The sequence below is a fragment of the Gallinula chloropus genome (assembly GCF_964237585.1).
Source record: "Gallinula chloropus genome assembly, chromosome: 27".
In the NCBI taxonomy this organism is placed as follows: domain Eukaryota; kingdom Metazoa; phylum Chordata; class Aves; order Gruiformes; family Rallidae; genus Gallinula; species Gallinula chloropus.
In genome coordinates, this window is record NC_140112.1 from 355,538 (window position 1) to 457,291 (window position 101,754).

General features: G+C 60.4%; 5 protein-coding genes across 5 annotated transcripts; 4 read left to right on the plus strand and 1 right to left on the minus strand.

Moving 5' to 3' along the window:
- The first annotated feature begins 17,284 nt into the window (after positions 1-17,284).
- PLEKHA6 (pleckstrin homology domain containing A6) lies at positions 17,285-46,386 on the plus strand. Its single transcript, XM_084275776.1, has 24 exons — positions 17,285-17,311; positions 26,000-26,080; positions 26,245-26,359; positions 26,456-26,560; positions 26,713-26,785; positions 27,310-27,410; positions 29,711-29,853; positions 30,760-31,248; positions 31,632-32,142; positions 37,495-37,563; positions 37,936-38,016; positions 38,257-38,406; positions 38,772-38,867; positions 39,187-39,298; positions 39,386-39,525; positions 40,235-40,384; positions 41,691-41,817; positions 41,942-42,042; positions 42,336-42,518; positions 42,666-42,830; positions 43,040-43,173; positions 43,308-43,450; positions 43,988-44,111; positions 44,654-46,386. The coding sequence occupies exons 3-23, from the start codon at positions 26,258-26,260 to the stop codon at positions 44,101-44,103; spliced, it is 3,291 nt and encodes a 1,096-aa protein (XP_084131902.1). The 5' UTR covers positions 17,285-17,311; positions 26,000-26,080; positions 26,245-26,257; the 3' UTR covers positions 44,104-44,111; positions 44,654-46,386.
- Positions 46,387-48,196: 1,810 nt separating this feature from the next.
- Positions 48,197-49,969, plus strand: GOLT1A (golgi transport 1A). Its single transcript, XM_084276095.1, has 5 exons — positions 48,197-48,268; positions 48,898-48,989; positions 49,087-49,265; positions 49,405-49,468; positions 49,645-49,969. Exons 1-5 carry the CDS (start codon positions 48,244-48,246, stop codon positions 49,681-49,683), a joined length of 399 nt encoding a protein of 132 aa, XP_084132221.1. The 5' UTR covers positions 48,197-48,243; the 3' UTR covers positions 49,684-49,969.
- A 5,517-nt stretch (positions 49,970-55,486) lies between these two features.
- REN (renin) lies at positions 55,487-60,904 on the plus strand (the record flags this gene model as incomplete). Its single annotated transcript, XM_084275873.1, has 9 exons — positions 55,487-55,587; positions 56,164-56,320; positions 56,470-56,593; positions 56,827-56,945; positions 58,005-58,210; positions 59,315-59,437; positions 59,977-60,121; positions 60,229-60,327; positions 60,743-60,904. 9 exons carry the CDS (start codon positions 55,487-55,489, stop codon positions 60,902-60,904), a joined length of 1,236 nt encoding a protein of 411 aa, XP_084131999.1.
- Positions 60,905-64,479: 3,575 nt separating this feature from the next.
- ETNK2 (ethanolamine kinase 2) lies at positions 64,480-74,955 on the plus strand (the record flags this gene model as incomplete). Its single annotated transcript, XM_084275883.1, has 8 exons — positions 64,480-64,704; positions 68,172-68,431; positions 70,088-70,225; positions 71,426-71,568; positions 71,876-71,959; positions 72,697-72,872; positions 74,444-74,517; positions 74,676-74,955. 8 exons carry the CDS (start codon positions 64,480-64,482, stop codon positions 74,746-74,748), a joined length of 1,173 nt encoding a protein of 390 aa, XP_084132009.1. The 3' UTR covers positions 74,749-74,955.
- A 4,179-nt stretch (positions 74,956-79,134) lies between these two features.
- Positions 79,135-84,435, minus strand: SOX13 (SRY-box transcription factor 13; the record flags this gene model as incomplete). The annotated part of the gene is made up of 13 exons (XM_084275759.1): positions 84,234-84,435; positions 83,509-83,614; positions 83,256-83,342; positions 82,748-82,920; positions 81,884-81,952; positions 81,591-81,705; positions 81,425-81,507; positions 81,183-81,342; positions 80,830-80,939; positions 80,604-80,700; positions 80,365-80,508; positions 79,513-79,729; positions 79,135-79,408 (listed from the first exon to the last, which is right to left on the minus strand). The coding sequence occupies exons 1-13, from the start codon at positions 84,432-84,434 to the stop codon at positions 79,135-79,137; spliced, it is 1,836 nt and encodes a 611-aa protein (XP_084131885.1). The 5' UTR covers position 84,435.
- Positions 84,436-101,754: the final 17,319 nt, after the last annotated feature.

A 101,754-nucleotide genomic window follows, 5' to 3' on the forward strand; every position in this document is an offset into this window, starting at 1 on the left:
CGAGGGGTTTTGCTGAGGTCGTAGTGAGGACGGGCTGTGATGGATGGAGCCCGAGATGGCATCTGGCACTTCCCAGGGACCCAAGCGCTTCCCTGGGCTTCACAGCTCCCACCTTGTTAGCGGAGAGGCAGCTCCCCCCCCCCTCCCTTCCTCGGTAGCCTGGGGGCTGTGTGTGGCTTGTGAGATGCTGTGCTTGCTTGTGTCCCCCCCCCTCCCTGCATCGAGGTGTCTGGCAGTGCTGGAAACGGCTCACAAGCCGCTTCCCCGAGCCGCCAGTCGCAGCTTTGTGGCGCCGCTCTCAGATCTGGGGAACAGGGGGCTGATTCATCGCAGGATGGGGCACGGGGAACGCGCCTGGTAAACCCCAGCGGAAGGGGCTGGGCTGGCTGCCCTGGGCCATCTTCTCCTGGGGCTTGGTGGGGACCCCATGTCCAGCCATGGTGCCCCCTGGGCAGAGGGAGGTGCAGCCCCTGCAGCACTTCCCTGCAGGGCCTTTACCATCCTCCCAGGGCTGTGCTGTAGTGTGTGTGGGGGGGCTGAGTCCTGTGTGCACAGTTCAATCTGTACCTCCTGACCCCACCACCCTGCTGCAGTCTCTTGGGTGCAGGGGGCCAGCTTCCCCCCCCCCAGATGGTTGCTGGAGCATCTGTGTAATCCCCTCAGTGCAGGGAGGCTTGAGGGGAGCTGCAGCAGGGAGGAGGGGGCAACGTGGTCATCCTGAGATGGGGAGGGGTGCAGGCAGACCTGCCAGGGCCCAGGCACAGAGCAGACCAGGGTGGCATTTGCTGGGGCAGACATCCTTCCAGGCAGGCAAGGCTGTTTGCTGCTCTGCAGCCAGGAATCAGCAGCACACGTTGGTTTCTCCCACTTCCCCATGTCAAGAGCGTCTTTATCCTGCTGTGCATCCTGCTGTGCATCCCTGGAGCTGAGCAGAGCAGGAGCTGGGACTGGGGGGGGTGTGTTTCCCACCCATATCACTCCCAGTATGGCTTGTCCTGTGCCACATGCCTGTGCACACACACACACACACACACACACACACACACACACACACACACACACACACAGAGCTGTGTCTGTGCCTGCAGCCACTCAGCTTCCTTCCCCAGAACCCCACCAGCGTTGCCTTGAGGGGAAGGAAGGAGAGCTCCTTGTCCCACTCCAATTTGCATCCATCCTTCTTTTTCCCTTGGATCTTCTGGGGAAGGATGAAGCTTCCCCCCCCCTCTCCTCCAGCCCCAAGGGACCCTCCTTCCCTCCTCCGGCTGGCAGGAGCCATGGCTGAGGGGACACCCAGCCCTGTCACCCACCCTGAGCCAGCCCTGGGTGGGGGGAGGGAGGGAGGCAGAGCCAGGATTAGGACTCCCAGAGCAGTGGTGGCTGAGGCATTAAAATTCTTGAGCATCTGCTAAAAAAAAATCACATGGAGAGCACAAAGCCTGTCCCCTCAGCCTGGGGGGAGCAGCCCCAGAACCCCCAGCCCATGCTGGGAACCCCCACGGGCACCCATCCTGACTCTGAGCACCCCATCACCCTGCCCACGTCCCCAGCTGGGAGGGGGGCAGCAGTGAGGGGTCCCTGCCTTCCTGGGCAAGGCTGGGCACAGGGGTCCCCTAGGAAAACCCCGTGCCAGGGCAGCTCACTGCCTGGGCTTGGGCTGCCAGGGCCAGCTCTGGCCTTGCTATAAACTGTGTTTCCAGCCGAGTTCCCATAGAAACCGTCAGGAGCAGCCGCTGGGCTGGGGAGGGTGAGGGAGAGGAGGGCCAGGCAGGAGCAGGCGGGCGAGCTCCACGCCTGGCACTGCTGGGATGGAGCAGCTGCACCAGGTCCCACATTCCCTTGCCACGGGGAAGATGCACCCACAGCATCCTGACTGGCAGCGATGGGGACAGGGGGTGTGTGTGTGTGTGTGTGTGTGCACTGTGCACGCCTGCTGGGTGCTGCTGGGTGCCCAGGCCTGACATCAGCTTCATCCCCCTCACAGCAGCCAGGCAGGGGCTGCTAAAGGTTTTCTTCTCCATCTATGCCCCCGGGAATCAGCTGGGCTGGGGATTTCTCCTGCCTGGCTTTGCTGGCTGGAGGGGAAAGCGCAGCTCCTTAGCTGCTCCCCTCTCTCAGGCGTCTGTAGTAGCATCCTCCACCCCACCCCACCCCCCCGCCCGTCTGTTTTCCTTAGCTTGAAACACGATAATCCGCAGCAGGCAGCAATAGCACGTTGAGGAATGCGCCGTCTCCTCTTTAGCCTCCTTTCTTCACGGGATCCAGCAGCTCCCCACCCGCCCCGGGGATGCCCAGCTCTGCTGGTGGCCGTCCAGTCCCCTCCATCACCCCATGGGCAGCGTGGGGATGGGGGTGCCTTGTGCCCTGCCAGCCCTCGGTTCTGAAAACACCCCTGATTTCATAGCACTGCTGGAGAGCATCTCCTAGCACAGACCAACAGGCAGATAGGAAAGCAGGGGGGATATACAGGGAGGGAGAGGGAGGAGGGGCACACACACACACACTGACCCTCTCCCAGCCCTGCCTGCTCCTTCCAGCATCCAAAGCTGGGAAAAATGGTAGGAATGGGTTCTTTCCATACAGGCAGGTTGGGTCCATCTTAGTGTCCAGCACAGTTCTGGTTGTATTTCAGTTTTAGCTCCACAGAGCCTGGCCAGGGCTTGGTGAGGGTTCCCCAGGGAGCAGCAGCATGTGTGGGGTGAGGTGGCTCCGTCCGTGGCATGCAGGGAATCAGGTTGGGTGATGGGGGTGGCCGGTTGTGCCCTTAATCTGTGAATTCACCAAAGCTCTTTAATAAAGATTCAAAGTCACCAACTTCCCAATTAAGGGATGAGACAGCTCTTGATCCACGTTTCTGGGTCAGCTGGAGAAAGGCCATTAAAAGACCTGGGAGATCGCTTTCCTTTGATGTTTCTAAAGGAGGCGGCTTATGAAGAAACACCTTTGCCAGCGTGTGCTGCATAGGAGGCTCGGCCACCTCCAAGGCAGGACCAGGACTCCAGCCCCGGGCTGAGCCCCGGGAGGAAGGCTCTCCTCCCCACTCCGGGTGCTCCCGGCGCCTCGGGGCTGGGTGATGCTCCGCTCCCCTGGGATGCGCCGGGCATTGCCACCAGCATCCTAAGGCCCTGGCGCTGCCCATACTCTCCCGGAGCAGCTTTAGAGCTGGGGGGAGGTGAGTCGGACCCTCCCCGGGCTCAGTACCGGAGCCACCATCCTCATCCTCACTGTATGCCCATGGGTGGTCTGCACCCAGCCAGACCCCCCCCAGCTCTCTAAGGGTGCTTATAACCCTCTGTTTACCTCAACAACAGCCGTTTGCATGGGTGTTAATTGCAGGAGCTGGCAAGGAACTAATTAGGGGATAATGAGACGGCTTTTGTGTGCGTTTGGCATCCCGGCGGCAGACGTCCCGCTCGCCTGTCTCCGCTGCCCCGGCAGCTCGGGGGTTTCCCCCATCACCCCGGGTTTCCCCAGCACCACTCTGGGGCCCCAAAAAGCCGCCTGACGCCTCTCGGGTTCTATAAAGCTCTGCGGGGCCGGGGGGCAGCTCGGCTGCTCTGAGCCCCCCCTTCCCACCCCCACCCCCCCCCCCGAGCCCCGCCGGTGATGAAGTGGCCACCGGAGCCTTCTGAGCGCAGCCCTTTGTTCTCGGAGCAGAGAGGGAAGGATCCGGCCGCCGTGGGGCTTGGGCTGTCCCCTCCACTGCCACCGTCTCCCCATCCTCTCCGTCTCCCCATCCTCCCCGTCTCCCCATCCTCTCCGTCTCCCCATCCCTCCCCGTCTCCCCATCCTCCCCGTCTCCCCATCCTCCCCGTCTCCCCATCCCTCCCCGTCTCCCCATCCCTCCCCGTCCCCCTATCCTCCCCGTCCCCCCATCCTCCCCGTCTCCCCATCCTCCCCGTCTCCCCATCCTCCCCGTCTCCCCATCCTCTCCGTCTCCCCATCCTCCCCGTCTCCCCATCCTCCCCGTCTCCCCATCCTCCCCGTCTCCCCATCCTCCCCGTCTCCCCATCCCTCCCCGTCTCCCCATCCCTCCCCGTCTCCCATCCCTCCCCGTCTCCCATCCCTCCCCCCGCTCCGATGGGACCGTCCCCACGTCTCGCTGGGTGACCCAGCAGGGAGCATCTCCCCTTCCTCCCACCTCCCCAGCACCCATCTTCCTCCCCGCCGCTGCCGCCGGCGGCAGGGCCGAGCAGCAGCGAGAGACTCCGGTTCCTCTCCCACTGCCTCCAGTCGCCGGGGGCTCGGAGCTTTCCTTACATAACAGCTCGGTGCTGCCGGGGCCTGGAGCCGCATACCGGCAGCACAAGGTAAGGGCCACCCCGTTGCAAATAGGCGGGTGGCTGCTGGGGGTACCGGTACCGGTACCGGTACCGGGCTGGGCTGAGCGGGAGCTGCCGGGGCGGGAGTGATGCTCCTGCCCCTTAGACGTGCCGCGGGTCGGGCTCCCTCCCGTCCGGGACTGGCTCCCGGCAGAACAGCCGAGACCAGTCTGGCAGCACCGGTCTCCTCACAGCCCTGCTCGGCCGGTTCTGCTTCCCGGGACACCGGGCGGGCGCCCGAGCTGCTGAGCGCCTGGGAGATGCGGTGGGTGCTGGATCAGCACCCTTCTTATGGGGGCTGGGTGCGCCCCACCCCCCCGTGCTTGGCTCCGGGTGAGGATGGGGTGGATGAGCCAGCGCCGGGCACAGCATCCCAAACTGGGGGGAGGAGGAGACTTAAAAACTCCATCCCATTGCCCCCAGCAGCCTCGCACCCCCCCCACATCCCCCCCCCCCCCCTCCATCCCCGCTCCGGGCTGGGCACCCAGGAGGCTTTGGTGGGACCCAACCGGGGTGGGACCCAGCCGGCGGGGGAAGGGGGTGGTGCGGTGCCTGTGATGCGGGGGGCGAGGGCTCGTTCCAGCCCGGAGCTGGCGGGGTTCAAGGGGCTCTGCCGGCCCGGCTGCAGCGCAGCCCGTGGCTTGTGCCCGCCTCAGGTTCCCCTCCTGATCTCTGCCCCTCTGTGCGGTTACGGGAGGTGAATCCTTCTTCCCACTCCCCCCCCCCCGGCTTTGCAGGGATTCACTTCCAGCCGGTTAAACCTCTGGGGTGATTTGGCGGGGGAGGGGATTTGGGAAGGGGGGGGAGTGTTGTGTGTTCCTTGGTACCCGGCAGATGAGTGCAGGATGAGTCCAGGGTGCGTAGGGATGGGGCTGTGCTGGAGCTTCAGCAGCTTCAGCATCCCTGACCCGCTGCCAGGCAGCTCAGCTCCAGCCCCAGGCTCCTGTTCTCTCTTTACACCCCCCCTCCCCCGGAGTCACCCTCCCTTGTCACTTGTCCCCCTGTCCCCCTGCACAAGCTCAGGGCCAGGTTGGCTGCAGGGGTCTCACCAGCTGGGCCCTGCACCCTAGAGGCTCAGCTCTGCCCTCCCCTTGCAGGGAGATGCTCAGGGGGTGGGAGGTCCCCTCAAAGCCCCAGGTCCCAGCCAGCTGCTCGATGCACTGAAACTAATTTCCTCGCCTTTATTCTTCCAGAGAATTTGAAAAATGGGATTGTACCCTCAGGGCCCGGGAAGTAAAACCAAATCAGGAGATAGAAATCTGCTGCTTTCCCCCTGTCTCATCACTTGAAAGCCAATTGCATGGGGCCAGCCTGCCAAGCCGGGGTGCTGGGGCTGGGGGGGGGGGGACACAACTCCAGGCTGGGCTGGGGTTTGTTGGTTCCTCTTCCCTGCTGATATTCCTGCAGTACATGTGCAGAATGAGTGTGGGATTTGGGGGGTTCCCCCCCCCAACCCCTACACTTGTTGTTTGGGCTCTGGTTTGTCCCTTCAGAGGCGTGTCCTGCGTGCAGTGACCTTTCACGGGGGCTGCTCCCAGCTCCGGCTCTGCCTGCCGGCTGCTCTCCAGCTTGTCAGGGAGATGAGGCTTTCGAGACTTATTTGCAAACTCCGGGGCCTCTGGGCTCCAGCACTCAGTTGCTGTTGCAGTGATGAGTTCCCAGAGGGGAGGAAAAGAGCCTGTTTCCCAGCTCTCCCAGCGTGCCCGGAGATGCCAGGCGCTTCACCAGTCATCAGTGCTGCTGCCGCTTCGCATCCCAGCCCCAGCCTGCCCCCATCTCCTCGCTGCCATCTGTTATTGGTGTGACCTTGTCCCAGGAGGCTCCTGTGATGTGAAGTGTCATGTGTGTGTGTCCCTGTCCCCAAGGGTCCTGGCAGCCCCAAGGATGGACTTGCGGTGCTGTGAGGTGATGGGCCAGAGTGATGGTGGGAAGAATCCAGCTCCTGGCTGTGATCACTGGTCCTGCACACTCCTGGCAAGCTGTCCCCTTGCCCAGTGTCCTTGGGTATGGTGATAGGGCCCATGGGCTGTCCAGGCTGTGGACAGACCCTCCACAGATAAGGGCTGTGCTGGTGGGGAGCCACCAGGAATGTTATTTATGTGGTTAGAATTCTCCTGCTGTGAGGAGCTGTCCTGGACACATGCTCGTAGGGGGCTTGTGGTGACTGGGAGCGGGGCTGCCCTGGCCTTGTGGTCCCAGTTTGGGTGCCACCCACAGTCCTGGTCCTACAGGGAGGATGCTCATGGGCAGCAGAGCAGCACAGACACAACTTCTCAGCCCTCTGGGACCGGGCTCGGTTGCAGCATCCTGTGGCCAGGGAGGGTGGCAGGATGGGGTTGGTGGGATGGGGATGCTCCTCGCCGAGGCAGAGCTGCTATCAGTGCTTTTGGGGTGCAGGGAGGGGCTGCAGTGGAAGGCAGAGCTGGGGTAGCCCAGCCCAAGGCTGTATTGATACATCTGCAGGGCAGTGGCTGGGAGTGGGATGCCTAGCCACAAGTGGGGAAACTGAGGCACGGAGCCAGCACAGTGGAGATTTGAGCTGGGAACTTCTTTTTGGCCATGTGCCTTGTTCTGGCGTGTCCTGTCTTTGCTCCAGAGATCTCCTGAGGTCCTGTGGGGATGTGTGCATGTGTGTGTGAGCCTGTGCATGCGTGCACTACCTGGCACCCAGTAGTCCCATTTCCTGATCAGGGTTTGGGTGTTACCATCATATAATTAGTCTGTAATTGCTCTGTAATGAGTTAGCAATCCTGTGGTGGGGCTGCACTTAAAAGGGCTTCCCCCACCCTGGGTTGCTCCCTGTGGGCCCTCCCCCTTCCTCCCCCCTCCAGCATCACACCCTGAGTCCCATCCTCCCCTGCACGCTGCTGGGGTGGGTGGGTACCTGCACTCAGCACTGGCTCCACTCCTCCTGGGAGCAGGATGGAGAGATTGGAGGCAGGATGTCCTTAAAGAAGGGTCTCCCCTGTGCCTGCTCCGCTCTTCCCATTGGGTGGCACTGGGGGCACTGGGAGGTGGCCTGTCCCCCGCAGTGCTGGGTTCCAGCCTGGCAGGATGCCCTGGCTCCTATCAGCACTGCCTTTCACTCCCTCCTGGCACCCGCCCCGCTGCCTCCAGGCCCCTTTGGGGATTTCCTCTGCCTCGCCCCCGCTTGTCCCCACTGGCACAACCACCCCACTGGCAGGGTCTGGCTTGCCCAGCCCTTAGCAACCCTGTCCTGCTCCCACACTGCCCTGGGGAAAGAGATACCCCATCCCAGCCTTGCATCCCCCCACACACGGTGCTGCTGGGTGAGAGGGGGGGGGCTCCTTTCTCTCCCTCCCACCCTTCAGGCTCATTTCCCTCCGGTCCCACTTAACCCCCCCACCCCAACCCCACCCCGCAGCCAGAACGGAGAGTGCTGGGTATTTATAGCCTGGCACGGATGCTGGGAGGAAAACATGTGAGGAGGGGGGGGGTTGTTTTGGCCTTTTTTTTGCCTCAGTCCTCTTGTTTTAAGGACCAGGCTGGCTCTGCCAGAGGTGGCAGAGCCCACGCACTGGCAGAGCCCGTTTGTAGCTCCTGGGAATGGGACCAAGCCCATCCCAATCTCTACCCTCACTGCACCCAAGCACTGCGTGGTACTGAGTTCAGCTGGGAGGAGAAGGAGCTGGGTCAGGTGGGCAGTAGGGGAGAGCCCATCTTTTGGGGTGATCCCAAGAGCCGCTTTCCCTCCTCCTGAGGTGGGTTTGCGCCCTCCCCACCCTGGGATGTGGCGAGGGGATGCTCAGCCCCAGCTCTGGGCAGCACAGGCAGGGCTGATGCAGTGACAGGTAGTGAGGAAGAGGAGAAGTCATCCCAGGAAGGCTCAGGTGTGTGTGCCAGCCCCCGGGGTGAAGTTCACATGCCTCATGCTGGCGTCCTGTGGATTTGTTTTCCTCAGCAGCATCTCTTCTTTCAGGCTGGCAATTCCAGGTTTATCTTGGGTGCCTGATGCCACGGGGCTGTTTGCACCTCTCCCCCTCCCCATCACCACCAGCACCCCCCCCCCCCCCCAAAAACCCCTTTGCTGCCAGGTTTCCTCAGGCAAATTGGTGTGTGGGTTTTGTTTTCTTCTCTCCCCCCCCAATCAAGTGGATTGTCTGATTTGCTTTTAAAGCTCATCAAAAGTGGGAGCATGCCCCAGGGGAGGGGTGCTGGGGGGTGTTTAGGTGGTGCAGCACCCCTCAGCCTTGAGGCACAGCGCCGGAGGAAGGGCTTGCGATAGCAGCGAGGCTGCTGCGTGGGGCCTTATCTTATCCCTCCTGAGCTGGGCTTATCACCAGACATGCTTGTGCTGGAGATAAGTGAGACCTTGGGTTCAGATGCTGGTTGGCAGGAGGGAGCGATGCTCCACGTCCCGGCGCGGGCGGGCGGCAGGGATGCGCCGCTTTGGATGGGGATCTGGGTCCTCTGTGGCTTTGGATGGGGATGTGGGTCCTCTGTGGCTTTGGATGGGGATCTGGGTCCTCTGTGGCTTTGGATGGGGATCTGGGTCCTCTGTGGCTTTGGATGGGGATGCTGGTGTGGGGTCCTCCGTGGCTCTGTTACCCAACAGCTCAGTGTGCAGGGGTGGGAGGTCCCGCTGTGAGTGGAGGATGGACCCTTCCTTAGGGTTCCACCTGCCCCTTCTTCTCTTTAAGCTCAAGAAAGTGCAATAAAACCATGTTCTTGGGCTGAGATGTCCATGGGCCCAGCTGGTTGCTAGAGTAGAAGGGGTGTATTCAAAATACCCAAGGATGAACCCCAGCTTCCCTCCTCAGCCCCCAAAATCTCTGTCTGTCCTGGCAGGAGCCCTGGGCCTCGCTGGTGGGCTCTGCTCCATTCCCAGGGGGTTTCTGGCTTGCTGGAAGACGATGATTTTGGGTGCTGCCAGGCCATGTCAGCATGTTCCAGTGGAGTTGGAGATGGGAGATGCTGGTGCAGAGGTGCTGCCTGGTGCCAGAGCTCCATGCAGGGCACCGTGGTGGGGCAGGAGGACCCACTGCAGGGCCAAAGTCCCTCAGGGTGGCCCTGGGGATGAAATCCTGTCTCAAGGCTGTCTCACCCCCCTCACACCCAGCCAGTCTGGGCTCTCAGAGGGCAAATTTGCTCTTCCAAAGTACTTGTGCAAGGTGCTGGGGGTCAGGGTGCTGCACGGGGCACCCCTGCCGTGCCTCTTGGAGGAGGGCTCATCGTATTTTGGGGAGGGGGTCCAGTGGCAGCCCTAGGGTGGGATGAATGGCAGAGGGTGCCTGGCAACCGGGCTGGGGCTCAGCAGGTCTCCTGCTCTTCCTGGTGAGGCAGTGGGAGCTCGGGAGGTGCAGTGGGAGCTCGGGAGGCGCACTGGAAGCTTGGGAGATGCAGTGGGAGCTCTGGAGGCACAGTGGGAGCTCTGGAGGTGCAGTGGGAGCTCTGGAGGCAGGTGGCTGGGGCGATGCCCCGCTTGCAGCCTCATGCTGCCTGCTCATAAACAGGCTGTTATTGTTTGTGCACACCCGGCAGTGCCCCGGGGCCGCTTGTGCAACCGGGGCGGGGAGCTGGCTCTGAGCACCATGGGGCTCATTGCACCCCAGATGGAGACTCCTCGGGCAGATCCAGCCCCAGGAGTGCAGCAGGGACCCCCAAGCTGCACTCATACAGAGCTGGCAGCCCCCAGACATGGGCTGCCCCTTCTCAGCACCCAACTCCCAGGCATGAGGATGCCACATACAGCCATGGAAGGGAGGAGTCCTCATGGTTGTGCCCACCAAGACTGCTTCAACCCCAGCATGAAAAGCAATTCGGGGGTTCCCATTCCCCAGGGACAATGCCTGGGGCTGGCCCCACATCCCTGAGCAGGGGAGGGGGGCCATGCTGACTGTCCCCTCTCACCTTACGGGCTGGAGCTGGGGTGAAGCAAGAAGCCGTGCGCGCAGCGCAGCCTCGCCGATGGTATGTGGCTTCCCCGGTTCTGGGCTGTCGGTGAGCCTGGAGACCTGGGAAAAACAGGGCAGGGTTTGTCCTCTGCAGTGTTTTCTCCTGCTGAAGGAAGCGCAGCTGTGGTGACACCGGCACGAGGAAGTCCTGTGGTGTGGCACAGCACAGCCACGCTCTGGTTATTGGCCGCTGGTGGCACTGGGAAGTGTGGGGGGGGGCTCAGCAGGGATGGTGACTGGCACCCACCACCCTGCATTGTGTGGGTGGCATCACTGCCAGTCACCTGTGGGTGAGGGGGACGTAAACTTTCTATGACCACAGGTACCCTGAGAGCTGATCCAGCCTGGTGCTGGGTCCCTCTGCCCCACTCTATGTTTAAAAAATGCACTTTTAGCTTTTCCCATATTGCTGGTTTAACCCCCCAGCCCAGGCAGGGGCGTGGGGCAGGTGCCCACCTGTGGGTCCCTTCTCCTTCCCCAGAGCACCCACTGCCCTGCCCAGAGCTTTCTGGGGAATAAAAACACACTTGAAACGTGACATCAACCAGCATCAGGCTTCACTTTGAGCCGGTGCCAGCACGTTGGGGGGGGGGGGGCCAGGACGGGGGGGTGGTGGCAAGGGGCTTGGGGAGCAGTGGCTGCTGGCTGGGCGGCGCGGCCGTCCCCGGCGAAGGGCTGGCGGGTGCCTGGCGTGGCCGGGAGCAGCGGGAGTGGCGTGAGAGCCCGGCGTGCACGGGGGGTGTGTGTGTGAGTGTGTATATAGGAAGGAGCCAACCTGCAGCTTCAGATTTCAGCCCTGGGTTATCAGCCGGGCTGCGCTCGGACGTGGCGGCTGGCGGAGGCGGCCGACGCTTCTCTTCCCCCCACCCCGCTTCCCCACCCAACCCAGGGGTCTCCACGTTGGCACCGAGCCCACCGCCCCCATAGCCAGCAGCATGGCCCCAGCAGTGCCCGGCGAGCAGGTAGGCTGTGCCAGGGCCTGTGGTGGGGGGCTAAGGGGGTGACTGAGGGAGATGGAGGAAGAGCTGGAGGGAAAAGGGGATGGAGGGGCTGGAGGGGCAGACAGTGAGTCGGGCTTTGCTGGAGGCCGGCTGCAGGGCTGCTCATGGGGCTGGGGTCGGTGGGGAGGGGGGCTTGAGAGTGCAGCACTGGCTGTCAGTGGGGGGGGGGCATTGGGGCTGTGCCCAGGGGTGGGCAGCACGTCCCACAAGGCGCCGGCACAGGCATGGCTGTGCTCTCCCAGGGGTTAAACGCTTGCAGGGAGCTAAATGGAAGGTGTGGCAGCACGATAAGGCTGGCAGGGCTGGGAGTGGGGCAGAGGCACCCAGCCATACACACAGCTCCGCTTCCAGCCGGGATGTGGGGTGGGATCCTGCCCCCCTGGCAGTTCCTGTGCCCATGCCCTGTGCCACGGGCTGGCTCTGGAGTTGGGGGGAGCTGCCATCCCTGCCCTTAGTGGGGCTGGCTGGGGTATAACGCTGTGATATCCTGGAAGTGCTGCTTGAGTGCACCTCTCCTCACTGGGGGAGAGACCTGGCTCTGTCACCTGCTTTGTTGTGCTGAAAGGGTTGTTTTAAGAAGGGCTTCTTATAAAGCAGCTCCCTGCTGCCATACCCTCTGCTGCACCCTACCATGCCTCCCTCTCTCTTTCCCAGACCCTGGAATAGCCCCTTCCTCCTCAGCCCCTCCAGCTGAGCTGCTGCTGCCTTGCAGAGCAGCAAGAGGGGTGGCAATGCCAGCACCCTCCATGTGCTAGAAGATGCTTCAGCACCAGACAGCGGTGGTGCCTGGCCATTGCTTGGCAGCTGGCAGTAGTGCTGGGTCTCTGGTCTGCAGCATGGGATGGTTCCCATCCCAGTTGTGTGTGGGGACGCCTGGGAGATGGGAATGATTTCTCCACTGCTCTCCTGCGCTGGCAGGGTGGTGGGGTTGTAGCTGAGCCCAACCCTGGCACTGTCCCTCCCTCCTTCCCTCTAGCCCCAGCAACAGTGGGTGGGTGAAGAACCAGGCTCTGGTTTGGAGCAAAGCAGCACATCCTTCACTCCCAGTGCCACAAGGATTAATTTTGTGACAAGGACGGACCTTCAGCAGGTTCTGGAAATGCCCAGCATAGCTGAGCCAGCACCTCTGTGGTCCCTGTGCCGTGCCTGCTGCCCTGCTGGGGATGGGAGAACTCAAGGGTGCGAGTCAAGCGCTCTAATGGTTTCCTACGGAAGCTCCACACAAGCCTCTGGCTCTTCCCAGCACCGAGCAAACCAGTTCCCTGTGGAGGGCACCCACTGCTTGCTCCCTCCCCTCGAGTAACCCCGGCGCATCTCCCCATCCCCAGCCGCCCGCCAGCATCCTCGGGGGGACACTGCGGGCAGATGTGTGGGCAGAGGGATCATCCGGGCTGCGTCGCCAGCGGCAAAGGCATTGCCAAGGGCTCTCTCCAGGCTGGGACTGGCCCTGCTCCAGCCCCAGCCAGGCTCAGCGACTCCCATCCTGCCGGCTTCCCACCCCAGGCACAGCAGCGGACGCGGTGCTGGGGCTGGAGGCTGCGTGGCTGGGCTGGGCTGGGCTGTGCTGCAGCCAGAGCCTGAAGGCTGCATCTTCCCCCTGGGCTGTGATGCTGGGAGGGGGGAGAAGGGAGAAGGGAGAACCAGCAACAGGCTCGCTTGCAAATGGGATTGCTGGGAAGTGGAAAGCTGGCGCAGGTTCAGCCTGGAAGTGTCCTGGTTTCCAGTTGGAAACATCCCACGGTGACTAAACTTCATTCAGGGGGAGCTCTGGTTCTGCAGAGCTGATGCTGCGCTGCTAAACTTGCCCGTGGTGCTCACAGCGTTGCAGGGGTGGCTCTGGGGAGGGGGGATGCTGAGGTGAAGGATGCTTGGTGGCACCGTGGTGTGCCTTCTCCCCATACTGGCTTTGTACCATGCTGGGACACTACCAGGGTTCAGACTGGAGGGGTGCTGAGGGTTTGCAGCTCCCTCAGCAAATTCCTTGCTTTTTCCCTTACTTTTGCCCCCATGCAGGGGCTGTGTGCCCTAATTGGGGTGTTCCCTAATAAGGGACCGATCTGTGATTCATGGGGAAGTTGTGCCCAACTGCCCTGGCCACAGCCCTGCCACGCCAGGGTGTGGTGGGCTGGAACCAGCAATAAAACTGGGTCCATCCCATCCCATCCCATCTGAGGGCAGCGAGGGAATCACTGCACCAGTCCTGGCGCTGGTGCTAATGGCCAGGCTGAGTGTTTAATGGCAGTGGAGGAGGCTAATGGCTTGATAGAGCAACTGCCTGCTGAGAGCTGAGCTCCTGAACCAGCCCACATCAGCATCCAGCATCACCTGCCTGCTGGAGGCTGAGCCCCAGGGCAGCCGTGCTGGAGATGGGAGCTGGTAGATCCCCTGGGGATCCCATGGGGGGGGAAGTGCCTGGCTCCCCAGTGCCCGCATCCTGCTGCAGAGCTGGTCCCAGTTTAGCAGTGGGGCCCGGTGCCATGGTCAGCTGTGGTCTGTGGGACTGCTGGGATTTGGTGTGTAGAGCACATGAATTCATCTCTTGCCTCTGGAGATGGGTTCTGGTAGTGTCAGCTCACCTCAGGGCTTGGGGGGGTCAGCTGGGATCCCCCTTAGGATGCCCGGCACTGGGGCGGCATCACTGCCAGAGGTAGAGACAAGCTTGGCAAAGGCAGCAGGTCCCAAACCTGCACCTGGGCTCTGCAGGGGAGACGAACAGGACAGACTGAGTGTTTGGTTTGGTCTGTTTGCTTAAGAACAAAACCTCCCGGTGTGGGGGACCTTTGGTTCCCGCTCTGTTTGTACACGCAGGCCGGCAGGATGGATGCGTGCCCAGGCAGCTCTGGGGCTGGGGGCTGTCAGGGCTGGGGCCAGGAGGACTCAGGGGTGGATTCCTGCTGCCATGGCTCTTCCTGGGCACTTGGAAGCACGTTGGATCTGCAGCATCCCCAGCATGCTCTCCAGGGCCATGGCACACGCTGCAGACAGCCGTGGGGTCGAGTGCCCGGAGCTCACCCCGTCCTTGGGAGCTGTTTTGGTGCAAGGCACTTGCACAACGGGGCTGCGTATGCTGTTGCATCACAGCTCGGTGTACAAGCTGTTCTGAGGCCTGAGAAGGTACAGGATCAGATCTAAAAATGGAGAGTTTCCCCACAGGCTGCCATCACACCCGTGCTGATGTATGGGAAGCGTGGCGTGGCGTGCCGAAGGCAACTGGGACGGCAGAGTCGTGGTGCTGGGGAGGGTGACAGGTTGCTGGGCTGGGCAAGTGGGCAGCCCCTTCTTAGTGTCTGTGGGGTGATGGCCTCAAGTTGGAGCACAGGGAGTTCCACACCAACATGGGGAAGAACTTTTCCCCAGTGAGGGTGAGGGAGCCCTGGGACAGGCTGCCCAGGGGGTGTGGAGTCTCCATCTCTGGAGAGATTCCAGCCCCGTCTGGACACCGACCTGTGTGACCTGTCCTAGGGACCCTGCTCTGGCAGGGGGGTGGATTCTATGAGCTCTGGGGGTCCTTTCCAACCCCTACAGCTCTGTGACTCTGTGATGCCTGCTCAGGGAACATCCCACACATGCACGTGGCTGGGCTGGGCTGGCGTGTCCATCAGACCGTGAGGAAGCCCGAGGATGCGTGAGCCTCTCTGCAAAGACCCAAACACGCTTCTGGCCTCCACCCAGCCTCACCACCCCGGCAGGTGTTGGGATCCACACTGGCACAGCACAGGGCACAGCACAGGGCACAGGCAGCTATGCCAGGAATGTACCGAATGCGTCGGGACTTGACTGCGGGAGGTCGGGGTGCGCGGCAGCTGATGAGTCACTCGGGGGCTGGCAGCGGGGTGAAGCCTCTGAGGAGCTGGGGCAGAGCCAGAGCTGGGGCAGCCCCCTAACCCAGAGCCCCCCTCCCCCCCCGAACCCAAACACCAGCACCGCTCTGCTGGGGTCCCACAGTGGGAGCAGGGTCGGTGTTAGTAGAGCAAGGTAGGGTGTTGTGGCCACCCCCTCCCTGCACCCCACAGCCTGCTGTGTTGCCAACTATTTTTCATCCACGTGAGCCCACACGCTCACAGGAGCATCCTGTGGGAGACCTGACAGTGGAAAATCGGTGACTTAGGCAAAAACAATCAAGAGCCTCTGCAGGGATTGGCACATGTCATAGCTGATCCAACTCAGGCTGGGGCTCTGCCTGTCCCAGGGAGGGGGGGTCGGAGGTGAGTGGGAATTGCAGAGTCCCCAGGACCCACTGCCAGGAGCAGAGCCCCCCTACCCCAGAGCATTGCTGCATCCCTGCTCCAGGCCCTGTGCCCTCCAAATGCTCCCAACTTGGGGTGTTTGCAAGGAGCTCTGGGCTCTGTGGGGAAGGAGAAATTTGGAAGCCATGCCCATATACAAAGTGGACACACACATCACGGCACAGGGACCGAGCTGAGCCCTGCTGCCAGCGGGTCTTATCAGCCGCTGCCTCTGTGCTTATTTACAGCTCACTCCTGGCTGCGGCTTTTTTAGCCATTTGATGATCTTCTCTGCTGATTAAAACCATCCCCACCGCAGCCCTGGGCTCCCCAGCCTGCACGGGGTGGTGCCGTGCAGATGTTTGTCCAGCAAGGCTATTTCCGAGCACTCGCAGCCCGGCCGCCCCCGGGGCCGCAGCTGGGGCTGGGGAAGGCAGAGAAGCTGCTGTGTCTTGGCTTCTGAAAAGCAGGGCTGGGCTGCGGTGCCACCGGCGGGGTGTCGCAGGCTGTGAGTACCTCCAGACCCACGGGAGAGCCTGTGGGAAATGGGATGGGGAGGAGGATGGGGAATGAGCCCCTCTTGCGTTTGTAGGGGGGGATGTGGAGACTGCCCTTGGCTGGCCAAGCTGGATGTGTCCCAGTTCTGGTGCCTGGCACGGGATGCTGGTGCTGCTGGGGTTATCAGGGACTGGTGGTCCAGACTTGGGGTTGGGGCTGGGGGCAGATGGGTTTGCTCCCCATGTGCCCTTGTGCCCCGGGGTTGTGGTGAGCAGCGCAGGGCTCTCCCAGCTCCTGGAGACAGCATGGCTGGAGGTTAATCATTCAACCCCTTCCCAGGCTGGGAAATGCAGCAGCGCTGCAGCTAGTGCAGGGGGAAAGACGGGGGTGAGGGGGATATTCGTCCATCTGCTTCCCAGACCTGAGACACAGGAACAGCCACCAGGCTCCTCCTCCCACCCGGGGTGCCTGTGCCCCATCTCCATGGGGATGGGGCTCAGACGTCCCCATGGGTACCCTGAGGTGCAGGAGACCCTGGCATCTGGGCGCTGGTGGGACTGCACCAGCTGAGTGGCAGCCTCAGGAGCTGAGCCTGCTCCCAGCGCAGCCCAGGGAGCCAAGAGCCGTGGCTGGGTTGTAAACATGCTTGGATAAAGTTACAGCCATTGATGTTCCTTGGAAATGCTGCACAGAGGGAGAGCTCGGGGGACCCTCTGAGCTGAGACATCCCCTCCTGCCCCAGCTCCCGCAGCGAGGAGGGGATGGATGTGGCCCTGCCTCTGTGAGCAGACAGGGAGGGGCAGAGGGTAACCCCCTGTCCTGCTGCTGCCCCACTCCTTGGGGGGCAGAGGGCTGTGGGGCTTAGCCCCTTGGGATGAACGATGGGGCAGAGTCTCCCTGCAGCTCCCCCAGGCTGAGCTGCTCATGGCTTGGCTGGATGCAGGGGCAGGATGCGGCCCCTTGGGGATGCGTGGGGACACTGAGAGCTGCTCCCAGGGCCTGTGCTGCCTCAGCAGTGGGCTGGGCTGTGATGTTTGGGGGAACAGATGTGGGTCTCCGGGTGGTGTGGAGCCCCTTTGCATTGCTGGTGGGCTGGGCTGCTGCCCTGCTGCGGTCCCATTAAAGGTGTCTGCCAGGCAGCACAAGCTGAGGATGCTCTCCTGGTGCTTGGCTGGCGGCAGCGTGGTGCTGAGGGGGTTAAGGCTGCCGGCAGCTGCGGTGGCTGTTAATGATTGATACCCATGATGACGGTTTCCCCTGGGCTGAGAAGGAAAAAAAATCACCTACCCTGGCTGGGAGAGCCACCAGCTTGGCAAGCGGGACAGAGGGGACGCGGCGTGGCGGCACCGGTGAGTGTGCGCGTGTGTGTAGCGTGGGTGCAGCGCTGCACGTGGGCCATTGTCTGAGACCTGTGGCCAGGAGCAGCCAGGGACAGGAGGTGACAAGTGTTGTGGCAGGGAAGGTGCCATGGCACCTGTCACCCCTTGGGTGTGATGCTCATGTGTGGTGGCTTAAGCGGGTGCTGAGGATTTGTCTCAGCAGGATTTTCCCCCAGCGCTGCTGCTGGAATCTCTCTGCTCCTGACCCGACCTGGCTGCCCAGGGGCTGGGCCACGTTTGCTTTGATGCCTCCTACCAATGATTGCCTTGGACAGGGATTTGTGTCTGCTGGAAGTGGCTTCTTAAAGAGCTTAGTGAGAAGTTTAAACCCTCTGAATCTGGGCCTGGGTCTGGTCTGGGTCTGGGTCCCACTCGCAGCTTGGACACTGCTGCTCAGGTACCTCAACCTGCCACCCCTGTCCCGTGCTGTGGGAGAGGAAGGTCTGCAGCCCCACAGCGATTTGAGATTTGTAGGAGGCTGTGGAGCACAGGGGGTGAGGATGCAGGGTTGCATCCTGCTCTGATAAACCCCCTCGATGCCCTGTGTCTGCTCAGCCATGCCGGTGCCTGGTGCCTGCTGTGGTCTGGCTTGGTGTGCCGCCCTGGCCCCTCTCCTCTGAGCCCTGCAGTGTGTGTTTCCATCTGGCCATGACTGATTTCATTCCAAATGGTCCCCTGAGGGGGGTCCAGTCCTGATGCTTGGGCTGGGAAAGGCTGGGGAAGGATGCTCAGCTGGTGATGCTGCAGGAGAACTGACGGTTGCCCTGTCCCATGTAGGGACAAAGGCTCAGGGAGCTCAGCTGTCCCATGCGTGAGGGGTTTGGGCTCTGTTCCCAAGAGGGGATGATGGAGCAATGTGGGACTCGGCACGGACTGTGACCTGCTCAGCCCCAGGTCCTGGGCCACCCCATCCCAGTGCTGAGACACTCCCCAATATCCCCCCCCTGCTTGTGGGGTGCTGCTGCGCCTGCGCCGAACTCTCCGTCTCTGGCAGCAGCACATTTTGGCCGGGCCATCCGCGTGGGCCATGCCTGTGCTGGAGCTGAGGTTGCCAGGGAGATAAAACACAAACTCCTGATGCTTTTTGTGCTTTTTTTTTGGTGCTTTTTTTGTGCTTTTTCCCCCGACCCCAGCTGGAGAGGGAGCGAGGGACTCGCCCTCCCCGCCGCCAGCGATGCTGGCTGCCAGCAGCCGCTTTGTTCTCTGGAAATCCCCTGACTTCCCCCTGCTCCCAACCATCCTGCTCCTCCTGTCTCCATCTCCACAGTCCCCCTTGGCAGGCTGGGATGATGCCCCTGCGTGGGGACATCACCACTCCTGCCCCAGCCTGGCTGTGTGGCGCCGGTGACGTTCCAGGCGTGGGTGCGGTGAGGTGACACGGCTGTCGTGGCGCGGGAACAGCCATCTGCCCTTGCTGAGGACTTTGCCCCGGCTCAGCGAGCCTGACACGACAGCTCTGCAGCTTCCAGCCAGATCCAGCGCTGGCTTTTCTGCCTCCCCTCCCAGCAAGGCTCTGGCTGGACTCACAGGGTTGGAGGAGGGTTGATGGTGAGCGGCTGGGAAAGCCTGGCCTGGCTTGGCTGCTGTGCTCGCTGGCTGTAGGTTCTCATGCTGAAAGCCCTCATGGGGTGCAGGGGGTAAAACTCTCCTGGCAGAGGCCCCTCAGCCTGAGGAGCATCTCCCCAGCATCAGTGGTGGGCACCAAGCTGGGGTGTTCCCTGCCTGGGCACTGCAGCGGGAGCTGGCGTGGTTTGCCACAGGGTGAGGTAGCAGAGGGGATGGGTGCTCAGGCCAGCACCTTGCCTCCTCCCAAGGCTGCTCTGGCAGCCCAGTTTGAGGTCTTGCCTCCTTGGCCCCATCCCAGAAGCAGCTGCACTGGAAGGGGAGCACTGTGGTTTAGGGGCATGGCTGTACCCCCCGTGCCAGCACCGAGGCAGGGGTGAGGGGAGGCTGTGTGTGCGTGGGGTTCAGCAGCATGTCAAGGCTGTGCTGCCTCCTGGCCCCCTGCCCCGATGGACACGGTGCTGGAAACGCTGGCTCAGCTGGACAGCAGGGCTGGGGTTGGGATGGGGATGAAGTTTTGGAGGAGAACAAGCTGCTGGTCCCTGCTGTGACATGACAGCAGCCGTGGGAGCCGGCCAGCTCCGCAGGGATGGGGAGAGGGAAACTTCAGTGCTCAGCTCTGCACCCAGGGCTGGGTTTGCTTTGCCCTTTCTGAGGCATTTTCTCCCCAAAGGCTGATCTCACTGTGAAACCAATAGTTGTTGGGGTTTCCAGGGCTGCTGGGCAGCTCTGCTGAGCCCATGGCTGTGCCCATGTGGGCACACTGGGTGTTCCTCCCAGCTCTCCAGCCTGCCTCTGACCCCTTCTCCTTCTGCTGCCCTCTCCCAGGCCTGGCACGGAGCTCAGACAAGCCCAGGGTGATGTGGAAACGCCAAGGAGGAGAGTTTCTCAGTGGGTTGTGGCCCAGGCTTTGGGCTGGGGCCAGCTCAGCCTTGCTGAGGGTGTGGGGAACACGCAGGGCTCGTTTTGCTGCTTCAGTCATCTGATGGGGGGGGGGTCAAAGTAGCTGTGGTGATGGAGCAGCCCAGGGTCTCCCTGAGCAGAAAACTGACACTGGGCACCCCCTCCCCTCACAGCACTCATCCCCCAGCTGCAGTGACTCCCCCAGACCCACTCACACTGTGCCTGTGGGATCCAGCCCCAGGGGGTGCAGGGGGGGTCAGGTTTATTGGTGTATTATAATGTATTTACTCCTGCCCTGGGGTCTCCCTGGAAGACAGGACTCGATGGGTTGCACGTGCTCATCCTGGGGTGGATTTTCTCTGCCAGCTCCCTTGCAGGGGCTGTGGGATGACTGGGTGACCCTGTGGGATGACAGGGGTGACCCTGCATCCCTTCCCGTGGGTGCTGAGCGCTGCAGTTAACTGGGAGAAAAGGATTTTCAAGGGCTCCTACCAGAGGAGAGGGATGTGGCTTAGGAGGAAGGGGGGGGAGAGGTGAAGAAAGGGCTAGAAAAATAGAGGAAGGAGGCCAACACACAGGGCGTGTTTTGGCTGGTGGCCATGTGAGCCCCTTGCTTGGGAGCTGCCTGGATGCTCACCCTGTGAATGGGGAGTAAAAGCTCCTGAGGAAGGAGCCTTGGAGGGGGGGTGCCAGCAGCCTGGGCAGCCTGCTGCCTCCTGCTGTGGTCCTGGGGTGGCAGAACCCAGCAGCCACGATGGGAACCCCTCCATCCCAGCTTTTCCCACCCCCATCCAAAGGGCTGGGGCGGTGGGGGCGGTGAGGCGCCTGCTGGAGCTGAAATTCGGGTTGGGGCGTGGGAGGATGAGGAGGTTGGGTCCTGGGGGCACACAGCCAGCCTGGGAGCTGGGGGGTGATGTGAGGGGGTGGGTGGAGGAGAGCCCTCCCCCCTCCCCCCCCGCCCCAAGCTCCAGCATCACACCCGAGCTGGTGCAGGCTGGACAGAGCTGGTGGGGAGGGGGTGGTCGAGTTCCCTGTGACCCCCCACCCTGCCCAGCTGCTGTGCTCTGGATTTAGGGCTTGGCAGGCTCCAGTGTCTGGGTGGGGAGCCTGTGGCTCCCCTCCTCCCACCTGCTCCCTGCCTTTGCAGCCTCCAGATAACAGCCCAGAGCCCCGACGCCCTGGGGAGGGTCACAGCACCCAGGCTGGTTCCCATTACCTGATGTCTGCTGCATGCTGAGGGGGTTTTGGGGGGGCTCCTTGGCTGTAGCCAGTCAGTCAAGCTGGGTTTACTGCATTCTTTGGGAAAGTACCACCCCCCTGTGCTCCACACCAGCCCTCAGTGGAGCTTTTCCAACTCCCACCCCTGGTTTTTCTCACCTGCCTCACGTCTGACAAGGAACCCAGCCCATGGGGAAGGGTCCCAGGGCAGCCAGCTGGGAGTGTGGTGCTTTGCCCCACAACAAGCCATGCTGGGGGCTTCTCCCTGCTCCCTGCACCCCCTTTCTCTGGAGCTGGCTGCACTGAGGTGAGGGCTGGGCTGGGAAATCGCTCCCTCCCATCACCATTTCACCTGCTCCTTCCCAGCTGGGGTGGCATTAACTCTCTCTCACACTGTCAGAGCAGTTGAGAGCGGCTATAAAGCAGCCCTGGGAGGGCTGTGGGGTACCTGGTGCTTCTCTTGCACATGCTGTGGGGGTGATGTATGTGTGGGTGGCACCCACATGCTGTGCTGGTGACCCTGGGGGTCCTTGAGCTTTGCTCAGGGGTATGCCCCTGCTGTGGTTTTGAGGAGCTGGGACCTTCATGGATTGTCTCCTCTCTCTCCAAAGCTCAACTCAGGGGAAGAGAAACAGTGTGGAGGGTATGTGGGGTGCTTGGGTTGTGGTGCTTATTTCCTCTGGCTCCTTCCCTTTCTGAAAAAGCAAGAGGAGGTTTAGAGTGGTTTGCTTTGATGTTACCTTGAGGGAAAGCTCTTCTCCCCCATGGCTCTCCTGGGAGGTCTGGGGGAGCCCCCCCCACCCCCCTGAGCTGCTGTTCAGAGCCTTGAAGCGTGTCTGTTCAGTGGGCTGGGGAGGATGCTGTGTCCATGCCCACCCCTGGGTACTAATGGCTGTGAAACAGCCCAGCTGGTGCAGGGAGAGCTGTGCCTGCTCCAGGCTGGGAAAGCCAGGGCTGGCCCTGGGTGAAAAGCTCCCAGAGCAGCCCCTGAATCCCACACAGCCCCCTGTGCCACTGAACTGGGAGAGGACAGGGAGGGAAACCCCCCCATTGCGGAGGGACGGTGCCTCTGGCTCAGCCATGGGCAGACCCCGTGGCTCCTGCCTGCAGCATCCAGCACTCCCAGGAGCTGTTTTTCCAGCTCCTGCCAGGCTGTTTGGCCACCCCACCAGGTGAGCAGCGGCTTTGTGGCACATCAGAGAGCTGGCACATGCCCATGGGCCGTTGGGGGACCTTGACCCCTGTTTGCTTCGCTGCCCAGAGCAGCAGTGCTTGGGGAGCAGGTGAGTCCCAGCCAGTGCTGGGTTGGGGGGGGTTGCCAGCGGTGTGGCTGCAGGCGTGGGGTGGGTGCTGCCCATGGGTGCTGTGGTGGGCTGTTCTCAGCCTCTCTTGGCTGGTGGTGGGCACTATGTCAGTGAAGAGAGAGGCAGCTGCACCCCTCAGCTCCTCTGTGCCCGGAGAGCAGCTCCCTTAAAGGGCTGGATTTAGGTGTCTGTGTCCAGTGATGCTGCTGCGTTGGCACATCCTCTGCCCGCCCTGGGGATGTGGTTCCCACCCCCGGCTGCTCCCGGCCACGCTCCTGGCAGGACCCACTCGTGCCAGCCGAGGAGTTAGCAGGAGCATCCCTGAGCTGGGCGCCGGTGCTGCCCCAGCTCTGCCAAGGCGGGTGGGCTGGCAGAGCCGTAACTCCAGGGTTTTGGGAGGAGGAGGAGGAGCAGGTGGATGATGCAACGGCCGGGAGCGGCCGGGCTGAGCAGCACCGCGGGCGGGGTGCGGGGCGGGGGGGGGGGATGGGGGGTGCGGATGTCCCGGGGGTGGGGGTGGGGGGCGGTCCGGGGGGTGCTGGTGGAGCTGGTGCCGTGATGGAGGCCGGCTGGTTTGCAGCGCTCCGCTTCCTTCTTTGGAGGTTTGTTTGAAATGTCAGAGCTGCTTTTCCCCCCCGCTCCATCCCCCCCCCGCCCCGCCTTCCTGTCTCCCTCCCCCCTCCCTCGGCATTATCCTAACACTCCCCATCTATTTGCATTCGCTTGCCAAAGTGCCCTGCCCAGGCGGAGGGTGGGACACCCCCAAACCGGCACCCGGGGGCTCCCTCCCCCTCTTAACTTGCTGGGGTGTGAAAGGCTCCCTGGATTTTTTCGGGGATGCTGAAACCCCGTTGCTGGATGCCCCGCAGAGCCCTGACATCCCCCCCTAGACCTTCCCCCCCCCCCCCCCCCTCGCCGTGCAGCCGCTGGGTCGGTCGCTCCCCGGGATTTTCCTCCTGGCGTGACCTGGGGAAGGGACGGCGCCGGCATCGGGGGGGAGGGGTGGGGAGAGAAGAGAGGGGGGGCGGGGGGAGCGGGGACGGTTTGGGGACAGAAGCAGGGGGAAGGGATGCAGGCAGTGAATCCAGGGCAGCGACAGAGCTCATCTCAGCGAAGCCGCTTGCCTCACCGCGGCATCCCCCCTCCAACTCCCTTCCCCAGCAGCATCCCCCCCCATCACCCTCCCACCGCTGCCCTACCGGGGTTGGGGGTGTGGGGGAAGCCCTGCATCCCCCCCACACCCCCCCCACCTCTCGTCCTGCCCCTCTCTTGCCTCACCGCGGCACCCCCCATCCCTTCCCCAGCAGCATCCTCCCCATCACCCTCCCACCGCTGCCCTACCGGGGTTGTGGGGCGGGGAGGGGAGGGTGGTGGTGTGGGGGGAATCCCTACATCCCCCCACCCCCCCCCAATCCTGCCCCTCTCACCCATCGCTCTCCGGCAGCTTCTCCCCAGCTCTGCACCTGGGGCTGGGGGGAGGCGGCGCTGCCCTTCGCCTCTCCTCTGCGCGGGGACGCGAGCGGGAGCTGTTTGTCCCCGTGTCACACGCCCGGCTGCTGGTTGCCGCACACCGGGGCTGCCAACCCCCCCCCCCCCCCATCCCACCCCCCAACCCCCCCACCCCGCCTTCCTCCCCGGGCTGCTCCGCCGCCACCACCAGCACCGCCAATGCCAGCGCTGAGGGGGGGTTTTGGGGGGCTGGGCTAACTGGTAGAGGACAAGACGACCCTTCCCCACTGCCACCGGTGTCCCCCTGCCCACCGGGGGCTGTGGTCCCCACGGCACAGGCTGTCCCCTCGTAGGGTGGCGGGCAGGTGGCCCGGGGTGGCTGCGCCCATCGCTGCCATGGTGGGAGCCGGGAGCCGGCGCTGAGCTTGGCAAAGGCCTCTGGCATCATGCTGAAGTTTCGGGTGGATCGACGGGTCAGGTAGGACCCCAGGGTGGGCAGGGGGTGGGGGAGCCGTGGGCAGGCGGTGGCGGGGGGGACCCTCAGCCCGGGCAGTGGCTGCTGCATTGCAGTGCCTGGGAGGCGAGGTGGACTCGGTGGTTTCTGGAGCGGGGTCAGCCCAAGGAGCTGCTGCCAAAAGGTGGTTTTTAGGAGGGTTTTCTGGCTGTTCCTCTAGGGTCTTGTCACATCTAGGGGGTGGGGGAAGGCTTGGGGAGGGGGAGGCAACTTGGGTTGGGTGCCAGGAGGAGCTGTGGGGACTGGAAAACAGGGTGGGTGACTTGGACTTGGCGGTGGGGTGGGGAGAGAGCACAGCCTGTGGGAACAGAAACCTGCTGCGGTGTGGGGTCAGGGGGGTGTCCTCAGCTGGACTTCATGCACCGTGATGGTTCCAGCAGCACCCACTTTCCAGGGCTGGGGCAGTTTGGGGTGTTGCTCACTTGGCATTTGCACCACCCCTGTGTGTCAGCATCATGGGGCAGGGGGGCTCATGACTAGCACCGGTACCTCCATGTTATACCCCTCCAAAGTGACTGGCTGGGGGCAAACAGCCCAGGATCAGCTCCAGCCCCAGTCTCTGTGCACAGCTTGTGTCACTTGTGGCACAGAAAAGCCTGGTGCTTGGTGGGGGGGAGCGTGGGTGGTGTTTGGGGAGCTGCTCATCGTGAGGTGCCTGCGCACTGCTGAGCTTGTTAAGGTGACCCCAGTGAGGGGGTGGGCTGGGGGAGGAGGATAGCAGGTCTGTGGCTGGGTTAGGGGGGGATCTGCAATGGGGAGCACCTCTCACCAAGGCTTCTTTGGGTAGAAAGGGGTTAATCTCTTCAGAGCCTGGCTGGAGCTCAGGTTCAGGGTGAAGTGTGTGGGGATGGGATGGTCTTGGCAGCCGCCTTTTCGTGCTTAAACTTCCCCCTGTTTTGCTGACATGCAGAAGTTCAGCAGCGTGCTGGGCTCCACGGGTGGCCTGGGAACCCGTGTCCTGGTGCATGGGAGCTTTGGGAACAAGGGTGGATGTCACAAGGCTGGGCTCCAACACGAGCTTCCCAGGATGGAGCCGTGAACCCGTTGGGTGCACCTTGTCCATTCCTCTTGATGCAGCTCCCTGGGAAGCAGGGTGTGAGTGGGTACCCCAGCCAGAGCAGTGAGGTGCTGGGGTGCCCAGCAATACCAGCTCTGAGGGATGGGCAAGGACATGGCAAACGCTGCTGCTGAGAGCCCTACCTTGCTCCTCCTGGGGAGCTCTGCACTGCCTGTGACAGCTCCCTTTGGGGCTGGGGCTGATCCAGCTGCAACAGCTGGTGCTGGTGGGTCCTGGGCTGATGGCCAGGGTCTGTGTGGTGCAGAGCCCATGCTCTGAGCCTGGCTTGAGGTGCACGATGTTGGGGATGCTGCTGCAGGCGCTGCCCAGAATGGGCCATTGCTGCTGCTGCTTCTGCAGAACCTTCTTCTGATGGGTAATGTCTGGGATGTGTCCAGCAGAAGTGACGAGGACTCAGTCACCAGAGGCCTTGTTTGGGCTCCCAGAGAGGCAAACGCTTCCTGGGAACCATGGATGAAATGAGCATGGAGTCAGCTGGGGCACAGGGGAGGAGCGCTCGGGGCAGGGAGCCGGCCCAGGTGCCATGGGCAAGGTGTGGGACAGGGCAGTGAGGGGTCAGAGCAGGAGATGGGGTGCTGGGGGGCACACAGAGGGGACGCTGACCACCACCCCATCGCTGTCTCTTGCAGCCACAATGAGAGGCGGAACACATTCCTGCACCCAGTGACGGGACAGGTCCCTGAGGACAACTCAAGGCTTGACTTGCAGAAGTAGGTTGGCTCCTGTCTCCGCTGGGTTTGGCGCCTGGGAGTGGGTCGTGATGGGGACCAAGGTGGAGGGGGATGTAGGGGAGGGGGGCAGTGCCTGGGGTGGGGGACACCAGGGGACAGCTGGAGAAACACAACTCTGCTGACTCAGCTCCCCTGTGCCACAGACCCACCTCGGACATGTCAAGCAAAGCGGGTGGCAAGCGACCGGCAACCATCACCAGCGAGCCCTCCAACCACGCCATGGTGTCGGAGCCGCCCCCGGAGCGTCCTGGAGGCCGGGTGGGTGCCCAGAGCCGTGTGGCATGGCAGGTGGCAGCAGAGACGGGGAGCTGGGGGTGTCCCCCGGGACTGAGCGGCTCCTCTCCCCCTCCGCAGGCTTCGCGCTCCTCCCGCAAGGGCATCGCCTTCGGGAAGCGCTCCAACTCCATGAAGAGGAACCCCAACGCCGCTGTGACCAAAAGTGGATGGCTCTACAAGCAGGTACCCAAGCCCCACACCGTGCTGGGGTACCCCCCCTTCACCCCCCCCCAAAAAAAGGGCTGTGCCACTCCTTTCCCACCTGCCTGCCCTGCAGAGCCACGGCAGCACCCCATCCCCCGGTGGGTGCTGCTCTCACTGCCCCTCTCCCGCAGGCCAGCTCGGGGGTGAAGCAGTGGAACAAGCGCTGGTTCGTGCTGGTGGATCGCTGCCTCTTCTACTACAAAGGTACAGCAGCTCCTGCCCACCCCAGCTGCTCCTTGGGGCTGGTGTCCCCCCCACCCCATCCCCATCAGGACCTGGTGTCCCCCAGCCAGCTGCCTCCACTCAAACCCAGGCTGTCCCCAAGCTCAGAGAGGGTTTGGCCAGCATAGGTGAGGGGTCTAGAGGGGACAGCGTGCTGGGGAGTGGTAGCCATGCCCAGCACCCCTTTTACACAGGTGTTTGTCACCCCAGGGACCTGAGAGGTTAATGCAGGTGCCTTCCCCAGCTTCCCTGGCAGCTGGCTGGGCTCAGCCCTGGCAGCCGGGGGTGGGCATGAATAATTGAGCAGGCTGCTGGGAGCGGAGCTGCCGGGGAGCAACAGGCAGGCTGAGGCTTCCCACAGGTGGGCTGTGGGAAGGAGCGATGGAGCCCTGTCCCTACAGCACCTCGTGGGGCTTTGCTGGGAGGGGGGGGGGGGGGGCGGCTGGGGGTGGGGGGGGGGGGTCTTCATCCTTTCCATGTGTGTAACCCCTGTGTTTGCTCCCCAGATGAGAAGGAAGAGAGCATCCTGGGCAGCATCCCCCTCCTCAGCTTCCGTGTGGCGGCTGTGCAGCCCTCTGACAACATCAGCAGGAAGCACACGTTCAAGGTCAGTGTGTGGTCGTGCTGGGGCTTGGAGGGGGCCAAGCACTGGGACGGTGCTGGGGTGATGCTCTCTGGGTCCTCACTGCTCCCTCTTCTTGCTTTCTCGGTGATGGGGTGTGGAGCAAACTGGGGGGAGAGGGGTGACCCCAGTAACCCCTCCAGGGACAGCCTGCCCTGGGTGGGTGTACTTTTCTGCTGGGGAAACTGAGGCACACGTTGGGCAAAGCAGTGTCTCCAAGGTCATGGCTCTCCCCAGGCCTGTGCTGCTCTGGAACTGCTGCCCCCCCCCCCCCCCCCAGCCCGGGGAGGTGCTGGGTGCAGAGTGAGCAGCAGCTCTGCCCTCTCCCTGCCTCAGTTTCCCCTCCACATCGCTGCTCCCAGCCAGCCTGTCCCCGCTGGCAGCTGCCACGCTTCTCGGCAGCGTTCCTGGAGCCAGACCTCGAGAGGTGTCCCCAGCTCCAGCACGCTTTAGCTGGCGTGTGAAGGAATTGCAGGCCGGGAGCACCTAATGAGTCGCTGCTCATCAGCCTGAACCACCGTATGGGGTGCTGGAGAGGGGGGGCAGCGAGAGGCCGGGGTTGGGGGTGTGGATGCTGCGCCCATCCTCGGCATCAAACACTGTGCATCCCTCACTGAGATCTGAGCTCCCCCCCACGTCACAGCGCTTGTCGTGTCACCACCTGCCTCTGGCATCACCGTGCACCTTCCCCAGCACAGCTGCTCGTGCCACCCACATCTGTGGGTCACAGCAGCACCCGCTTGGTGCTGGGCGGATGCACAGGCTGGTTTGCACACTCGTGTACCCCTGTGCAAACCCCCACCCAGCATCTTCCTGCCCAGGAGTGTGGTGGGAGCTGCTGCCTGGGGTCACTGCGGAGGAGCTTTGCTAATCTAAGGGGTGGGGGGTTGTAACCCCCACCCTTAAAACTGTGTTTAAGCTGCTGCTTGAGCAGGGTTTAGGGGTGAGCGTTGGCAAGAGGCCTGGAGCTGAGCTCTCCTGTGTGCCACTGAGGTGTCTCTGCCGGTGGCTTCCAGAGCTGAGAGCAGGGGAGTGACCTGGAAGTGTCCAACATCCCCCTCTGCTCCTCAGGCTGGTTTGGGAAGAGCCTTGTGAAGGTGCTGCCCACCAGCCGAGCCCTGCAGGCGTGTGCCTGCCTTTTGGGTGGGGGGTGGTTTGGTTCAGAGAGGGGCCTGGCAGGGCTCTGTGTGGTGTGTCCCGCCACGCTTGACCCCATCTCTGTGTTTCCTCCTCTTTCCGCGGGCGAGGATCCCCGGACAGGAGGTCTCTCTCTCTCTTCGTGCCCACCCACCACACCAGCACCCACCTAGGTAGTACCTTCTTGTGTTCCTGATGCATGCAGGAGGGCGAGGGGCCCGCGGGCATGCCGGGATGCTCCGCTCGCCTCGCGCTAATCCAGGGAGGGGGAATTGGTTTGGGATGTCGTTCCCTTGCTCTGGCTACGGAGCTTTTAGAGGCAGGAGTGCATGGGGAGGGGGGATGGATGCAGGAGATGACCCCATGGCTGGGCACGGTGGCTGCATGCTCTGGGGGAAGGGAAAGAGGGTTTGAATTGGACCCCCCATTTAAAAAAAAAGGTCTTTTTTTTAAGTGGTTGAGCCCTGAGAGTCTTTTTGGGGGGGTAATGGGGGAACCCCCTCCTGCATCCTGCCTTTTCTTTCTGCCTCCTGTCCCTTTCCACTGAAGGGGAAGTTAGAAGCTTTAAAAAAGCTCTAAGTAGCCAGACCTGCCCTGCAGAGAGTGGGCATTGATGTCTTGGCCCAAATCCCAACCTTTTTCCCCCAGAAAGTCTTGTCTGGGCCAAGAAGCCCCCTTCCCCCTAACCCTGCATGAGCGATAACACTCCATCCTGCGCTGCTGCTCTCACTGGCATGTGGACCCTTCACCAGCCCCGTGCACCCCATGGGGACCTGCTCGATGCTTGGGTGCAGCACCCTCTGCACCTGGGTGCTGCTCCTTGGGTGCAGGGCCCTGCACAGGGCTGGTTCTGGGGGTGGCCACGGGGGTTCTTATGGCCCTGGGGGGTGGTTCTCCTACAAGGGGATGAGGACTGGCGCTGCCTGTGCCCGCAGAGCCTTCCTGGTGCCACCAAGGATGCATGCTTGGGTGGGGAGGGGAGGACTGTGCTTGTCTTCTCCCGGTGACAGCAGGACCCCGTGCCGGGGTGGAAACGGAGCTCTCACCCTCCTGTCTGTGTCTCTCCCCACTTCTCTGCCTCCCTGCAGGTGACGGTGTGCTGGGTGGAGGAGATGCCGGCCAGTAACAAGCAGTCCCTGTCTCCCCAGGCCGAGCACGCTGGCATCCGGACGTACTTCTTCAGCGCTGAGAACACGGAGGAGCAGGAGTCCTGGATCCAAGCCATGGGCGAAGCCGCCCGGGTGCAGATCCCCCCCACCCAGAGGTCAGTGCCTGCCATCTCCCCCAGGCTGTTCCTCTCCCCCTTGGTCTGTCAGAGATGGGGCAGAGGGGTCATGCATCACAGATGGAGACCTGCTGGAGCATGGTGGATGAGAAGCTTGACATGAGCAGCAGTGGCTCTTGCAGCTCGTAGGGCCAATGGTATCCTGGGCTCCATCAGCAGAGGAGTGGCAGCAGGGACAGGGAGGGGATTGTCCCTCTCTGCTCTGCCCTCGTGAGGCCCCAGCTGGAGTCCTGTGTCCAGAGCTGGGGCCCCCAATACAAGAAGGATGTGGAACTGTTGGAGAGGGGTCAGAGGAGCCACAAGGATGATTAGAGGGCTGGAGCAGCTCCCCTACAAAGAGAGGCTGAGGCAGCTGGGCTTGTTCAGCCTGGAGAGGAGAAGGCTGCGGGGGGACCTCATTGCAGCCTTCCAGTCCCTGAAGGGAGCTTATAGGCAGGAGGGGATTCGACTTTTTAAAAGGGCAGAGACTGGCAGGACAAGGGGGATGGAGTGAAGCTGGAGGAGGGAAGGGGGAGATGAGATGTTAGGGGGAAGTTCTTTGCAGAGAGAGTGGTGAGGGGCTGGAACAGGCTGCCCAGAGAGGGGGTGGGTGCCCCATCCTTGGGGGTGTTCAAGGCCAGGTTGGCTGGGGCCCTGGGCAACCTTGTGTAGCTCCAGGCCTGGAGGTTGGTGTCCCTGCCTGTGGCAGGGGGGTTGGAGCTCTGTGATCCTTGGGGTCCCTTCCAACCCAGACCAGTCTATGAGTCTATGATTCTATGAGCATAAGGGTCCCTCTGGAGAGAGGAGCTGGGAGGAGCATTGACCCCCAAAGGCTGTTTTGGCGGGGGGGCGGGGGGGAGAAGGAAATTCCTGACCACCCCAGGGGTGTTGCAAAGTGGGGGGTAATGTGCTCTCCTGTCTCGGCACCCCCAGGCACGAGAAGCCAGACTCGGAAAACATCCCCCCCAGCAAGCACCACCATCACCACCGCAACACCACCCACCGCGAGCACCCTAAGGCTGACCCCGATGCCAAGACGCGGGGCGAAGGCGACGGCCGCGGCTCGGAGAAGATGGAGAGGAAGTCCGAGAGGACAGAGAGCAAGAAGGAGCCCTTGGCCAAGGCCAACGGCATTGCCGGGCAGGAGATGCCCTCAGAGCCTGGCAGTCCTTACCCAGAGGCACCCCGGGTACCGGCAAGCGCGGAGCGGCCGTCCCAGCCCAACGGCTGGCCCTACTCATCGCCCAGCCGCCCCGGCAGCACCGCGTACCTGCCGCCTGACGGGGAGAGTGTAGCCCACCGCCGGAGCTTTGCCCCCCGTACCAACCCCGAGAAGATCGCCCAGCGCAAGAGCTCGATGACGCAGCTGCAGCAGTGGGTGAACTCACGCCGAGGCACCGTCCCCCCCGAGGAGCTGCGGAGGTGAGGGCTGTGGGGAAGGGAGGCTGGAGGTAGAGAGGGGGGGGGTCCTGCTTCTTTTCTCCAGGGCTGCTCCTTGGGTGATGCTCTGGGAATGTTTTTCCCCTTCCCATCTGTTTTTTCCCCTTCCCCGTGGGGTCAGCAAATCTCCTTTCTGGGCTGTGTGCCAGCTCTGGGGTGTGTGGGACAACCCCAAAGAGCTGAGCAGGGTGGGTTTTGGAGGGGTGCCTGGCAGGAAGGATGCCAGCCAGCCAGCCAGCCAGCTCTCTGGGCAGTGGTCTCCAAGCTGCTTCCTCTACGGCTGTCCTTGCCCACCAGGCCCCCTGTATGCAGAATGAGGGACTGGGACACCAGCCTGGCACTCACAGCAATCTTCTCTCCCCTAGCCCCACCAGGTTTTACCCCGTGTCTCGCCGGGTACCCGACTACTATTCCCCCTACTCACCCCAGTACCCTGAGGATTACCAGTACTACCCACCCGGGGTGCGCCCTGACAGCATCTGCTCCATGCCGGCTTACGAGCGGGTGAGCCCGCCCTGGGCGCTGGAGGACAAGCGGCACTCCTTCCGCAATGGGGGCACCTACCAGCTCCGGGACTGGAAGGAACACCCTGGTTTTGGCCGGCAAGATGTCCCTCTTTGGCTGCCCGGTCCTGGGAGGCAGCCAGCTTATTTGGATGAGGTGGATGCTGCCTCAGGATCCCTGCGACGGATGTCACTGCAGCCCCGCTCCCGCTCCGTGCCCCGCTCGCCCAGCCAGGGCTCCTACAGCCGAGCACGGGTGTACTCGCCCGTGCGCTCGCCCAGCGCCCGCTTTGAGCGGCTGCCGCCCCGGGGAGAGGAGATTTACGCTGACCCCACCACCTTCATGATGAGGAGATCCATCAGTTCTCCAAAGGTAAACGCCCATCAGTGCTTGGGGTGCACAGGGCTGGAGGGGAACCCTCGCTGGGACCGTCAGGGCGGGGATGCTGGTGCCCTCTACATGCACAGCCTGGCCTCAAAGTGCCACCAAGTCTATCGCTGGCAGCAGGTGGTGGCTTTAGATCCCTCCCTTGCTTCCCTGCAAAGCTGCCTGGGTTGTGGTTGATGTCTTCCTGCTGCTCCTGTGCTGCTGTGATGGAGCTGGATGGGCTGGGCTGGGAGCCTGGCAGTCCTCAGGGCCACCACGAGTGACGTGCTTCGGAGCAGAGAGTGCTGGTGTCCGTGTCTTGCTGCTGTGGGGTTGGGGGTCTGCCCTTGAATGTGCTCTCTGGCCCCTTGCACCCTTTCTCACATGTCTCTGGTTTTGGGGTCTCCTCTCTTCTCAGTACGACTACCTGGGCGACAGGCGGCCTGTCCCTGCGGGGATGTACCCATACCACTACCCAGCATCCCCCACCGTCCATGACAAGATGGTATGTACACTGCTGGCGCTGAGGGGGGTGAGCCCCGGAGGATGGGGTCCTTAGAGCCCCCTGGGGAGGTGGGCCAGCTTGGGGGTTCCTTCCTCTCATGGTTGAGGAGGAACCATTCTGTTCCAGGGGCAGCTCTGTGGGTCAGACCTGGGGTGCTCTGGGGCAGATCAGGACCGCAGGTCCTTTTACTGGCATCTCTGGTCCCTCCCAGCTGAGCCCCAAGGAAACCCTCATGGAAAGGCTCCTGGTTCCTGCCCCGCAGCCCCCAGGTCACAGGGGCAGTGGGACACCCTTGGAGCCCCTGCGATGCTGGGCCAGGCTCATCACCCCCAGGATGGTCCCTGGCTGAGGCCAGCACATCCCCTGCACCTCTCCCGCTCTTGCTTCCTCACTTCTGGCTACAGCTGCTGCTTTTTCCTGTGTCGTGTCCCCTCGGAGCGCCGAGGGGTGAGATTGGGAGGTTCCCCCCCCCCACCCACCCCCAGCAGAACATGGTCCCCAAACCCCAGGGCAGGACTGGCTGCTGGAGGAGGGAGAAGCACAAGTCACCGTAAGCCACTCCATGCTGCCATCCATCCTCGCTAGCAGGGCAAGGGCCGTGCCTCTCCCGAGGCACCGCTGGCCAGGCGGGAGAGCCAGGGGGAGAGCGGCTCTCCCACGGACACATCCACAGCAGCTCTCCCAGCTCTGTGCTGGTGAGGTGCCTCTCTTCCCCCAGCTGAGAGGTCTTTCTGTGGCCTTCACCTAACTGCTTTGCTTCTTCTTTTATATGTTCTGTGCGTCCGTTTCTTGCCGCGTGCCTGCTGGCTCCTGGTAGGATGAACTTTTAGACCTTCAGTTGCAAAGAAACCTAGAGTATTTGGACCAGCAGGTAGGCAGAGCTGGCTGCAAGCCTCACGCTGCTTCTGTCCCCTTGTGCCCCTTCCCTCCTGGCACAGCATCTCCTCCCCTAACATCCATCCTCACCCTTCTTGGCATTAAAGCAGCACGAGTCGTCTTTTGGTTTTGCTTCTTCCATCTTCCCCGTCCGTAGGGTCGCTCATTGCTTGGCAGAAAAATCCCTGACAGTGCCTTCTGTGTGGTGTGCTGGAGCTGGTTGGGAGGTGGGAGGAGGTTTTGGGGAAGGTGGGGCGTCTTCCTACATGTCTGAGGTCTCAGGGAGCTGCCCCTGGGGTGCAGGGGGGGCAACCAGCTCTGAAACCTTCCCCAGGTCAGCCTGCGCCGTGCTGGGGTGGGGTGGGACACTGATGCTTGGTGCTGGGGACCGATGCACTGTCCCAGCTGTGCTGGACTGGACAGCGTGTCCCCCTGCTCAGCCCTGCCTCTGGCATCAGGGTGAGCTGGGCTGCTGCAGGGCTCCCAGGGAGCCATGGATGGGTGCGAGGTGGTTTTGGTGATGTGTCGGCCCCGTTCCTTGGGAGAGGCTTGAGGCAGGGTGGGTGTGAGGCACCCCAAGTTGCAGCTCTCAGGTTTTGGCCATGCTGGGGGTTGTTTGAAGGAAAGCTGTGTGCTGACTGCACCCCAGGAGCGGGGGCAGCCTGGCTGGGAGACAACCCCCACACCAAGGACCGGTAACCGCAGGCACCAGCTGAACTCAGAGCTGGGGATGGGAGCTGTCGGCCAGTGCTGCAGCCTGGAGCTTGCCTGCAAAAGCCAGGCTGGCACTAAGGGAGCTGCTCCAGAGACAATCTCATTAGCCTGCAAATCTCCATCGGTGCAGTAATCGCCAAGATCCGTGTCTGCCTTGGAGCAGGGCCAAGGACAGGCAGGAGCAGTCGCTGCAGTACAAGCTCTCTGGATTATCTCACAGCCCTCGGCAGCAATGCTCACTCTCCCAGGCACTTTAAAACGCTCCCTAAAAAGGCCTGGCTTCTCCTCCTCCTCCTCCTCTCCTGCTGACCTCCAGAGGGACTAATTCAGAGCCCACACCATCGAGTGTCTCTTTCCAAACAGCTCACTGCTGCTTTATTTTCTCTCTCCTCGCCCAGTCGTGGGGACAGCTCCCTCTGCTGCACCCACCTCCCTGACCTGCCCCCCAGTTGGGGTTTGGGCCCTGGTTTGTGTGTGAGCTGGTGTTACCCCTTGGACCTGAAGGGTCTTGGGAGGAGGGGATCCCCTCACATCATCCACTGCAGGCTGAGGAGTGGTGGGCTACATCCCATTCCCACCCAGCACCAGGGTGCCCCGAACTGGAGAGGGGGACGCTGCTGTCCCCAGCCCCAGGTGTCAGTCACTGTGCTCACCCACTCCTTGAGCGAGGCCATCGCAGCCCCTGCTCTGCCCCAGGGAAAGGGCACCAGGCTGTTTGTCTGCAGGCAGAGCTGGACCCGTCTGTCTGTCTGTCTGCTGGCACCACACCCTGCGTTGAAGCCATGGGAGTCTCTGTGCAAGCTGGTGTCTGTGTGTGCACTCTGCTGCTGCCCAGCTGGGTTTTATGTGTCTTCCCCCTCAGCAAAGCTCCCAGGGCGTGCAACCAGCCCAGGATGCTCTTGACTGCCCAAAACGGAGCAGAGGCAGCCGTTCCCTTGTGGCTCGAGCCCCTGGGACATCTCTTGAAGGTGGCATCTTGCAGCCTGATGCCTTGAGAGCTCCAGGACTGAGCCTGCCCGCAGCACCCGAGGAGGCACCCAGGACCCTGCTGACCTCTGACCTTTCCTTCCCTGTGTGCCGCAGATGAGCGAGAGCGAAACCCTGATCAGTATGGTGAACAGGATGGTGGAGACCTCCTCCCCCAGGGCTCAGCTCTACATGCAAGTAAGGCTCCGGCCGCGGGGCCCCGCATGGCTCGGGCATGGCAGCCCCGCCAGCCGCCCCACGCTCCATCCCCCTGAGGTCACCTCCCGCCATCTCCACTCATGCAGAGCGCAGCATCCACGCGGGCTCCGGCACATCACGCTCTTGGGGGGTCCTGCTGGTCCATCCCAGGCTTTGCTAATCCATCCATGAGCCATTAAATCCTGCTGAACCCGTGCGCTCAGAGCGCCCGGAGCCGATGCAGTCCTCAGCTCGTCCTCATTTGGGCTGGAATCGGGGTGCTTTGCTCACCCTCTTCTTTGCTGTCGTGTGTTGGTGAGGGAAGGAGAAAGACTGGGATGGTTTAATGATGGGAATCCAGCCCATGGCTCTCGAACTGCAGCAGTAAGCCCTGTGGCAGGGAGGTGAAGCAGCCTGTTCCCCATCCCCAGGCTCTGCACGTTTCATTTCCACTGCCCAGAGAGGCTGGCAAAGCATCAGGATGCAGCTCGGAGTGCAGGCAGGTCCTGCCACCTGCAATGTGTCACCGGGTCACTGTGACCTGCAGCTCATCACGCTGACAGCCCCTGAGCAGAGGGGTCCTGGGGTCCCACCACGCTGCTCAGGGCATCTCCTGCCTGCAGTGACTGGGGGATCCTGGGGGGTTTCCAATGAAGAGAAGGTGCCTGTTCCCATCTGCTGTGCATGGGGAACGGGGAAGTGCCAGAGGGTGAAGCTGGAACTGCTGAGATGCTCTCTCTGGCCAAGGTTCCCTACCTGAAGGCAGCAGCATCCCCATCAGCCAGGCTGTGCTTCCAGCCTGGGTATTTCCCAGGGTCAGGTCCATTTGCCTTGTCCTGGAGTTTTAAGTGGCTCTGAAGCAGCTCTTGCTTTCTAGCAATAATGATCCCCTTCCTCCTATCTCAGGCCTTTCATCTCAGCAGCTCAGAGGCATTAATTGTTGAGGTCCCATTAGTAATTCAGATTTCCAGGAAAGGAAAGTGACTCACCAAGAAGCTGGATGGTAAACAGGCCCCGGTGCTGCTGCTGCTGCTGATTTATAGGTGTTGCCACTCTGCTAAGTGGGATTACAGCTTAATCTTCCTGCCTTTGTTTCCCTGCCTGTGAAGCAGTGGCAGTTCCATGCCAGGCAGCTCCTGACTCATAAGACATCTCTGTAACTCAGGCTTTGGTGGCCTGTGGAGAGGTTGAGCCTGGCTAATTCCTGCAGCTCACCTGGCTGGACGGGCACCAGGGCTGGGAATGGGGAGGGTGGTTGTGCCTTCATCAGAGCAATGTGTCTTCATGGCCAGGAAAGCCAATGGCATCCTGGGGTGTACCAGAAGAAGTGTGGGCAGCAGGTCAGGGAGGTTCTCCTGCCCCTCTGCTCTGCCCTGGGGAGGCCTCACTGGGGATGGTGTGTGTGGGGCTGGGCTCCCTGGGGCAGGAAGGACAGGGAGCTCCTGGAGAGGGGACAGCAAAGGGCTGTGGAGATGCTGAGGGGCACCAGAACGTCTCTCAGATGGAGAGGGGCTGAGGGATTTGGAGCTGTTCAGCCTGGACAAGAGAAGCCTGAGGGGGAGCTGCTCAATGCTGAGAAACCCCTGAGGGGTGGGCTCAGGAGGAGGGGTCAGGCTGTGTTCAGGGGTGTCCATGGACAGGACAAGGGGTCGTGGGCACACACTGGAGCAGAGGAACTTCCACCTAACCCTGAGGAGGAACTTCTTTGCTGGTAGGATGGCAGAGCCCTGGGCCAGGCTGCCCAGAGAAGTTGGGGAGTCTCCATCTCTGGAGACATCCAAACCCCATGGTCCTGGATACTGCCTTGTGCAGCTCGAGGGGATCCTGCTCTGGGGGGTGGGACTGGGGGATCTCCAGAGGTCCCTGCCAGCCCCCATCACTCAGTGACCCACTGAGCAGGGCTGAGGCAAGACATCCAGCACCTGCAGCACCTTCTAACCCATGCTGGCGCCTGCCTGCCCATGCTGGCTGTGGGCAGCTGCCTCTGGAGACTCCTGCCTCTATTTTCCCACTCACCAGGATGGGGAAGAGGGGCTGGGACCTGCCTCACCCTTCCTGGGGGCTCCTGGAGCCGGGCTCACCCCATGCTCTGCTTGCAGGTGACGCCTTTTCCCGAGCCTTACAGGGAGACGCTGCATGCCTACAAGATCAGCGAGCAGGACACCGATGTAAGAGCAAACACCCATCTTACGCGTCCCCCCTCTGCCCCCTGCTGTTGTCCCTGTCCCCAGTGGCAGGTCTGCTGTGCCCACTGCTGCCCCAAATGTGCAGCCTGGGGAATAAATCCCCCTCTGAGCTTAGCTGCTCCTTCTTGCCCCATGTCTGAAGGTGGCCAGTGTCACCTTGGCCAGGGCTGAAGTCCCTGCAGTGAGAGCAGTGGGTTAGAAACCATCCCCAGGGCCACGTCCCATCAAACCAACCCCACAGTCCGTGGCCTGGCTGCATCTTGTCTTTCCCAGCTGAGCAGGGGTTGGATGCACCTCGTGCTCCCTATTGCTGGGCTCTCATCTCCTCCCTTCCTCTTTCCCTCACGGGTTCAGAAGCTGCTGGGGAAGCTCTGTGAGCAGAACAAGGTGCTGCGGGAGCAGGAGAGGCTGGTGCAGCAGCTCCGGGCGGAAAAGGTACGTGGTGAGCAGCTCAAGCCACTGTCTGGGGACACCAAACCTGGCTGCAGGAGGCTGGTGGCACCTTCGTCCTGCTCTCTTGGAGCCAGCTCAGTGGGGATGGGTCTAAGCTGGGGGAGATGCCCTGGCTGTGCATCCCAGCGCTCCCAGTGTGTTAATGGCCTCTTAAGGAGAGGGCTCCTTCATCACTCGGGTCTCACAGCAGCATCTCCCTCCTGTCCTTCCCTCCCCCACAAGGAAAGCCTGGAGAGTGCCCTGATGGGGACACACCAGGAGCTGGAGATGTTTGGGAGCCAGCCTGCCTACCCAGAGAAGCTGCTGCACAAGAAGGAGTCACTCCAGAACCAGCTCATCAACATCCGTGTGGAGCTGTCGCAGGCCAGCACGGTAACGGGGTCCCCCTCTGGTGATGGGACTGTCCCCCACTCCCCTGCCATCCCTTATCCCCTTGGCTGGCTGGAGTCCCACAGCCCATCCCTCACTGGGGACAAAGCGAATTAACCCCCCTGGTGCTGAGCTGGAGCCATCTGAGCTCCTGCTCCTCTCTGACACCCTCAACACTGGGCACTCCCACCAGGCTGGGGCTGGTACCCCACCCCCCTGCCAGCCCCTCCGTGGCTCAGGGTGGGTTGTGTTGGGTGCAGCATCCTTCTGCATTCCTGGGTGCTCTCACGCTGCTGTGCTGGCCCCTAGAAAGACCCCACCCCTGCCAAAGACCCCCCCTCACCCACCCACGTTTCCCTGCACCCCAGGCCTTGGCAAACAGCACTGCTGAGTACGAGAGCCTGGAGAGTGAGGTGTCCACCCTGCACGATGAACTCTGGGAGCAGCTGAACCTGGACATCCAGGTGAGCAGGACCCCACCAGCCCCAGGGCCCCCCTACCATCTCCAGGGTCCCTTGCCAAGCCCATGGAGATGGAAACCCTCCCTTTCCCCCTGGTTCCTTCAGCCACTTTGCAAGGGGCTGGTACCTGGGGAAGCAGAGATGGCTCCTGGCAGGAGAGGAGTTGTGGGTGGGATGGCTCAACCCCCCCACCCCAGGCTGTGTCTGCCTCAGCTGAACACCCACAGGCCCCACAGCTCTGCTTCTGGGTGCAGCAGGGCAGGGGACAAACACCTCCTGATCCCACCCCCCCAACACACACCTCTTCTTTTCTCCCCTCCAGAATGAAATGCTCAACAGGCAGATCCAGAAGGAGATCTGGCGGATCCAGGACGTGATGGAGGGGCTGAGGAAGAGCAACCCATCCCGGGGCACCGACACCGCCAAGCACAGGGGTGAGCAGGCTCCATCCCTGCCCTGTCGGGGTACCACCGGTGCCGTCACGAGGTGGAGCTGTGACTTACTCCTGCTTTTCTCCACAGTGGCCATTGGCCCCTCGGGGACCTACAGCTCCAACAGCCCTGCCAGCCCCCTGAGCTCAGCCAGCCTCACCAGCCCCCTCAGCCCCTTCTCCCTTGTCTCTGGCTCCCAGGGCTCACCCACCAAGCTGGGACCCAGCGAGGTGAGTCGGGGTCTCCCCAGGGTACCTGTGAGGCACCGTTGGGTGCCCAGCCCAGCTTGCCAGCTGGTCTGAGCCCTGGCTCTCCACACACGAGGGGGCAGCAGGCATGGAGTGTGGCAGGGTTTCCTCACAGCTCTGCCTGGGATGTGCTTCTGGCCACGTGTGTGGGCTGTGGCATCCCTCAGTGACATCTGGCTCCGTGGTCCTTGCAGGGACTGTGGCTCTGCAGCCTTTGGGCTCCTGCCTTGAGCAGTCCCAACAGCTGAGAGTTGGTTCAGCTCCAGCCTTTGGCTTCAGGACCAGCTCTTGCTGCCACCCTGGTCCCTTCTTGCTGCCTTCGGTCAGGGTCCAACAGTGCTGGTCTCACATTCATCCACCTGAAGTTTAGAGTGGAATTTGGGGACTGCCCAAAGCCCACCTGGCCGTGCAGAGGCGATGTCAGTGTTGCTGGGGAGCTCCTCACCCCAGAGCTCCCCCTGACCCTCCTTCCATGGGGGGGGACGTGCAGCAGTGGGAGGTGGGAATCACTGTCCCCTCTGCCACAGGGATGCAGAGGCTGTGGGACCCCAGGAGCTGGCTGCTCCCCCTTCCTCCTTCCCCTGGCTCGGCGCTTCCGCTGTGTGTGTCGTTTGGGTCCTTTTCTAACTCTCTCTTCCTTCCCGGCTCTCAGTGTTTCTGCTCTCATGCCTCATGCTCCTCTCCACCCCAGGAACCAGGCCCGCCTCGACCTCCCCTCCCCAAGTCCTACGTACCCCTGGAGTCTCCTCCGACTGTTCCTCCGCTCCCCGGCGAGAGCCGCCTCTGGCCGTACCCCACCTCCCCGTCCTGGCAGCAAGGCGGCGAGGTGAAGAGGGGACAGGTACCGAAACCTCTCCAGAGCAGCCAGCCCCCCCCCCCATCTTCCTCCTCCCCAAGACATCAGCTGGCAGGGGCTGGGGTTAGGCAGGCAATAGGGCTGCCCACCCTCTGCCCTGGCAGGGGGGATGGGGACAGTGTGGAGGTGGCATTTGGCACGGGGATGGCAGCACGTGGCTGGTACCTGCCCTCTCCAAGGGGACCGATGGGCTCATCCCTGCACCCATGCTCAGCACCCGCTGCGCTCGCTCAGGACAGGGACTGGCTCCTCCTGGACACCCCCTGAATCTGCTGCAGCCCCCCTACCCAGCATTGGCTCCTCTGCTTTCCTCTGCCCTCGCCTTTCTCACTGTCCTTCTGCTGTGCTGCTCCTCGCCATGCAAGCTCTGCCAGTGGGGTCTGCACCTCACCACCCCCCCACCCCCCCCACCTAAATCCTGCCCACCCAGGGAAAAACCCAGATTTGGGAATTCCTGGTAATACCTCAGCTGGGGGAAAGGGGATGGATATGGAGAGGCACCAGCATCCTTGGGAGGGGTGGGGAGGATCAGGATGTGCGCAGGCAGGGGCTGGCATCCCACAGCAGTGGCCGTGCTGAGCTGGGAAGGGTTATGGACCCCGCTGTGAGCACAAGTGGCACCTCCAGCCGCCGTGCAGCGAGCAGCAGGGTGGCACAGTGACGGCTGCGTGCAGGGTGTCGGGATGTGTCATCACTGTGTAGAGCAACAGGGTGATTGAGGGGGGCGTGCTGGGCTCCTCGGCTTGCTGCTGGACCCCCCCATTGGACTGGTAGCCTTGCACCAGTGCCCAGGCCTGGGCAGGCTGTGCCCTGGGGGTGTAGGAGGGGAAGGACCCTCGCTCGTCTCCACTGCTGCATGTCTGCCCTGGCTTCTGCCCCACACTGTGGGACCCCATCCCCAGGGCACAGGATCTTGCTGGGGGTCTCCCAACACAGAGCTGGGGTGTCTCCATCCTGGAGCTCCTGGGTGGTACCTGCCCACTCCAAGGGGACTGATGGGCAATGTCCACCTCTGAGCCACAGCAGGAAGCTTCTCCCATGCCAGGAGCCCATTCTGCATGGACAGCAATCGGTGCTGAGCCCTGATGGGACAGGGAATAGCAAGGGCAAGAGCTGCAGAGTGCTCCCAGCCCCTCTCCCCACACATCTGGGGTGTGCTGGTGCTCGTGCCTGTGTCCACCCGCTCCCAGGAGCGTGCCTGTGGGCTGTGTGTCACCCCATGGCTGCAGAGAGCAGCAAGTCTGTCCCCAGGCAGGATGGGGTCTCACTGGGGACCTGCTGTCCCCTGCAGCCCAAGCTGAGCTTCGAGCAGAGCAAGAAAGAGGTGCAACGACTGGTCCCCTCTGGACCCCCAGCTGAGGGGCTCCCACAGACCCGTCAGGAGCAGGAGGTGGAGAAGCAAGCGGCTCTCAACAAGGGTACGGCTGGTGGGTCCCACTCCAGCAGGCACCCCATGCCTGCCAGGAGCACCCAGCATCTTGCTGGGACCTTGCCCTTGGTTCCCAGCGGGGGTTCAGCCTGGTGTTTTGGTTCCCTTCACAGTGGGCATCGTCCCACCCAGGACCAAGTCTCCAGCAGAGGAGGAGGTGGTGGCCACAGCCGGCGTGCCAAGGAGGAGCGTGGCCAATGGGCTTGGCTCCCGGGTAGGGAATGTGTTGGGGGGCTGGAGGGTGGGTTGGTGGGGCTGGGCTAGCGAAGAGGGGGCTGTACTGCAGCTTGTGGGGCTGGGGATCCCTTTTCCCACGTGGCTCCACATCTCAGCATCCAGCTCCATACCCACCTCATTGGGACCCCCTCTCCTCTCTGGGCTGTTTCGGCACCTTTCCCCCCCCCCCCCCCACCCACCCTGAGAGTGGGCTGAGCTTCACAGAGGGAAATCAGGGCTGGACCCTGCCACAGTCAGGGGTGTGTGACTGTGGGACTGGGCTGTACCCAGGAGAGACCAAAGAGCGCCGTGTTCGCCAACGAAACGAAGGTGAAGATGAGTGTGGAGGAGCAGATCGACCGCATGAAGCGTCACCAGAGCGGCTCCATGAAGGAGAAGCGGCGCAGCCTGCAGCTCCCCAGCAGCCAGCAGCCAGAGGCTCCTGGCACGAAGGCACCCGCCTCCTACAAGGTGGTGAGTCCCAGCACCAGCCGTGGGGCTGAGGCAAACTAATTACAGAGCGCCTGAGGTCCTGGAGGGGAGCACAGGGGACATAGGGGGACTGGGGAAGGATGAAGGGTTGTGCTAGCCAGGGCTGAGTGGGGCTGGGGTCCCTTGCAGGTGCGCCGGCACCGCAGCATCCATGAGGTGGACATCTCTGACCTGGAGGCAGCGCTGCGCTCCGACGACCCCGGGAAGGTCTATGAGACACCTCAGGAGGAGATCGCCCGGCTGCGCAAGATGGAGCTGGAGCCCCAGCACTACGATGTGGACATCAACAAGGAGGTGAGGACTGGCTGTGTGGCATCCCCCCCCACCAACACCCTGCACCCCAAGGGTTTGAGCCACATCGATCTTAGAGCCACTGCTCGTGCCCAACTTGGGGCTGCCCGTATCCAGGCGGGTGCTGGGAGCTGGGGGTAAGAGGGGCAGGTGGGTGCTGGAGTGGGGATGGGTCCTGAGTGCTGGTGCTCAGCTCCTGTCCCTGTGCCCAGCTCTCCACACCGGACAAAGTGCTCATCCCCGAGCGGTACGTTGAACTGGAGCCCGACACGCCGCTCAGCCCCGAGGAGATGAAGGAGAAGCAGAAGAAGGTGGAAAGGATCAAGACCCTTATTGCCAAATCCAGGTGAGGCCGCTGTGCTCACACCTGAGCTGCCCATCTCTGGGTGCACCCCATCACCCACCCTGCGCCCCTTCCCTGGCCATCCCCACCGGTCTGTCCTGCTGGGGGTGGGTGCTGACGCCGGGTGCTCTCCTCAGCCTGCAGAATGTCATCCCCCTGAGTGAGGGGGAGGTGGACACCCCCCAGGACCCTGAGACCCAGCTGCAGGAGCAGGAGAAGAGGATAGAGATCTCTTGTGCTCTGGCTGCCGAGGCCTCCCGCCGGGGCCGCATGCTCTCGGGTAAGGCACAGGGTGGCACGGGGAGGGGGGGTCGGAGCCTGCCGACCCCACAGGAGAGGAGGAGACCCCAGGTAGTGCTACACGCTGAGGGGTGAAGGCAGGGAGCATCAGGCAGGATGGGTGCAGGACCAGCTGGCAGGATGGACAGGCAGCAAGAGCAAGAGGCCAACGTGAGCAGGAGAGCAGGCGCTGTCCAGCCTGGTGACGCTCTGGGCATCGTGGGAGGGAGCAGCTGCCACAGCCCGGCGTGGGTTTCGGCACCTTGTCAGATGCATCGGGGATGCCACAGGACAAGGACAGGTGGTGGCAGAGCACGCATGGTGGCACGCCATGCCTTGTCCATGAGGAGCCCTGCGGGGAGCTCACGTGTGCCCCGCGGCCGGGCGCTGCTGTGGCTTGTCCGTGCTGAGCCTGCTTGCTTCCTCCCCCTTCCTTCCTCTTCGTTTCCTCCTCTCCACTAACCTCCTGCTGGGTCGCCTCCTTCCCCTGGCCAGCAGCTTGTGTTCTTCACGCCCTTCTCCCATTTCTCCTTTCCAGCTCAATGCGCTACCCCAAGCCCTCCCACCTCCCCAGCCTCCCCGACTCCACCGACCAACCCCCTCTCGTCTGAAACATCCCGGGGCGCCGACAACAGCCATTTTATGCGTGTCTGAGTCATGAAGTAAGCACTTCTTCTCTCCTACATCATCCCATCCTCTCTCCATCCCCGGGGGAAGGCCAGGAAGGGGGGTGATGCCTCTTCTGTGCCCAGTGTCCATCCATCGCTGCTTGCTCCAGCTAACATCTCCCGAGCCACGTCAGCCCCATCTCCTCTGATGGACCAAGTGCAAGTGTTCTCCAAGGCAAAGCCCTTGGGCTTGGGTCAGTCAGGGACCCCAGCGTGGGCAGGGGAGTCGGGGGGTGGGGGGCTCAGCAGGCTGCTGGGGAGGGGGGAAGGAGGTGGGCATGCAGAGAGAAAAACTGGGGTGTCTCAGGGCCAGGCTCTGGGGGATGCCTGCCCTGGAATGTCTGTGTTGGTGGCTGTAAACTGCAGGGGTGCAGCATCCTCCTGCTCGATTTGAGGTTCCCCTCAGGGAGCCAGGGGTGTAGAGCCAAATCTGCACTAGGTTTTCCTCCAAGCAGGGCAGGAGGGGGTCTGCTGGTGGGCACAGGGCTGTCCAGCCACCCCATGTATGGCTCAGCCCTACTCTCCTCTCCCTCCAGCTCAAGCCCTGGCTGCTGCTGGTGCCATAAAGTTCCATGGGGCCACGTTTTAGCGCCCTGACATGACATTGAACCTCTCACCATCGTTTTTGGTTCTCCTGGACCCCCTTTCCTCCCATCGATGGCGAGACCACCCGGCACGGCTGAGCAGGGAGACGCGTCGCCGACAGCACCAGCTGCTCTGCCCCATCCTGGAGGAGATGTGTGGGTGCTGAGAGGTTGTCTGCTGGACTGTGGTACCTGAGCAGACCTTCGGGGCTGCCAACCAGCCAGATCAGTGGTGTCCTGGGCCTCAGGTTTGTATGGACGGCTGGGTAGTGGCAGCAGCAGCAGCAGCCCCTGGCACAGTGGCCCTTTCCCTGGCAGGGCATCCCTGGGGGAGCGAAGGACTCCCCGAGCTTGCTGCGCCCATGTGTTGGTCTGTGAAGGGGCTCTTCTGGGTGGAGAGTGGCCAGTCCCCACCTTGGATGGTGCTTCCACCTTACACTGGACCTGGAGGCTCCATCTGTGCTCCTCGGGCACCTCTTCCCTTTCCTGTGGTCTGAACCTGCCTTTAGCATCTGGCTTGCTGGGGACAGTAGCTGTCAGCCTGTCCCATCACTCTGGCACTGGTGGCTCAGCAGGAAGAAGCTGGAGACAGGATGGATGGAGATGGGATCAGGGGGAGGACACGGCGGTGCCCAGGGGAGCGGTGTGCTCAGGATTGGGGTGGTGTGAGGGCTGCTCTGGGCACTGGTGCACTGCTGGCATAGAGCAGGAAGTCTGGATGGGGATTGGGGATGTTGTCTGGGGGCAGAGGAGCGGTGTGGGGAGCTGGGCATCAAGGGAGGAGCGAAGCCGCGGGCTCGGCGGGGATCCCTCTGCGATGGATGGGGATGGGGATGAGAAGGGGAAGGAGCTTGGGGCTGGGTGGCAGTGGCAGGGTTCATTCTCGATGCGGGGAGCAGCACCCCACTGCCCTCCCATCCCACCATCACCTCTGTCCTGATCCCTTTGAAAAGCTGACGCCACGTCTCGCCCTGGGATCTTGCTGTCACGCTCCAGACCCTTTGATCCCTTCAGTTTCCCTGTAGCAAGCTGACCCTTTTCTTTGGCTTTCCAGAGGGAGGGATAACCCCAGCCCTGCCTGGAGACGTGGAAGCCCAGGGGAGGGCTGAGCAGGTGGCAGGATACCCTGATGGGGGCTGGGGTGGGAAGGCAGATGGAGCAAGGAGCTAGATGCCATCCGTCCTGGGGCCTTTTCTCTACTGGCCTCATCCTGACACCCACCAGGACCCCTTGCCCTGTGCTCCCCCTCCCCATCTCTGCATCCCCATCACCCCCTTGCACCCCATCTTAGCAATACTGGTAGGATTCCAGGAGTCCCGCTCCGCTCCCGAGCCTCCCACAGCCCCCTTAGCTCATAAAGCTGGCCCTTTATTTTGCTATTACATGCCTTAATATATGTTTTATGGAAATTCTACATTTATAATATGTCTCTATATTTGTTTTTCCTCTTCTTTTCTGGGAGGTGCTGCTCTGTGCTAAACTCTCTCTGCAGGGTTGTTGGCACCAGCCCTGCCCATGGGTTACAAAAGCAGATTCTTTGCCAATTTATCAAAGAAAAGAAAGGAGAAAAAATAAAAAAGAAGAAAAAAAAACTAAGAAAAAAACCTATTTAAAAATATATATATATATTTTCTGCTTTTATTAAAAGCAAAATTTATTTAAAATAAACTATAAAGAGACTGTAAGTTTTAAGAGATGATGCGTTTATTTCCCTGTCCTCAAGTGCAGGGAGGGGGTGGCCAGGATGGGCTCCCCAGCTTGTGTAACTGGGGCAGACCCCACTTACACCAGCTGTGGGGACACCGCTGGGGACGTGCTGGGGACCGTGGTGCATATGGCTGTGGCCCATGGGGACTGGAGGGGCTGGATGAGGAGCATCCTGATGCCACCAGTGAGCTCCAGCCCAGTTGTGCTTGGTCTCTGAGCCTTGCCCAAGCTGTGAGCGCGGTGCTGGTGCACCGGGACCCCCCCCCTCAGCTCCCCTGTGGAACCCTGGTGGTTGTTATTTGGGTTGTGTTTTTTTTTAAAAAAAAAACAAACAAAACCAAACTTAATTCTTAGTTTTATTTTGGTTATTATTTTTCATAACACTTCATATACCAGTGACTCATAACAGAGGAAGGATTTGCAGCGGGAGGAAATCTATTTATGCACTGGGGCGGGTGGGAAGGGTGGCGTTTGGTTTTGGGGTGGTGGGTGGGTGGGTTTTTGCTAGTGTTAGAGAAATAAAAGTATCTAAGAAACAGCCAGGTGTCGGTGTCGTTTCTCTAGAGGGGACAGATGGTTTCTATAGGGGACCTCAGAAGCAGAGGACAAGCGACCTGAGCAGTTCATGGTCTCACCTTCCCACAGCTCGCACCCCTTCTCCCTGTTTCGGGGTGTTCATCTTCCCAGCAGGGTTTATTTCAGCTGTAGCATCTTGAGAGGCAGGAGGAATGAGAATAAAAGTGCATCTGTACTTGGCAAAGGACTAGAAGCAGCTGTAAGTGTGTGGGGCTGGTCCCTGAGGGCTTTCCTGGGGGTTATGGGTGGAGAGGTGCCTGGGGGGTGGTTTAGAGGTGGCATGTGCCACCCAGGTTTGTCCAAGCCATTGGCACTAAACCCTGGGTCCCAGGGCTTGCTGGGGGACAGGGCGTCCTGGCTGTGAGCTAGGACCGTCCCTGCCCCACATGATGCACCAGTGATGATACTGGGGGGTGCTGCACACCCAACACCCAGCGCTGTGCGGGGGTCCCTCCCAGCCAGGGGGCTCACAGCATCCCAGTACCACCCAGGGGACACCAAAGCCCACATCCTGGGGTCTGCTCCAAGCACTGCCCATCCCTTCCCAGGGCCCACGTGCAGGCAGAGGCACGCGGCCATCAGCCCCTCTATGCTGCCCTGCAGCAACGCCCGGCCACCACGTCCTCTCTGGAGGAGATGCCTATGGGGGAGCTGGGGAAGAGCTGTTCCCAAGGGCAAGGAGCACATGGGTGAGGGGTTTTCAACTCAAAGAGGGGTGATTTGGGCTGAATATTAGGAAACAGGTCTTCAACAGGAGGGAAATTCTTCAGGATCTCTGGCCCAGGTTGCCCAGAGAGGTGGTGGAGGCCCCATCCCTGGAGACATCCAAGGTCAGGGAAATTCTTCAGGATCTCTGGCCCAGGGTGCCCAGAGAGGTGGGGGAGGCCCCATCCCTGGAGACATCCAAGGTCAGGGAAATTCTTCAGGATCTCTGGCCCAGGTTGCCCAGAGAGGTGGTGGAGGCCCCATCCCTGGAGACATCCAAGGTCAGGGTGGATGTGGCTCTGAGCACCCTGCCCTAGTGAAGATGGCCCTGCTCACTGCAGGGTGGGACTGGGTGGCCTCTAAAGGTCCCTCCCTACCCCACACACTCTCATTCTATGGCTTGATGGGGCCGGGCGGGCGTGGACGGGCTGTTAATGATTTGCAGGGTGACGTAGGGACTAAAGGCCTTTTCCAAGGGTCGCTGCCGGGAGGCACGTGGCAGGGCGGCCACGCTCGCCAGGCCTCAGGCCTCGCCCAGCCCCGCCACCGGCAAGATGGTGACTCTGACCGACTTCCAGCGTAAGTGGGCGGGTGGGCGGCGGTGGCCGTGGCCCAGTGGCGATGCCCACCCCCACGGGACCGGGGCACCCTGTGGGGATGCTTCACGGTGCCAAGCTGGGGGGGTGGAGGCTGCTGGCAGGGGACATCTGGGCAGGGAGAGGGTGTAACAGCAAGGCCTGGCCCTTTGCAGGGGGAAGGGGGGATGCGGGGAGGTCCCTGGGGATGCTGCTGGGATGTGGGGACCAGGCAGGGCTGTGTGGAGGGATGAGCATCACGGGCACTGCAGAGCTGGGTTTGCCATCGCCCTCTGCACCTGGAGCAGCAACTGGGGAGGTGCCTGGCTTGTCCTGCACGACACCCTTAGTGGAACCTTCCAGAAGAACGCTGGAGATGACCTTCCCATTTATGTTTTCTTTCTGGTTTACAGTTTGCCTGGGAGACCAGAGGGGTTTCTAGGGCACCCAACAGCCTCCCCAAGGCCTGGGCAGGTGGAAAAGCTGTTTCTAAGCTTTGTTGACAAATCCACTGCACATTTCTAGGTGGGGGGGACAGGCCAGGGAGGTGCTGAGGATCATAACCACAGCCCAAGGTGGGACCCGAGCTGTGTGCCCAAGCCCCCATCTCAGCCTTCCTCTCATCCTCTGCAGGGATCGGTGTGGGGCTGGTCGGCTTTGGCCTCTTCTTCATTCTTTTTGGGATGCTCTTGTACTTCGACTCGGTGCTCCTGGCCTTTGGGAATGTGAGTACTGTGGGGCCAGGGCTCCTCACTGCAGGTGCTGATGCCCAGGGTCCATCTAGGCAGGACTTCTCTGACCTGCTCCCCTTCATCCTCCCAGATACTCTTCCTCGCTGGTTTGGTTTTCATCATCGGCTTCAGGAGGACCTTCACCTTCTTCTTCCAGCGGCCGAAGATGAAGGGCACAAGCTTCTTCCTTGGGGGGGTCCTTACTGTCCTGATGAGGTGGCCCCTCCTGGGCATGCTGCTGGAGGCTTATGGCTTCGTCCTCCTCTTCAGGTTTGGCCACAGCACCCAGCTCCATGGCACGGGTGTCCCAGGGAGCTGGGTGATCACCCCCTCCAGCTCCAGGCAGAGCCCCCACTGCTCCCCTCCCAGCAGAATTCCCAGCTTAATATAGTCTTTTGTTTCCATGCAGGAGTTTTTTCCCTGTGGCTTTTGGGTTTTTGGGCTCTCTGGCAAATATCCCTGTGCTGAGCAAGGTGAGCTGGGTGCTGGGCATTGTTCTCCTGGGCAGATGTAGGGGGTCTGCAGTCCTTGGGTGATACCCACCCCGATTGCTGGGGTTGGGACCACACAGGGGAGGTCACCATGGTCTCTCCACAGGAAACACACCAGAGGATTTTTTCCTGCTAATCAGCATCTGTCTCTGTTGCAGCTCTTGGAGAAGGTGGGAGACAGCAGCTCCATGGTGTGACCTGCAAGACAGGCCACATCCAGATGGGATGATGTGAACAAGCCCTGGGTCCAGCTCTCCCACAGTGAGTTGCCACCTCTCCCGGCCCTGGGACCTTTGGTGCCAACTAGAGCCACCTCTGTTGTGGGGACAGTGCCTTGCTACACCATGGGACTCCCACGAGCAGCTCCTGAGCAAGGTTCCAGGGCCCAGATGCTGGGCCAGGCAGGTTTCTGGATCAATCAGCATTATTTTATTCTTATTTTGTCTTCCCCCAATGAGAGATTTAATTAAAAAATGTGTCTGAGACCAAACGCAGGCTGTGCCCCTTTCCTGTGCCTCAGGGCTCGCTCCAGCTTTAGCTCCTCACAGGGTCACCAAGAGGCATCACAGCCCTGGCTGGAGGTGACACAGGGACCTTCCTGTGGCCCTGGCTGGAGGGGGCACAGGGACATTCTGGTGGCCCTGGCTGGAGGTGACACAGGGACCTTCCTGTGGCCCTGGCTGGAGGGGACACAGGGACCTTCCTGTGACCATGGCTGGAGGTGACACAGGGACCTTCTGGTGGCCATGGCTGGAGGTGACACAGGGACCTTCCTGTGGCCCTGGCTGGAGGGGACACAGGGACCTTCCTGTGACCATGGCTGGAGGTGACACAGGGACCTTCTGGTGGCCATGGCTGGAGGGGACACAGGGACCTTCTGGTGGCCCTGGCTGGAGGGGACACAGGGACCTTCCTGTGGCCATGGCTGGAGGGTGCACAGGGACCTTCCTGTGGCCCTGGCTGGAGGGGGCACAGGGACCTTCCCGTGGCCATGAGCCCTGGGCAGCCTCAGCAGCCCCGGCTCCCGGGCAGCGGCTGCGGTGCCGCCTTCCCACGCGTCCCGTGGGGATGTGGGCTGGGAGAGCAGCCTGGGGAGCAGCAGGAGGGGGCAGGGGGGGGGGTTAGGAAAACACCCATTAAACCACATTAACATTTCATGACCCGACTGGAGGAGAGTAAATTACCCCTTCAAATCCAGTGACCATGAAAGAGCAAACGGCATCTGGGGTTATTAATTAATTGAGAGATGCTGGGGGCAGGGGGAGGGGGGGCTGGACTATAGCCACAGAGTTCCAGTCCTGAGTATTATGGGCTCCCATTTCCCATAGACCTGTTTCCTGAGGGATGCAGCCAGGATGGAGCAGAGCTGGACCTGCTGCCTGGCAAGATGCAGCTGGTGGGTGGTGGACATGGGGAGAACTCTGACAGGGTTTGAGCTAAGGGAACCTCTCCAGCATCCTATGCCCACCACGATGCCAGCATGGGTGCTGAGGGTCCTGGCTGCCTGCACCATTTTGGGGAGCCTGCTGAGGTCTGCATCTTACCCCAGAGAGGGATCTGGCCCCATCCACTGGAATCCAAAGTGCCTTTTCATTTGCTCTGCCCCCTGACAGCCCCACGTGCCTTCAGGGAGGGCTGTGAGAAGCTGCTGCTTCCCAGCCTGTTTGTGCAGGGACACAAAGAGACAGGTTTGCTCAGCTTGCTGCAGGCCCTGTCAGGTCACATCACCCACCCCATCCCCTCTGCAGCTGAGTTGGCCTCCAGAGGTGCTTTGAAACCCCGCTCAAGGCAGGACCTGTGCTGCTGGGTGCTCAGGGGCAACAAGCATCCCCCATTGGGAGGAGCTGGCTGTCCCCAGGGAGACAGAGCTTGGTGGCAGGTAAGAACATGGGGACAGCACAGAGCTCTCCTGGCTTAAGGACAGATGATTTAAAGGAGTGATTTTGTTGGGGCTGCTGAAACTTCTCTCCCCAGGAGTGCAGCCAGCACTGCTGGAGAACTGGTTGGATAACTCAGCGGGTCCCTGCGATCGGAGACACAAGCTGAAGGGATGCAAGCCAGGTTCCTGTGAGCACTGGGGAAGCTGGGTGCAAGCAAGAGCTTAATTAAAGCAAGGCAATCACATCAAAGCTGGTCCCTGTGCAGATACCCTTCTTAACTTGCAAGAATTAATTAGTGAGTTTGAGTTAAACCTGTTCCCTCCTGATTGAAGTGCAGCCTGATGGAGCTGGTGGCTGGTGGCACTTAGCAGGTACTGCACTGCTGCCCAGGTTCTGCACAGGTTGAAAGCAGAGCTGGGGAGCTGCTCTGGCACCTCAGCTGACATGGGGTAACTCATTTGGGCACCCAAACCCCTGCTGTAGAGCTGGGCTGAGCCCTGGGTTGGCAGAGGATGAGCTGGGTATGGTTGGTTTATAACCCTGGCTCAGGAGAAGCTGCTCCCTTGCTGCTGGTTTTGAGGAGGTGCCTTTATTTGGCTGCAGCAGGAGGCTTTCAAGGGTGTGGGGAAGAGCTAGCAGCTTCCTGGCATCAGCTTGGGTGTGGGCAGGAGGGAGGTAGAGGTGGGTTTGGTCCTGCTGGTATCAGCTCTGAGGATAAAGCCAAGGGGTTTGGAGCAGAGTGAGAGCTGGGTGTGAGCTTGTGAAGGATGGATAGGAGAAGAACTGTGGGCTTGGACATCATGCAGGTAAGCAAGGGCTGCAGCTGCCCCAGTGCCTAGCTGTGATCCCTGTCTTTGCTTCACCCCAGTTGAGAACTTGGGGTGCAGAGCAACTTTTCATGGTCAAACTTCATCTTCAGGGCTTCACCAGAGGAAAGAGGGGTGCTCCTGGAGACATCACATGTAGGACAGGGTGATCACCCCTGTTTAACCCCCATGGCAGCAAGCATAAAGGAGCAGGGTGTGTGCCTATGGCACTGTGAGGTGCTGTGTCTTTTTCCTGCTGGGAAAGATCCAGGCAGGATGGAGCATTATCCCTGGATGGCAGTGAGGGATCTTCCCATGGGGCTCTGAAGTGACCCAGGGAATGGCTGTGAGCTGCCCCTGGGATGGAGCAGGCAGCAGTGAGCTGGTGCTTCTCTCCCAGGCACCGTTCCTGACGCTCACTGCTGGGGAATGTTTTCCTTCTGGTTCAGTAAATCAGGATTTCACTGTGCCCTGCAAGAGCAGCTCTGGTTCTAAGCAAACACTTTGGGTGAAACCCTGGCTCTGCTGACGTCAGGGGCTGAATTCCCTGGGTGTCAGTGCCATCCAGAGCCTCCTCTCAGCCCTTACCAAAAGTTGCCTTTGTGCTTGAGCTTTTTGGTCATCCAGAACAAGGATCCTCTCAAGCCTCATGTTTTTACCAGCAATGAGCTCAAGGACTGGGAAAGCCTGTAAAATAGATGGGAATGAGCCTGTTTCCTGAAGAAATGGAGCTATTCAGCAAGGCTCCCTGATGCTTCCACTCAGTGCTTAATATTTTGGGGTTTATATTAAGAAGTGCACTCATTCAGGAGAGGAACATGTTAATCTTGCAGGAAAACATTTGTTCCTCTCTGGAAAGCATGTTCCTTGAACCCTCTCTTAGCTCAATCCTTTGACTCCTTGAAAGCAGGCAGGGAAATAAGGGAAGAGCATTCCCCCTGCTATTCCCAGAGCAGGTTTCCCACTGTGGTGCATGAACAGGATGGAGCATCATCCGGTGGTACCTCCCAGCATTGGGAATCCAGGTTAAGGGATGCTTTGGTTAGAACTGCCTGCTGCTTTGAGGCTGTGTGGGAAGAGTTAAGCATCCTCCCTGCAGGTCTGGCCCTTCCTGAAGGGCTGGGGATAAAATCAGTGTGGTTCCAGAGCTGGTTGATGTCCCTGTGTCTGTCCTTCCCATGCTGCCCTGTGGAGCCTGGCCCTGCCACAGCTCCTGCTCCAGCCTTTGGAGCACCAACATGCCCTTTGCCAGGTTATTTAAACTGGTGTCGGGCTGTTCCTGGGTACCAGCTGCTCATCCCTGCTCAGTGCTGGCAGATGTGACTGGAAAATGCCTCCTGGGGATTTTCCTTGTGTGGGGGAAGGTGCCCAGTGCTGGGGGGGGGGGGGGCTCATGGCATCCCAGTTCTGTCTCAGGGCTGGCACCAGCCACCGCAGCCCTCAGTGCTCCGATGGGCTTGGGGGAGTTGGTTTTGCCTGTTTATGCTTCGATTTACCTTCCAAAGGGAGTGTGGTGCCTCCTCCTTGGCAGGGAAGGTCTGTCTTCCTCAGGGACCCGAGCAGGGCAGCGCTGCCTCTCTCTACCTGCAGGTCTCCATCATTCCCAACTGCCCCGTGGGAATGGAGTCTGTCTGTCCCTCCCAGGAGATCATCATGCCCAGAGCATCTAACACTGCTCAGGGGCTCCCACAGACCTGTGTCCCCTTGGATATGGGTCAAAGGGGGATCTGGAAACACCAGATCCCCATGGCCCTGCATCCTGGGAGCACCTTCTCCCTCTGACATGGCCCCTTTCCTTTGGAAACACGCTGCAGCCCCCGCCTCCCCTTTGGGGAACGGGGCTGGGCAAAGCAGGCAGAGCCAGCAGGATGCCTGGAAAGGGGATTTATGCCCGCTGGCTCCCTGCCAGGAGCTCTCTTGCATTGCTGTGGCTCCTGACCTCTGCACCTCGGTTGCAACCTGCGCCGGGCATGAGGCTCCCCGGAGTGACGCAGCACCGGGGCTCAGCGTGGGAAAAGACGTCAGGGGCTGGGGGGAGCGGGGCTGCGACCCGTGGGGCAGAGGCTGTGGGTGCCTGCTGAGGTCAGCCTTCCCCTGGCTCTAAGCACCACAGCCAGAATCCCTCAGGAGAGGAGAAAACTTTAAAGCCTCATCTTTTTTGGGGGGTAGAGGGGGTATCCCGTTTGTAGCTTCTGGGGTGTCTTTCTTACCCCTTCCAGCACTGCTGTCCCCTGGGGGGGATGTGCTGGTGTGGTTGTGTAGCTGGAGGGTTCAGGGTAGGGGCAAGTGTGTCATCAGGTTCCTCCCAAGAACATTTTTATTGCCTCTGTAGTCATTTCCCACTGAGGTTCCTGGAGCTCAGCACCAGGATTGGAGCCACGGGGTCTGACCTGGCACCCACCACCTTGGGTTGGGCATTGCTTAGGGAAACACAGCTGTGTGTGAGCTGGGGAGCAGTGGAGCACCTTGTACAAAGGAGTCCTCTGCAGCCCGTGCTGGGCAGGGGGGTGAGCAGCATCTCCCTTCCAAAATGCAAAGCAGGGTGTGCATAGCAGCTCAGACACCCAGAACCACCTTGCTTGTGCAGGGCAAGAGAACAAACCCTTCCTCCCAAACACATGTGCCCAGCCAGGCTGTGGATGCTCATACTTTAGTCTTCCCAAGTGCAACAGGTGCAATGAGTTTAGCTGTTCTCTGCATTAAGGCCCCATTGGTGTGATGGAGCTGGGGGAGGGAGGGTTCCCTCTTGCTGTGCCCAGAGCAGCCCCTGTAAGAGGAGAGGGGTCTGGTGGGTTTGCTCTCAGGGGTCTGCATGCCTGAAAGGGCTGAGGCTGAGCCCCAGTTTGCCACTCCCACTCCCAGACCCTTGGAGAAAACCCCATTCCCATGGAGCTGGGGGACATCTCCGTTGCCAGGCTGCTCTCTAGACCTGAGGCACCACCACCTTGAGTGACACCAGCAGGCACTGGGCCCGTGCCCTGCACGCAGCGTGTCAGTGATGGCTGGGTGCTGACACGCTGCAATGTGAGGAGCGTGGGTCTGTGCCTCCCAGCTGTTCACAGCTCCCCTTTGCCAACCACGCTTGTCAGATGTGCCCAGCTGGGCACGGGGCTCTCCAGGCCATGCCAAGGACTCTGTCACGATCAGGGTACAGCCACTTGCCCACAGTGCTGCCCATGGGATCCCTGGCCCTCCCCCCAGCCATCAGGGAGGAGAAACTCCCAGGGATGCAGAAACCCAGGCTATAAAAGCATCCTGCCCACAGGGATGTGAGGAAGCTGCTGGCACAGAGGCAGCCGCTCTGGGAGGGCACGATGTCAGCAGGACACAGCAAGAGGGTCCAGCGGTATCTGGTGGTCTTGGCCGTGGCTTGGGGTGCTGGCATCTTCCCCTCACCAGCCCTGGCTCTGCAGAGGTACCAGGAGTGGGTGTTGGAGGTGGCCCAGGATGCTGCGTGTCTGGCTGTCTCCCCTTTGGGTTTGCATGCTCGGGCTGGTGCTGAGGACTAAAGGACTCATCCTACTGCATCCTCCCCCTTTCCTGTTCTCCACTGGCACCTCCCGCTCCCTCTCGCTCCTCTTCCTCTCTCCCCTCGCGCACCGCAGGGCTCAGCAGTGCCCCTGCCCCAAATAACCCGGGGGGGGGGGGGGGGGGGGCGGCGGGATGATGCTCTTCGCTCGCAAACCGAGCTGAGCGCAGGGCACAGTGTCGGGGGGCTGCTTCCTGCTGCAGTCCCCACCCCGGTGAGGGGGTGGTCCCTGGCTCCGGTGGGGTCCCTACGAAGCAGGCAGTGCCGTGGGGAGCCGACCCACCGGGACCCGGCGACAGCCCCAGGGCGCGGGGAGCTGCGGGGAGCTGCTGCCATCTAGAGCCACCCGGCTGGATCTCCTAAGGCAGGAGCGCTTGGAAAGGCGGAGGGAGGGGGGGGGGTTGATGATGTGTGTGTCTCCTGCGGCTGGGAGACCCCCCAGCCCTGCCCTCACCCCCGCAGGGTCGCGCTGCGGAAGATGCCCTCCATCCGCCAGACGCTGCGGGAAATGGGCGTGAAGGTGTCCGACGTCTTCCCCGAGCTGCGGCAGAGCGGGCGGGGTGGCTCAGCCGGACCCCGGAACGGGACAGCTCCCACCCTCCTCACTAACTACCTGGACGTGAGTCTTTCCCTCCGGGGGGGGGGGAGTTTGGCAGCCTAACACGGTCCTCTACCCTCCACTCCGACCCTCACCCCACATGCATTTGCTGCTCAGGGGGTTCATTAAGCCCCCCCCCAAAGATGCTCCCCGTGCCATGCTTCTTCCAGACCCAGTATTTCGGTGAGATCAGCATCGGTACCCCCGCTCAGACCTTCAAGGTGGTCTTTGACACGGGCTCTGCCAACCTTTGGGTACCCTCCTACAAGTGCTCCCCCCTCTACAGCGCCTGTGGTGAGTACAGGGACCCCAGGGGGTTGAGGCTGACCCCCTCCAGCCTCAGCTCCATCTTCAGAGCTGATCCAAGAGCGCTGGGGTGGGTTTGCTTTAGCACACGGGGTCTGTCTGCTGCTGGGGTGTTGGAGGGGGTCATCATCCCACAGAGACTGGGGGAGCTGAGCCCCTCAGCTGGTCCTGCTGCTGCTGCCTCCCTTGCTTTCCTTGATGCGCCTTCCCCCTCTCCTCAGTGTCCCACAGCCGCTACGACGCCTCCCAGTCGCGGACCTACATCGCCAACGGCACCGGCTTCGCCATCAGCTACGGGACGGGGAGTGTCAAAGGCTTCCTCAGCCAGGATGTCGTCATGGTGAGCCTGTGCCCTCAATTCAGAGACCTGGAGCCACTGCCAAAGCACCCACATGAGGGAACAGCACCCACCCTCAGCAAGTACCCGATGATCCAGAGCTGGGAGGGGTGTCTGACACACAGGGCACTGCGCTGCCATCCAGAGAGACCTGGACAGGCTGCGGAGCTGGGCAGGGAGAGACCAGATGGGGTTCAACTAAAGCAAGTGGAGAGTCTGGCACCTGGGGAGGAATAACTGCTGGGATCAGGACAGGCTGGGGGTGACCTGCTGGAGAGGAGCTCTGTGGAGAAGGACCTGGGGGTCCTGGTGGGTGACAGGGTGGCCATGAGCCAGCAGTGTGCCCTGGGGCTGAGAGAGACAATGGGATCCTGGGGGCATCAGGAGGAGTGTGGGCAGCAGGTCACAGGAGGGGATCCTCCCCCTCTGCTCTGTCCTGGTCAGGCCCCACCTGGAGTGTTGTGACCAGTGCTGGGCTCCCTGGGATCAAACAGACAGGGATCTCCTGGAGAGAGTCCAGAGGAGGCTATGGAGATGCTGAAGGGCCTGGAGCATCTCCCCTGTGAGGAAAGGCTGAGGGACCTGGGGCTGTTCAGCCTGGAGAGAAGAAGACTAAGGGGGGACCTTATGAATGGTTATCAATATCTTCAGTATGGGATACAGGAGGAAATGGGCAGCCCCTTTTCAGTGTCTGTGGGACAGGACAAGGGGAAATGGCTGCAAGTTGGAGCACAGGGAGTTCCACACCAACCTGGGGAAGAACTTTTCCCCAGTGAGGGTGAGGGAGCCCTGGGACAGGCTGCCCAGGGGGTGTGGAGTCTCCATCTCTGGAGAGATTCCAGCCCCGTCTGGACGCCGCCCTGTGCAATATGAGCTGGGGAGCTGCTTTGGCAGGGGGGTTGGACCCCAGGAGCTCTCCAGGTCCCTTCCAACCCCTCTGATTCTGTGATTTTATGATTCTATGATATGAGCATCCCCCATTTACCCAGGAGTAGGGGGCCTCCTGGGGGGGAATTACACCCCTCCCCAGCTCCCTGCAAGGCCACTTGTCCCCTTCCCCAGGTATCAGACATCCCCATCATCCAGGTCTTCGCCGAGGCCACGGCGCTGCCTGCCTTCCCCTTCATCTTTGCCAGGTTTGATGGTGTGCTGGGGATGGGCTACCCCAGCCAGGCCATCGATGGCATCACCCCCGTCTTCGACCGGATCCTCTCCCAGCAGATCCTCAAGGAGGATGTGTTTTCTGTCTACTACAGCCGGTGGGTCCTGTGGGGAGCAGGCACCAGGGTTTGGGGAGCTGTGGGACCTGAGGTGGGGTGGAGAGCACGGCGGGTGCTGGAGGAGCTGGGGTGGAGTGAGGCAGCACAGGAGGCAGAGCCAGGTGGATGTTGCTCCATCCTGGGCAGGGAGTGCTGGGGCTGGGAGCAGCTGCTCCCTGCTCCTTTATCATTGCCATGTTGCACAATGTCACCAACTCTGCTGGTGGGGCTGGAGCAGTCATGGCCAGGACCAGATTTAGTGTTTCATCTGCAGGCAAAATGATTTTAAAAAATCCCCAACCAACCCCCCAAAACCCCATCAGTCTATCAAAGAAAGGCCTGCTCCAGCAGCCAAACCTTCTTCTGTTTCTTGCCCCAAACTGTTGTGCTCCAGCATCCCTCCTCCCAGCAGCACCAAAACCTGCAGGAGCAGGGGGAGGCCAGTCCAGCCACCCCCCAACCCCACCCCCATCCCTCCCCCATGGCCCCAGTTACAGCATCCTGGAGATGTGCAGTGACCCAGCCCCACAAATGGGTGCTCAAAGCCAGTGTGCTGGCTCTTTACCTCATCTAAAGTCAGATCCATCCATAAAGGAGCAAAGCCTCATGATGCTGGCTGCAATCACAGCCTCCTCTGCGTGCCACTTGGGTCCCTGTGGCACCCCAGGGACACAGCTGCCCTCGGACCACAGGCTTAGAGGGCTCCTCTTTCTTTGCAGAGCTTCCAAGTAAGAAGACAGAAAGCACGAGCACTCTTCAGACAGCCCCTACTAACAGTCACCCCTGCACCCCAGGGCTGGGCAGCAGGCTCTGCTCCTGCTCCCAGCTCCAGGAGAGCCCTGCCCAGTCCTGGAAGCAGGGACTGGTCTGTAGGAGCTCACACACCATGGAGGGGCCAGCACCGACCTGCTCAGAGACCCCAGCATGTGGCACCCCCTCTCCTGAAGGCTCTCTCACCCCTCTGAACTAACTCTGGGTTTCTCCTGCTCCAAGCTGCTCTCTGCTGCTTAACTGGATCAGCAAAGCCTCGTGCCTGGTGCTGACCCCTTCCCACCAGCGTTTTGGGGCTGGGAGCTGATGGGGGGCATCACTGTGCTGTGTTTTGCACCCTAGAAACGCTCCTCTCCAACCTGGGGGGGAAATAATCCTGGGAGGCAGCGACCCAGCCTACTACACCGGGGATTTCCACTACCTGAACGTCAGCAAGAGCGGCTACTGGCAGATCAGCATGAAGGGGTGAGCCCTCTGCAGCCTAATCCTGCTCCCCTCCCCTTGGCTCTGCCTGGGGGGGGGCACTGGGGAAGGCTCACTGTGTGCTGGGGAAGGGGGTTCACTGAGGTACATGTTCCCTGGGGGATGCTCTCCTCTCCGGAGGGGAGTGGGCTTGGTTCCTCCAGCACATGGTTACATCTCCAGGCTCAGGGAAAGGAGCTGGGGAATGTGGAGGGGGTGGCACCGTGGGCTGGTTCTCCTTGGAAGCACCAAGGGAGGAGTTTAACTGGCTGTAGCCCCTGCAGCAGTGAGGTGCTGAAACAATCCTGCTTTGTTTAATTAAAATAATAAAAGCCACGCGGGAGGAAGCTTATCTTTCCCATTTGAGGAGCTTGGAGGGAGGGTTCCTGGTGCTGTTGGGGAGGCTGTACTCTGGAGGCGCCAGAAACAACACATGCTCTGCCTGGTCAGTCTTCCCTCTCCCACGGGCACACGTGGCCCTGGGAGCTGAGCTGTGGTCACCGTGGGGGGGGGGGCTCAGGGTCACCCTTCTCCCACTCCAGTGTGTACGTAGGAGCTGAAATCCTGTTCTGCAAGGAAGGCTGTTTGGTGGCTGTTGATACAGGAGCATCCTACATCACCGGCCCGGCCGGCCCCATCTCCGTGCTGATGAAAGCCATCGGGGCAGCAGAAATGGCTGAAGGAGAGGTGAGCCACCCCAAGCCACCCACTGCCTCACACTGTGCCCCCACCGCCCACCTGTGTCCCACCCCTTCACCAGCAAACAGCCTCAGAGCTGTCTCCTTCTCCTCCAGTACGTGGTGGACTGTGACCGAGTCCCTCAGCTGCCCAACATCTCCTTCCACCTGGGTGGGAAAACCTACGCGCTCAGCGGCTCAGCCTACATCCTCCGGGTAAGCTGCACCCCTCTGTGTGGTGCAGGAGGGCAGCTCTTGCCATGCCTGGGTCCGTCTGCAGGGGACAGCAGTGCATTTCGGGGTGCAGCTCTTCTGCAGCATCCTGCACCCTCCTGGCTCCCCTAAAGCAGCTGGGTCCTGGAAAGATGCTTCTTGGTTTTGCCCAGTAATCCCTCCTGTTGGGCAGGGGTGTCCAGATGAGCCAGAGCAACCTGTTGCTGGTTCCTTGGGTGGTTTTGGGGAGAGAAGCAAAGAGCAGAGGAAGGTGGGACGACTCCTTCCTGGAGGAAGGAATGTGGAGGCCAAGCAGAGGGTGTTGAGCTGGGGATCACACCCTTCCTTGGGCACGCTGCAGTGGGGATCTCCCTCCTGGCACCTCCGTCACTGTGTGGGTCTCCTCCTCTCTTGGCAGCAACCCCAGTACGGGGAAGACATTTGCGTGGTGGCTTTCTCAGGGATGGACATCCCACCCCCAGCTGGTCCCCTCTGGATCCTGGGTGCCAGCTTCATCGGGCATTACTACACCAAATTCGATCGACGCAACAACCGCATCGGCTTCGCCACGGCTCGCTGACAGCTGGGGAGAGGGACACGGGCAACCAGCCTGGAGGAACCAAGAGTTACCACCCAGAGGAGATGATTTGAAGTGCAAACTGAGAACAGCGTTTCCTTACAGCTCAGCCACCTCCTCTCTTCACCGAAGCGACTGCAAAAACCTCGCCTTCTCCCACTCCCAAACCCCCGCTCTGCTTCCCAGGAGTCTCTGCTGCTGGGGAAGAGCTGAGCCTTAAACACTTCTTCTTCTTCTTCTCCTTCTAGCCTTCAGTTTGGAAATCAAAGCTAGATCCTGTGGCTGGAGTTGCACCTCCAGGGACTTTGAGGGTGATGTGCAATAGAGCGCCCGGCACGCCGAGCGGCGCTGGCACGGCAGCGCTGGCAGGTTGCAGACAGACCGAGGAGGGATGCTCTGCCTGTGGTTCATGTTATTCCTTGAATGGGAGAAAAATAACCTGGCTGTGTTTCATGATAGATTTTAGCTGGTGTTAACCCATGGTGTTAATCCATGACTTTAATATTAAACAGTCTCAGAGCAACAGGGCACTGAGTGGGGGGTTGTTGTTGTGGAGGGGGTAGGTGAGATACTCCTGCTAACAGACCATGAGCGTTCCTCTGCCGGGATTCCCCACAGCATCCGTGTCCTTCATGTCCTTCCCCATTCTGTAAGAGCATGTAGGCAAATTTGGGTCTTTCCAACCAGCAGAAAGCCCTTGCTGCAGATGAGCTGCTGTGAGGGCTACCCACACCTCAACTGACCTACCCACATGGGGCTCAGGACCAGATTGCACCCCTGGGAGCAGGACAGGGCTGTACATCAGCTCAGCCACTCTTCAGGGAGTGGAAGGTGCTGGTAGGTTCAGTTAAGGGTGGTTGACTTGGTCCCATCAGGACAGCTCTGGCTGCCCCAGTGCCTTTATCTGTTTTCATTGCTGCTGTCACTGGAGCTAAACAACTCCAGGCTTCCCTCTGCCCTGGACATGTGCAGAGACACTCTGCAGGAGCACAGCTGAGCTGTGAGGGGCAGACCAGTGCTCCCAGCTGGAGCCTGACATTTCCAGTTCTGCTGGAGAGCTGCAGCGCTTCCAGTTACAGCCCAGTAGCTGCAAACCCAGTGCAGAGCAGCTTGCAGCACCCTCTCCTCTCCAGTTGGACCAGCTCAGCTCTGTTACCACAGTGGTCTTGAGTGGAACCCTGGGAAAAGGCAGAGCACAACATTTGCCTGGTGCAAGTCAGCATCCCAGTGCAACCAGTCACAGAAGCTTCTCATCCTCATCTCTGCCACCAGCCATCATGGCTGGTGACATCCCAGTGCCACCCAAAACCATGATGGCTGGTGGCCTCCCAGTGCCACCCAAAGCCATGATGGCTGGTGACCTCCCAGTGACACCTAAAGCCATCATGGCTGGTGACCTCCCAGTGCCACCCAAAGCCATGATGGCTGGTGACCTCCCAGTGCCACCCAAAGCCATGATGGCTGGTGGCCTCCCAGTGCCACCCAAAGTCATGATGGCTGGTGACCTCCCAGTGCCACCCAAAGCCATGATGGCTGGTGGCCTCCCAGTGCCACCCAAAGCCATCATGGCTGGTGACCTCCCAGTGCCACCTAATGCCATGATAGCTGGTGGCCTCCCAGTGCCACCCAAAGCGCGGACTGACACAAGCTGGGATGTTCAGGAGAGAGATGCTCCTGCCAGGGTTAATGTTGCGTGACCTTTCCAGCCAGGTAGGCAGCAGCCTCTGCTCTGCTCCCAGCCCTCTCCCTCCCTGCACAGCAGCTCATCCCCTGCCCTGCCCCACCGAGCAGCAGCACAGCCGGACAGGACAGCGGAGAGGATGTGGCTAAGCGGATGTTTGTCCCTCCTGGGAGGGTCTCTGGAGCCCTGTAGCATTTCAACCTTATAATGCTGGGATGCACAACCCCAGGTCTCCAGGGAGAGGAAATTCAAAGTGCCCAGTGATGTTGCTTGTTTCTCAGCATTGCTTTCTGCAGCGCTGATCCATCACCCCTGATCCATCACCCCTGATCCATCACCTCTGCCACGGAGGCGAGGAAAGCAGCAGTGATGGCTCTTCAGGGGCCAGGGGGGGTGGAGGGAAGAGGCCCCAGCAGTCAGTGTATCTCATTTTCATCCAGCACTTCCTGAGCACTCCAGGCAGCTGCTCAGTCAGCACAGGAAACCCCAAGGGTTTGGAAACAGCGGCAGCACAGGCAGGGAAGGATGGAAGGCGAGGGTCTGGAGCAGGGGATAGAGCTACTCAGAGACCCCTGGGATGCAGATATCTGCACAGGTCAGCTCTTGAGCTACAGCCTGGCTTCTCCACTACCTTCTGGCTGTCTGGAGGTGCTGGCCAGCTTTCCTTCCCACCACAGGGAGATAACTAAGCCTCCTCTGTCCTACTCAACACTGCAACAGCTCTGATCTGGAGAAGCCTCCAGTGGATGTGAGCTTGAAAAAGCACTGGGTGACATAAGCCCCCGTGATGGCTTCTGCCTACAGCCCTCAGCTGGAAAACAGTCAGGCTGGCCTAAAATAGGATGGGGTTTACGCAGATCCAGTTCTGTTCCTATTCAGCACAGTTGTTCCGAGCAACGGGAGGGAAAAGGCTGGGGCTGCTGTGATGGTGCTCCTGGGCCCCTTAAGCCAGGTTATTAGCACCTCTAATCGCCTGTGCCGGGGCAATTTCCTGCCTGCGAGGCTCTGCTAACCCGCCACGGCCCCGTATTAACACTTGGGATTGTTATGGGCGAGCAATTAGGCCACACTCAGCCCAGCAGAGCGGCGGGAGCAATTATGACCGTCCTATTAAAACCAGCAGAGCTCGCTCTATATTTAGAAACACGGGGAACTGGCTGGTTTATTTTGTTTTTATCCCCCCCCCCCCCTTCCCTTCCTTAAATGCTTTTCCCCCAAGTCTCCATGGTCCATTTAGCTGGGTTCAACCGCAGCCAGCTGTAAACTTTGGAGGGGGCATCCTCTGCTCCCAGACGGGTGCGGTGGTTATTTCCTCTGCTAATGAAGCTGGGCTGGAGCTGGGCTGCAGGGAGGGGTGATGGGGGGAGGCTGAGCCAGCCGTGCTCTGCCTTTACCTATCCAACCTCTCTCCTGCCCACCTGTAAATCCTCTCTGCGGGGGGGTTAGCGCTTGGTGGGTGAGGCTGTAGTGGGGTTGGAGAGGCCGATCCAAAGGGAACAAGCCCCTCTTGGAGCACATCCTGGGGTTACATCCCGTGCGCAGCATCCTCATCCTTTTCATCCCAGCTGTGAAGGGATGGATGGGGGCGGGGGGAAGAAGGGGAGGGGTGGGAAGATGTGGGGAGGTTCCCCTGGGATAGCGGAGGGGATGGAAGGGGAAGGGGGGGGAAGCAGAGACAGAGAGCAGGTCCCCAGGCGGAGCGCACCGGCAGCAGGTGCGGGGTAGGGGAGAGGGGTGTGGGGGAGAAGGAGGGGTGCCCGGTGCGGGTCCCGCTGAGCTCACAATGCGGGCGGGCGCTGCCGCGGGAGGCGGGCGGGAGGCGGGCCGGTGACTCATGGCTTCCCAACGGCGGGCGGCTCCTCCCCGCGGCCGCCGGCCCCGCGGCAGCCCCCGGCACATGGGCCGCGGCTCCGGCAGCGCGGAGCTGGGGATGGCCGGACCGGCCGGGCGCTGCCCAGACTGCCCGGCACCGGAGAGGAGCGGTGGTGGTGCTTGGGGGGGGATCCCCCCCGCCGTGCCCCACCTCGGCATTGCGGTGGACGAAGGCGACGTGCTGCCCGGGGCGCTGCGGCTCATGCGGGAGCTGAGACCCGGCTGGGAGCCGGGCAGGGTGAAGACCAAGGTACGTCCCGCAGCGCGATGGGGCTGGGTGCGGGGCGGGGGAACCTGTGCGGATCCTTATCTCCCCCGGGAGGGTCGTCTGAGGGGGTGCAGAGCCCACCCCGGGGGGGGGGAGCACACCCTGAGGTGCTGTAGGGCCCGCCCTAGGGCAGCTATAGAGCTCCTTTTGGCTGTGGGACCCACCACGGGGGACCTTGCCAAGGAGGGTGCAACATCCCGTCCCCACACCCCCAGTTCTCCCTTCGGCTCTCAGGCCTGGTGAGGAGTGTGAGGGTGTGACACCGCCACCCCACATGCTCAGGGGACCCCTCAAGCAGCCACCCATCGCTGAGCCCAGGTGTCCCCAGGGTCCCTCGGGTGGGTGAAGGCTTTGGGGGGCTGCAAGGCTGTGGGATCCTCCAGAGGCTGCCTGCACCCCTGCCTGCACCTGTACATGGAGCTGCTGGGCCCCTGCCCGCAGGAGTAGCTGCTCCTAGGAGCAAGTCTCACATGGGTTACTTTGCCAGGTCCCAGCAGGATGAGCACAGGTTTGGGTGGGAGCTGGGGTTCAGCATCAGCCTCCTCTCAGGATGGGGCTCGGCTCTCTGGAGCTTGCAGGGCTTTGCTGGGAGAGTTAGAGCTGCCTGACATGGGGAGTCCCTTTCCCCCTCCTCACCCCTGCCTGGGGGTGTGCGATCTGGGGTGGAAACACCATGCTGGTGATGTCTGTGCCCTCGCTGTGCTCCTGGGCACGGGGGGAAGAGTGGAGGTAGCGGGACCAGGTGCACTTAAATGTATGTACGTGTGGATGTGTGTCCTCTGAAGGCACGTGTGTCTGGAGTGTCATTAAAGATGTATTAATAGCCAAGTGTAATTAAATACAAGGAGCTGCAGGAGAATACATAGGAGAGGGCAGATGGCAAGAGGCAGGAAGCCGGGAGTTTTGAGTTCCTCAGAGTTGTAGGGGCAGGAAATGTCTCAGGTTCTGTATGGCACCCAGCACAGACCTGGGTGGGGATGGCTGGTTGAGAAGGACCCTGGGTGTCTGGTATCCAGGCTCTCTCCAGGCATTGGAGGGGGGTCAGTGTTCAACAGCAGCTTGCATGTCGTGTGTGTATGTTTTTAATTAAATTCAACCCCCCAAAAAGGGGGGTGCAAAAAACCAAACCCCTTCTGAGTGTGTGTGAGCGGGGGGAACCTCCAGTTGTGCTTCCCCCAGCTGCTGTTGCGAGGGCAGTTTGGATGGGGACTGGAGGGGTGTGCTGGTTCTCAGCTGGTTCCTATTAGTGTTCCTGTTCACACTGGAGCTGTGCCCGGTTCACAGCACCTCGTTGCACAGTGTCTGTGCACGGCTGCTCACAGGGGCTGTGCCGGTGAAGGATGGGGAGGAAGAATCTGGGTGTTCAGCTGCTTCTTGCTGGGGTCTTCAGCCTGCTGTGCTGCAGGTTGTGCCCGCTTTCCAGCACTCCTCATCCTTTAAGCTCCATCCCTGGGCAGAAGATCTCCGTACCGGGAAGGTATGGGGTGGTGTCAGTGAGTCAGCCAGCCGTGCTATCCAGGAAGCACGCACTCCATCCCTCACCCAGCGATAAGAACAGCAGCAGCAGCAGCAACGTGGAGCCAAACCCCTGTGAGGATTCCAGCGTTGGATGTTTATAACCTGACTTGGGCAACAAGGTGTCCTACAGCCATCTGTCCCCACCGCTTCTTGGGCTGGGGAGCAGCGCTGGGGGAGGCAGCCGGCACGGCGGTGCTTTGGGAATGCTGAGCAGACTCACAGCAAGCACAGCATCAGGGTGTGGGATGGAGCTGCTCCCCTTCAGCACCTTGGCACACTCCTTGGGTCTGGCTTGGCATTTAATCGCCTCAAGGCTCCTGCAGCGCAGTCACAACTCTCTTTCCCCCCACCCTTCCCTGCTGTCAGGCAGCCACAGCAGGGAAGGAGGTGGGCCTGCACCGTGGCCCTGCTGCTGGCTGGCTGCACTTGAGATCCATGAGGAGTAGCTCCAGGCATCTCCCAAGCAGCCACAGCCGGGAGCTGGAGGAAGGAGCTGCTGCCTCCAAAGCCGCTGCGTGCCTGGGTACAGGTTGCTGGTGAACCACGTGTGTGAGTCTCCAAAGTGAGTGGCCTGGAATTCAAGGGAGGGGGGGGTAAGGGCTCAGTAATCCTGTTAAACCTGCTGGAAAGAGCTGATGGGGCAGTGAAACAAAGCAGTGAGAGGACTGAGCATCTCCACAAGAGCATCTCCTTCGGGCCCCGGCTGATGTGCGTGGGGCTGATGTGCGACTGGCCAAGATACCTTTTGCTTCCCGAATTTCTGGTCTCCTGGGGTCTGGCAGGACAAGGAGAGGAAAGAGCTGAGTGTTGGCACCGTGGTGGAAACATGGATTATCCAGCCTGGGAAAAGCTGTGTAACAAGGGGTATTAGCACCACATCTAACTTCCAGTGTCTCCTTCGAGTGCTTCGAGTTCCCCTCGGGAGGCTGCATGGGGAGCCCTATATATAGGCACCCTATATAGGAGAGTGAGTTGCTGAGTGGGATGTCTAAAATTAGCTGTCCCACCCCCGAGCACCGCTGCTGCCACAGCATGCGCCCTCGCCCCCCTCCTGCTCCTCCAGCATCACACCTGCTCCGGCTCCCTGAACCCAAAGGGGAGAAATAAATCACTCTGGTGGGGAGCAGCAGCACCCTCAGCAGCAGGCAGGAGCCTGTGTGGGGCTAAGCATCCTGGCTGCATGAGGGATGATGGGGTGAGGGTCTCCCATGAGGTGACAGAGCCCCAAAGCCCCTCAGTGCACTGGAAGGGGACCGAAATCCCCACGGGATGGGGAGAGGAGCCCGGGGCAGACGGCAGCCCCTGCATGTGCGTGGGCAGGCGGCCAAGCCCGGGCTCCCAGAGAACAAAACTCTCTTTCCATCTGTGAGGAGCCATCAGAGCAATGACACGAGATGTCCCCAAGCAGAGACGTCCCTGCCTATCAGCGACCCAGCCCTGCAGGGAGGGGCGGGAGGAGGAGATGGGGTGGTGGTGTTTGCTCTGTGTTGTTTGCTGCGTTGGCTTTTCTCCTCCCCCCACCCCCCCCCCCCACCCCCAATTTTGTGCCAAAAGATTTATGCTGATTGGGGTGGGTTTTATTTTTGGGAATGCTTCCCAGGGCTGCTCGGGTGCCAAGCCTGCTGGCAGCACATCTGGCTTGAGCTATTCCTGAGCTCCCAGGTGAAAAATGGCAGGACTTCCACCCAAACCAACAGCTTGGTGCAGCTAAAGCCTCATGCCCACAGCCCCACGGGATGTGCTGGAGCCTCGAGGCCTTACAAACTCATGCCATCTGCTGCAGGAGCTTTCCTAGCTGCCTGCTCCATGCTTGATTTTTGCCCTGTTGTTGCTTTCTCCCTGGGATCTACCGGTGGGAAGGGGTTGATCCAACCCAGCAGGCACAGCAGGAATGTCCAGGCATCGGCTCTGCCGTTCTTCTCTCCCTCCAGCTCTTCACCGATGGCATCACCAACAAGCTGGTGGCCTGCTACACGGACGAGGGCATGGCGGATGCGGTGCTGGTCCGTGTCTACGGCAGGAAGACGGAGCTGTTCGTGGACAGGGAGACGGAGCTGAGGAACTTCCAGGTGCTGCACGCCCATGGCTGTGCCCCTGACCTCTACTGCGCCTTCCAGAACGGGCTCTGCTACCAGTTCCTGCCGGGCATCGCGCTGGGACCCAACCACGTGCGGGACCCCCACATCTTCAGGTGTGCAGATCCAGGGGGGGGAAATGTAGGGCAGGGGACAGGGCAATGGTGTTTTCTCTGTGGTTTCACCTCTCCAGCTCCCTCACTGCCTGTAGTCCAGCCTGGTGCTCAGTGTGCCAAAACCCAGGTGGTGCTGGGGTGTAAAGGGGCTAAACGGCAGCTGGGTTTATCCTCAGGGGTTTTAAAGCATCAGCTGTTGGTGAGTGGAGATTGTGGGAGCTTCCCCTGGAGAGGGGGGTGCTGCTTTTGCCCCAGACAGGGTCTCAAAAGGCTTCAGAGGCTTGCAGCCACAGTGGAATCATAGAATCATAGGGGTTGGAAGGGACCTGGAGAGCTCCTGGGGTCCAACCTCCCTGCCAAAGCAGCTCCCTAGGACATATCACTCAGACAGGCGTCCAGATGGGTCTTGAATCTCTCCAGTGAAGGAGACTCCACCACCTCCCTGGGCAGCCTGTCCCAGGGCTCCCTCACCCTCACTGGGGAAAAGTTCTTCCCCATGTTGGTGTGGAACTCCCTGTGCTCCAACTTGCAGCCATTTCCCCTTGTCCTGTCCCACAGACACTGAAAAGGGGCTGCCCATTTCCCCCTGCATCCCCTGCTTCAGATAATTATAAACTTTAATTAGGTCCCCCCTTAGTCTTCTCAAGGCTGAACAGCCCCAGCTCACTCAGCCTTTCCTCAAAGGAGAGATGCTTCAGGCCCTTAATCATCTCCATAGCCTCCTCTGGACTCTCTCCAGGTGATCCCTGTCTGTTTGATCCCAGGGAGCCCAGAACTGGACACAACACTCCAGGTGGGGCCTGAGCAGGGCAGAGCAGAGGGGGAGGATCCCCTCCTGTGACCTGCTGCCCACACTCCTCCTGATGCCCCCAGGATCCCATTGTCTCTCTCAGCCCCAGGGCTCACTGCTGGCTCATGGCCACCTTGTCACCCACCAGGACCCCCAGGTCCTTCTCCACAGAGCTCCTCTCCAGCAGCTCCCCCCCAGCCTGTCCTGATCCCAGCAGTTATTCCTCCCCAGGTGCCAGACTCTCCACTTGCTTTAGTTGAACCCCATCTGGTCTCTCCCTGCCCAGCTCTCCAGCCTGTCCAGGTCTCTCTGGATGGCAGCGCAGTGTCCTGTGTGTCAGACACCCCTCCCAGCTCTGGATCATCGGGTCCTTGCTGAGGGTGGGTGCTGTTCCCTCATCAAGGTGGTCAATGAAGATATTAAACAGGACCAGACCCAACACCAAGCCCTGGGGAACACCACTAGTCACAGGCCTCCAGTCAGATTCTGCTCCACTGATCAGCACCCTCTGGGCTCGGTCTGACAGCCAATTCTTAACCCACTTCACTGTCCACTCATCTATCCCCTGCTTTCTCAGCTTTGCTATCAGGGTGTCATGGGAGACAGTATCAAAGGCCTTGCTGAAGTCAAGGTAGATGACATCCACTGCTCTCCCTCCATCCACCCAGCCTGTCATGAGATCGTAGAAGGCTGTGAGAGTGGCCAAGCACGATTTCCCCTGGGGACAGAGGTGGAGGGGAGATTCAGCTGTGTTCTTAACAGAGCTTTTAGGGAACCCCCCCTCCTTGGGCTGTCTCAAGGAGTGCTCCTCTCTGGGCTGCTGCTGCACATCTCCCTCTCACCCTTGTGTCTGTGCTTCCTTCCAGGCTGGTGGCCCAGGAGATGGCCCGGGTACATGCCATCCACGCCAACGGGAGCCTCCCCAAGCCCATCCTCTGGCAGAAGCTACACAAATACCTCACCCTCGTGAAGACAGACCTCAGCCCAAAGGTATCCAACCCCAGGTAAAGGCAGAGGGATCCCAAAGAGCCAGGTTCTGGCTTGGGCATCCGCTGCCCACCCACCTCTTAAGTCTTCCCACTATGGGACCCGGGGTGGGAAGAGCCCCGGTTCCAGGTAAAACCTCTCAGGAGGGTTGGTGAGTGGGGCTGGGGAGGGTGTTGGGGCTGGATCTGCATTGGGAGCCCTTTGTAAGCAAACCCATGGCCAAGCCCCCAAGAGCAGGTGGGATGGAGGTGTCTCCACGCACCCTTCAGCATCCTTTCTTCTGCCAGTCTGGGGAGGACTTTTGGTGTTGAAGCAGAGGGTCTTGTTGTACAGCACCCAGGCAGAATCTGGCCTGAGCCAGAGACTCCCACCCACTGTAATAATCCACCAACACCCCCCACCCCTCAAATCTAGCCTGCTTTTTAAGCCTTCTCCAGAGTAAACTGAAGCTCAGGCCCTTCTTATGGCAGGTACCTGAGCACCAAGGTTGAGCCTGATGTTGGAGGGGATCCTAGAAACCCAGTATAGATTAATGCAGCCAGTTCTCACTTTAGACCAGTTTGTCCCATTTCTGGGAGCCTGGGTTCACGCCAGGTGAGCCCTGGGGTGCTGGGGAGGGATGCAGGCAGCCCCAAGAGGTGGTGGAGGTGAACGAACCTGAAGGCCAGCGAATAATTAACCTGTTCCCTGCGCAGCAGCGGGCAGGACACTGGGCACTGGCCCTGCTGCTGGCAGACTTTACCCAAGCCCCTGCCTTCAGCATAGCCAATTAGCTAATCATTAACAGGCTCTCTCCTTGGAACTGAAGCTTCTGAAGTTAGTGAGGGGGGTGTGTGCCCTGGCAGAGTCCAAAAAATTCCCATTGCCTGGGGGTTAGTTGGGTGTTTTGGGAGTGGGAGCTGGGGGACTCAGCTGGTTGGGTGAATGTGGGGGTTGGATGGGGGTGTTAGTGGGGAGGAGGGATGTACTGAGGCTGCACTGCCATGGCATCTGCCAGGTGCCTTGGGTACCACCAGGCAGCATGCCAGAGGATGATGTCCAAGCTGAGCCTGGCCTCCTTATGCAAAACCAGCCTCGTTAGGCCGGTGCTTTGTGTCGCTGATGAGTTCACTTTGCAAATTGCATGTGGAGGGAAGCAAGGGGCAACGCTGCTCCTCTGCCCCCCCAAGGGAGGTTCCCCGTGAGCAGGAGTGATTCCACGCCGTCCCCTTCCCCAGCCTCCAGCAGGATGTACCCAGCCTGGAGATGCTGGAACAGGAGCTGGCCTGGATGAAGGAAACGCTCTCCCAGCTGGGCTCCCCCATTGTGCTTTGCCACAACGACCTGCTCTGCAAGAACATCATCTACGATGGGACACAAGGTTGGTGGCAGCAGCAGCCCCCTGCGGAGGGGACTGTCCCTTGCTCATCTCCTGGGGGCTGGGGGCCCCATCTCCTGGGAGCTGGGGGCTCCATCTCCTGGGGGCTGGGGGCCCCATCTCCTGGGGGCTGGGGGCCCCATCTCCTGGGGGCTGGGGGCCCCATCTCCTGGGGGCTGGGGGCCCCATCTCCTGGGGGCTGGGGGCCCCATCTGCTGGGGGCCCCATCTCCTGGGGGCTGGGGGCTCCATCTCCTAGGGGCTGGGGGCCCCATCTCCAGCCCCTCACAGCACCTGTCTTGCCCCTGCAGAGCACGTTCGCTTCATCGACTACGAGTACACCGGCTATAACTACCAGGCTTTTGACATTGGGAACCACTTCAATGAGTTTGCTGGTGAGTTGGGCTCCTCTGCCTGGCACCAGAGATTTCCCCCCCCCCAATTGCAGTGGCTGCCCCAAGGTCTCCCAGGGGATGGGAGAGGCAGTTGTATCCCCAGTGCCCTGATGGGAAATTGAGGCAGCTCCTCCTCATGCTGCCTGGGGTTGGAGAGATGTGGGAGGGAGGGTGCAGAATCACAGAGTCCAACAACAGTCCAACCCCCCTGCCAGAGCAGCTCCCTAGGTCAGGTCACACAGGTCTGTGTCCAGACAGGGCTGGAATCTCTCCAGAGATGGAGACTCCACACCCCCTGGGCAGCCTGTCCCAGGGCTCCCTCACCCTCACTGGGGAAAAGTTCTTCCCCAGGTTGGTGTGGAACTCCCTGTGCTCCAACTTGCAGCCATTGCCCCTTGTCCTGTCCCCACAGACACTGAAAAGGGGCTGCCCATTTCCCCTGCATCCCATACTGAAGATATTTATAACCATTCATAAGGTCCCCCCTTAGTCTTCTTCTCTCCAGGCTGAACAGCCCCAGCTCACTCAGCCTTTCCTCCCAGGGGAGATGTTCCAGCCCCTTCATCGTCTCCATAGCCTCCTCTGGACTCTCTCCAGCTTGTGCACAGGGGTTTTGCTCCCCCAATCCCACATGGGGACAGCCCCTTGGTCCCTTAGCCCTGGAGAAGCCCCAACCCCCCCTGCTTTTGCCCTTCTGCACCTCAGGCATTGCTGACACCCCCCTTCTCCCCTCACAGGTGTGAAGGAGGTGGATTATGGCCTCTACCCCAGCAAGGAGACCCAGCTGCAGTGGCTGCACTCCTACCTGCAGGCCTACAAGCAGCTCACGCAGGGCAGCCAGGGCAGTACAGTGACAGCCGTGTCTGAGGAGGAGCTGGAGGCTCTCTACGTGCAAGTCAACAAGTTCTCTTTGGTGAGTGGTGGGAAGGGGGAGGAACTGGCCTCTCTCAAAGGCACCCCTCCCAAAATGGGGTTTCCTTTGCTCTCAGGTGAACCTGGGGTTTGTGCTGTGGCTTGGCTGGTGAGGATGGAGGTGTGGGTACCAGCATGGGGTTTTGAGGGAGTACCTGGGGCAGGGTGGTGAGGATGGAGGTGTGGGTACCAGCATGGGGCTTTGGGGGGGTACCTGGGGCAGGGTGGTGAGGATGGAGGTGTGGGTACCATCATGGGGTTTCTGGGGTACCTGGGGCAGGGTGGTGAGGATGGAGGTGTGGGTACCAGCATGGGGTTTCTGGGGTACCTGGGGCAGGGTGGTGAGGATGGAGGTGTGGGTACCAGCGTGAGGTTTTGAGGGGGTACCTGGGGCAGGGTGGTGAGGATGGAGGTGTGGCTACCAGCATGGGGTTTCTTGGGTACCTGGGGCAGGGTGGTGAGGATGGAGGTGTGGGTAGCAGCATGGGGCTTCGGGGGTACCTGGGGCAGGGTGGTGAGGATGGAGGTGTGGGTACCAGCATGGTGTTTCTTGGGTACCTGGGGCAGGGTGGTGAGGATGGAGGTGTGGGTACCAGCATGGAGCTTTGAGGGTACCTGGGGCAGGGTGGTGAGGATGGAGGTGTGGGTCCCAGTATGGGGCTTTGGGCGTACCTGGGGCAGGGTGGTGAAGATGGAGGTGTGGGTACCAGCATGGGGCTTTGGGGGTACCTGAGGCAGGGTGGTGAGGATGGAGGTGTGAGTAGCAGCATGGGGCTTTTAGGGTACCTGGGGCAGGGTGGTGAGGATGGAGGTGTGGGTATCAACATGGGGCTTCGTGGTACCTGGGGCAGGGTGGTGAGGATGGAGGTGTGGGTACCATCATGGGGCTTTGGGGGGGTACCTGGGGCAGGGTGGTGAGGATGGAGGTGTGGGTACCATCATGGGGCTTTGGGGGGGTACCTGGGGCAGGGTGGTGAGGATGGAGGTGTGGGTACCATCATGGGGTTTTGGGGGTACCTGGGGCAGGATGCTGCCCCAAAAAGCCCAACTGCACCTCGGAAGCACTGAACTCTTGGGCAAGGTCTGAGAGATTGTGCTGGCTGCCTGCCATCCCACACACACATGGGGCAGCGTGTCTCTGATAGCTGTGGCCTTGGGCATCCCTTCAGAGGCCAGGCAGACCCCCAGTGTGGCTGAGCATGAGGAAATCCTCTTTGGTAAATGCCATGAATTAGCAGAGCTGAATTTCTGTGAACTTAGGGCAAAATCTCAGCTGGGTTCCTGGCTGGAGCTGCCAGGAAGAACATCCCAGCTGCAAACACAGAGCCTGGTACCCCAAGCACGTTGTGCCACTGTTCAGCATCCTTCCTGCTGGCATCCCTCTCCTGGGCTGGGACCAGGGTCTGGAGCAGATAGAAACACACAGACACATGGGGCAGCCCCAGCTGGCTGCCACCCCACATTCTGTAGTCACAGCCAGCTGGGCCCTAGCCAGGAGAGGCATGACTGGCTCATCCCATGGGTAGGGATGCTCCTTGCCCCTTCCTCATCCTTGTTTACTTTCTGTTGCAGGCATCCCATTTTCTCTGGGCATGCTGGGGCCTGCTCCAGGATAAATACTCTACCATAGATTTTAACTTCTTAAGGTGAGTCTGCCGGGGCTGAGGAGCGTTTGGGTCCCAGCACAGCTCAGTGTTAAACAGCAGGAGCAGAAGGATCCCAAAACACCCTCAAGTGCTTCAGGGATCCTTTGTGGGCAGGGGCAGGAGTGTCTCACGTCTGTCCTTCTTTCCTCTCTTGGTAGATATGCAAAGCTAAGGTTTAAACAGTACTTCAAGATGAAGCCGGTGGTCTCAGCCCTGCAGATCTCTAAATAGCCTCTCCGGCCTGTGAGACCCTGAGCTAATTTTTGTCCTTGCTGCGTCCACAAACCTCACATCCCCCTCGCCCCTTCCCCACCCCGGTTGGGGGGTGAGGGCAGGTGCTGATGGTGGGAAGGGGCAAGAGGAGATCTGTCCCGGCCCCTAATTAAAGGAGACCCTGGACTTCTGTGAGATTGGACCGTGAGATGCCGGAGAGGCCCGAGGCCTACGCCAGGAAGCCTTACCACCGCCTTAAGGCCGAGCCCCAGTGCCTGGCAGGGGGTCTGTGCTTTGCACTGCTGCTGCTTGGCCTGGCTCCCAGTTTGCCCCCTCTGTGCCGTCCTCGAGGGGGGAACCAGGTCCCCCCCCATCTACTCAGGAGCCCCCAGAGCTGCCCAGTGCATATGCTGTGCTTTGCCGCCCCCGCTGCTCCCTCCCTCCCATCTTGCCTCACCTGCTCGGTGCTGCCCGGGCTCCCAGACCCAAACCAGCACCTTTCTGGGCTCAGTCTTGATCCTGGGCTTGGGCCTGTCCCTGTGCATGGGCCCCATTCCCTTGAGGAGTGGGCACTGCTGTGCTCTGGCAAAGCAGCAAGGGGAGAGCGATGGCCACGAGCCACACAGGCTGGGGACTAGCAAGGTTTTACTGGTATGAGGGGGTTGCCTCCACCTCCTGCGCTGTGCTTGGCCCACAGCTGGCTTGGCTTTCCCCCCCCAGCCATGGTCTTCGCACTCCCTCAGCTGCTTGCTTCCCTCATAGCACCCCAGGGGCTCCCTGGGAGGAAGGGGCTCCCAGCTCTGCCTTCCCTGGGGTCAGGGGCATCCAACCTGCCCCTCACATGGGTGCTGTGCCTCTGCTCTGGGCTGTGTCCCCGCGTGGGACTTTGGCAGGAGGTGACTCGATCAGGTCCATGAGCTGGGCACAGCTTCATCCCCTGCCAGCACTCAGCTGCTCCCCCCACTACAGGCTCTGTGAGGGCCATCCTGGCTGCTGAGCACTGTCCAGCTTGTGACAGTGGTTGTGCGTCAGCTGGGGCATGGGATCAGCTCCCTCTGCCCCTGCCTTGGCTGCTTAGGCAATGGGGACGAGGTGGTGGTCCTTTCCCCATGGGCACAGGCACCTACCCCAGCAGGAACCGGGACTGTTGTTGCATCTGGTGTTTGTTTTGGTGCAAAATAAAAGCTGCTGGTAGCTGGAACTGGGGGCTGCAGATCTGTAGGGGTTGGTGCTGGAGCAGGGAGAGCATCTCTGGGGCTCACTGGGCCTTTATCCTGCAGCCAGAGGTGCTGAGGAAGGGCAGAGCAGGAGCAGAGATGCTGGTGGAGGCATTTCCTAGCAGGGTGGGCTGCTGATGTGTCATGAGTCCACCTCATGCTCCTGAGTTCCTTTCAGGTTTCAGTAGGCAGCTGCCACTGGGGATTGTCCTCCTACAGTGATGCCCTGTGTTTTAGAACGCTGCTCAGAGCTGATCTCACATCTTCATCCTGGTTGTTTCCCCCCCTCCCTGCTTCAGCCCTGATGGGCTTCAGCCCGGGCAGGTCACACTGTTCTGCCTCAGAGGGTCCTGGGGGAGAAAGGGCTGAGCCATGGACCTGCTGCTATGTAGAGATGAGCTGGGGGGACAGCTGGGACCCCACCACGGGTGCTCAGGGCAGGAGAAAGGATTGAAAACATCATAGGGAGTGAGAGCCTGGGGGAGGGGGGGCTGTGCTGAGAAAGGGGCAGGGAGGGGAGGAACAAGTCCCCTCACCTATGCTTGGGGAGAGAGGTCCCCATCCAGCTCTCTTCTGTCTCTGAATCTTAGCTGGTAAAGCCCAGAGCCAGCTCTCTGCTCCAAAAAGTCATCTTTATTGTGCCAAGGGGGGCGTAAGGGGGAAGGGGTGGAGGCGCAATTTGTAAACAAGTATGTGAAATATACAGGTTAAGTTACTCATAGTCTTATTAACAAAATAAAGCTCTATCTATATTTACAGTCTTTTAAAAAAAAACCCCAAAAAAACACCAAAAGAAAAAAGATCAAAGGAGCTGCATCTTTATGGGGTGCATCTGCTTCCAGCCCCCCTGCTGCAGCACAGCCCAGCCTGCCCTGGGAGCCAGCAGCCCTTCCCCAGGGACCCCAGCCAGAGCAGCACAGTGAGGGGGAATAAATAAAGCACTGAGAGCCGGGGGGAGAGGAGAGAGGCGGCTGGGGGGGTGAGGAGGCAGGATGCTCCCGGGGTGAAGCGATGCTGCGGGGCCCCTGCGCTGGCCCTTCGCCCTGGGGCTGGGCACGGGGCTGGGGGTGTGTTCCCCAAAGCCCAGGGAGCCCAGGCACCCTCTGCACCCGCAGCGAGGACCTGGCTCTGCGGCTGGAGCTGTGCAGGGCTGTTTCTGATGGTTGCCACAGGGTGGTGCACGGGCTCTGCGCACAGCTGGACAGTGTGTGTGCACAGCTGGACAGTGTGCATGGACAGACAGACAGTGCACATGGACAGCCGGACGGCACATCCACAGCTGGAAAGTGTGTGTGCACAGCCGGACAGTGTGCATGGACAGACAGACAGTGCACATGGAGAGATGGGTGTGTGTGCACAGCTGGACAGTGTGCATGGACAGACAGACAGTGCACATGGACAGACAGACAGTGCACATGGACAGCTGGACAGTGTGTGTGCACAGCCGGACAGTGTGCATGGACAGATAGACAGTGCACATGGACAGCCGGACAGTACATCCACAGCCAGACAGTGCATATGCACAGCTGGACAGTGTGTGTGCACAGCCAGACAGTGTGTGTGCACAGCCAGACAGTGTGTGTGCACAGCCGGACAGTGTGCATGGACAGACAGACAGTGCACATGGACAGCTGGGAAGAGAGCATGGACAGACAGACAGTGCACATGGACAGCCGGACAGTACATCCACAGCCAGACAGTGCATATGCACAGCTGGACAGTGTGCATGGACAGACAGACAGTGCACATGGACAGACAGACAGTGCACATGGACAGCTGGGCAGAGAGCATGGACAGACAGACAGTGCACATGGACAGCTGGGAAGAGAGCATGGACAGACAGACAGTGCACATGGACAGCCGGACAGTACATCCACAGCCAGACAGTGCATATGCACAGCCAGACAGTGTGCATGGACAGACAGACAGTGCACATGGACAGACAGACAGTGCACATGGACAGCTGGGCAGAGAGCATGGACAGACAGACAGTGCACATGGACAGATGGACAGTGTGCATATACAGTCAGACAATGCATCTACAGCTGCAAAGTGCATGTGCGCAGTCAGACAGTGTGCATGGACAGACAGCACATGCACAGCCAGACAGTGCACATGGACAGATGGACAGTGTGCATGGACACCCAGACAGCATGCATGGACAGACAGACAGTGTGAGCACACAGCTGGCCAGTGCATCCACAGCCAGACAGCACATGCACAGCCACACAACACCCTGACACCCCTGGGCTGGGCTCTGACTGGAGCAAGATATTGTTCCCCTACTTTTTCCCCTCTCCTCACTGCCATTCCCTCCTCTCCCGCCCTGGTTTGCCTGCTGCTGAGCCCAGGTGGTGCCTGCAGCTTGCAGAGCCGGGGATGGGAGGGGGAGAGGTGCCCAGGGAGGGACAGGTTGTGTACCCCCCACAGCCAGGGCTCATACCTAGGAATGGGGCTGGGGTCATGGTGCAGCCAGGGAACAGGCACCCCACTTATTTACAAAGGGGGACAGAGCTCTCAGGAGCACAGGGGGCTTCTTGGAGCCTTTTTGGTAGCTCCTCAGAGCCTTTTGGCTGCTCCTCAGGCCGGGCAAGAGCTAAGAACAGCTCCCTGGGAATTTGCTGGCAGGATCTAAAGACTGAGTGAGAAATGCAGAGGTGGGGGGGGAAGGTCAGACTGGGCTGAGGAAGGGACGAGCGTGTCCCCATCCCGTGTCCCCAGCAGCGGGGGCTGGCAGCTGCTGCAGGTGAGGCTCTCTGCAAGAGCCCCCATGGGTGCTGGAGCATTGGGAGATGCTCTGGAGGTTTTTCCCACACCCTCTGGTCATTTCCAGGGGGGGCTACAGGTGGGTTACAGCTCAGAAGCTGTGGCATTCACACCCCACCCTGGGCTGGGTTGGCCTCAGTTCCCCAAGCCCCAGGGTGCAAGACTGAGCCAGCCCTCAGAGGGGTTGGAACATCCCAGCCATGACTCTCCACAGCACACATCACTGGGAAGCACCCCACCCAAACTGCTGGGTGCCCACCTTCATGAGACCCAGGACAGCCCTTCACCTGAGTCCCATCTCCTCGGGGGCGGAGGGGGGGGAGGGAATGCCTCTTTTTTTTGGTGGCAGCCAGCCCTGCTGCCCCCCCCACCCACCACCCCCCAGCACCCACACACACCCCCCCACCACCACCACCCTCCTTCAGTCTGTCAGCACCACCAGCTCGCCATCGCTCTTGTCCTCGCCCTCCGAGTCCTCCTCCTCGCTGTAGCGGTACATCTCACCATCAGCCACCGAGTGCCCATCGTCACCGCCGTCCCCCTCCTTCAGGCTGCAGGTGTTGATGATGATGGGCATGCTGGGGTCCATGCCACGGGGCAGGTAGTGCTCCATCATAGGGGGTGTCAGCTTCATGCCCACCGGCCGCTGGTACAGCACATCCGAGGAGGAGGGGGGCAGCTGGCTGCCCTGGGGCCTGTGGGACAGGGCAATGCAAACATCGGCTGGGGGCGTTGAGGGGGCTCCCCCCACCCACCTTGGTGAGCCCCCCCCCGGGACAGGAGGATGGGGGCGTGTTACCCTATCAAGTAGCCCTGCCTGGTGTCCTGCCGGCGGTTCCTCATCAGCGCTTTGTACTCGCCCACACGCAGCCGCTTCCCCTCCACGATGCAGGTGCGTTTGGGCCGGGGCTTGTACTTGTAGTCAGGGTACTTCTCCAGGTGCTGCCGGCTCAGCCGGGCTTGCTCCTCGTAGTAAGGCTGCTTCTCCTGGTTCGTCATAGACTTCCACCGGGACCCTGTGCAGAGAGGAGCCACAGGACATGCTTACACCCAGCCATGAAACCCACGCTGGCGCCCAGCTGGGATAACCATGGTGAGAGGGCTCAGGATCCCCAGCCCTGACCTTCCCCAGGCACCTCTCAGGCCATGGCTTTGATCATAGAATCCCAGACTGGTCTGGGTTGGGAGGGACCGCAAGGATTACAGAGCTCCAACCCCCTGCCACAGGCAGGGACACCAACCTCCAGCCTGGAGCTACACAAGGATGCTCAGGCTGCTGGGCTGGGAGAAGGGGTCGGGGCAGGCTGGAGAAGGGATTAATCCCCTTTGCTCAGCATTGGGGCAGCCACAGCTGAACCCGTGTCCAGTTTGAGAGAGAGATGGACAAGCTGGAAATGCTTGAATATCCTCAACATCCTTGGAGATGCCCAAGAGGACACAGCCCTGAGCATCCTGATGGGATATGGAGTTAGTCAGGTTTTGAGCAGGGCTTTGGGCTGGGAACCTCCAGAGACCCACACAACCCCTGAATCCTCTTGTGAGTCCTCACGTGTCCCTCCTGAGTGTCCTCCCAGCTGAGGATGAGTTGGACAGAGGGATGCAGAGTGGGGTCCTGTCTCAGCCCCATCCCGCTGCCATCCCTGGTGCTCACCCAGGATCTTGCTGATGCTGGAGTTGTGCATGTCTGGGAAGGCCTGCAAGATCTTCCTCCTCTCATCCTTCGCCCACACCATGAAGGCGTTCATGGGCCGCTTGATGTGGTTGTTGTTCCTGGACTCGGGGAAGTGCCGTGAGCCTGTGAAGGAAACCCTGGCTGAGGGCAGGAGCCTGGGGAAGAAAGGAGCAGGGGGGTGGGGTCACAGTGCTGTGCCCCAGCTCCACTGGCCTTACCATCCATCTCACAGGGCAACAGAGCCTCGTCTGGCCGGTGGGCAGGGGTGTCCTCCATCCGCTCCTTCACTGGGGAGGAATCAAGCCCAACGTGGTCCTGCGGGTGACAGGGGTCAGCAACCAGCTCCACACCAGGGAGCTTGCCTGGAGATGGGAGACCCAGCTCTGGCTGCCCACGCTGGGGTCAGAGAGGGGGACAGTGGTGGCCCCAGCAGCCATCCCTCACCTTGCGGTAGGGGTTGCTCAGCGATCCCTCCATGGCCCCGCTGTGGCCGTGCAGCAGCTGCCGCGCGTCCTGGATGGCTTTGGTGATGGCATCACCTTCGCCCAAGAACCCTGGCAGGACATCAGCACGGGCACCCATCAGCACCTGCTCCTCCAACACCCTGTAGCACCCTGTCCCACCCCAGCAATTGCAACTGCACGGTCTGAGGGGACAGCAAAGTGCAGGTGCCCACCCAGGCCACCCTAAGGAGGGACCCCAGGGGAGACGTCCCCAGGAGAGATGCCCTCTGTCTCCAGGAGGTGGCCAGGGGAGGGCATGGGACCCTCAATCAGTGAAGGTCCTTGGGAACCCACCCAAAGGCAGGTTAGATGGGCTGGTCTGCAGGTCCCTGGTGGTCCCATGACTTGGCGTGAGGGACTGGCAGCTGCTCATCTTCAAACTGGGCGAGCTGGAGGCACTGGGGAGGTCGGAGCCTTTGGGTTTAGCCGTCAGGTTCAGTGGCTGCGAGGTCTCCTGCAGTGGAAGGGAGGGAGGGTGAGGCACAGACCCTGCAGCATCCCAAATGGGGGGGCATGGAAGTGTTTTGGGGCTGTACCTGCATCTGGAGGTGGCCCGAGCCGGCGGGTCTCTTCAGCGTGGAAGGAGGGGGGCTGTGCAGCAGCTGCACCGGGTAATCCACTGCAGGGAGCAGAGGGGAAAGAGGGGTTGGGGGACATGGCCAGCCCACGGGGCTGGGGCAGTGCTGGGGGACCCCCGCTCACCTGGTTTGCAGGGGATGGGCTGGATGGGCAGTGCTAACTGGGAGTCAGGAGCGACAGGGAGAGGCTGGTGGCTGGGGGTGAAGGCAGGAATCATGACATAGGGCATGTTGACCTGCTGGAGGGAAGAGCAGGAGGGAAGCAGAGACCAGAGAACCGCTGTGGGACACAGCAAGGCAGGTGGGTGCCATCCCATCCCCTGCCTGGCCCCAGGATGGGATACGAGCCTGGCACATGAGCCTGGCCATCAGCCAGCATGGGAAGGGGGATGTGGGGAGGTGTTTCCCCACCTTTACCTGGATCTGTTGCTGCAGCAGGTTGATTTTGTGCTGCTGCTGGATGAGCTGCTGCTGCTGCTTGGCGATCTGGCAGAGGGGGAGACAATGGGGCTCAGCAGCATCCATGGCGATGCCGAGCTGGCCCGTGTGAGGCTACAGACAAGGGGTCTGTGGAGTCCCAAGGGCCGTGGGGAGAATGGGGACAGGGGGGATAAGCTGCCCCTGAGCCACCTCCTGAGACATGGGTGACCCCCACCCCGATGTGTGCCGGGGGTGTCAGCCCTGCCCTTAGTGTTGCATGGGCCACCAGAGAGGGAAGACCAGTGTTCCAAGAGCAAAGGGAGCACAGTCAGGAAGGACCTGGTGTGGTTTAATTATTTTAAGGAGTGCAACTCCCATCTCCTTTGATCATCATCCTCCTGGAACCAGGGAGCAAGATGGGGCACAGAAAACAGGGCAGGGTTTGGGGAAGACAGTGAAGTCATAGAATCCCAGACTGGTCTGGGTTGGAAGGGACCCCAAGGGTCACAGAGCTCCAACCCCCTGCCACAGGCAGGGACACCAACCTCCAGGCCTGGAGCTATACAAGGTTGCCCAGGGTCCCATCCAACCTGGCCTTGAACACCCCCAGGGATGGGGCACCCACCCCCTCTCTGGGCAGCCCCTTCCAGCCCCTCACCACTCTCTCTGCAAAGAACTTCCCCCTAATATCTAAGTCCTGCTGCCCCTGATGCCACAGCCACCTCCCCACCATTCCCAGGGGGACCCTATCCTGGTCCTGCGCCCACAGCCAGCAGATCCCAAAGTGATTCCCAAAGGGATGGATGGTCCTTGGCAAACACAGACTGCACAAGTGGATTGCCCCCAGGTCCCTGAGCCCACCTGCTCTTGCTGCTGCCGTGCCAGCTCCATCTGCTGCTGCTGCTTCTCGAAGAGCATCGCAGCCATGTTCTTCTGCTCCGAGTGGGCTGTCAGGAGCTGGTCCCGCAGCGTGGACAGCTGGTTGATCATGACAAGTAACTGGAGCTCCTTCTCTGCCAGGCTCTCCTGGGTTCCTGGAAGAAGCCAAGCAGCTGCAGGTCAGGGGGTTGGGAAGGGGTAACAGCATCACCGCCACTGTTGGGTGCTGGCCAGGGGGGGTAAAGACCCCCACGTACATCAGAGGCAAGCTCTCACCAGGGGTGCTCAATCCCACAACACAATAACCTTACATTTTGGTTTCAGAGCACAAATCCCTATTAAATCCTGATTTAATCCCTACTGCACACACTTGTAGGCACCTCTCCCTTCCCATTGAGGTGGGAAACGCCGTCTTTCCAGCCCCACCTGCCTGGGCACAGGGCATGGGAAGGAGGATGGTGGAGGTGTGTGGCCAAGGGGAGGACCTCACCTTTCACTTCCTTGGACTCAGCAGCGTTTCGACCCAGCAGCTGCTCCTTCCAGTCACTGGACAGTAACTTCTCAATGGTTGGCATCACTGTCCATGCCAGCAGATAACGGTGTCAGCAGAGCAACGGGAGGGAGAGGACAGCTCAGTGAGCACAGCCCTAAGCTCTTCCTATCCCTCAGCATGCAAAACCAAGGGTATAAAGGGAGCTGGGGGTGAGGACGGTGCCCAGGGGCCACTCAGAAACCTTCCTTACCCTCCTTCAAGTTCCTGTTGAAGTCCAGCTTCTCCTGGCTGCTGACAGCCGGTTCGAAGGCAGAGCGCCTGGGCTCCAGCGCATCGCCAGCAGGCGAGCAGGACTCCTGCAACACACGCAGCCTTACTGGGCATCTGCTCCCACAGACAGGGACATCCCCCAGGTCAGAAGGAGATGCTGGGCTGGTGGGAAGCTCTGAGTTGGCCCCACTGGTGGGATGCTCAGAGCTGACTCCACCTGGCTCACTGCTGGACCACACTCTACCAGGCATATTTCCCCCCAGCCCAGCTTGAGAGCATCTCTGCTCTTCATGCTGTGAGGACTTGTTTGCTGGAGGTTTCTAGGACTTATTTAGACTGCCCAGCTCTTCTGAGCCCAGTTCCCTCAGGAGGCAGCACAGGGTGCAGAGGGGGGACACAGGGAGTGGAGGGGGGCGCACAGGGAGTGGAGGGGGGGGTGCTGGTTAAGGGGAAAGAAAACCCAAGCACGTCTGGAGGTGGCTGCTGGAAGCCAAGGACCCCAATCCCAGAGCTGACCCAGGAACACAGACAACAGCCAGAAAGCCTGGAGGAGCCTCAGGCTTCAGCTTCATTTCCTGGGGATGAGGAACAACCAACCCCCCCTTGGCCAGGGGACAGAGCCTGGAACGGGGATGCTGCGATGCTCTGCCAGCCCAGAAAGACCCCCCAGCCAGGACCAGTGTTTGTCACAACCATGGGACCCACCTGTGGCAGGGCCTGGGGGTCGGTGCCTTCCCTCGGTGGTGGCCCCGGCGGGTCGTTGGGACGGGGCTCGGTGCTGGGGGCAGCCCCCGGCGGGGACTCGTAGCCACCCTCCTTCTTCTCCTCCGTCTTGATGCCGCAGTTCACCATGCTGCCCGCTCCATCGAGCGCCAGGTGGGGGGAAACAGGGCTCCTCATGGACATCCTGTGGGGAGGGAGGGGGAGAACAGGGCCATCAGCACATCCATGGGGCACCCCTGCCCACAGGCACCCCTTTTCCCAGACTGGCCCCATACTGGGGTGCCCTGTGCTGCTGGTTTCCCAAGGGCAATGGTCTCACTTTGTGCCACAGCTTGATGAAACTCAGCTCTTGTTCCTGGCTCCCTAAGCTGGGGGGGATTGAAAACTGGGGGCCCAATGGCCAGACACCCCCAGAGATACAAGCCCTTCATTCCCTGCAAAGGGAATGGAGCAACAAAGGAAAGGGCCTGGAGGAAAGCACCCAAGAGCCATGGGATTTAGGGCTGAGATGAGCCCATGCTCCATCCAGCATCCCAGCAGGGAGCAGCCCACAGCTCACCATGCCAGACCCATGCCAGGCCTGAACCAGCACCCAACGGGTCTCTGGCTTTTGGCTCACAATCTACACCCCAACCCTGCCAAACCACCCCAGGAGCTGTGCCTAGAAAGCTGGCAGGGGGACCAAGCAGGTTCCTTGCTCCCACGGGAAATGGGAATCCTGGCCCTGCTGAACAATGGCTGGGACTGGGATGGCCCCAGTGTCACACCCCTGGGAGCCCCCAGAACAATGTGGAGTGGGACAGGTCGAGTCCCAGGCAGGGCATGGGGCTGGCCTTGGGTAACAGGGCTCCCTGACTTCACTGGCATGGCCATGGGTGCTGGGCCCACTCCGCTGGGTACCGCAGGAGCGACTGTGAGCTGTTAGAGGGAGTGAGCTCAGTGGGGTGGTGCCAGGGCTGCAGGGGGGGGCTGTATCCCCCAGCCCCCTGGAGCTCTCTGTGCCTTCACTGCGAGGGGCAGTGCCCGCCCACAGCCTGGCACAGCAAGAACAGGAACAAATACCACCCTCCTGAAGCTTTTCAGGGAGGAATAATGGGAAAAGGAGGCCGTTAGGGAGGGATTGCAGGGCCTGGCACAGGCTGCCCAGGGAGGGGGCTGAGTCCCCGCCCCTGGGTGTGTTTAACAGGCAGGGAGATGAGGTGCTGAGGGATCTGGGTCAGCACAGGACAGGGATGGTTGGACTCAATGGTCTTAACGGCCTTTTCCAACTTTGTGATTCTGGGATTTACATTGGCTGCAGCCAGGAGCCAGGATCTGGGCTGCTGAGGTGGGAAAGGGATGGACAGAGCATCCTGCCTGGGCTCTGGCACCCCACAAGCAGGATCCCCGTGCTGTTTCCTCTCCCCTTCCCCATGGATCATCAGGACCCCTCTAAATCAAGGCTGGGGGTGGAGGTAGGGTAATGTGGGGAGGGGGCTGAGCCGGGCTGCCCAACTCGGGGGGCAGCAATTACATAACAAACAAAGCCCGGCTCAAGCTGCGAATTAATCAAACCGCTGAAAATAAAACCTTCCTCTCAGGAACTTCAAACAAAAGAAACGAAAACAACAAGGCCGGCTGGGTAATGAAAAGCCAGGGCTGTGAATAGGGGACAAAAGGAAGTGGAACAATAGGGTGTTGGACAAAAGCAATAAAGTAAAGGGAAGTGTGACAGCTCCACAATAGGGCACTGTGCTCGCCAGCCTTTCTGATCTTAGCGGGGCTTTTTTTAATCTCAGTTCCCTTGCTCTTCGCTGAACAAACCCTGGAGCACTGGCCGGGCCCGGCAGGTTTCCTCCCGGCAGCATCCTGCCGCACCGCCTGCGTCGCCCCCTTCCTGCCCCTGGGTCACCTTGGGGTGATGGGGATGGAGATGTTGGTACCCACCCGAAACCACCTCTCGATGCGCCTGGGCACTTGGCAGCAGCATGGGGGTGGCAGGCAGCCAGCAGGGAGCTGTGCCACAGCGCTGTGATACGCAGAGAGAGGCTTTGCCCTGGGCTTCTTCACCCAGAGCTTGTGCCCTTGGCGTGCTACAGGTAGGGAAACTGAGGCACAAGCACGTGGCGGCTGCAGCACCTTGCCCTGGGTGCTTTCCTAACGTGGGACTTGCAGGTTATGGGTTATGCTCCCTCCTTACAGACTTTTTGGGTGGTTTTTAAGGCAACCCCCCCTCCCTTGCACGTTGCATCCCTGCAGCTCTGCCCTCCCTCCCAGCCACGGGGCAGCAGCAGAGCCGTGCCCCTCCTGCCTTGGGTTTGAGAGACTCACAAAAGCACCATCCCTCTCCCCAGCAGGTCCCCTCTCCGCTGTACGCAGCCTCCCGGTGCCACTCAGAGTTTACTCCTAAAATGGGGCCGGTGCTTTAATAGGGGTCAGTTTGCAAAGGGCCTCGTGGTGGGTTTATTATATGGTTTAAGGAACAAAAAAAAAGGGGAAAAAAAGAGGAATAAAAGGAGAAAGCAGCACAGTTATCTCGTTACGGCGCCGGTTCCGTGACAGCCCTGTGCTGCGGGCTCAGGTGCTGGGCTCCAGCGCTGGCTGTGGCAGACAATGGGGATGGGAACAATTGCCTTGGCATGGGGAGCAGAACAGATCTTCTTTAATGTTTCCCACTTAATACAGGGCCAGGGGAAGGGAGGGAATGGGATTGGGATGCCAGCCTGGAGAGCTAAACCAGACCCGTTGGGGAGCCATGAGTCTGAGCCAGGTGAGGGACTGGGGACATGTGGGGATGCTTCCTCCTGGCACAGCATTTTGGGCAGCACATCAGGGGTACCATCTCAGCAAACCAACCATACAGCACAGGCATCAATGTCCTCACCTTGCCTTCAAACCTCCAGCCCAGCAAGTCCCAGGGCTGAGGTTTTTGGGATGACGACAGCTTTTCTTATTCCCCTCCCTCCGTGCCCCTGAGCAGCACGTCCTGCAATTCTCCGGTGGCTGTGCCACCCTTCCTGCCTGCCAGCAGATCCTATCTGCCCCTTGGGTAGCTCCAAAACCCAGAGGAGGGCTGAGGTGCCAGCAAACCCCCACCTTGCCCAGCACCGCAGCAGCTCAGGCAGTGAGAACCCTCACCCCACTCACCCCCAGCACCCAAAACTCGCTTGTGTGAGAGAGAAGGGAGCTGCTGGCATCTCCCCAGCAGTGAGGGGAAGGAAAGCCATGGTCAGTAGGGCAACAGCACTGTGTGCAGTGTGACTTCACCAGTCCCAGGAGAGGAATGGTCCTGCACACGTCCTGTGCCACAGCACCCCTGCCTTGTGCCACAGCACCCTCACCCCGTGCTACACCACTCCCACTCCATGTCACAGCATCCCTACCTTGTGCCACAGCACCTTCACCCTGTGCCACAGCATCACTGCCTTGTGCCACAGCACCCTCACCCTGTGCCACAGCACCCCTGCCTTAGGGCTAATTCTGCCCACTGACTGGGGACTGGGTGTGAGGGTTCCTGTAGATGGGGCCTTGGAGGATGGCCAGGGGGATGGCTGGGAGTGCTGAGCCACCCAGATTTTTGGGCTGACTTTGCCTCCACCTCCCCATGGTGTTGAGAAGGGCAGCAGGGAGGGCCCTGGGTGCTTTTCCTTTCCTCTCCTCCCTGTTACAGCAGAAAGCTATCTGTTCCCACCATACAGGAACTCAGGAGCCCAGCACGGTACCCAGTCATCCCAAACCAAATCCACCCATCCCAAGCAGCACGCAGCCTCTCCATCACATCCTGCCTCCACATGCCAGGTAACCAACCAAGCTGGGGCAAAAAACACACAGGGCAAAAACCCATGAGGAGGCAACACCATCTGAGCAAACACAGCACCACTGGTGAGAGCTGGGGCACCGTGAGGCATTCCCAACCCCTGGCATCCCCGAGAGAGCGAGCACAGAGGAATAACTAAGACACACACACACACACACAGAAACACGTTTTCTTCTTCCAAGCAGGGCCTGAGGAATCCCGGCCGGCCACCAGGACAGACAATAGCCCATCTCCTGCCAGATGAGCGGGCTGCTTTCCTGCCAGACTTGGAATGTCCTTTCGGGGCTGTTTCCAAGCATTTCCGCACGGCGTGCCTTCACACATAGAAGAATGGATGGCTTCCTCCATCATGCCCAGGCTGGGATGACCAGGGACAGCCAAGGCGGATGGCCCTGGCTAGGGGGGAAGTTCATGGGGCTGCCATTCCTCCCTGGGGATGCAGAGCATCCCATGGTGGTAGGTTATTCCCACCACGTCAGGTGGCTGTGGGGGATGCAGGCTCTATGACCTATGGATGGGCAGAGACCACCTACACGCTGGCATGGAGGTGAAACGGGGCTGAAACCTTCTGAAAAAGCAGGTTTTAAACCCAAAAGGCACCTGGATGCTGAACATATTCACCTCCAGAAGCGCTGTCACCATGTGAGTGCCACAGCTCCACGTGCCCCTGAGGGACAGAAGCCTCTCTGAGCCGTGGCACTGGCAGGACACACGTGTCCCTGCGTCACAGGCGCGCACCCACCCGTGCTGCCCCACAAACCAGGGTGCTGCAGCAACGGAAACACTCTGTGCTTCTTTTTTTGGGGGGGAGAGCTTGAGCCAACGCTTTACGCATCTTCAGATGCTGCATTTACAACATCTCACCTGTCATCGGTGCTCCCACGGAAAGCCACAACCTCCATCTGCCCAGAAAGCTGCCAAGAGCTCAGGGTGCCGGAAAAGCTGCAAAATCAACGCCAAGAAGGGAGATCTGTGGCAGGGGGTGGGGGGGATTTTGGAAGGATGGGGCTCTGGAGCGGGCAGAGGGGCAGCAGCCAGTGCCCAGAGAGTGTAGAACCAGGAGGCAGGATGGTACCTGGGTGCTGAGACCAGCCATGAGCAGGGTGATGCCCACGTGAGCTGCCCAGCAGTAACCATCCCAGAGAGACACCCAAACCCCAGCTGTCCCTCTCTGTCCTGTCAAGACCTGAGATCCCATGGGAAAAGCTCTGGCCTCATCCACCTGGGATTTCCCACTGTCCTCACAAAACAGACCAGTCTTTGTCCAACCTCTTCCCCACCAGCACCTCCCTGAAGGAGATTTCTCTCCCCACAACTTTCACTCCAGTCCTCTGTCCTCACTCTAACCAGGCATGGGACCCCCATCCTGGTGTATCCCATGGGAGGATATCCCCCTTGGATAAGATCCTAGCACCCCAGCACTGCCACATTACGGTTCTTTGGTGGAGGGGGAGTATCAATTCTCCACATACCAAGATGAAAAGCAGCAACACAGGTCTCCTGTTACCCTAAAGCACTTACAACCAGTTAGCAGAGCATTTACTAATTCTACCCCAAAAAAAACCCTCCAACCTGACTTCCTCAAAGGCCTCTGGCCCAGGCCTGCTAATGAAATGTGCATCTCTGGTGCCAGCAGAGAAGCCCTTCAGGTTTCCAGGGGGAATCAAATCAATCCCGCTATTCACAACTTAAGGAAAGTGATCAAATAACCCAGATTAACCCCTAAATTCACTTCAGTGAACACTTGCAAGATGAATTCTCAGGCTGTGGCAAGGGAAGAAGTGTCTGGACTGCTCTGTCTCCTGTGCACAGCAGATCTCAGCTCTGACCAGCCAGCGGCTCGTGCGAGTACTCAGATGGAATCCTTGGAGAGCAGTTCTCTCCTCACTCTGCTCTTGCTCTTCTAACTCTTGTGGAACAATTCCACTTGCCAAACTCACTTCCCTGGAGCTTGTACCCTGCCCCTGCCACCTTGGGCTGTCCTCTGCTGTGGGTGGGATGGATCTGGGGAGGTGGTGAGGGTACCTGGACGTGATGATGGAGCTCGAACATGGTGATGGAGCTCACAGTGATGGTCCCTGGACACAGTGATGGAGCTCAAACATGGTGATGGAGCTCAGACATGGTGATGGAGCTCAGACATGGTGACAGAGCCCAGACACAGTGATGGAGCTCAGACACACGGGATGCTCCAGGTGGGAATGGGAATTAAGCTTACTGATGAGACAAGCACAACGCAACCCCTCCGGGTACCCGGGTCCATTTGATCCAGCCCTGCACATGTCTAACTGGGCCCTGTCCCAGCACCCTGCTGCAGCCTCTTACTAACCATTTCCAGGTTCCTGTGGATTCTGGTTTCACAGTGCTTTGAGGGGGGTTACCACCTCGCTCAGATTCCTTACAAGACGACAGAGTTGCTGCAAAACACTTTCCCATCTCAGTGTAAAGGATTCCTCAGCTCTTCCCTCCCTATGCTGTCCTACAGCATGAGGGTTTTGCCAAGCCCCCTCCCCATTGCCCAGCTGGGGCATCCATACCCAAAACCCCAGGGATGGCTCTTCTCCTGAGCCTGGCTGCAGTAGGATGCAGACAAAACCCCATCCAAATAATAAAATCAAATACAAAGAAGAGGCCAGATCCTTCCATGAGTGTAAACTGGCACGAGTCCACTGCCTTCACAGCCACGACCCAAACACATTTTTCCTTTACTGGGATGAGCGTTAGGATGGGTTTAAATAGGGGAAAAATTAAACTGAACCTCAGGTGGAACTTCCTGGCCCTGAGATTTATTAGCTGGGGAATGATCTCATCAGGGAAGTGGAGGAAACTCCGTCGCCGCGCTGGAATTATTTAAAACTGTGTAAAGCCCAGAGGGAAGAAGGAGCAGGAACAATCCCAGCACCAACCCACGTGATGGCTGGGGGGGGACCGTGCTGGTCATTCCCATTTCCTGGCATCAAGATTAGACAGTCTGAGGGATGGTTTGGGGTGTTTTTTTTATTTAATTCTGTTCTATAAGACGTATCAGGGAGGAAAATCCTCCCTGCGCCATCGCCGGCTTTGCAGGCAGGTGGGTTTCCTTGTTTTTGGGCCAGGGAGGTTACTCACTTGAAAGCATCTTTAAGAAAGGGCTGGGTAACCTTTTAGGGTGCAGCAGGAGGAGGGGGGTGCCCAGCAAGGTGAGCACTTTGCTCGGGTTGAGGGCAAGGATGGAAGAAGAAACTTCCCTTCCCAGCAGGGGACAAGCACAAACGCCCCTGTTTTGGTGACTGTTTTCTTCCCGCACCCTCTCCTCCGCCTGTCCCTCCTTCCCCTGCCTTATGAGCCACTGAAACACAGAGCTAGCACCCCATTTTTGGAGAAGAACGGGGGTTTGCCCTTCCTTACCTTCCTTTCCTCATCAGAAATGATTTTTAAAGCAAGTTTCCTCCCTTATATGAGGCTTTGCAAACGAAAACCTAACCCCAACCCAACGGCAGCGAATCTTGCCCTGCTCACGAGCGCTCAGCCTTTACATCCAGTACCCAAGGGTGGTTGGATCAAGCCCATGGTCCCACCAATGCCATACCTTCCCCAGGCTGGTGGGGTGGCCAGGGGGACCTGCCAGTCCTTGGGATTCGGTGCTTTGGGCTGCTCCCAACCCCCCCTCCTGCCACTCCGGCACAGGCGCCGCTCTCCCCTCTCCTCACTCCCCCATTTAACCGATTTGCACCCAACCCTCAATGTCAGAAAAGGCATTTTTAAAAAAAAATATAATCAGCAAACCCAGAGTAATTAAAGATTCACCCCCCACGAGCAGGAGGGGTGGCAGAGCCAGGAGCCAAAAGATGGGGACAACTCACCCAGCCCTGTCGGGATGGCGCGGCGATGCACGGCACGGGCACGGCAAGGCAGGGCGGTTAGTACATCTCCCTCCTTTTCTGTGCAGTTCCTGTCCTCCCCTCACCCAAAAACGTCTACCTCAGGTTTATCGGGGAGGCCAATCTCAGAGTCTTTTTTTTTTTGGGGTGTAGTTTCACTCACTCAGCGTTTCCAGGCAGCGGAGGGGGCACGATTGACTTGGCTGCCTGGTAAACAATACTTTCCTATCGTCTGATGGAGGGGTGAAGACATCTCTGACCCTTTTCCTCTCCTGCTTAGGAAAAAAAAACCCTCAACAACAACAAAAAAAACCACCCCTAAAAAAATATGGGGCTCCCCCACCTCAACAATGTTCAGCTTCTGGGCTGGGGCTGCAGGGAGGGAGACCGAACCCTTTTCGTGCCATGGTGGACCCATGGGTGAGGTTTGGGGCACACAGGACCTGGGGCTATTTTGACACAGCCCCTTGGTGGTCCATCCCAACGGCATCCCAGGCATTTAACACCCCCCACTAATGTCATTATCCCACCAAGGGTGGGGGAGGCTTCTTTTTTGGGGGTTGGGAGCATCCCATCTTGTCTATGCTGGTGTTCTCCCAAGTGAGGTGGGTGCACGTTGTGAGCACCAAAGGATGCTTGGAGCCAGCCCTGGTGCCTCACATACACGGGACCCAAGCCCACAGTGACAGCCAAAAAATCATGGGGCCGCACTTCCGCTCACAGTGCCCCACACCCCACCGCCGGCAGCGCCCCGGAAACCTTTGGGGTCCCTTTGCATGGGATCTTGAGCTGCAACAAACAGGTCCTTACACCCCAGCCGTTGTCCACAGAGGGACAAAAGCTCCATGAAGCCACTTCGCCCTCTCCGGCTCCTGCCCAAATTTAGGGTGGGGGTAGGGAAGGGATGACCTCCGGCTGCTGGGCCGCTTGCCATCGCAGCAACAGATTTATTGTTTTGCTGGCATGAGAGGAGCTGCCCCATAAGCCATCGTCCACCTCCCTTTGAAAGCCAAAGCAGCCTGAAGGAGGGGTGCTCAGCCCCAGAAGGTGTCTGTCACCCACCCCAAACCATCCCACCCTTACTATCGGCAGCCCCGACTCCGCTCCGGCTGTGCTTTGGCCCTGAGGAGCCATGGCTGGCTGACCCTGGGTGAAGACCCCCAAGGAAACCACTTTCAGCCTGATTTCTCCCCTCTTTTGGCATTTCTATGGTGTTAGCCCTGATTTAGGGTGCAGATGCAGGCTCAGGAGGTGGCTCATGCACCCCCCCATTGCTCTGCACCTTGCGGAAGAGGCAGAACATCCTCTGGCAGCAGCAATGGGGCTGGTAACCGCCGGCGGTTGTGTCAACAGCACGGGTCTCACACAGGAGGGGGAAACTGCCAGAGGGAGTCATTGTCTGGTTCTTGCCACCACTGCTTCAGCACAGGGCGAGACCCTGGGACCCTCTGTCATGCCCCATCCTGCTGCAGGACCCCACGGATCCAGTGGCAGCAATCCCCCCCACCCTGCCAACCCAGGAGCAGCCTTCACGGCTGGGTTTGCACCTCACCCCCCCTCTCTCCATCTAAAGCCCCTGAAATCCTGGTCATGCAGCCGGGCTCCTCTCCTCCCAGAGAGCTGAGTGACTTGGGAACAAGCTTTTCCTGGCCCGCTGGGATCAGTTTGCCTTGCACAAGGGAAACACAGCACGGATGAGAGCAGAGGCACTTCCAGCAAGAAGCCAACAGCCCCCCCCCCCCATCCTGTTTGCAAGTACGTGCCCCCCAGCCAGCCCAGGGCTGGTCTTGCAGCGCACAAGGGGCCCTTTGTGCCTCATAGCACCTGTCCTGTCCCACCCCGCTTCATATCCCGATTTCCCCTGGGGTCCCCAAGCCTGTTCTCTCCAGTGAGGGGCTTTGGCAGCTCTTGCCTCCACGTGCTGTGTCCCAGTGGGATCCCCTGTGTGGCTTGTTGGAGCTGGGGGCAGGCACATGCAGGTGGGCACACATGGGTGGGCACACGCAGATGGGTACACGTGGGTGGGCACACGCACCCCATCGTGCCACACACCCATCGAGTGCCGTGGGCTCAAGCTCAGGCAGGGCAGCACAGGGAGGACAGGAGGGACCAGACGTGTTTCATGCCACCCTGACAAGTCACACGTGGCTGCTGGACTCATGCAGCCACTGGGCTGGCAGCACTGGGAGCCCCGCAGGGATGGGTCAGCCTTCAGCCTGAATGAAGGAAGGAGGGGGGGGCTGCAAGGGGCCATGAGGCTGTGGTTTGCAGCCCAAGGTGCTCACAGGCAGAACTGGCTTCAAGCATTCTCAGGGCTTCTGGCTGCGTGTTCCCCAGGGCTGTGCCACTTGCACCAAGAGCCACAGCCAGTAGTCAGCCCCCAGTACCAACCTTACCTGGAAACACACACATGCACACACACACACCCCTTGTAGAAATGTCTGGTGCCCACCCCAGTTCCCAAGACCCACAGACCAGTGAGAGCATAGCAGGGAGGACTGGGCATGGGCAACCCAAAAGTGTACCTGGAGACCCGAATCAAGAGCTGAGAGCAGCCAACAATGGTAAATACTGCTCTGCCTCTGCTGCCTGTGAGGGTACAGAGGAGTCCTCCATCCCCCCTGGGGACCAACCTCAAATTAACCCTCCAGCTCCAGAAATCCCTGTGTCACAGCAAGAAAAATGAGCAGGAATGGTCCCAAGGAGCAGCCCAGGAATTCACTTGCAGAGCATCCCTGGGGTGCCAGCACCCCAAAAGGGCCTTGCAGCACCCATTGGTGAGGACAGCCCTGCCCCATCCCTGCCCCTGCCTATAAATCCCCTCTGGCAGGCAGGCACACTCGTGTGCAAGGCCCTGGCCCGAGGGACTGGCTTTCCGGCTGGGTGTGCAAGGTAGAACAATAGGGCCAAGCCCTCTATTGTTCCAGACAAAAGATAAGCCGGGATCTGGCATTCCCCTACGCCCAGGGCGGGCAGGGAGGGGGGAAGGAGCAGGGAAGGAGTGGGCAGGGAGCGGGCAGGGCTGCCACACTAGGCCAGTCCAGAGGGTTTTCTAAATCCTTCCCACATCAGCTCACTTTTAGCAGGTAAACCAAAGGGGTTGCTGGGGGTTGAGGGGGTTGTGTGAGACCCTCCTGCCCGGCTCAGAGCTCACACACCCGTGGCACACACCCCTTGTCACCCAGCCACGCTCATCCTGCCCCACTGGGCTGGCTTTGTCCCAGCTCCGTGTGGTCCCGTTTCTCCTTCCCACATCCCACAGGGACATGGCAGGGACAAAGCACCCTGCCAGCCATGGGGTGGTGGCAGGAGGGATGAGGGTTACCCCACACTGGGAACCGGCTCCACGGTGGCCTTGCCGCTGCCGTGGGGAGCAGAGCAGCTGTACAAGTCCGTGACCGATGGCTCCACACACCTCAGCACATCTGCTGCAGCCCAACAAGCACCATCACCCAGCTCAGATCTCCCAAACAAATGGGTTCTCCAGGCTTCAAACAAGGCCGCAGCCCTGTGCTACCAACACCCAGCCAGAGCAAGGGAGGAAGACTACCCAGGGACGAAGGCTGCTCACTGCAAACCCACATCCATCCAGCCACCTCGGCAGAGAACCGCACTGGGCAGCGCCGGAGGTGACTTAGTGCTGCCCTGGGTGTAGCACAGCGGCATGAAAAGCCCTGGTTGTGCCAGGAAATGCCCCTGCTCTCTGCCGGCACGCCAGGCCCCGCACCCCACCATCGTGTCACCAGCCACGCTCAGCCCCACAGAATCAGACAGGTTGACTTGTATACCCCAAAAAATCATGAGTTCTGGCTCTTGATACCATGGAGTACACCTATCTACCTGCTTCTACACCTTCTCTTCCTTCTCCCGTTAAGGCTCGGGCTCGGCCTACCTCGTGATAACCCCATTTTTGCACAAAGAAGATCAAATACCCCCTCCAGGCTCGCTACTGCCCCACGTCCTTTCAATGCTCTTTGCTATACTTAATTTAGAACCTTATCCTCCTTCCTCCCAACAGACAATGAGCTGCCACCAGCTGCCTTCACCAGGAGGAATGAAAAAATCATCACTCGGGCCAGCAGATTTCGGCCTGGGCTAGGGGGTGCTCACAGGGGTCTTTCCAGGCTGCTTTAATGATGAGCCACATTATCTCATTCCTTTCTGATAAGACACCCCGGGGTGGGGGGTATGGGGGAGGTAGTAGGGATGGGGGGAAGCTTCCTGGCCTCTGCAGCCACCAGACTGCATCTTTTATACTGGTCGCCTGCCTCGAGCAGGCCTGGGTGGTAATGGAGCATTAAATGATGGAGAGGCAGAATTCCCAGTGTTTCAGATCCATCTCCCCATTTGCATCCTTCAGCTGAAAGGCTGCAAGTGGGAGCAGGGCAAGGAAGTAGGGAAAGGGAGCTTCCCACTGGTACAGTGGTCAGAGAAGCAGCTTTCCCCTTAAAAAAAAACCCCAAAAACCAGCAAGATATTTGAGCTAAAAGCAGCTGTGACACCGTTTGGGGTCTGGGGTGCTGGGGGGGGGGGGCTGTTGCAGGGGTGTCCCCAATGCTGTTCTCCTCTTCACCCCTTGGCTCCAGTCTCAGTAAGTGCTTTGTTGAGCCACGTTCAGCTGTTACGTCCCCTCCTTGCATTTTGTTCCTGACCTACCCAAGTGGCTGGGTCATTTGGGGCCCTGCAAGGCCAGCCATGCCTCCTGCTCCTCCCCAACCTCCCTCCCTGCCAGCACCGAGCTGGTGGGACTGGGCAGACCAAGGGCCCTTGTTTTGGGGCTGGAGTGGTTCCAGCTTGGGACATGTGGTCCTGGAGCAGGTGGACACAGAGTGGGAGGGAGGGAAAGGAGAGAGGGAAGGCTTCCAAGCAGCAGCAAATTTTCCAAACGTCGATGCCATGGACCCTGCCAACTTTCCTCGTGCTGGAGGAGCCCACGCACTTCTCAAGCAGCACCCAGCCCCGAGGAGCTCCCTGTGCCCAAGGGAGCAGATTTCACTCCTGAAATGACTCCCCAAACAGTGCAGGATGGGGTAAAGGCACCAGGTTATCTTCCAGCAGAACCAGCATACGCTGCGCGAACTTATTCTGGTTTTCTGTGACCTTTACTGGGTTAAAATGGAGTGGAAATTAGTGATGCATCGTGTAAAACTTCTGAGTGTCCCAAACCTTCCGCCCCGCAGCGCTCTGAAACCGAAACCTCCTCAAAGTTTGTGAAATAAATAATAAAAAAGCAAAGCCAAGGATAGCCCAACCCTGGCTGGTCAGGGGTGGCTGAGACGCTGCAAGGGACCCCCAGCCTGGGAACACCCGACCCTGAGGCCACCCATCTTTTTGGGCTCCCACTGAGCACAACTCCTCCATGAGCCCAGCTGCCAGCCCAGGCTGCTGTCAGCCACCCAGAAAAGAGCCACTTTTGACCCATTGGTATTTTTTGAGCTGAGGGGAAATGAAATGAAAATATTTCATCACCCCCCCAAAGTCCCCAGTTGGATGTGATGCTACGTTCAGCAGCACGGCCGCCGGAGAGAACAAAAGAGGCCAGCCAGCTTTCTCCTCAGCATCCCAGGCTGGAGGTAACAACTATCCTGCCTGTGAATGGATTTAGTATGTTTTTTCCCATAAATGTTGGGGGTTTTTTGGAGGAAAACAAGCAGAATGCATTTTATTAGCGTGGCTGGAAACTACCAGGGTATAAACCTGGCTGCACCGAGAGCACGACCCCACCATCGCTCACAGTGTCTGTTCAGAGGTTGTTGCTTTGGTAAGAAAAGCTTTTCCCATTTCTGTGATTCCACATGCACACACAAAGCACAACCCCCCCTGAAGTGTTTTAGAACAGGATAAAGCTAGAGAGAGAAAGGGGGGATATGGCTTCGTGTTGGGGAGGCAAAGCTGGGGCTCCCTGCGCTCTATGCCAGCTTGTGCGGGACGGCAAGTGGCCACAGGCTGTGGGCTCTCAGGTCATCTGGCTGTTCTGCAAGTGCTGAAGGTCCCTGATCTGCCTTCCAGTCTGCACTGAGACACCCCCAGAAGCAGACCAGCAATGCCAAAATCCTTCCAAGTTTGTTTGGTTTTGGAGTACGGGTGATGCCCCCCAACCCCGAGCAGCCACAGCTGCACCGAGCACACAGGAGGGCTGGGGAAAGCAGAGGTGACCCACCTCCCTGGCAGCCAGTGAAGCATCCCCACTGTATCCTACTGGGGTTCATCCACCACCCCACCCGCTCACCAGCAAACCTCTGACAGCCACAGCACCAGCACCCTGCATCCCCGAGGATGCTCCGGGGACACGGCTCAGACCTGTACCCCGGGCCACAGTGGTACTCTGCAAGCCCAGAAGCAGCAAGCACGCAGCCCTCCTGCCATTGTCCCCCAAACCAGCCGTACACACTCACCTGGGGAGCACAAAGCACACCCCTACCAGGTCCCAGAGCCAACATCTGCCCCCCTGACCCCGCTCGCTGAGTTCCTAACGGCTGCTCAGCCCCAGCAAGTCTCCGTTTCGGGAAGGCAACAGGCAGCGAGCGTGGCAGGTGAGCAGGAGCCCAGTGCTGAGTGTAAAAATAAACCCACTGAAAGACTAGATTTACCCTGCTCCGTGTTCCCTGCACGGAGAGGAAAACCTTTCCCCTGCATCCCAGGAAGGAAACCAAACCCCCTCCAGCACACAGCAAGTTTACGATCTGCTCCATCTCCCCTACGGCCCCGCGTACCAGGGCACAGTTCCCCCAGCACCCCCATGGAATATGGACAGGGAAACACAAAGTCCAACTATTTACCCCCCCCAGGGACATCTTGCACCCTCACTGGAACAAACTTTGCTCATCAGAAGGACTTTCCTGGTACTCTGATTTGGCAGAGGTAGAAAACAAACACCACCAGAGGAGACGAACCACCCGATGGCACCAAGAGCTTCACATCGGAGAGGGATAATAGATCTTTTAAAATATTTGGGATGTCTGCTCCTACCTATTACTCTGTCCCAAAAGGATTTCTCCTCCTGCACGAGATGCCAGGTCGGATGCAGCCCCAAGCAGCAGTGAGTGAAGCCAAATCAACAGGACGGGAAAGGAGATGCTGGTAAAAATGTGTCACTCGGCAAATGATTTTAGCGAAGCGTCTTTAGCCTGCCCACGTTTGTCAAAGGACAGCAGCTATTTTTAAACACAAAGCCTCTGAAATCGTAGGCTTTCCAAAAAAAAAAATAAAAAAATAGAGCCACCCCAAAAGAAAAAGAGAAGAAAAAGTACTGTATCAGTGTCAACAGAATGGATTCTGTACAAAATTAAATTGAACTAAAAGGAAATTGCATGAATTACAAACACGAGTTATTGGCTCAATAGGAGAGTAACTGAGTGATATTATCTGGTCTGTGCTATGGAGAAAATCACATTAGCTGAGCTAATGGTCCTTTTTCACTCCTAAAATCTATTACTCCAGATTTGCTTTGGAAGTCAAGTGTTTTCCATGCTGAAGGTACTCTCACACAGATGTAACTGAGACTCGAACAATACGCGGCCACGGTCTGCAATTTTTCCTGGCCAGCAGCCCTCACTGGCACCAAAACCCCTGGGTACAACCCTGGAAATCATTAGGAGGAGGTGGAAAGAAGCAAAGCTTTGCCTTTATCTGCGCATTTCACAGGGAAAACCTCTCAAAAACCTCTCAAAAAGGTCTCCTCCTCCACAGCTCCCCGGGGTGATGCTGCATCTTTGCTCTTCCACCGCTAACTTTGCCGGTGGTTTAACTGTGGAGGTCCCCGGGGGTGAGTGCCCAGCTCTGTGCAGGGGCTGCTCCCCATCTCTCTCCTTGCTGCTCCCCATCACCTTCCGTGCTGCTCCCCTTGCTGCTCCTCATCACTCCCACTGCTGCTCCCCATCGCTCCCATTGTCACTCCCCATCGCTCCCCGTGCTGCTCCCCAAACCAAGGTTTACCAGCACCCAGGGGGAAGGGTGAAACCCACCCCAAATCTCCCCATGGTTACACCCACAGCAGGTCCACGGGACCCCACAGTGCAAGCCCCACTGCTGGGAGGGCTCTGCTTCACCCTCTGGAGCCCCAAATCTGCCCGGGATGGGTTGGACACGCGACTCGGAGCCGTGGGCAGGATGTGCCATGGCTGCTGGGACATCCATAACCCCAGTGACAAGGTTCAGCCACTCCTGGGTCCCAGCAAGCAGCAGTTTAAATCTGACCCCAGTCCCAAACCTCCTGTGTCTGGCTGGGCGTTATCACGATGCTGTCACCAGGGTTGGTCAGAACAACTTCCACTCCCCTTGGACAGACAGAGAGACATCCGTGTGTGGCACCCACAGCAAGTTTTCCTGCCTGGGCTTGGCGCCTGCTTCCCAATGGTGATGGTGGGGAACGCGGCTCCCTGGGGCAGGCTGGGGGGTGAAATAGCCTCTCCCCATCAAGTGCTCCCTGGAAAGGTGCTGGGGGATGTCTGTCAGGGCTGGAGTGTCCCACCTGTCACGGCTGGGGGGGTGAGGGATTGGGACCCCCAACTCACAAACGCCTGCACGCAGCCCCCGGGCACACGCGTGTGCCAGGGGTTGGGCACAGCACCCGGGCTCTGTGCTCATCTGTGCTGTGCCAGCCTGTCTGTCCGTGCTCTGACCAGCAGTAACGTGGCTGGGGGGAGTATGGGGGGGGGGGCGGGTAGAGAGCTGGCAGCCTATACCCTGCAGCACCCCCCTGCACCCGTATCTCCAACCCAAGGCACACAGTGTGGGGGATGCAGGGATGTGTGTCCGGGATAGGGGGGCAAATCCCACCGGGAGCCACGGTGATGGGCGGGAGGGGGTGAGAAACCTTCCCCGGGGTGGATGGGACTGGGGGGTCCCGGGGAGGGGGCTTCAGTGGGGCCACAGCACCCCTGGCAGTCAGGTCAAGTTTCGGGGAAGGGGTTATCTGACATGGGTTAAGACCTCGCCTGCGGGCTCTGTGCCCTCCCCGCCCCCGCCCCGGGGCAGAGGGGATGTCCATGGCTTAACCCCTTGCCTGCTGGACTCTCCCTCACCCCAGCGCGGCTGCCGGCGCCGGGGGGGCTCTTGGAGGAGTTTCCAGCCCCTGAACTTTGCAGCGGGGACGGGTCTGTGCGGGGAACGGGTCCTGCGCCCCTCTCCCCCTTTTCCTTCTCCTCATTAATCAAAACGCCTTAGGGATGGGAAAAGGAGGGTGGCTGGGAAGGGGGGTGTCCTGCCAAGCGGCTTCCCCCAGCCCAACCGGGGTCGGGGACCTCAACCCGGGAGGATGCTCATCACCCGGGGAGGATGCTCGTCACCCCGGCGCCGTGTCGGTGACCCCCTTCCCCTCCATCAAGCAATGCCCGTGCCCCCCCCACACCTCCTCCCAGCCCCGGGCCGTGTCCTCGGCCGCACTCACGGCTCCGCCGCGCTGGAGCGCTGCTCCCGGGGCTCCGCCGCCGCTCTCGGGGTGCTGCCGCCGGGGCCGGGGCCGGTGCCGGGGCCGGTGCGGGCTCCGCCGCCTCTCCCGGCTCAGGTCCGCTCCATGTCCCCGGCGCCTCCGGTGGGAGCTGCCCCGGCGCCGGGCGGAGAGAGAGAGAGAGAGAGAGGGAGCGAGGAGGAGGAGGAGGAGACGGAGGAGGAGGAGGAGGGACACCGGTCCAGCCAGCCAGCAGCCGGCTCCGGGGCGGCCCTTCTGCCCCGTCCCCTCCCCTCGGGACCCCTGCCCCGCCGGGGGACCCACGCGTGACACCGCCGGAGCTGCCGGGGTTGCTCTCACCCTTTGCCTTCCCTCGGGGTCCTGTGGCTGGGTCGAGACACCCTAAAACATTGAGGCATAACTCGGGGGAGTCTTGGGAGGGACCCCGGCACGGCACCT

Excerpts from the sequence above, each read along its gene's own strand:
- PLEKHA6 (XM_084275776.1), top strand. The coding sequence starts at position 26,258 with ATGTCAAGCAAAGCGGGTGGCAAGCGACCGGCAACCATCACCAGCGAG. Across the intron at positions 26,360-26,455 it reads CGGAGCGTCCTGGAGGCCGG|GCTTCGCGCTCCTCCCGCAA; the intron begins GTGGGTGCCCAG and ends CCCCCTCCGCAG. Across the intron at positions 41,818-41,941 it reads GCAAGCGGCTCTCAACAAGG|TGGGCATCGTCCCACCCAGG; the intron begins GTACGGCTGGTG and ends TTCCCTTCACAG.
- GOLT1A (XM_084276095.1), top strand. The coding sequence starts at position 48,244 with ATGGTGACTCTGACCGACTTCCAGC. Across the intron at positions 48,990-49,086 it reads TGCTCCTGGCCTTTGGGAAT|ATACTCTTCCTCGCTGGTTT; the intron begins GTGAGTACTGTG and ends TCATCCTCCCAG. Across the intron at positions 49,266-49,404 it reads GGCTTCGTCCTCCTCTTCAG|GAGTTTTTTCCCTGTGGCTT; the intron begins GTTTGGCCACAG and ends GTTTCCATGCAG.